Source organism: Oreochromis niloticus, unplaced genomic scaffold, assembly GCF_001858045.2.
Source record: "Oreochromis niloticus isolate F11D_XX unplaced genomic scaffold, O_niloticus_UMD_NMBU tig00001072_pilon, whole genome shotgun sequence".
Taxonomy (NCBI): domain Eukaryota; kingdom Metazoa; phylum Chordata; class Actinopteri; order Cichliformes; family Cichlidae; genus Oreochromis; species Oreochromis niloticus.
In genome coordinates, this window is record NW_020327298.1 from 19,039 (window position 1) to 144,341 (window position 125,303).

Genomic DNA, 125,303 nt, shown 5'->3' on the forward strand with positions numbered 1-125,303 from the left:
CTGCCATTTTATACCTCTTATTTCAACACATCGTTGTCGTGTTGTTAACCCATCTGCAACAGAACAATTTTCTATTGCTTTTAAAAAAGTTTTAAGATCTCCCCTTGGCTTTGGTACCGAGGAAATGACAGTTAATTTTTATGATAAATGCAAAACTGTCCTTGATGAGGTCGCTCCTCTTAAAATTATAAGCTCGAAACCACAACCAGACCCATGGACAAATAAGGCCACTCATTCAGCCAGACGAGATTGCAGGAAGGCTGAACGTAGGTGGAAAAAGATGGGCTGCAGGTGTCCTTTCTCATGTTGAGAGACAGTCTGTACAGGTACCAGGACACTGTAAAAGCAGAAAAGTCAAGGTTTTTTTCTCATGTTATTTAGAATAGCTCCAAAAATCCTTGGGTTCTCTTTTTTCAATTATTGACTCTGCCCTGAGTATTTCCCCAGCTTCTTGTATCAATAGTTCCTCAGACACCTGTGAAATGTTCCTGCAGTTTTTTTTATCAATAAGATAAAACAGCTTCGATCTATCATCGCCCTGCCTTCACATGACCTTTCTAAAATATTCACCTGCTTTGTTGGTTTTGATCAGTTTGAGCCTCTGTGTCTTGATCAGGTGGAGGAAGTATGTAATGGCACAAAGACATCATCTTATCCAAATGACATTATTCCAACACATCTTTTAAAAAAGATTTTTAAGGTTGTCAGTTCTGACATTTTAGCTATTTTTAATAGCAACCTTACTTCAGGTGTTGTGCCAGCCTGTTTTAAACATGCTGTTGTACAGCCTGTACTTAAACAACCTAATTTCAACTCCTCTGTCCTCACTAACTTCAGGCGTATTTCAAAGCTTCCCTTCCTGTCGAAAATGTTGGAAAAGATTGTGTTTGTTCAGCTGCAATCTTTTGTAAATGGACACAATGTTCTTGACAGGTCTCAGTCTGACTTTAAAACTCTTCATGGCACAGAAACTGCACTTTTAAGAGTTCTTAATGACATTTTATTAGACACTGACTCAGGAGAGTCAGCTGTGCTTCTGCTTTTGGATCTGACTGCTGCCTTCGATACTGTTGACCACAGCATCTTAATCTCATGGTTGGAGCATTGTGGCGTAAAGGGCACCCCATTAGAGTGGTTCAGGTCATACCTGTCTGACAGGACTTTCACTTTGAGCTTTGGAGATTTTATCTCTTCTTCAGCTCCCCTTACTTGTGGTGTTCCCCAGGGACTATACTGGGGCCAATTCTATTCTCCATTTATATGCTGCCTCTAGGTCTAATTTTTAGAAAATATAACATTTGTTTTCATTCATATGCCGATGATACTCAGATCTATCTTTAACTGAAGGGAAACAGTCCTGCCTCACCAGAACCCTTACTTCAGTGTCTCGGTGAAGTTAAATCTTGGATGGCCTCTATCTTCCTTAACTTCAATGAGAACAAAACCGAAGTGATAATTTTTGGACCAAGTGGCAATCCCAACACCTCTAATTTTAACCTGCACAGTCTTGAGCCTTTTCGTCCATAGCATGCCAAAAATTTGGAGGTTCTATTTGACAGCAATTTCACCTTTGAAAAACAGATTAGCTCAGTCATACAGCAGTCTTTCTTCAAACTGAGGCTTTTATCTAAGGTGAGATCATTTTTATATTTTAAAAACATGAACGGGCGATTCCTGCTTTTATTATATCCCATCTGGACTATTGTAACTCCTTATATGCTGGAGTTAGCCAGACCTGCCTGGCAAGGCTGCTGTCCAGAATGCCGCAGCTCGTCTTCTGACACGTACTAAAAGATGTGAACGTATTTCCTCGGTGCTTGCCTCTCTTTATTGGCTCCCTGTCCACTTCAGAATTAATTTTAAAATTTTATTGTTGACTTACAAAGCCCTAAATGGACAGGCTCACGGGTATTTGTCTGAGCTCTTGCAGAATTATACACCCCATTTGTCACGGGTTCCCGGGGCAAGTATTAAGTATTGTCAAGAGATTTATTTCAAAGACACTTCTTCAGCTAAGAGTCTAAGAGGAGAAAACACACACAGACGCTGCAGTTTTAACTTGCAAGGGCGTATCACAGAGCCCTCACATCAGAGTGGAGGCCCTGTGAAGTGTGCGCTCTGTTCTTGCATTTGTGCGATAGTACAGCGATAGTAAGAAGTCAAACAAGCAGTTCTGACCTCTCTCGTGCGCGCGCACACACACACACACACACACGCAATCACATACGCACATGCTCACGTCACTAAACAAATGTATTCATTTTTGTTGTGTATCAATAAAGACAAATATCAGAACACGTTTTATATTATTTTATTTTATTGCATTCCAGTGTTTTTCTAATTTCTGCTACATAACTTTGCACTTTTGCTGTAACAAAACAAATTTCCCACCTGTGGGACTAATAAAGGTCATCTTATCTTATCTTATAAATAACAATTAGTCCAAAACAATGAAAAGTACAATCAGTTCTAAGCTAGGAAATGATCATCATGCAGCATTCTATCACAAGTAAACTTATTTCATTAAAAGCTTATACTGGCTAAAAAATACAATTTTCTATTGACAGACCCAAGATGCAGGGAGCTTCTGAAGTGAGCGAGCTTTATTGTGACAGTGAGTTAACATTTAAAGAAAAGGGGGGCAAAAAACAGAACTGAAAACACTCTAAACTGGGGAAACTAAAACTTAAACAACAAACCTGAACATGAGTGAGGGTAACTTGCAGGGAGAGCAATGCGGGGAGAACTCACATGAAGCTGGAGGGAGATACGCAGACGAACCAGCAATACGCACAGGAAAACACAGGGCTTAAATACACACAGGGCAATCAGGGAATGGGAAACAGGAGGGAGGCATGGCTGGGAGTAACTGGACATAACGAGACAAGGGGAGGTGAAACTAGAAACACTGACGGGAGACACAGACCTACAAAATAAAACAGGAACTCACACATGCAAAGACACAGACTAAGAAACACGGACTTGACACAGGAATACACAGGCAGAAATGACTAACACTAAACTGAGGAAGAACAGAACGATAAACAAAAGAAATAGAAAACCAGAACCTAGTGTTGGGAAGGGTGCTTTTCAAATGTATTCCACTACAGATTACATCCCCCAAAATGTATTTTGTAACGTATTCCGTTACTCAATGACAGTAACGTACTCTGAATACTTTGGATTACCTATTATACTATCATGCTTTTTAGAACTACATGAATATACTATTGCTGTGTGATTTATTACTATTACTGAAGGCTACTCATCATACCAATACCAACTAGATTTTTATATCTTAATATAAAATGAGTAACAGTAGGTGGACATTAGGTAAGGCTGCACTTTTTGCTTCGATCTTGTATAGAAAACTATACTGCGCGTATATAAAACAGGTCTGTGGCTCCGAACCGTAGGACCTCTGGCTAATACGTTGGGTTCATGTCAGCAGAGGTGGGTTGTAACGAGTTACATTTACTCGAGTAAGTTTTTGAAAAAAATGTACTTTTAAAGTACCTTTTTTGCACGATACCTTTTACTTTTACTTGAGTACATTTGTGAAGAAGAAACGGTACTTTTACTCCGCTACATTTGCAAAATTCGACTCGTTACTTTAAAAACAAAAAAATTAGTTTAACACATTAGATAACATGCCGCCAGTGGAGTTTCCGGTAACTTTTTACCAATCAGATGTGGCCATGCAGTCACATGACCAGTTTGAAACTGTGGCGGGCAGAGCGGCCCAAGCGTTTCAAAGTAGCGACACATGGAAAGAAGAAACTTGAAAACATGGTAGAGTCTACGCTAGTGCTGAAGAGGACGAACACCTTTGGCCTCACATACAAAGAATGTTTCGCTTAAAAGCAGCACAAAAGAACAGCTATGTCTGCAGTGTCGATGTCTTCAGTCAGAGCCAAAACAAACCAACTTTTTAGCGTGAAACAACTCAACTCGTGTAACCTGAGGAAACGGTAAGTTTTCTCTAAATATCTTTTTAGCTGTGGTTAGCTGGATGTCAGTCTTATGTTACAGCAGCTGTGTCGAGCTCGAGCTGCGAGTCATATTTTTGGCGCTACGTTGTAATGAGACAAGTTTGTGCGTGTTTTGTGCAGCTTTAGCTGTGTTTTGAACTGCTCGCTGGTTAGCTAGCGTGAGCTATAAGCTAACAGCTAGCCTGGTTAATGATGGTAGAGTTTCACGCACATGCAAACAGCTCATCTCTACTGCTTTAACTTTTAAAACAGAAGGCAATACTGCGGGTGACAGGGTTTATTATATGAAACAGCAGCTTGTTTAGTTTAAACAGTCTGCATTAAGCTGGGCAAACACTGTACGAGTTCTTTCAGTCACGTTATTCAGCTCCTGCTCAAGCAGGTACATTTAATCGCAGAGGTTAGAAGTTCGTAGGTCACGATGCAGGTCTCACACTATACAGCCTGATGCTCTGATGTGACCTGAGTGCTCAAACTGTGCGTCCATAACATGAAGCTTATCATACAAAATCTGTCTCTCGCTCTCCCTCTCTGTCTTTTACTCACACACACACACACCATCAACTCTGCTAAATTACTAATGAAAAACGTTGACCAGGCAGCTGTGATTGAGCAGCAATGTCCATCCAACTCTTTTTATGGTTGTTGTAGTCGTGATAATTTTGTGAGGCCACATTGAAAAGCCTTGGATACGTAAGCGTAGAGCTGCCACCGCGGCAAAAGAAAAATAGAAAAGTGAAAAGTATATTGTTCTAACAATATACCTTTCACGTTTGAACAATATAATATCACATTATTACAATATACATAATTATCACGTTCGTACAATATAAATATTATATTGTTCAAACGTGAAAGGTATTTTGCACGAACATGAAAAGTATATTGTTAGAACAATAAACTGTTTACGTTATAACGTGATATAGCTCTATTTTTCTTTTGCCTGGCTGGCAGCTCTACGCTTACGTACTCGGATGAGCTTGCCTCATCCTACAAGTTGTGCCTCCATCTCTCGTGTCCAGATCACACGCTGCACTGCCGTGCTGCTCCACCTTTTCTCTTTCATTTCTGTGTTTGTGCTGCGCAGTGTGAGAGGCGACAGGATTTCAAACAGGTTTGATTATCTTGCGACCATACGATTGATGATTGGGAGCTGGTCGTGAGGTGTTAACTGCTTTTCGTTACCCCATGTATACTACACGATGCACACACGATTAAGGCAAAACATGGGCCGATCCCCAAAATGGTTGCGCGACTGAAAAATTGGCTCAAAATGGGCCAAAAATCGCACAGTGTATGGGCAGCTTTTGGAGGCTAGCTCCAAACAAACATCTGCAGCTTGGCAGTGTATACAGCACTATAATGACCAGACCTAATTCTTTTGAAAACCTTACATCTTTCCACAGGTCTCCACTTCATCAGACATTATCTAGACTCAGAGCTGGATGAGGCCAGCACTAACAGCGGCCTAACCAACTAAGATGATGGATCCATGGGGTCAGGAAAGCCAGAAGGAGGGGAACTGGAGAGGTACCGTTCATGTCCATTCACTGGAGGAGTGGATCTATTGCATGGCTTTCCTCACATCAAGAAGCTGTCGATCAAAGTCAATACAGCTCTTCCTGCATCTGGAGCTTGTGAAGGATTTCTTAGTCATGCAGGACTCCTGTTCACTGCTAAACAGTTACAGCTTCACAGAAAGAACCTTGAGAGCAAACTGGTGCTGAAGCTTAACCATCACCTCACTGAGTGAAGAAATGGCACATTTTTGCTAAATATGCAGAAATAGATGCACACCCATACAACTTATGCTAAACTGAGCTGCCTTGTATGAACATATGTTGAAGATGCCTCGTTCTAATGTTTTCTCTGAGGCTGCTGTGCCATTTGGAGCAAAAATGAATATAAAGTTAACAGCATATCTTGTCACTGGAAATTGTTTGCACTGTTTATATATTTATATTATTTACTGTAGGTATTGGTGAAAAAAGCTTGTTTGAAAAATGTTGTAGAAATTTGGAAATTAGAATTGTTGTGCCTTATTTTGTTGATCTTTTTACATATTCCTTTTGAAAATTCTAAAATTTGTATATTTATTTATTTTTGTTTGTCTGATAACATTTATTTAAAAAAGAAATCGGATATTTCAAACAGTTACTCGCTACTTGAGTAGCCTTTTCACTAAGTACTTTTTTACTCTTACTCAAGTAACTTTTTTGACGACTACTTTTCACTTTTACTTCAGTAATAATATTTTAAAGTAGTGCTACTCTTACTTGAGTACAATTTTTGGATACTCGACCCACCTCTGGCTGTGTCGTAGAATTGTCTCGTTCCAGCAGTGGGTTTGTGCTAGACAGGCCCATCATTAATAATTTTAGGGTTTTTTGTAACTTCAAAACAGGGAAGGTACGTACTACAAGAAAAAGCTTTTGTGTTTCTGTGCATGGAGTGAAACTGTGGAACAGTCTGAATGTGGAATTAAAGCAATGTCCAAACATAAAACAGTTCAAAAAGAGTTATAAAAATATGATCTTCTTGAACTATAAAGAAAGGGAAAATGTTGAAATTAAGTGAATGTCTCTATTTAAAAAATTTCATGATGTGATATTATAATATATAGTATATATAGTATATTCTATCAGTAATGTTCACTATTTTTATTACAGATTATATCAATAAGGAACCTGACTAAATATTAACTGATAACTGTTTACATGTTTGAAATAAATTAACAATGAATGAAATGAATGAATTGTTTTTTGTTTGTTTTTTAAATTATTTATTTATGTGTTTATTTTTCAGTTCTGTTATCAAAGTTTTAAAATTAAATAAAAATTGTTGATGATAAAAAAAAAGCCTGTCATAGTCAAAGTCAAATATGGAATTTAATGTGGAGAATGCTGCAACTCTTGTCTCAATGTAGAATATTTTTAGTTTCTTGTGGTAGAGCCAGTTCCTATGTCACACACTGGAATTCAGCCTCAACTTATGATGTTCTGTTTCTCGCTCGGAAAACCAGACACCGATAAAATTTAATGTAAAAATACGTGTAACTTAACAAACAGATTAATTTAGAATTTCCAATATGCACACTTCAATTTTTATAACAGATGGTGCTTACCTTTCTATTTTGATGGACTGGTCCTTTGTTCGCCTCGTCTCACGATCTCACCACGGGCCAAATCTGCCTTCCTCAGCACACCAAAGATCTGGGTCATCAAGTACCCCGATTCTTTGATCTTTGGGTGAAGGAAGAACAACACTCTGTGTTTAATGCTCAATCAACAATCTCTTTATTCCATACAATTCTCATTATTCCATACAACACTTTGAGCATTACAAACGTCCGGACGGGAGATGTGCACAGGAAGGTGTCCAGCAAATTTTGAAGTGTCTGACCGTTTCTCAAACTCTTATAGCCTCTGGTGGCTCCCACCTAGTCATAAAACCTAAACATTCACATTCTTTCTATCTCTCAGTGAGCCTAAGTTACGACCTTGTCTTCTTGTTTTTCTGCTCCTGGCTAAAGTGGGGGAGAAGCTCCAGTGCAGCATATTCTGTTCTTTTTACCATCAGAAAAGCAAGGCCATGATTCTCTGCAAACAGTATTACTTTTATAAAATCAGCAGTGTGAAGTACTATAAAACAATTCAATTCATTCACAGCAAATCAGCAGTATAATGAAAATAAAATCTAAATATTCTAATAATTTCACCTTCTTCTAAATCAGGTGTAGAATGCGACCTAAAACTATATAATGATTCAACAATTCTTTGATTAGAAGTATAATGAAGCATAGGAGTGTAATAATCTCACAATACCTAAGATTGGGGAAACCTGCAGGTGGACGGCAGGTCATGGGATCATAGTTTTGAGCCATTTCATTGAATATTTGTCACACCACAACTCACACAAACCCCTGAGTCCCTGTGTTTTTAACTAGGCGGGCGTGATTAAGGATGCCGTGCAGGTGCGTCCGCCCTCCCTGCACGGCACCGCAGACCACGCCCCACCACAGTGAGGTTTAGGGGATAGGTTAGTTGATTAATCCAAATTGCCCATAGGTGTGAATCTTTGAGTGAATGTGAGCATGAATGGTTGTCTGTCTATGTGTTAGCCCTGTGACAGACTGGCGACCGGTCCAGGGTGTACACTGCCTCTCGCCCTATGTCAGCTGGAATAGGTTCTAGCACCCCCCCGTGACCCTGAAAAGGATAAGCGGAAGCAAATGGATGGATGGATGGATGGATGGAGGTTTAGGGTAGGCGGCTAGGGAAAGCATTATATCAACGAGATGTCCCCCACCAGGATATAAATACACACTTGTGTGTGTGTGTGTGTCTCACACCTTCATGTGTTCCTTCCTAAAATATGCTGTCTGACTGCTCATAGTGAGTCTAAGTCAGAGTAAAGTTCACATGCTTCATTAGGGTGGTAACTCAAAAACCAAGTACATTATTACACATTACTGGTTTCTTTTCTTAAACGTAATGCAGAACTTTTCTTAATTACTCGCTGGAGTAAAAAAGTTTCTAAAACTCCAGTTAAAAGCAAAAGTGAAAGAGTCTTTTCATTAATGGCTCATGGTATTAAACAAGAGTAATTTTTGGTGTAGAAAAACAACACACAAAGCAGTTACTGCTTTACCTTTGCTCTTGTTTTCTTTTTTTACAATATTCTTTACATTGTTTTACACTGCACTTGTGTATTACTGTCAGTATGAACAATGAGAGCAAACTGTTTCAATTCATTTTTATTTATAAAGTACCAAAACACAGCAACAGTTGCCTAAATGTGCTTTATATTGTAAGGTAGGCCCTACAATTAAAAAAGGGAGAGAAAAGCTCAACACTCATACGACCCCCCCCACCCCCCCCCCACCCCCACCCCCCACCCAATGAGCAACTGCTTTGGTAACTGGGAAGAAAACCCGCTGGCATAAACAGTGATTGAAGTGATCCCAATAACAATATGGACAAGAGATGAAGTGGATCCTGAGCTGTTCATTTAAGTCATCATTAGCTCTCTGACTTGTCTTACATCATATTCGTGAGAAACAAAAATGCTTTGAATGAGGTTACGTGTTTTCTGATAGCATCATACAAAGGAAACAATCTTCAGTGACTCTTTAAACAGGAAAAACTAGTAACTGAATGCATCACAGTTTCAGTTTGCAGTTAACCTGATCTTTCTTAAGCAGAAACAATAACAATATGTTATCTAGTAGAGCTATATAAGACCAACACACAACAGGAATTTGTTTGTTTTACACTTTAATTCAGATCATTATGCATTATTTCCTTTCATGTAAAGGAAATAATACATAATAAATAATACACATCCTGTTCCATCAGTTTCTGTGATGCCAGAATCATCAGCTGTCAGCAGAGGAATTTTTAACCCAACACTTCCTCATCTTTGAGCTTGTCACGCTATGTGTGTGTCTGCATATTATTATTAGTGCATTTTATTAAATATATATTCCAGTAAGCTCTTCCTGTTTTTATGGTCTGGATCATGCTGCTTCCTGCTTTGTAGGTCCTCATCTCTGCTGACCGAGAGCACCACAAGATCTCAGACCTGATCGTTTTTTAAATGAGACTTCAGTTAAATCTGAATTTATCAATGAGCTGTGATCAGTGGTTGTTGATCAATGGCCATGAGAATTTGCATAATTATAATGAAGGAACTGACCTCACAGCCCATTGTTCCTTCAGTGGGCTGGTTTCAGTCATTATGCAAATATACTGTTTATAAGATGGGGAAACCTGCTGTCAGCTGAGACTGAAGAAGTCACTTGGATGAGTGACGAAACGTTTCTCTCACTGAAAACGTCCAGATGAACAGAATCAACCTTTGGACAAGGACTAAACTCTCTCTAAATTCACCATCAGCTGTAACAGATCCATGAAGACAGACTCAGTTCATTCAGCCTTCATCTTCACAGTGTCTGGCCTCAAAGTGAGCCTCAAACAGAGGAACAGTCACATGACACTGCAGGCTCTGAAATCAGCTGATGACAGTCTGATGACAGACGGACGGATCGAGTCATACATTCACTTTCTCTCATGACCAATACATTCTCTGTTTGCAACATCTGATTATAAAACAGCCAATGGGAAAAGAGAAACAAAGATTCTTATTACCTCCTCCCCATCCACCTGAATATAAAGCTGTGACCTGCTGAAGAACAAGTCTCAGAAGAGCCTTTTCTCTGCACGACCACGAGCCTCAGGTGACTCTCCAAAGTGAGTAAGGTGACAGATTTTCACTTCATCATTTCTCATCTGAAATATTCTCATCATTGTTACTCTGTGAAACAGATCCTGCTCATGAATAGTGGATGGCTATTTAAATCAGGTTTATTTTCTTTTTAAGACCCAACTTAGAAACCTTCAGCTTAATAAGCTATTTTTTTTATTTCATTTTACTCTCATGAAAAAAGAAAGTTTTACGCACATTAACCCTTTAATAGGACCAAGTCCGCCAGAACTTATCTTTATATTTTTACATGCTGTAGTGCCATTTGTGGGAGCTTTGCACGTTGCTATTCATCAATACAACCGTTATAGCCCAAATTTTAATAATATGTATGCATTCAGTCCATAGTAACTACATAAATTGCAAAAAGTGCAATAAACTACAAAAAAATTGAAAATCATTTTTAGTTTTTTTTTTTTTTTTTAGTTTTTTTTTTTACATATATTTCTAGTTAGAGAAAATTAAGAGGCTTATCCCTCAAAAATGTAAATACAGAAAAGTTGCACAAAATAGTTTCCAACCACGGGGACATTTTTTTGAGTGTCTTCACAGTTTTATTTTTGAGATACACCAATTGTTATATACCGCAGAAAAAAATGAAAGTAAATATTATAATGCAAATTTGCAAAAAAAACCATCATGTGCATCAAAATAAACAATTTCCAGCAGTGCAATTTGAGTTCTAAGCATCCCAGAAACTATAGAGAAAAGCATAAAGTCAAACAAAACTTTTAAAAACACTAGCATAGGCTTATAAGGCCCTGAAGGTAAAAAAAAACAACTACATTTTCCGCAAAAATGACGTCATTTCCAATTTACGGCAGGTAATGGCGGACACGCGATAGTTCGTGCTGACGTCTATTCCAACGTAGGAAGTGTTATGAAGAGCTGATTGGATCGTCAAAGCGTGTTTCTGGAATATTATGTTTTTGTTGCTGCTTTTTATGCAATTTTTGCAAAGCTATATGTAGAAGGAAACCATGACCTAGGACAAGCTAATGGCATAAAATGTAAATACAACTCCGGTTTCATATCCCAAAATATATTGTGCTAGCTTACGTGGTTCCAGTTCTACTTAACATGACTCACAGAGACTTATTTACTGAAGGTTAATTCTCAATTCTACTTTCACTGACAGAAAAAAAGAAACTAAGTTTTATTTAAAGATTTAAAAGTTTCAAAGCTCTCTGAGACATCAGACAGCATGAGAACTGTAAATTAATTGTTTGTGGATCAGAAACAAGCAGACTTACACTGAGAGCCTCAACTTACCACTTTAACTTGATGCAGTCAGCTGATTAGCTTCAAGATGCTGTCAGCTGATCGGTGAATAAACCAAAAAATAAATAAAGGAAATCTGCTCAGATCCTCGTGTTTCTGGTACTGTACTGCACTTCATTCAGTTCTGTCCACTCAAAGTGTTCTCTGTGCTCTTTTCAGGCTCCTCCTGATCTCACACTAATAGACTTCTGACATCTGGAAGCAGAGACCTCCACTATGAATGCAAAGACAAAGTCTGTGGTTGCAAAAACCTCCACTCCAGGTGGAAACACCACCACTGTGGGTACGAAGACTTCATCTACGGTTGAGAAAACCTCCACTCCAGGTGGAAACACCACCACTGTGCGTACGAAGACTTCATCTACGGTTGAGAAAACCTCCACTCCAGGTGGAACCACCACCACTGTGGGTACAAAGATTTCGTCTACGGTTGCAAAAACCTCCACTCCAGGTGGAACCACCTCCACTGTGGGTACAAAGAGTTCGTCTACGGTTGCAAAAACCTCCACTCCAGGTGGAACCACCACCACTGTGGGTACGATGACTTCGTCTTCGGTTGCAAAAACCTCCAGCACGGGCAGAATTACCTCCAACAATACATCAGTTGAGAGAAAGTGAATAATAATTGTATATGCTGTGTTTATGTTTCTTGTTTGTTTTTAATTTAATGTGATTCTGTAACAACGTATACTCTAACACTACAATGATGTCATACTGTAATCATGTAGCTATAATCATGTAACACTACACTTGTGTAACACCTGAAATAAAGCAGAATGATGGTTTTCTTTTTCTCTATGTCATGAATATTGTCAACTTGGCTTTTTAGTCTTGTTGATTGTGGTTTCTGTTATTTTGTCCTTCTCGTGTTCCTCATCATGTCTCACTTGTCTTCAAGTGTGACAAGACTTGGCGGTCACGTTGGCACCAGGGGCCATAACGCACCACCGTTCAGCCGTCTTCCATAGCGTCCTGTTGTTTTTTGTTTTCAAATTTTTTCAAATTTTTTTTCAAACAATGTATTTATTTTTTAACATGAACAAAAAAGGCTTTCCAAAATGTGCCAAGGAAAAACAGACCCCAAAAAACCCCAATAAACAAAGGAAGGTGTGCCAAAAAAACTGTTTATTAAATATAAACACAAAAAAACACGATGTTTTGACCGTACACAGTCTTCTTCAGGTGTGGCAAACAGAAAACTATTAGCTAGGCTAGGTTAGCTGGCAATAGTTGGACAGGCAGAGATGTGCTCTCATCGAGTGACAAGTAGTGGTGTGCAAATCGATACTGAAATATCGATTCTTCCGATTCCAGTAATTTATGTCATAGAATCGATTCTCATATTAAAATATCGATATGTTAATATGAGAATCGGTTTGCAATACATGTGGCAAGACCTCAGAGTAAATCATATCACAGAATATTATGAGTTTATGTTGAGGCGAACTGAAGAGGAGGAGAAGGACATGTGCTGTTAGGGCGAGACAGACGTCTCTCGCGGAGTCCTTTAGTGATGCAGGCAGGCAACGTGTTCAAACAGTGCACAACTTCAAGGTTTTTTTTATTTCTATATGATTATTCTGCATTATTTAGCAATAAAAACAAGTAGTTTGATGTTCTGTAATCATTATAAAGCTATTTCATGTGTTGTTTTTTCTGATCACTGTCCTGTTGTGTTTGATATACTTTTATCTCTCTGCCATTTTATACCTCTTATTTCAACACATCGTTGTCGTGTTGTTAACCCATCTGCAACAGAACAATTTTCTATTGCTTTTAAAAAAGTTTTAAGATCTCCCCTTGGCTTTGGTACCGAGGAAATGACAGTTAATTTTTATGATAAATGCAAAACTGTCCTTGATGAGGTCGCTCCTCTTAAAATTATAAGCTCGAAACCACAACCAGACCCATGGACAAATAAGGCCACTCATTCAGCCAGACGAGATTGCAGGAAGGCTGAACGTAGGTGGAAAAAGATGGGCTGCAGGTGTCCTTTCTCATGTTGAGAGACAGTCTGTACAGTGTTGGGATTTAGAGATCCTTTTATTGCTGCCATATAATCTGCCTCATGATGAATGTATTAATAACATGTTTTAGAGTATTATTTTATCAGTAATATTTCTTACAGGGTTCATATTGCAGTGAATATGTTTGTCATCACATTGACCTTTCTATTTACAGGTGTAGTTATGATCAGTTTATACACATTGCATATCTGTGCTTGTTTAGAGTTGATGTTCTATCCAAGAGGGTTTTAAGCTTCACTGGTGAGAGTGTCCAGGTGATACATGTTGAGGGAAGATGAGAACATAGCAGGTTAATTGCATGCATGCTTACAATACACATATTAATCTAGTAGCAGGCCTGAGCAAAGGCCCAAGTGTCTTCTGCTTTTCTTTGAGACCTGCGCCAATTCTGTCTACTTAGTGATTGGTGACGAGTGTCCATTATTAGCCCTTAGAGACCCTGAAGCTGGAATTTTATTACCTTAAAAGGCAGGTGTTATAGAAAAGAGAAGTTATGTCTGTTTATAGTTATTAGAGACGTACAAGATGTACCCTTGTCTGTTAACAATGACTGTACACAATGTATTTTTGACCTGTATTGACGTGTATGTGGGGGTGTGATCCTCTATGCTATAAAACCAGAACCCATTGTATTTTTGTCAGAGCAAATAAGCCATATGCTGATGATTGTTCTCCGTTGTCAATAAACTCATCGTTTGATTGCACTTGTCTGGTGCCTCCGTCGTTTGTTGTCTGGTCTGCAGTTGAATGATCACGCTTCATTTGGTGGAGAATGCGGGCAACTAAAGATCAGCAGAAAGAAGTACAGGTGTTTGTTGTCGGCGGAGGTCGAGGCCAGATCAGGTGATCGAACGGTAGACGTCACGGTGATTGCTTGACTATTGGGCCCACGAAAAGGTAAGACACAAACCTCTTAAACTGAAATTGTGCTGTATTGGATTATAATTCTAGAACATGTAGTCAAGTGGTCATCCGTTGATCTCTGTTTTGAGTTTTGTTTGAAACGAAAACCTTTGTTGCAACGAAAGTGAAACTTAAGAGTAGTGTTGTGTTCACGGTCGCTCGGAAAAAGCAGTACTGAGCTAAAAGTTACTAGAGATGTTGTTTTAAGGAAATAGAGAGAAGAGAGATTGAGCTGTGATTAAGGAATAAAGAGATTAAAAGTGTCTAAAGTCACGGAGTTGAAGAACTCCCTCCCTAGGAAAGACGTTTCCTAGGATTTACTAGGGGAGGGGCTCTGCTGAGATTTTGTGGCCTCAGATATAGCCCTGGTGATCGCAGAGGATCATTGTGAGGGAGACACTTAATTAAGAGAAAGAGAAGAAAGAGAAAGGTCCGAGGAGTTGATACATGTTTTTAAGAGAATAAATATCGGACGCGAAAGGTCCGAGGTGTTGATATATGATTTAAGAGAATTCAAGTCAGCCGCGAGCTGATCAGTAAAACAAATGTGGCCGAAGGTTGGATCTGATATGAGGCGAACAGAAGACCGGTCTAAAAAGATTAAAAAAGGTACGCACAAACCTGTTCAATAAGCAAATTTGTGCAAATTGGCTGAATTCTAAATTATCTGTTCGCTGAGTAGATGATCTTAACTATTGGCGCAGTAGTGGTAAAACTGAGTTCCTGAGAATAAAGCAAAACGTCAAAGTAATGAATGAGTAACTTTGAAGTAATGAGAAGCTTTGAAGCAAGGATAATGAAACTTTGAGAAACAGACAGTACTGAGTTAAAAGGTTATATGGTATTTCATGGTAAAAGAGAAAAAGAGACCAATGCATGTTTAAGAATAAAGAAGAATATAAGAGTTATTGGTCAGCTTATGGTTTAATAAGTGTCAAACTCCTGTACGTCTTTGAGACTTCAAAGAGGAGCTCCGGCATGGGCATATGTCAGGTGGTGTTGCCGAGAGTTGTGGGCTCGGTGAAAAGCTAATGATCAAGAGGATCATTTTGGGAGACGCTTATTTGTAAGTAAAAGGATTAAGTTCGGACGAGGAAGTCCGACAGAAAACACCTGGTGTTGTCAGGATGTTTAAGTGACACAGACGTTCAGAAAATCGAGTCAGAAATGGTTTCGTGGCTCTTGGTAAACTGATTTTGAAGGAAAATCAGTGTTTATTGTGCTGAAGTAACAGATCTGGTGGTCTGAGGAAAAGAAATAAATCGGTGAATGGTTGATATACTTACATGAATTTTGGTGGATCTGCTGAGGTCCAGAAGAATAATCAATACGGACTGTGTTGGTTTGAGTGTTGGTAAATGATCCAGGAAGAATTGCCCTGGGTCTGTGTCTGTGTGTGTGTGTTGTTCAGTGACAACATGCACAGTTTAAATTGGGCGCTGTTCCTTCCTCTTTTTAGTTTCAAAACACAAAGGCTGTTGGATTAAGAATTACTGTGTGAAGAACGGCTTCACTTTTGATTAGGGAAATAATATGCTTACTTTTGGGTCTATGAAGATCTCGTAACATTCCGGTGGAGATGCCGGGGCAAAAAAGAGTGAGCTCAGACGAGGGAGTCCGCGAAAAAGACACCGTGAGTTGACCAAGGTGTGTCGCGGCCAAACACCAAAAAAGTCCAAGAAAAGGCCATGGGTGGCAACGGGAGGTTTGTTTTAGAACGCACTTCTGACTCCATTGTTTAAAAATCATATGCCGTTTATTTCGTGGAAATTTATAAACAAAAATAAACCAAAAAACTTCTTAAAACTTAAAACGAAACGAAAGTTAACTTAATTTGCTTTAACAACTTCAAAAGTGATCAAAAAATCATTTTCTAACCCTGTTTCCTTTTCATCATCGTTCAGCAATTTTTGAACTGAAGTCTGTAAGTCCATAAACTCTCCCAAATAATCATTAAATGTTTTCATGTGTTCATCTATGGAGGCTTTTGATTCTCCAGCATCAATGAGAGCATTAATGTCATTTTGTTTTCTTGTCAGAACGCCAAGCTTCGCTCTGCGTTTTTTAATTAAATTAAAAAGCTCTCTTTCTTGTTCCTCCATTTTAACCAGAAAATTCGTTTCACAAAGTACAAAAGATAATTATTTAATACAAATGTTTCATGTTGAAGCTCAGCATCTCGGCTCATCCAAACAAAGTTTCGCATTTACTCACGAACTTTGCGTCATTTTTTCAGTCCATTCTGCGAAGATCCAATCTTCCAAGTCCAATCTTGCAAGTTTTCCCAGCTTCCAAGTTGACATCCATGCGAGTCAAAATGATTTTTTGACTTAAATGTCGCGGCCTTTTACGTTCCATACACCAAAAAAGTCTAAGAAAAGGCCATGGGTGGCAACAGGAGGTTTGTTTTAGAACGCACTTCTGACTCCATTGTTTAAAAATCATATGCCGTTTATTTCGTGGAAATTTATAAACAAAAATAAACCAAAAAACTTAAAAACTTAAAACGAAACGAAAGTTAACTTAATTTGCTTTAACAACTTCAAAAGTGATCAAAAAATCATTTTCTAACCCTCCCGTCTTCCCATGTGACATTTGGCAAACAAAAAACAAAACATCATTACCACACCCATCCAAGGTGCTCTTAATCTCTTGATTAATGGGAGGGTCCATAAGCTAATAAACCAATCACTTTCCAAAAGCTTCTCCAATAAAATTAATTACAAATTTACATAACAAAACTAGGTCAGTATATTCTTACATCTTTAAAGAAAAAACAAAAATGAATACAAATTGCATTTTATACACATTCAACAAAAATGGCCACAACAAGGTGTTTAACTGACTCAGGATTTCAGAGAATCGAGTCAGCTGTGATCTTGAGTTTTAATGGTAAGTTGATTTTAAAAGGAAAATCAATGTTTACCATGTTGAAGTAATTCTGATGATATTACTAGAGGTACTGTGATACAAGTGAAGAATAAGTTGTGTACATGTGTACAACACAATTGTGTTGAGATTGATGGATCGGCTGCGGTCCATCTGATAAGTGAATGCTGGGTAAACTGAGACAATAAACTGTTTTTAAATCTTCAATGGCTGCAGTGAGATACATGTGCTGAAGATTACTGGACCCGGCGAGGTCCATATGATGAAGTTCTTGGGCAGATAAATGACAGAAACAGTTTCTGAATTTTGAGGAGAATTCCGAAGCACTGAGGTTGAATTTTCTCTGTGCTTGGTGCGCTGTGTGGACTTATATCAGAGTTATAAGTCCAAAGGTTATGAGCTGGAGGTCATTCATGGTGTTTAAAGAAGAACAGGAATTAGAAAAGGATATTTAATGTCATATTTTGTGTAAATTGAGGAAAACTCACCACATGTGTTCACCTTTTTTTATTTAAAGGGACACAGACATTAACACACACACAAAGTTCTTGGGTGTGAGTTACTTCCTCTTTTAATTTTAAACTGCAACACATGTGTGCATTGAACTAGAATTTCAGCAGTGGATGAGACAGGATTTAGATTAGGGCTAGTTAAAGATAAAGATGACTTTTATTAGTCCCATAGGTGGGAAATTTGTTTTGTTACAGCAAAAGTGCAAAGTTATGCAGCAGAAATTAGAAAACACTGGAATGCAATAAAATAAAGTAGAATAGAATAGTATATACAATAGAATAAAATAGAATACCAATACTATATACAGCTGAGTAAGAAAATACAAAATATAACTTTGTCAAAGAAAGAATTGCACATATAGCAGTCTTATTGAACGTATGAGGGTTCTGGTAAAGTACTAGTTCTGGTAAAGTAAAAGATTATGTTCAAAGTTTTATGCCCTGGAGGCCAAGAGTCGTGTGTAGAGAAGAACATGACTTAGAAACGGACATTTAAGGTCACATTTTGTCTAAGATGGGGAGAATTGTCCCATATGTGTTTATTTCTCTTCTTTTTTAAGAGGACAGACGCAGTCACTGAGTGTTGTCTACTTCCTCTTTCTGATTCTAAGCAAGCATGTTTGATAAAATACTCTTAGGAAAATGTATTTTGAGGGCTTCTAAGTGTGTGAATGTTGTGAGTACTTGATATGAATGATTCTGTGTGATTTGTACAAAATAATGAATAAGTAATAATAATACTACGTAGGTACATAGCAGAGTGTGGGAGAAAGAGGAAGTCTGAGAGAAGTGTGTGCGTAGCCAAACTGGAGAGTGTGTGCTTGAAACAGGAAGTCTGATTATAGCTTGTGAGTTAGAGAGACGTTGCAACATGAAAACAGAGCAATTAGAGACTGAATGTCTTAAGAAAAGTAATAAAATTATATTAATTATATGTTTTAGAAAAAGAAAGACTGAGAAAACTAGAAAAAATTGCATTTCCTGCGAAAATGCTGTGTGGATGCCTTAATGCTGAAGCTGTCTGCTGAAAAGCTGAAAAAGATGAAAAGTTGCAAAAAGTTGTATGGTGGTGAAAAAAAAAACGTTGCCATGAGCAGGATTTGAACCTGGCCCTCTTGTGTTGAAGGCAGCTACTCATCTCACTGACCCAAACTCATTCTCACATAGAAGAGGTGGACAATTGTGACTGACAATTCGGCTGAAATGAGCGGAAGCTGCTGAGAATTGTGCTTATAAGAGGTGAAAAGGCTGAAAATTTTGCAGAAAAGAGGTGACTCAGCAGAATTTCTGCAGAAAAGACGCAGAATTTCTGCTGAAAAGAAGCAGAACAACCTGGTTCTGCTCAAATTCACCAATCAGAGGTACTACTTCTGTCTGCTTCATCAGGCTGTGTACTTTTATATATTTCTGCCATGGAGCGTTAACAAGAATCTGAGGTCTGATACAGGTCTGATACAGTCTGGTACCACTTCTTTGCAGTGTTCACGTTTACTAAGGCACTACCCAAAAGGCGCCACAAGAGGGCACTCCAACACAAGAGATGACCTATGTACACTGATGCACTTAGTAACAGTCAGCCTCCTACTTTGCCACTACGCAATACAGCGGAAATACAGTAGCAGAAATACAATGTTTTTGCAGAAACACTGTAATTTCACTCAAATACTATGAAATAGCAGTAATACTATGATTTGGCAGAAATACTATGTTTCAGTACAAATACTATGACAAAGCAGAAATACTATGACTTAGAAGTAATACTATAACAAAAGGGATTCCTCAAAATACTATGAAATTGCAGTAATTCTATGATTTGGCAGAAATACTGTACTTCGTACAAATACAATGCTTTGGTAAAAATACTATATTTTGATTTGAACTCTATGATTTGAAAAAGATGAAAGCATTGAAAAAGGTGAAAAGGCTGAAAATTTTGCAGAAAAGAGATGAATCAGGAGAATTTCTGCAGAAAAGAGGCAAAGAAGCAGAACGTTGCGCTGAAAAGAGGTGAATGAGCAGAATTTCTGCTGAAAAGAGGCAGAATTTCTGCTGAAAAGAGGCAGAAGGTTCTGTATGTAGAAAAAGAAACACTGTTGAACCATGTGTGAAATAAATAAAGAAATGAAATGAAAGAACAACCTGGTTCTGCTCAAATTCAACAATCAGAGGTACTGCCTCAGTCTGCTTCATCAGGCTATGTTGTTTCTGCCATGGCGTGTTAGAAAAGCTCCTAAAATCATGCAACTTTGCAACTACTCATCTCACTGACCCAAACTCATTCTCACAAAGAAGAGGTGGACAGACTGACGATTCTGCTGAAATTAGCAGAAGCTGCTGAGAATTTGCTGATAAGAGGTGAAATTGCTGAAAATTTTGCAGAAAAGAGGTGAATCAGCAGAATTTCTGCAAAAAAGAGACAAGGACGCAGAACGTTGCGCTGAAAAGAGGTGAATCAGCAAAATTTCTGCTGAAAAGAGGCAGAACAACCTGGTTCTGCTCAAATTCACCAATCAGAGCTACTGCCTCTATCTGCTTCATCAGGCTGTGTACTTGTATGTATTTCTACCATGGAGCGTTAAGAAGAATCTGAGGTCCATATTAGAAAAACTGCTAAAATGGGGTGAAAAAATGAAAATTTTGCTGAAAGGGCGTGAAGAAGCTAAAGTATACCAAATCAAAGTATTTGTGCCAAAACATAGTATTTCTGCCATATTGTGGTACTACTACATTACAACATGAATACGGATTAAAGATGAAAGAAACTGGCAACAAATTCCTCCACTTCAAACCAGTCTGATACCACTTCATTGCAGTGTTCACGTTTACTAAGGTACTACCCACAAGGCGCCACAAGAGGCCACTCCAACACAACAGATGACCTATGTACACTGATGCACTTAGTAACAGTCAGCCTCCTACTTAGCCAAAATGGCAAAATCCCATAATTTGGCACAAATAATATGATTTGGCAGACACTATGATTTAGCAGAAATACAATGTTTTTGCAGAAACACTGTAATTTCACTCAAATACTATGAAATAGCAGTAATACTATGATTTGGCAGAAATACTATGTTTCAGTGCAAATACTATGACAAAGCAGAAATACTATGACTTAGAAGTAATACTATAACAAAAGGGATTCCTCAAAATACTATGAAATTGCAGTAATTCTATGATTTTGCAGAAATACTGTACTTCGTACAAATACAATGCTGTGGTAAAAATACTATATTTTGATTTTAACTCTATGATTTGAAAAAGATGAAAGAATTGAAAAAGGTGAAAAGGCTGAAAATTTTGCAGAAAAGAGATGAATCAGGAGAATTTCTGCAGAAAAGAGGCAAAGAAGCAGAATGTTGCGCTGAAAAGAGGTGAATGAGCAGAATTTCTGCTGAAAAGAGGCAGAAGGTTCTGTATGTAGAAAAAAAAACACAATGAACCATGTGTGAAATAAATAAAGAAATGAAATGAAGTGCCGAAAAACGTACGGAAGCAACCAGAATAATAAAGAACTAGAAAAAATTGCATTTCCTGCGAAAATGCTGTGTGGATGCCTTAATGCTGAAGCTGTCTGCTGAAAAGCTGAAAAAGATGAAAAGTAGCAAAAGTTGCATGGTTGTGAAAAAAAAATGTTGTCCTAAGCAGGATTTGAACCTGGCCCTCCTAGTCTAAAGGCCGCAACTCATCTCACTGTGCCAAACTCACTCAGACAAAAAAAGAGATGGAGAGACTGACAATTATGGTGGAATGAGCAGAAGCTGCTGAGAATTGTCCTGATAACACATAAAAGCACTGAAAATTTCGCAGAAAAGAGGTAAATCAGCAGAATTTCTGCAGAAAAGAGGCAAAGAAGCAGAACATTGCGCTGAAAAGAGGTGAATCAGCACAATTTCTGCTGAAAAGAGGCAGAACAACCTGGTTCTGCTCAAATTCACCAATCAGAGGTACTGCTTCTGTCTGTTTCATCAGGCTGTGTACTTGTATATATTTCTGCAAATTTATTGTGCTGATAAGAGGTGAAAAGGCTGAAAATTTTGCAGAAAAGAGATGAATCAGCAGAGTTTCTGCTGAAAAGAGTTTTTTTTTCTGAAAACAGCCAAAAAAGCTGGAATTTGTGCTGAAAAGGGGTGAAGAAGCTAAAGTATACCAAATCAAAGTATTTGTGCCAAAACATAGTGTTTCTGCCATATTGTGGTACTACTACATTACAATATGAATACGGATTAAAGATGAAAGAAACTGGCAACAAATTCCTCCACTACAAACCAGTCTGATACCACTTCTTTGAAGTGTTCACGTTTACTAAGGCACTACCCAAAAGGTGCCACAAGAGGGCACTCCAACACAAGAGATGACCTATGTACACTGATGCACTTAGTAACTGTCAGCCTCCTTGAGTTGGCAGAAATACTGTGATTTAGTAGTAATACTATAACATAACAGATATACTGTGATGTTGCAGATATAGTATGTTTTTGCACTACTCATTTGTAGTGAAAAAAATTAGCAATATAAATTACAGGTCTGTGATAGTGTATAAATTTGTAATGAAAAAAAAATGTTGAAGCAAGGTGGGATTGAACCCACGACCTTTGAGCTGCAGAGCCGTGTCATTACTGATTGCGCCACCTGGCAAGGGGCCGGGGCGGCTGAAAAACAAATAGATCAGCAATCAGAAATAGATTGAATAGAAAAGGGGTGAAAAAGCTGAAATTGAGTTAAAAAAGTTTAACTGCTAACTGAAAGAAATGTTGCCATAAGCGGGATTTGAACCCGGGCCTCCCAGTCTGAGAACAGATACTCATCTCACTGAGCTAAAACACAGGTCAACCTGGCAAGGAAAATCAGTGAGGCCACTGATGATATGGCAGAAATGGGCAAAAAATATTGCAAAAAAAATTCAATATCCCAAAAAGTATAGAAGTTATGAGCACCAAAAGTCATAGCCGGCATTAGCAGAAATAGCAGAATTTTTTAAAGTTTGAATGGCGAAAATCGGATAAAAACTGTGGGAGTAGTTAAGTGCCAAAAAGTGTACGGAAGCAACTAGGGGAATAATAATAAAGAAGAAAGAGAAACAGGAAAACAATAGTGTGGATGCCTTGAGGCATCCACACAACAACTAGAAAATTTGCATTTCCTGCGAAAATGCTGTGTGGATGCCTTAATGCTGAAGCTGTCTGCTGAAAAGCTGAAAAAAACCTGAATAGTTGCAAAACGTTGTATGGTGGTGAAAACAAAATGTCACCCTGAGCAGGATTTGAACCTGGCCCTCCTGGACTCAAAGCAGCTACTCATGTCACTGACCCAAACTCATTCGCGCAGAGAAGAGGTGGACAGATTGATAATTTTGCTGAAATCAGCAGAAGCTGCTGAGAATTGTGCTGATAAGAGGTGAAAAGGCTGAAAACTTTGCAGAAAAGAGGTGAATCAGCAGAATTTCTGCAGAAAAGAGGTAAAGAAGCAGAAAGTTGCACTGAAAAGAGATGAATCAGCAGAATTTCTCCTCAAAAGTTTTTTCTGAAAACAGCTGAGATTTGTGCTAATAAGAGGTGAAAAGGCTGAAAATTTTGCAGAAGAGGTGAATAAGCAGAATTTGGGCTGAAAAGAAGTGAAAATTCTGCTGAAAAGAGTTCAATCAGCAGAACTTCTGCTGAAAAGAGGTGAATGAGCAGAATTCTGCTGAAAAGAGGTTTTTGCTGAAAACAGCTGAAAAAGCTGGTATTTGTGCTGAAAAGGGGTGAAAAAACTGAAAATTTTGCTGAAAAGGGGTGAAAAAGCTGAAATTGAGTTAAAAAAGTTTAACTGTTAACTGAAAGAAATGTTGCCATAAGCGGGATTTGAACCCGGGCCTCCCAGTCTGAGAACGGATGCTCATCTCACTGAGCTAAAACACAGGTCAACCTGGCAAGGAAAATCAGTGAGGCCACTGATGATATGGCAGAAATGGGCAAAAAATATTGCAAAAAAATGCAATATCTCAAAAAGTATAGAAGTTATGAGCACCAAAAGTCATAGCCGGCATTAGCAGAAATAGCAGAATTTTTTAAAGTTTGAATGGCGAAAATCGGATAAAAACTGTGGGAGTAGTTAAGTGCCAAAAAGTGTACGGAAGCAACTAGGGGAATAATAATAAAGAAGAAAGAGAAACAGGAAAACAATAGTGTGGAAGCCCTTTTAGGGCATCCACACAATTAAAGAATAAAGAGAAACAGGAACTCAATAGTGTGGAAGCCCTTTTAGGGCATCCACACAATAATAAAGAATAAAGAGAAACAGGAAAACGTACTTAGTATTTTTCAAACAAGTAAGTGAAAAATACTAAAAAAGCAGAGCAGGATAAGGGTTAGCTAGTAACCCTAACTCTAGTTGTATCTTTTTATTTAGGAAGATATTTCATTGCATATCATTTCCTATTTCATTTCAAACAAGTAAGTGGATGTAGTACGTAGGATATTTCAGACATTATTCCGATACAGAGGAGGAGATACTGGAATTATAATTAGTATCTATGCATGCATTTGCAATTTCGTTTGACCTTCCCATTGCTCAAAATTTGAATTTGTTCACACTGCAGATGAGGAGACTGCTTCTCAACCTAAAAAGAGAGCTTGTTTGGGGACTGAGACAGCGAAAGATGGCACAGTGTGGCGTGAAGAGCAGGTGGGGACCTGCCTCCCTTTCACCCCAATAGAGGCGTACGCTGCAGATGGAGAGCCAACGGCTAAGGCCAGGAAAAGTATCTTGAGTCGCCTTCAGAGCTTCCTGTGTTTCATCACTCTTGACATGCTTCATAGCATTCAAGAATGGACTATTCAACATGCACAGCAAACGGAGGATGTTCATTGGTTCATGGACCTCCCTGAACTAATGGCATTTATTTCAATTGTCATCTTGCGGGGGGTTACTAGGGTTCCATCACTACGTGACTGCTGGTCAGCAAACCTGGGAAACCCACAGATCATTGGAACTATGCCGCGTAACCGCTTCCAAGACATCATGCAACACCTACGCTTTGATGACAGGTCCACCCGCAGTGATCGAGCAAAGACTGATAAGTTCGCTGCAATTTCCAGTGTGTGGGGATCATTTGTCACCAACTGCATCACGTGCTACAACCCTGGTCTACATATCACCGTTGATGAACAGCTCTTCCCATCAAAGACTCGGTGCTGTTTCCTGCAGTATATTGCAAGTAAACCTGACAAGTTTGGGATCAAGTTTTGGGTGGCCTGCGACCTAAAATCCAAGTACATTTGCAATGTCCTCCCATATCTTGGCAAGGACCCCAATCGTCCCAGTGGGGAGAGACTGTCTGAAAATGTAGTGATGAGGCTGATGGAACCATTCCTAGACAAGGGCAGAAATGTTACCACGGACAATTTCTTCACATCGCTTTCACTTGCGCAAAAACTTCTTAGACGGAAACCACCATCCAGTCAACAAGATTCGCCGGGAAATTCCTCAATCCGCTAGATACACAGATCGCAATGAATTCACCACTCAGGTAGGCTGCAGGTCTTTTGTGGTTCTATGTTTATGTGTTTCATTGTGTGTAAAAGTGCTATGGAAATAACAATTTATCTTATTTGTTAGGTGTTTTCAACCTCTGCTGCCACGCTGACGGCGTATGCGGCCAAACGGAAGAAGACAGTCTATATTCTTAGCAGCATGCACAGCGTGGTTCAGACTGATAACACCACCAAAAGGAAGCCAAACACTGTCACCCTTTACAACACCACAAAGTGTGGCGTGGATGTGATGGACCAGATGGTGCGGGAGTACACGGTCCGCAGAGGAACACGGCGCTGGCCAGTTGCCGTGTTCTATAACATGATTGACATGGCAGCACTGAATGCACATGTGCTGTATCAAGCATGCACCGGGACGCAGGAAAGACGGGTGGACTTCCTGGTGGAGCTTGCAAGAGAGTTGGCTAACTCTCATATGGCTGGGAAGACGGCAAGAAAAGAACAGTTGCTTCAGACACAACCCTCCACACCTAGCCCTGCAAAAAGAGCCACGTGTCAGGTCAAACACAAATGCAAGAACAATCATGCCACTGTGCGATGTGTTCACTGCTACAGATACACATGTGGTAAATGCAGACTACAGATACCATGGCAGTGCCAGGATTGTGAGTGATTGCTGAAAATGTTGAAATGTACTCACTCACTTTTTATTGTTAGTTGTAAATATGTGTACAAATGGTTGTTTTTTTGTTTTGTTTTTTTGTACTATTTTATCAATAAATCTCAGCAACAAAGGAAATACACCCATGTGTGTTGATTTCTTTCTAAGGCAAACTGAAACACAAGTTTCCTTGTGGCTCAGGAAACTAACCACTCCAAGTGGTTCAGCATGGCCCCACCTTATTTACATAACAAAAGCAGCTGTTCACAGGTGATTAAGGATATTAGCTAAAAGCCTACCAGCCATTTGGCTCGACGGCGGGTTTTAAAGGTAGAAAAGCCAAATGGCTAATCTCTGGGACTTCTAGTGTTAAAAATCATCGTTTGACTTGACCTTTCCGGACTATTGCTGTTGTTTTTATTCCTCCTATATCCCTCCTTAATATTTGAACCCTAACAGAATACACTGATCCCTGCTCAGCTCTCACACTCACTGTTTGCTTTCTTTGGAATATGACCAATGCAAATATTGAAAGCCAGGGAGTTTCTCTGTTTACAGTCTAGATCCTGCTCAACTTCCTGTGTTCACCACATCCACCAAGATATTTATGTATCTGGGATATTTTTCCACTTACCAAAACACTGGTAATGACAATAAACTCGGAATAGTACATATTTGTATTACAAGCTGACCTTCATCCTGAATTGCAGTTCGATACCAATTTTACCCTTTACTCCTCGGTCTGTTAGTGCCTGCCTTCTGTCTGTGCTGGTGCCCCATCTATACTTTGTTAATTGTTTTATGTTGTTCCTCTGTATTATCGTGAAGCCTTTGGGTTTTTAAATGTGCAAAATATAAAACTCTATTGTATTGTATTGTACTTGGATGAGTGATGAAACATTTCTCCCACTGAAAAACACTATGCCCAGATGAACAGAATCAACTTTTTCTCAGACTCTGATCACACTAACAGAACTATAGAGCAGCAGATTTCCCCTGCACACAGCTGATGTTAGCCAGGAAAACTTTACACACTGACTTTAATGGAGAGACCGGAAATACAAACACACACAGTTTGTTGTGTGAAGAAATCAAACATGAACAAACAGTAAAGTTCATAAAGGCAAACTGTTGAAGGAGGAAACAAAGCAAACTAACAGTTTCTTCACACACCAACAACAAGCTCCACTCCACACCTGGACACTAAACACGGACACACAGGTGAGCTGCTTCCTGGAAGGAGGCGGGGCTCCACCTGAAACTCAACACAGGTGGGAGGAGCAGTGAAGTTCATTTAACTCTACACTGGAAAATTTCTCACCTTTCTTTCCTATTTCATTGCGTAGAATTTGCATTTGATTTCTGTGTGTGTTTATGTGTTCAGATGTAACAAACATCAACCAATTGATTAATTTATTAATTCATAATCAGACTTCCTGCAATGACAGCAATTTTATTAAAACATAAACAAGAACATTTTTTAATAAAGACAAATCAATTTTTTTAATGGATCCTGATCATTTTACTTTCTCTGTGCCTGTTCTTTACTGTTTATCTAACTGCAGCTTCCTGCATTCCATCACTGTGTGTATTTGCCTTCAAACTGGTCAGACTGGTCATAGTAAAGTTCACTGTTGAAATGAAACCTTGTTGTAGCTGCCAGTGTGAATACACTGATCCCTGCTCAGCTCTCACACTCACTGTTTGCTTTCTTTGAAATATGACCAATGCAAATATTGAAAGCCAGGGAGTTTCTCTGTTTACAGTCTAGATCCTGCTCAACTTCCTGTGTTCACCACATCCACAAAGATATTTATGTATCTGGGATATTTTTCCACTCAACAAAACACTGGTAATCACAATAAACTGTCAAACAAAACTAAGTTTCAACCCATTAAGTTCATCCAGGGTTTCACCTTGTGCCCAAATGAAGGGGCTGTTTCATAATCTTCTTATCTTCTTCAACAGAAAATTATTCCTGTGAATGACACCAATCCAGAAACCATGCAACGGCAAACTGTTTGATAATCTGCTGTTTCATTCAGTTCAGTTCAGTTTTATTTTGGTGGCATGAAATCACATCAACATTTGTGTCAAGGACCTTTATACTGTAAGATCCCACAATAATAAGATGACCCCTTATTAGCAAGTATTTGGGCGATGGGGGAGGGAAGAAATTAATTTTTGACAGGAACAAACCTCCAGCTTAGTTGTGCTTCCGCTGTGGCGTTCAGGTTCATTTGTGTCAACTGTGTTCCCCAGGTGTTCTCATTTCCCTCATTACCCTCCACCCTTTATTTAGTGTCAGGTCGTCTGTTTATCTTGCCACACATCTGGATTTCTCATATCTTCACGCTCCTGCTCAGTTTTGGTTCATGTATTTGTCATAGTTTGCATGTTTAGCTCTAGCTTTTCCCAGTTTAGTTTAGCTGTTGGTCTTTTTCTTAGCTCGTCATCGTTCTTGTGTTTTCTATGTTTTACTATTGGCCTAAATAAATGACTCGCTTTTGTTTTTCCTATGTGTGCTTCTGGTCCGCTCCTCGAACACATTGGCTCACCTGTATGTAACAGCCAGAGAATAATAATAACTAATGGTTAAATGCAGAGAGGTTTACAAAAGTCATAGAGAGTCAACAAGAAACACCCACTGCACACAAGAGACCACAAGATTTCTGGAAACGAGAAAAATCTGATGAATACAAACCATGTCCAACATTTTAAATGGATCCTGATTATTGTGCAGACTCTACTGTGTAGAAACAGATACTTGTGTTTATAATTTAATGTTCATCTGACTGCAGCCAGTAAGCAGTCTTGGTGTAGCTGTATTAAATATAGGCAATTCAGACTTCTTACTCTGTTTGGAACAAACCTTTTTATACTACAAATATTCACATGAGTTTCTGTTTCCAGTCTATAGATCCAGCCACACTTTGGCTGTGTCCCAATTCAGGGTATGCACGCTTGAAGTACGCATACTACGCGTACTACGGACGGTGCGTACTATAAGTATGGGAAGTGCGGAAGTGAGAGGCCCGTGAAATGGGACGGTCTACCCTTTGAATTCGCGTCACCAGCTGTGCCTGTACCACGTCCCCTGATCGGTAACATGGACACAGCCCACGTCCTTGCGTGTGCCATTTCCCTGCTATTGGAAGAGCCCCAACAACCCACCCGTCACAGACGAATGATCCTGTTGCAACTACGGGACACCCACGTGCAGGTACAGTGATATACGCCTCCCCCCTGAGATATATGACGTGTGTACCTGTGTACTAGTGTAACACCCTGACATATGCGAGTGTAGATGTGAGTCCCAGGACTGTGTGCGCCTGCAGCCAGCACACATGTGCAGGTACAGCTGGTACAGTACATGCGAGTGAAATCACTGCGTGCGAGCTCCACAAGCGCAGAGGTGTGCAAAAATACAGTAACATAAAACAAGCAAAATATAAGAATGGCTAAATCTGAGAGTAAAAAATATACGTACAATATAAGAGTGTATGCCTGACTGGATGTTTATACAAAATAGGCATGCCACGTGTGTGTGTATACACATGTTACAAATTAAATACAGTAAACAACAACATCAAAAAGATAAAATATACAGAGGAAGATAGTTGGGTCACCACAAGCACAGTGTCCACTGCCAGCGAAAATAAGAACAGCAACAATCAGAACAATAACCAGAATAAAAGAATGTCTGTCGTGTCCTGTATTTACTTTCACCAGACCAGACCCCTGTACTGCAGGATTAACCTGAGTGTCCCGGTCCTGGACAGATACTTCAACAATGAGGACACCAGGCCTGATTTCCGCCTCAGCAGGGAGACCCCAGAAGACCTGCATGCCATGTCCAATGGGTTTGCACAGCTGGCAGGCCACAGGGCCTTTGTGAAGGCTGGTGCAATTGACTGCTGCCATGTCCGCATCAAGCTCCCCAGCGGCCCTGACGGTCAGTGCTACAGGAACAGGAAGTTGTACCCGTCCATAATCCTGTATGTGACCATCAGGGCCACTTTGTCGATACACATGTGGGCTGGCCGGGGTCAGTGCATGACTCCAGGGTCCTCCGCCACAGCCCACTGTACCGACAGACCCGTTACCCTCCCCCAGGGCATTTCATCCTTGCAGATGGAGGGTACCCATGTCTCCAACATCCACTCCCCCTCGTAACCCCCTACAAGAGACCAGTCCATGGTGTGGGAGCCCAGCGCTTTAACGCACATCACGCCATGGCACGCTCTGTCATAGAGCGTGCCTTTGGAATGATGAAGACAAGGTTCCGTGCCATCTTCCTGCAAGCGCTGGAGGTGCACCACACCTTCGTGCCACATGTATGTCACGCTAATACGAGCATCATTGTTGTATGTCCAATAATAATGGCAACTGTAGTGCACACCCTGGCATGTACGCTGTACTTACAAGATTAACCTCCTAAGACCCGAACTCTTCCACGACATGCATTTTTAATTTCTTTTGGATATTTGGGACTATTGGGGCCCAATGAATGTAAAAACAAAGAATTTCCAGATTTTTTTTTTTTTACCTTATTTTTGTTTTTAAGAAAAATGAGAGCCACAAATGAGGATATTCATTTAAAATTTTGATAGAACAGTAGCAGTATAATGTCCTCGTAAGTGGATATCAGGCTCATGTAGAGCAAAATTGAGTATTTTGGTCTAAATAACACAAAATGTGATGTCCACATATGTGAACGGCAGGTCCTAGGAGGTTAAACATCTGTCGCAGGTCATAACAGCATGTGCCGTGCTGCACAACATCTGCATCGGTGCTGGTGACATTGTGGCTCGAGATGAGGAACCTGAGGATGATGCCCAAGATGAGGGGGAGACTGGTGTGGAGGCAGTCAGTGGTGCACACTGGCTGGACCAGCTATCTGCTGAGGTGTCTGCCCTGGAGGAGGTACCCCCAGACCACGATTATTGTCAGCAGGCAAGTATCCCTTAGTGGTGCATCTGCACAGTGCTGGGATTTCACGTGACAGACCTGTCTTAACATGCTTGTTTTCACCATGTCATTTTCCCACTGCCATGATTATAATCCAGTGACATGGCAGCTGTCGGTTCCACCAGCCCTGCAGACCCAAGTGGAGGATGTTGCGGTGGACAGTGGGAATGAGCATGCCTGAGCAACATCTGGGGACGCCTCACTCAGTACCTGGCTATAAACTGGTGGTCTCACCTGTGGCACCTCCCTCATCTCTGTGGTCCTGGTCCAGCAGACCAAGCAGCACTGCCCAAGACTCCCTGCCCAGGCACATGTCAGGCCTGGTTGATGATGTGTGTGCATGCTGGGACACTCAGGTTTATCCTGGACCGCAGTGGGCAGTGCATTTCCCACAATCATGTTGTGTTATACGTTGCACTGCTTTCATTTCCACAATTTGTCATGTGCAATAGGTCAGGCGCCCCGAAACTGTGTCATGTAGTTTGTGACAGACATGCACTCACAGTTGGGATGTTCCCACTGTCTTTATTTACAGAACTGAAATCATTTTGTGTGTGCGGAACAAAGGTTGGAACAACAACATAAATAAAGTTCAACTATGTACAGTGGCTGTCTGTGGACACGACTCAGTCCTTTTTCTGCTGCACTAGCTTTTCCAGGATGCCTATCAGCCTGTCCATCCTCTCGGCTCTCTGTTCCTCCATTTGCCGTTGCTGCGCCATGTCCTCCTTCATTAGGGCAATGAGCTCATCCTCCCCATCCCTCCTTTTCGCCCCCCGTGCCTCAGGCGGCTCCTCATCCTCCTGCCCCTCCTGGTGTGGGAGTGGGTTGCCCACTGCTGCACTGGGCCCTGGTGCGTCCTCCTGGATGGAGGAGATTAGGACAGGTGGCCTGGTGGAGGGCTTCTGTCCTAGAACCTTATCCATGGCATCAAACCAGGGCCATGTTGCGGCAGTGGGCTTCCCACTTGCACCCTCGCCCGTCGCTGGATACTTGCACTCCTGAGGGGAGGATACATCACAGGTGGCAGTTGGCAACAACAGCAACAGTGCAGATTTACATAGGTGGCTTTTCAGTGTTCTGTGTGGAGTTACATCTGTCACTACCACTGTACATACCTTGTATTTTCTCTTCAGGTTCTCCCATTTACGTTTGGCCTGGACATTTGAAGTACACTTTGAATTGGGACAGCCGTCGTCGCGTGGCGGTGACGTATTCACACATGAAATGCATACTTCAAGCGTGCATACCCTGAATTGGGACACAGCCTTTCTATCTTCACTTGTGCATGAAGAAGGGGGAGCAGGAACCAGGTGTGCTGATGGAGGACGGGTCAGGTGACTGGAAACAGTGGGAACACACTGAGGCCACCTACAGGGCAGATGGGGAACAGCAGGAATCTAAAAATCAAATGAGATCACTGAATGTTTGTTCAAAGCTCATTTCAACCTGTTGAAGTCATGAATGAAAGTGCAGACTGAGAGTGGATCACATGATGTTTAAGGTGTGTCATGTGACATGTTCAGTATTGTCACACATGTCTAGATTGTCCCTGATATCATAACTGCTCAAACACTGATGATTATATTTGAAGAATTATTACTGATGGCAGCAAAGTTTGAATGGAGCTCTCTGTCTGTGCTGATTTGTCGCCCTCTGGAGGTCAAAGCACAAACTGCATGATGTCACTGTAACCACCACAGTGACAGGAAGTGTTTTTAAATGATGAAACACTGAAATGATGCTAACAGCTGTCGTTAGGCTCACTGACAGCAGTGCTGATGTGTTCATGTCAAACACTGGCTCAGGTCAGACTCCTTCATCCTTCTCCAACGTGAGGCTGCCCTCAGACCCACAGGAGCTCTGACCTTTGACCTCCTGACCCTAACCATTTTAGTCTCTTTGCATCTTTAAATGCAAATCCATCCAAACTGTAGCAGAGCAAAAGAAGCTGGAAGCTGTTCTATGAATGATGTTCATAGCAGAGTTTCTGTTTCCAGCTCAGACTTGTTAAAACGATGCTGCTGTGATACATTTGTCATTTCCTGCTTTCACTAACATCCATGTAGGGATGGGTAGGTTCTGACATAAACGGTAGTAACCAGACCGAAAAGCAGCGCACATTTCGGTGCTTTTTTTTTTTCCTGAGCCAATTCTAGCCAATCATTTTACGTTTCTGAGGATAGTAGGCGGGGCCAGCTCCGTACATTCTTTTAGTGCAGAGCTACAGATTAAAAACCACGTTATTAAATGAATGCATTAAAAGGTGAACTAGCAAACACCGTCGTAGTTACACGCGGCTGTCTTCTTGTTTGATGGCAGATGCTTCCTTCACCCTGGTCAAAAAGGCGAAAATGACCAAAGAAAAAGTGGAAAACAGCTAAACATGAGAGGTTTTTGGACAAAGTTTGTGTTTTTTTCCATTGTTTAAGGTAACAAAAGGCTAACATTGTTATCTTTTTCTGAAACCTAAAAGAGGAATTATGGATTTGATCAACTGGTCTCTGAATGCAATTGACACCCCTTTAACGAGAAGTCTGGGCTTGGGTGAGCTTGAGTGCTGAAGATATCTACCTATTCGGAACCATGATAACAGGGTTCTTGTTGATCGGAGCTGGCTTGGCCCTGGCTTATCGAAGAATTAAGGAAGCGGAACCGGCTGTTAAAACCCCCACAAAGCTGCCCGCTGGGATTAAAATGATGGGATGAGGCGTGAGTTTCTCGAAATGGGTCATTGAGTGGAACACGGATGAGATCTTGGGAAGCGCACTGCAGTCGCGAGTTCTCAGAACCTCCTCTTTGACCACAAAAATGACAAGTTTGGATAACATCATAGAAAGCTCACGGCTTTCCAACGGGAGATTGAGAGACCAGTGTTGGACTGTTAGAACACATTTGAAATTCTAGTGAGTTGTCCGCACTAAAGTTAAAACCATCATCATCATTTCATGCGGCTTCCCCTTTTGCGCCAGCTGTGGTCTCAAGGCTGGAGCTGAACAAAACCTCCCAGATAACGACTGTGTTTTGTCTGTTCCTCCCCATTGTATGCAAGGCCACCTGAGTTGGCTGGTAGACTGTTTACTTAGCCTGGCAGGGCGAAGGACACTGTCTCAGCTGAACTCTGGACATACACACACACATACACATACAATGATATGCACACACTGATCCCCCCTCCCTTTCCAAACGCCTTCGATGCTTGTGCCCTACTGGGGAAGATGGCGATCGACTGGACCAGCGCAGACATGCTGCAGGACCGGAAGCGCTGTCTACACCGGCTCTCTCTTACCCTTTACCCGCCCTGTTGCTTGTCTTGTGTTTCTATGGTGTATTGATAGTCATGTGCTTTGTGCTGAGGTGTTTTTTCTGTTATCAGTTTTTTTTCTCCTCCTCTCTCCTCATGTTACATATTTTCATTGTTTTTTTCCTATCAGCCTACCTTTCTGACATGTCTCCCCAATGTCATGTTTGTGTAAAGTTGGTCAGAAGGTTCCTTTGTAAGTGCGCATGCGCCATTAGCGTGCTGCCTGCTGTAACCCTAATTTCCTTTGGGATTAATAAAGTATATTGATTGATTGATTGATTGATTTTACAAAAAACAGTTAAACATGAGAGGTTTTATGACCAATTTTGTGTTCTCCATTCTTCAAGCACCGGTTTGAGCACCGGTTTGAGCACCGTTTAAGCACTGTTTAAGCACCAGCACCGTTTCAAAAGTACCGGTTTGGCACCGGTATCGGATAAAACCTAAACGATACCCATCCCTACATCCATGTCAAAGTGCTGAAGTCATCTGATCACTTTAATGCAGTAAAACAGGAGCTCTAAGTCTGACATTTATTTACTGTCATCACAAACACACACAGCTGGATTAGCATCCAGACAAAGGGCTGAAAAAATCAGCATTTGATCATTATTATTATTATATATCCTGTTTATGTGGATGCACTGTTCTGTCAGTGCTGAAGCAGACGTCACTGATCACATGACTCTGAGGGATGTTTCCAGCACCTCGCTGAATCTGAATCTTAAGGTGGCTGTGAAGGCAAAGCTGTACCTAATAAAGTGGCATAAATGACTCAGTCAGTAATGATCAGAGTCAGCAGGGGGCAGCACAGAGAGGTGAGGCGCTGTCAGAGAAGCAGGCTGACATCAGACTGATCATATTCCATCATCTATACCTGAAATAATCATCAAACACATGCAGAGCAGAAACATGTGGAAACATCTGGAGCTCAGTTTGATCCCTCAGAGGTTTACCTCAGTCCTGCTCCTCTGCTTCCTGTTTACAGCGCACACATCATGCTGTGTACTGAGAGTCATGTGGTCAAAGCGAGGCCCTGGTACTCTGACAGAGAGCGAGCACATCCTAATGTGTGACATCACCTCTAACCAGAGACCATTCAGCTTTCAGAGCAGCCAACATCCTGTCACACTGAGCATGTGCAAACACAGCAGCCACCATCCTGACTGTGTCCCAATTCAGGGCCTTGCGACGGTCTAGCCTTCGTCGCACTGTTCAGATTGCCTAGCAACCATGATACTAATCGCGAGAAATGTTACATACAGCATTGTGTAACAGAAATGAAGGAAATGTTCAGGAGCTCGTCTCTTCCTTCCAGCTGCTCTGATGGATCAATAAACCTGTGATCATGTTGTAAAGTGAGTTTGTTTCTGCACTGTGTGAACTTGACACACACACTGAGTCAGTTTCTGGAGCATCCAGCACACAGTCTGACTGCAGCTCTGCTGGACCTGAGCGATCCCTCTGATCTTCTTCTTTCTAATCCTGTCCATCCTGCTCACCTCCAACCAAACTCTCAGCATCTTCAGCTCTGCCACCTGCAGCTCCTCCTGTCTGTGTGTCTCCATCACAGCAGGTCTCACTGCCATCTCCTCCTCTTCACTCTTACTGCTCTCCTCCTGTCATAAATCAGCCCTGACCTCCTCCTCATCTCTCCTTGTTTGTACTTTCTCTTCTCTCCAGACTCTCCTCCTCACTCTCACTACAGGTCATAACTTTATCTGCAAACATCAGAGTGTTCATCAGCACTGCAAAAGGGCTCAGAGCCACCTCTTTGTGAGCCCACTGCCTGAGCCTGTGAGTATTTAGAAAGTAGAAGGACAGAAACTCCAGGTGTGGACGAGGCTCGTTGCATCAAAAACAGCTGCTGCTGTGATTCCTGCTGAAGGGGCTTCAAATAAGTGTCTGAATACTTCAGGAAATATGATGTTAAAGAAACAATCGTAAAGTTGTGTTTCCAGTTTGTCATTATTAGAAACATTATCAGACACAGGCTGAATGGATTAAATGGAGTAAACTGATACTGGTCCCACCATGACCTCTGACCTTTGACCTGCATCCACAGCACTGAGCCCTGACAGTGAGCAGCACTTGTTTCTTCAGCAGGATGTTTCCCTCCCTGCTGCAGACGGTGCAGGTGGAGGTGTTTGTGTCTCCATCTGTGGGTATTTCAGGGTCAGACTGAGGTCTCCAGGTTACAGCAGCTTTCTCTTCATCTTCGTTGGGTCTCTGTAAAACTTGTGTGTCTCAGTTTGTTCCTGATGTGTTCCTGACTCGTTCTTTGGTAACTAGTCTGCAGCGTCCTGTAAAGTGCTGCAGACATGTTGGATGAAGAAGAACAGACAGACTGAGCCTCCACAGTCGGCCATGTCTCACACGCTTCCTTTCTTTGGGCCTCAGCATCAGCAACGTGTCTGCGGAGGATGTAGCTTTGAGTGACCACAACTGCGTCTTTGTTGACCTTCACTTGAGGACGTGCCATTGGATGAATGAGTCTATTTGAAACTTCGGAAACAAAACTCAGATCAGAAAATGGGAGAAATTCAAAGTTTTGTTTGCCACAATCAGCTGTTGCGTCTCGAGCTGCCTCACCTATAAATGTGGCTCTAAAGCAGACAGCAACAAAAGTCTGATTTTCTGTAGATCACAGAAATCAATGACAAACCCCCCCAGAGCGTTCTTGTTGTGCAGCTCACTGCTGCTCTACTTTTACACCTGTGACATTTGATGAGAATCAGCCGTCTTCAGCTCCCTCAGATATTCTCCCCACAAAGCTTTTTGCCTTGTAAACCTTTTTAACGCTTTTCTTCAGACTGGAGTGTTCCAGCTTTTTCAAACATGCCGTTGTGGAAGCAAAGCTCAGCAAACCCAGCTTAGATCCAACATTACATCAACATTATAGATCAGTTTCTCTTTCAGGTCAAAGCTTGTTGAGAAGCCGCTTGCTGCCCACCTCACAGCCTGCTTGAAGAAACACCACATCTATGAGCGTTTCCACTCTGGTTTTGGTCAAATGCATCCACTGACACTGCACTACTAACAGTAAGCAGTTATATTGTGATGTCAGCAGATGGTGGAAATACACAGTCCTGGTCTTGTTGGAGCTCTCCTGCTCTGGACATCTGAAGCTCTCCACCACATGACTGAGCACAACTCAGGGAGGAACATTTACTGAAGCTGCTGCAACATTTCCTGTCAGCACATGATTGTGTGACAGTCAAGGAGCCACCAGAGGACACCTGCTAACAGGGCTGGGTATCCTCACTCATTTCTACAATCCATTCACTTTTAATCGCTGAAGTTTGCCTCAGACAGTCAGAAATATTATCATTCATTTCCATATTTTTATATCTATAAAAGAAAGCTGACACTGTGAGACTTCATCAGAGGTGTGAGCATCACAGCAGAGGCCTTTGTGTCAAAGTCACTGAGGATAAAACAGAAGAACATGAAGCAGATTTTCCTGGCCTGGCTTTTTATAGCAGATGACCTTAAAAATATTCTGCAGTAGAACAAAAACACATGTGAACATGACCTGATGAAGTGAAGCAGAGCAAAGTTACAGAGGTTTGATTACAGACACAGCTGAGAGTTTTGCAATTTTGCATCATTTTACAAAGTTTGTTCAGTTTTGAACAGCAGAAATGAGACTAAGTCAAAAACAACAACAAACCCAGCAGCCGACAGCGCTGTCAACAACGGTAGACTGGTGGGTAACAACAAGCCAATAATGCAGAAAACAGAGATTTTTAGATGGAAACTGATTCTGATGCGTCTTTGTGCAGAATCCGTGTTCCTGCTCTCAGTTACTGTTTTAGCTGTTTGATGGTTGTTGAAACTGTGGGAGCTTTAACCTGAGATTCAGGCGTTTCAGGTAAAATACATTTATATTTAAAAATCCATTCAGGATTTTAATGAATCAATATGACGTTATCCAAGCTAGAATCGATTTAATCACTAATCAAAACCCACCCCTACCTGCTAACCATCGGCATTATGGGTAGTGCAGTAGGAGACACTCACCTGACTTAAAATAGTGCCGGAAATGAAATAAAAGACCTCCAGAGACGATGAGAACAAGAACCAGGAGAACCAGGAGAACTGGGAGAACCAGGAGAACCAGCAGAGCTGTGGCCCAGAATGGAAATGGTTCTGTAGAGAAACACAAATTGTCAGGTGACCTTTGACTGAATGTAATGAATTAAAGAATCTGCTCAGATTTAAAATGGTGAAGCAAGCATGCTTATTGTGACAATATTAAAAGTTCAGTTTGAGCGATTGTGATCGTCTACAGCAGGGTTTTGGTTTGATGTTGACCTTTGACCTGCAGAGGGACATCTCTCAGTCTAAATGATGTGACGGAGCAGGTGTAGGTGGCGCTGTCAGACAGGTGGAGGTTGGTCAGGTTCAGGCTGAGGTCTCCAGTTTCCAGAGCGTCAGTCTTCATGGATGTTCGTCCGCTGTAACGCTGGTTTGGATCTTTCAGTTCGTCTCCTTGAAGCTGGTGGACGGTTGGAGGACTGAGGTCGGAGCGACTCCACACCACTGTGGGGCTGTCCAGTTCAAAAGTGGGAAACTCACAGGGCAGCAGGACAAACAGCTCTCCCTCATACAGCTCCACAGCCGAGGCATGCTGGGAAACTGAGGACACAGACAGAGTCCATGTGTCACTTTGAGATCAAACGTGGACACAGCTTCAGTTACACAATATCAAATATCTACATATAGAAATAAAATCACTGCAGGTCAAATAAATAAATACAATAAAGAAAGAAATAAGACGTGGTATAAGTGAAAAGTCTGAGTTCAGCTCGTCGGCTCACAGAAACACTGACTTCCTGTTATTAATGAGGCGGCTGTGGGAACAGGTAGGAGGCTCCTGATTGGTTCATAAGGTGTGAATAAACGTGTCATGTAGCAGGAAGCAAAGCCACATCAGGCCTTAGAAGGAATTCATGAAAGTGTGAAGTCTGTCTGCAGTGCAGTGGAGTGATCTCCTCCCTATGAATGAAGTTAGAAGTCTGGAAGTTTAGGAAGCAGCTGCACGTCAGGAAGCACAAATGTGATGAGGAGAAGGCGTGGAGCGCTGTGTCAGGCTCTGCTGTGGAAACCAGTGAACTTTTGCATGTTTTGAACTGGAAGAAGAAGCAGGACGTGAACTTTGTAGGTCAAAACAAAGCTCAGGGTCACATTTGATCCAGTACTCGAGTCACGATACTGACGTCCTGACTGCTGATCAGCTGATCGGTCCTTTCATGGTTTATCAGAGGACAAAGAAACTTGATTTAGTTTGGACAATCCACCAATCACAGAGCTCCATCAGAGACCTTACAGTAACTACATTCACCAGCAGAGCTTTGATGGCGCTACTCTCCACGACCACTAGATGTCTCCACACTCTGTGCTGACTCCAATGAATGATCAGAGCCGCTGAGCCTGTTTGCAGACCGAGGAGGAGCTCCTGGTGATCCGTGTGGGACTAAAAAGCTCTGATAACGTCCATCCAGCAGCTGATAACAGGGACATTTGGTGCCATGTCAGAGCTGCACAGTCAATCATCAGTTTGGCTCTTTAGTTTGAAGAGTTCAAAGCAGCAGCAGAGAATCTAAAGTGTGTCACACAGCACCAAGTTTCCTTTGGTCACATATGAAATGTGAGTCAGAGCTTCAGCTACACAACAACAACACACACAGCAGCTGATTGTAACATGAGCTCATCTGAAAGCCACCAAGAAGAATCCAGTGATTTGAAAGTTGCTGCTTTGGATTGTTAGTTTGATCTGAATCAGAATCCAGTGTTTGATGGAAATCTGCTCCTGAAACAATGAATCAGGTTAAAATACTTTAAACCAGTGCAGATGTATAATGTAATTTAAATGTTGATAATGGTTGTAGTGGGCTTGTAATGTAAATGTGTCTGATTAAATGTGACATTAATGGTGACGCTGCATAAACCTGATAAAACAGGTCTATTAGTGGGTCTGTGTGATCAGCATCAGTGGGTTAAGGTGAGGCCTTGACTAGTAGAACGTCATGTTGGTGTCTGACAACACATGAGCCAACATCAGACTCCGAGCGCTACGATGCTAAAGATCAGAAGATCCAGTGTGACATCATCGTTACCTGGCAACAGCAGCCCTCATCTGACTTTATTGGAGGATATTTACACCAGCAACACTGTTTAGTTTGATATGACGGATTAACAACATGCTGTGATATCCAGTTCATCTGTAATAGATACTGGATCTAATCAGTCAGCAGATATTTGATCAGCTTATTTATAACTATACTAGAAACAAACACAACTGTGTTGGTGATTCATGCAAACTTGCATATCAGCCTTTGAAGGTTTTGTAGTATTGAGAACAAAGAGGTTGTGTTAGGGCTGAAAAGCCCGACTTGTTCTCCTCTGCAGGTCATCAAATGCACCACAGAAGTTTGTATTTGCACAGCCTGTATATGTTTGATGGCTTTATTATTCTCTGTTCAAAGACAATAAATGTGGAAAATGTCTCATGTAGTATCAGCTTCATTTAAAATGACTGCAAACATTTAGAGAACATGTGCTGCTGTTTGTCCTACATTTCCACACTGAATGAACCCTGAAAACGTGATGGCAGGTGGCAGATTGGAGTCCACATGAAATATCGGCTGTATGAAGACTGGAAAATATAGATGATAAAAATATGCAGCCAAACATTTGCTCCATAGTGTTGGAAAGAAACTATTCAATGTGCAAAGTTTAAAATCAGAGGCTCTTCTAACACAGGAGCCATGGGAAGTGTTGGAGTTTGTTGTTAGTTTGTCACTTCCTGTCTCGAAACACCGCTCACTTCCTGTTTGATCTGCGAGGCGTCATGGCGGAGGCTGGTTGTGGAAGAGACACTGGATTGAAATGCTAGCTTTCTACAGTCGCTGCTTATCAATGGGCACTGTATTTGTAACTTCTAAAACGGCAAACAGGACTTTGGTTAAGAAGAGGACAACCAACATTCTACCAGTTCTATCGACCGGAGTGTTTCGGGCTGCGCTCCCTAACCTGGAGATACAGTGGCTTGCAAAAGTATTCGGCCCCCTTGAACTTTTCCACATTTTGTCGCATTACAGCCACAAACATGAATCAATGTTATTGGAATTCCACGTGAAAGACCAATACAAAGTGGTGTACACGTGAGAAGTGGAACGAAAATCATACATGATTCCAAACATTTTTTACAAATAAATAACTGAAAAGTGGGGTGTGCGTAATTATTCAGCCCCCTGAGTCAATACCTTGTAGAACCACCTTTTGCTGCAATTACAGCTGCCAGTCTTTTAGGGTATGTCTCTACCAGCTTTGCACATCTAGAAACTGAAATCCTTGCCCATTCTTCTTTGTAAAACAGCTCCACAACTGCCCTGTGACGGCCTCAGAGGTTGTCTCAGAGAATATTGGGAGCAACAACACCATGAAGTCCAAAGAACACACCAGACAGGTCAGGGATAAAGTTATTGAGAAATTTAAAGCAGGCTTAGGCTACAAAAAGATTTCCCAAGCCTTGAACATCCCACGGAGCACTGTTCAAGCCATCATTCAGAAATGGAAGGAGTATGGCACAACTGTAAACCTACCAAGACAAGGCCATCCACCTAAACTCACAGGCCGAACAAGGAGAGCGCTGACCAGAAATGCAGCCAAGAGGCCCATGGTGACTCTGGACGAGCTGCAGAGATCTACAGCTCAGGTGGGGGAATCTGTCCATAGGACAACTATTAGTCGTGCACGGCACAAAGTTGGCCTTTATGGAAGAGTGGCAAGAAGAAAGCCATTGTTAAAAGAAAACCATAAGAAGTCCCGTTTGCAGTTTGCCACAAGCCATGTGGGGGACACAGCAAACATGTGGAAGAAGGTGCTCTGGTCAGATGAGACCAAAATGGAACTTTTTGGCCAAAATGCAAAACGCTATGTGTGGCGGAAAACTAACACTGCACATCACTCTGAACACACCATCCCCACTGTCAAATATGGTGGTGGCAGCATCATGCTCTGGGGGTGCTTCTCTTCAGCAGGGACAGGGAAGCTGGTCAGAGTTGATGGGAAGATGGATGGAGCCAAATACAGGGCAATCTTGGAAGAAACCCTCTTGGAGTCTGCAAAAGACTTGAGACTGGGGCGGAGGTTCACCTTCCAGAAGGACAACAACCCTAAACATAAAGCCAGGGCAACAATGGAATGGTTTAAAACAAAACATATCCATGTGTTAGAATGGCCCAGTCAAAGTCCAGATCTAAATCCAATCGAGAATCTGTGGCAAGATCTGAAAACTGCTGTTCACAAATGCTGTCCATCTAATCTGACTGAGCTGGAGCTGTTTTGCAAAGAAGAATGGGCAAAGATTTCAGTCTGTAGATGTGCAAAGCTGGTAGAGACATACGCTAAAAGACTGGCAGCTGGAATTGCAACAAAAGGTGGTTCTACAAAGTATTGACTCAGGGGGCTGAATAATTACGCACACCCCACTTTTCAGTTATTTATTTGTAAAAAATGTTTGGAATCATGTATGATTTTCGTTCCACTTCTCACGTGTACACCACTTTGTGTTGGTCTTTCACCTGGAATTCCAATAACATTGATTCATGTTTGTGGCTGTAATGTGACAAAATGTGGAAAAGTTCAAGGGGGCCGAATACTTTTGCAAGCCACTGTAGTTAGCAAGTTTACGGTAGCATTAGCTACCAGCAGCTGCTAGCTCGCCAGTTAAATAAAAAAAGAAAGGACCCCTGGACTGGAAAGGCTGGTTAAGACAAATATTTTATCGGAGTTTCAAGAGTAACACAAACTAAAGACAGTATGCCACCTAAGAAAGGCCCAACACCAGAGGAGGTCGAGGACATAAAAACCTCCCTCGGAGCGCTGTGCGGAGACGTGGCCGCAGTCAGGGCGCAGCAGGAGCTGCTTCTGGGGCTTCTGGAGGAGGTAAAACAGCTACGCCTCCAAAATGCCGAGAAGGACAGACGAATCATGGATCTCGAGCGGCGGGTGGATGAGCTGGAGCAGTACACCCGTACGAACGATGTGGTCATCAGCGGTATTAAAATCAAGCCGCGCTCGTACGCGCGCGCGGTGGCCGGGAACGTCGGGGAGCCCAGCAACGAGGAGACCCGCTCGGTGGAGCAACAGGTGGCGTCCTTCCTTCAAAGCAAGGGGATAGAGATGGACCTGGAGCATGTAGAAGCATGTCACCCACTGCCCAGGAGGAGCGACAGACCGCCGGCCGTCATTATGAGATTCGTTAATCGGAAGAACAAGGTCGCACTGCTGAAACAAGGACGCAAACTGAAAGGCACGGACGTTTTCATTAATGAGCATCTGACACGAAAAAACGCCGACATCGCGAGGAAGGCAAGGCAACTGAAGAAGAACGGTAAAATACAACATACATGGGTAACAAACTGCAAGATTTTCATTAAGCTAAACGGGACACTAGAAGAGGCAAAAGTACTGATAGTGAGGAACATGGAGGACCTGGACAAGTACAACTGACACACATGTATCGAGGTAATATACAACTCTAATGACAATCAAAGATGATAAATACACCAACATCTCTAATTACACCAGGAAATGACATGGACACGTTGAAATCAATTCTCCAACAGAAAGTTATTGATCTAGATTGCGAATATAAGGAGCATAATATAATAGACCCAGAAATAGATTCTGAAAGTAATTTTCTCTCTTCTTTTGTTAAAAATTGTAATTATTTCACACAGGAACAATATGAAAAAAAAAAATCAACCTAGACGGGAAGCTCTCATTAATTCACTTTAACAGCAGAAGCATGTACTCTAATTTTGATTTCATTAAGGACTACTTGCAACAATTTTCTCACCCCTTTAGTGTTATAGCCATCACTGAAACGTGGTTTAATGTCGATAAAGGAATAGATTTCTGTTTGAATGGATATGATTTAAAATACATGAATAGATCAAATAAGGTGGGCGGCGGGGTTGCTATATATGTTCATAACTCTATAAGATATAATGTTGTAACAACTATGTCTATGGCTATTGATGGAATTTTGGAATGTTTGACTATTGAGATCATGAATGAAAAAAAGAGAAATGTTATAATAAGTTGCATATATCGGACACCCAGTTCAAGTGTCGACACTTTTAATGAATGGATAGAAAAAATGTTTGCTTCGGTGAACCAAAAATTACTATTCATCTGTGGTGATTTTAATATTGATTTGCTAAACCCAACAAGGTTAAAAGCCATTGATGACTTTACTGACACGATGTACAGCTTATCACTATATCCAACAATAACAAAGCCAAGCAGAATAACATCACATAGCGCCACTATTATTGACAACATTTTTACTAATGTCATGGATTTCCAAATTAATAGTGGCCTGCTTGTCTGTGACATAACTGACCACTTACCAGTTTTTACTTTGTGTGACTGTGATTTAAAAAAAATAATAGATACCAAGATTACGATAGCAAAGCGAACAATAAATGAAGAAGCAATTCATGCCTTCAATTTCGATTTAGCACAACAAGATTGGAGTTCGGTGTATGAAGAGTCAGATGTGGACAAGGCTTATGACAATTTTCTAGATATTTTTACTATGTTGTACAATAAACATTGTCCTGTAAACGAACACAAGATAAAGAAAAAAAAAGATAAAAAGTCCTTGGCTCACAAAAGGAATCATCAATGCTTGCAAAAAGAAAAACAATCTGTATAAACAGTTCATCAAAGTAAAAACAAAAGAAGTGGAACAAAGATATAAAGCATATAGAAATAAATTGACTGATATTATAAGAACGAGTAAACAACTTTATTATAGAAGAAGATTATATGAAAATAAAAACAATATAAAAGGAACTTGGGATGTGTTAAATAACTTAATTAAACAAGGATCTTCTGGAACATCATATCCTGAATATTTCATTGATGCAAATGGTGAAAATCACAACATGAGTAACATTGTTGATGGGTTCAATAAATTTTTTATAAATGTTGGCCCTGAACTAGCAGCGGACATCCCGTGTCAAAAAAATGAAAATATCAGTAATATAAAATCAAATCCCTTTTCACTGTTTCTCTCTGCTACAAATGAGCAAGAAGTAATAAATATCACATTAAAATGTAAAAGTAAGTCTTCAATGGATTATCATGACATAAATATGTCTGTAGTTAAACAGGTTATTCTGATTATTGCTAGTCCCTTAACATATGTCTGTAATTTATCATTTCAGTCCGGTTGTTTTCCCAAAAAAATGAAAATTGCGAAAGTAATACCACTATACAAAAGTAATGACAAACACAGTTTTACCAATTATAGGCCTATTTCTCTACTGCCTCAATTCTCAAAAATTTTAGAAAAACTTTTTAATTCAAGATTAGAAAAATTCCTTGAAAAACATCAAATAATAAGTGTTGGTCAGTATGGTTTCAGAACGCAAAGAACCACTTCAATGGCGATAATTGAGGCAGTAGAAGAAATTACTAATGCACTGGATAAAAATAAATATGCAGTTGGTATTTTTGTTGATCTCAAAAAGGCCTTCGACACAATCAATCACTCAATTTTATTGGATAAATTGGAAAGATATGGTATTCGAGGGAAAGCTGGTAACTGGTTAAAAAGTTACCTAACGGGTCGGGAACAATATGTTAGCATAGGGCATTACCATTCAGAAAAACTTGGTATTACATGTGGTGTTCCCCAAGGGTCAGTGTTGGGACCAAAACTTTTCAATGTATACATAAATGATATTTTTGATGTTTCTCAAGTACTTAAACTCATACTGTTCGCAGATGACACCAACATATTTTTCAGTAGCGATGATTATACTGATCTTGTAATGACCGTAAACAGGGAGCTAAAATTAATAAAAAAATGGATGGATATAAATAAATTATCATTAAATATAAGTAAAACTAAAGCAATGTTTTTTGGTAATTTAAAATATAATATAGAATTACCAATCATCATTGAAGGTGTACCAATTGATAATGTGAGTGAAAACAAATTTTTGGGAGTCGTAATTGATAATAAAATTTCATGGAAACCCCACGTCAGACACATAAAAACCAAAATTTCCAGAAGCCTCGCAGTTTTGAACAAAGTGAAACCATACCTTGATAAAGATGCACTTCGTACTCTGTACTGTACCCTGGTCCTTCCATATTTTACATATTGTGTGGAAGTGTGGGAAACACATATAAAAATACAACCAATCCATTAGTTACAGTACAGAAACGAGCACTGCGTATTATTCACAAGGCTGGTTATCTAGATCATACTCACAAACTCTTTCTTCAGGCAAAGTTACTTAAATTCCAGGATCTGGTTAATTACAATACATCCATAATCTTATACAAAGCCTTTAATAAACTTCTACCTGCAAATTTACAAACTATATTTGAAATTCGAGAAAGAGGTTATAATGTGAGAGGCTTCGGAAAATTCAAATTACCCAGAATTCGAACAACCCGTAAAGGTTTTTGTGTGTCTGTATGTGGTGTGAAAATCTGGAACAGTCTGAGTTTACAACTGAAACAATGCAAAAATATTCATAGATTTAAATTCCTCTACAAACAGTTGGTCTGGTCACAGTATACTCAATGATGGTTTTAGTGTGCTCTGTAATGTCTGTTCTCTTACCATTGCTGGTATGGATTCAAAAAAAAAAAAAAAAAGTGTGCGCGTATGTATGTATATATATGTCCATGTGTGTGTAGATATATATGTATGTATGTATATGTATGATGCTTTGCAACGATGGGCGTAGCTGCGGGAAGCTTATTGTTTTTGTTGATGAGTGAGTATAGGGGTGGGATTTAATAAGTTTTCTTCGTCCCACTCCTTTTCAGGTAATTTTTGTTTGTTTTTTTTTGTTTTGTGCACTTTATGTTCAATATATGTATTTTGTTGTGCCTGAAATGAACAAATAAATGAAATAAAAATGAAATGAAATCATCTGTTCATTGATTGACACTTTGATGATGACTCCTGACATGATGAAGATGTTTGAATGTGTGCTGCTTTGTTTTCATGAATCCCATTAAAAACACACTTACACTTCCTCAGACCTGGTCTCAACCATCGGACTCCAGCAGGCTCCACCCTGAAAGGAGGAGGGGTCAGAGCAGCACAGTCAGCATGCACACATGGACATTACATGGCTCTCATACACACACTGTTACACACTGAGCTCAAAGCTCGGCTCCACTGTTTGATTCAAAGAAATCTACATTTATTTATCAGCACATTTAAAAACCGGTTGAGCCAAAGTGCTGCACAGAGTAGAGATAAAATAGGAAACATACACAGTAATTACTATAAAGACTCGTCAGAATTGAAAGCTACAGAGTACAAATGTGTTTCCAACCGGGTTTTAAACATGTCGAGTGTTGGTGACGACCTGATGTGAAGGGCGACTGTTCCAGAGTTTGGCTGCAGCCATCGATAAAGCTCACCTCTGTTTTTACGGCTAGTTCTGGTCAGAAGCTGCTTATCTGCAGACCTGAGGGCTCTGCTTGGATTATTTTGTTAAAGAGAGATAAGATGGAGCCAATCCATTCAGAGATTTAAAGACAAACAACAAGATCTGGAAGTGGATTCTACGACGTACTGGTAACCAGTGGAAAAAGCTGGAAAAGGCTGGTGATGGGTCGTCTGTCACAGAGCCACCGCTGGAACCAGACAATTCTACTACAACAGCAAAAAGCACCAAGCAGAGCTCTTTGATCTCATGCACGAGATCATAGTTTGAGAGAGAACTGTGACAGCGCTGTTCCTTTGCTTGACCTCAGTCGCTCTCGTCTGCTCCCTCGTAACACTGCTCTTTATTGAGGTTACATGAATATGCATAAGTTCATTAACATATGACGTTTCACATAGGCATACATATGAACAAAGAGTACCAGTCTGTGCATAGTGTAGGTGTGTGTGTGTGTTCCAGATGTGACCCTGTGACCCCAAAGCTGGTGCTAAGAGTCCAGCGGTCCCCCTAACAAAGGGCTCTTATACTTAACCACAGAGTAGGTGTCCTCCTAAACCATAAATCAGTAAGAGAAGGTACGACTTCTCTCATGACCCCAAGTTGTGTGTGCATGCCAGAGCACTCTGGAAGGCACACAGAGTCTTTACAGACTACTAAGGATCAAACCTCTATCATTATGCAATCGATTATAAAACTCTAAGCATATATGAGTAAATATTTCTAAGCATAAATGACAATCAACAATCAAATCAAATCACTTTTATTGTCACGTCACATGTGCAGGTACACTGGTACAGTACATGTGAGTGAAATTCTTGTGTGCGAGCTTCACAAGCAACAGAGTTGTGCAAAAATACAATAACGTAAAACAAGCAAAATATAAAAATGGCTAATCTAAAAAGTAATAAATATATGTACCATATATAAAGGTATATACATTACTGAACGTGTGTACTAAATATGTTTTTCTACGTGTGTGTGTGTGTGTGTATATAGTGTGTATATACATGTTTTACAAATGAAATAAAGTAAACAATAAAATAAGATATATAAAATATAAAATATACAGAGGTTGGTAGTTGGACATGTGCAAAACAGTGGCATTAATGTACAGTATGGAGTGCATAATGTTGAAGTTCCAGTAGTGAGGGTGAGGTGTCTATGAAGTGTTCAGCAGTCTGATGGCCTGGTGGAAAAAGCTGTCTCTCAGTCTGCTGGTACGGGACCGGATGCTGCAGAACCTCCTTCCTGATGGAAGTAGTCTGAACAGTTTATGGCTGGGGTGACTGGAGTCCTTGATGATCCTCCCCGCTTTCCTCAGGCACCGCTTCCTGTAGATGTCTTGGAGGGAGGGAAGCTCACCTCCAATTATCCGTTCAGCACACCGCACTACTCTCTGGAGAGCTTTGCGGTTGTAAGCGGTGCTGTTGCCGTACCAGGTGGTGATGCATCCAGTGAGGATGCTCTCAATGGCACAGCGATAGAAGGTCCTGAGGATGCGGGGGCTCATGCCGAATCTTTTCAGTCTCCTGAGAAAGAAGAGGCGCTGCTGCGCCTTCTTCACTGTTTTGTTTATGTGTACTGACCACGTAAGATCCTCAGCCAGATGTACACCAAGGAAGCGGAAGCTGCTCACTCTCTCCACAGCGGCGCCGTTGATGGTGATGGGGGTGTGTACTTCCCTGCACCTCCGGAAGTCCACTATCAACTCCTTTGTCTTTGCGACGTTGAGGGTGAGATGGTTGTCTTGACACCAGTGGGTCAGGGCGCTGACCTCCTCCCTGTAGGCCGTCTCATCACCTTTGGAGATAAGACCCACCACTGTAGTGTCGTCCGCAAACTTCACAATGATGTTGGAGTTTCTAGTGGCCGTGCAGTCGTAGGTGTAGAGTGAGTACAGGAGAGGGCTCAGTACACACCCCTGTGGAGCACCAGTGTTCAGTGTGATGGGGGATGAGGTGGTGCTGCCCAGTCTGACCACTTGGCGTCTGTCAGACAGGAAGTTAAGGATCCAGCTGCAGAGGGAGCTGCTCAGTCCTAGATCCTGCAGTTTCCTGTCCAGCTTCGAGGGAACGATGGTGTTGAATGCTGAGCTGTAATCTACAAACAGCATTCTCACATACGTGTCTCTTTTCTCCAGGTGTGACAGGGCAGCATGGAGTGTCAGGGCTATGGCATCATCAGTGGACCTGTTGTGGCGGTATGCGAACTGTAGAGGGTCCAGTGAGTCGGGTAGTGCGGAGCAGATGAAGTCCCTGACCAGCTTCTCGAAGCATTTGCTCACGATGGGGGTCAGGGCTACAGGTCGCCAGTCGTTCAATGAGGAGATGGTGGAGGATTTGGGTACAGGGACGATGGTGGCCATTTTGAAGCAGGCTGGGACTACAGACAGAGAGAGGGAAAGGTTGAACATGTGTGTAAACACTCCAGCCAGCTGAGCCGCGCATGACTTGAGGACGCGGCCGGGAATCCCATCCGGACCAGTAGCTTTGCGTGGGTTCACTCTCCTGAAGCACATCCTCCTCAGACACACTGACGTCATCCGCGGTGCGCACACTGTCCGGTCTCATGGTGTTCGCTGTGTCGAATCTAGCGTAGAATACGTTTAGATCCTCACACAGAGAGGCCGTGGTCTGCGGTGTGCTGGTTTTCCCTCTAAAGTCTGTGATTGTGTTTAGTCCCTGCCACATACTCCGAGGGTTGTCAAACTGTTGCTCCACCCTGTCCCTGTACTCACGTTTGGCTGCTTTGATCGTCTTCCGGAGTTGGTAATGTGCGTGTTTGTAGTCCAATGTGTTCGCGGAGGCAAAAGCGGTGCTCCGTGCCGCCAGCGCCGTGCGAACATCTCCGTTAATCCAGGGTTTTTGATTTGGGAAGGATTTAACTGTTCTGGATGGGACGACATCTTCCACGCATTTTCTGATAAATCCGCAGACTGAGTCTGTGTACTCATCGATGTCTTTAGCATAACACTTTCGTTCATCAGCACGAGCATTTTACTTTTAATTTAACTAGTTTAGGAGCATTTTACTTTTCTTTACCGCTCTGAAACACACAGAGGCTAATAGTTTTCAAACAGAGTGTCACAAATAACATGTATTCCTTTAGAAATAAACTGTGATACTTCTAAAAAACACATATTCACACCTAGCCACACTAGCACTGTATCAACCCCCAATGTTCCTTTAATGCAACTAGCCCTCTAATTATCTACTAGTCACAAACACCCTGTAACAGTAAGACTTGTTGATTACACATAGATGATTTAACTGCATTAGGAGCATTTCATATTCTTTAGCGCTCTGAAACACACAGAGGCTAATAGTTCTTAAACAGAATACCACAAACAACAGGTATTCCTTTAGAAATAAACTGTGATACTTCTAAAAAAAACAAAAAAACCCACATATTCTTTTCCTCATAAAAGCCTGACTATCCTGACAGCCTAGCTGCAGCGACACCTTTCTTTCACACGGATGCCTGGATGTGCGTTGGAGCTGCTTTTGCTACCCGCACACAGCGTTTCTGACCTACGGGTGCTGCTTATACAACAGAGAAAAGCAACAATACAGCGTGTTTCTCTGCTCCAAGACATCGGGGGGCCTTTCACACAGTAAGCATGTCTGTTATACCCAGCGCATAAATGTCTGTATGTCAGTGCTGATTATACAAACCCTGTTTAAAATGTGACACATATGTTGTCCGAAAACAAATCCTCTAAAATTGCAAAGTTACTGATTTAAAAATATATTTTCGAATTTTTAGTTGCATGACAAACATACGATAGACTCTTGAGCGTATTTATTTATATAGCTACATTCACAATGGTACAACCATGCTAAATAAAAGATGCCCAAGCACCAAAGCACACTAATGCAAGCCTCTAAACTGTATGTTTGATAAGTGCATAAAGTGTACCTCTACCTCTACAGCTGAAAACAGTTTGTATCCGCACTCTGAGGGTCTACTGAATTGTTTTTAATATTGCGCTTTTTTCACGAACTGCAGATGATGAATTCCTCTTTATTGGAGAAAGTGTCCTTAAGCTATTGTTGCTCATACTTACAGAGTTCCCTAGCTACTTCTTTACTATGTCAGTAAACTTTTTGAAAAGGAAGGTGTTGTAGATTTTAAGAAACATCCTAATTGAAGCAAAGGCAAAAAATCGGAATGAATTTTATGTGACTGTTCATATTAAAGCCAACAACAAGTGAAAATCCAAAACCGGCTCCAATCCTTTGTATTAATGATCTCCCCCTCTCCCTCTGTGTGTGTGTGTGTGCCTTAGAAGTCAAATAATACATTAGCCACACTTAAAGAAAAACATCTGAATTTCATTTAGAACTGAGATTCTAAGCTGTAAGCAGAAATCCTATCCTCAGCCACAAACGTGTTTCCCCACTTTCACAATGCTGAGGTGTCAAATCCACAACCCCCAACAAATGGTTTGTTACACGCGGGTGTGAAGGGCAAGCTTTACTCACACAGCCTCACACACAGTAGATTTTTAAAGTTTTTGGGTACAGTGGTTTAGCCACAGATGTAACTTCTACTTTTGATAAAGACCACTCCACCTGTTTATTTCTTAAGAAATTAAGCATCTTTATTAAGCTCTTATTTATAAATGTCTACACAATAATAGACACTGTGTGCTCTGTGACATTATAGTCTTCTACTGCTGCTTCCATTGGTTTGCATTTTAAACTCCCAACCTTTCAGGTTGTTATGAACGACTTATATTTCTAACATTTTGTGATATAAAAGTGAACCATGTGGGTTTTTTTAATTTTCTGTGTGATGATTTTCTGTGTGTGTCATTTATAATTGTTATTTAAACAATTCTAAATGAAAGTGTGATGGCCATAGTACTTTATGAGGGTCAAATGTGTTAAGGATAATGTTTATCAATGTAAAATTGCAAAGAACCTTTGGATACATTATAACATTTTGTAAACAGTTACCTCAGATCCTGTACTGTCAGATCTGTGTATGTAAGGTAAAACTTTCCACAGTACTTACACTTAAGTAACTAAACACATAAAGTCACCCTTACCAATAATCCACTGCTCCTTGAAAAAAGTGGCACAAACAGACAACTGACTCAGCAATGATGAGTAGAGCTACCCGAGGCCGAGACTCAAGCAGAAGAAAATTAAATGTTGTTGCTTTTGTGGCTCGAAAAATTAAAGAAAGTATATTTAATAATCCAACAAGACCCACACCTTCAACACATGTACATTCAAAAGTTGGAACAGGCTCAACATTGCAGTTGTTCAATAGTTTTTATCCGTTCAAAAGAGTCATTTTACGGCTTTAATGTTTCCAGCTGATAAGGAGAATGAGTGCATTTCAAATGAGCGTCCAAAGGCTTTAAACATCCGCTTTGTCTGTAACGACAGTATCAAACTACAGAGCATTGTTTTTACTAAAATTCAACATTTTCAGATGAAATTTTGGCTTCTTTTTTCACTGTAACAACCCCTCAATGCCATTTTTAGGATATTCTTGGTGATCCCATTTTTTCATATTTATGCTTTTGGGACTAGTGCAGCGTTTGATACCGTTGACCATTACATTTTATTACATCTATTATTAAATGGAGAGGCCTCTTCACACACTGAGGTTAATTATGAAGCTCCACAGGCTTCTGTGCAAAGACCAGTTCTATTTACATAAACATGCTTTAGAAGGCATAGCGTACATTTTTACTGCTATGCAGATGATACCCACTTTTATTGGTTAAACTGTCGGGATGTCTTAGACACATAATGAGCTTTAATTTTCTGCTTCTAAGTTCAGATAAAACTGAGGTTATTGTAACGGGGCGTAAAAATCTTAGAAACACTGTCTAACAAAATCCTTACTCTGGATGGCATTGAGCCGCCTGTTGTAGTCATTTGGCACATTATAAGTAAAATTGAAGCACACAATCCCGTCGCACAACATCAACATTTATTTATATACAAAAATAAAAATGCTTTTTCACAGGCACAAAGGTCATCAAAGGTCATCATCTGTCTGTCAGAGACAGGATCCTATATTACTGCTCACAGAGCAGCTGATGGAGGAAGAATCAGAGAGTAAAGTTGTGTCTGAGCTTCCATAATCAACACTGATGCTCATCAGAGGAACAAAGACTCTGTGAACAGCTGTGCTCTCCCCACACAGCTCTGACACACCCTCATGACAGCTGATTGGTCAGTAGGTGGGCTGGTCACACCTGCTGATCACTCACCTGTTCCAGACCAGACCTGCCCACAGATATAGATTAGAAAATATGAACTATGGATGATTATGAGCTGAGTGCAAAATCCAGGCAGGAGTGACGAGCAAAGAGTTTCCACAGCCTGAGTCAATAAGTGTGTTATTGTAAGAGGTTAGCAGTGATGGGGGTGAGGGGGCGTGGTTTAGCTCTTTGGTCCTGTGGTGGTGCACCGCTACATTTACCCACTCAGCCCGCTGGCTTTTCACACAAACACACTTGTTTTCATATTTTAGGGAGGACATCTAATTAAGATGATGCTTTTTCTCGCCACTTCTTCTCCAAACTGAAGCCTAAACCTGACACACACACAGTAGCTGCAGCTGTATGATACGACTTTCACCTGCTGCAGGTACAACAAACACTCACTGACTTCTTAAAGGAAGCAGGTGTCACATATTGTAAAAACAAGCCATGTAGTCACTTCTAAAGCTTTAGTTGTTCCCATGATGGACAGCACCTCCACCCCCTGCAGGAGGCTGTGGAGGCCCTGAGAGCTCCTTCATCCCCACAGTCACACTGTGACACAGGATCAAATGCACACTCTGAAGATCATGAGTGGGTTTGTTTTCTTTCTTTTTCCACAGAAAGTAGTGAGAAACACGTCTGAGCTGTTTGTGCTCGTTCAGCCGTGACTCAGCAGCTAAAGCAGGGGTGTCCAACATACGGCCAGCGGGCCACATCAGGCCCTGATACACTTTCATGTGTCACTTATTATTAATGATTAATGTGGGAGCTGAATCTTCAGCTTAAGGTCAAAGGTCACCCAGGCTGTGAGCAGAATCCTTAATGCAGGAAAACAACTTTCCAGGACTTTCCCCAAATTCCAGGTCAGGTTTCATTGGTCAGAGAAAAGAACTTCAAATTTGGATCCAGTGCTCGTGTCACGATGCTGATCAGCTGATCGGTCCTTTCATTGTTTATCAGAGGAAACTTTATAACTGAGTTTAGTTTGGACGATCCACCAATCACAGAGCTCCATCAGGGACCTTACAGTAACTACATTCAGCAGCAGAGCTTTGATTGCACTTCTCTCCACCACCACTAGATGTCTCCACACTCTGTGCTGCCTCCAATGAACCATCAGAGCTGCTGAGCCTGAACCTCTTTACTCGGTTGGAGGCGGCTGAGCCTCCATCTGCCACAGCCATGTTTCCAGCATCACTTTATTTTATAGAACTGGAAGATTTCTGAGAGTCACCAAAAACAACAAAAGTGGGACTTCCTGCTCCTCACAGAGGACTTCCTGCTTCTCACAGAGGACTTCCTGCTCCTCACAGAGGACTTCCTGCTCCTCACAGAGGACTTCCTGCTTCTCACAGAGGACTTCTGCAGTTCATACAGAAAAAATATCCAAAGTATGAACAGCATTTCTTCATTCACATGACCTTTAACCTCTGACCGCTGAAGCTGGCTGACCTTTTCTGCTTCCTTTTCCATCTATTTCAAATTAAAGGCCCTCCTAATAGCTGCTGGGCAGTTTTGTATTAACACGGCTTTTATTGTGAAACACTGATTTTGTCCTTAAGAATATGTGTGGCTCTGACAAACGCTCCGTTCTTTGCTGTGAGAGACGGAGTTTAGCTTCCTGTGAGGACAGGAAGTGATGTGAAGGCTTATGTGAAACTATGAGGAAGCTGAACTCTGTGGCAGTCTGCCGTGATGTTTGGCTGCACACACTAAACTGAGCTGAAAGAGAGTGTGTGTGTTTTAGTGTGCAATAAGAAGTGAAACACACACACACAGCAGCTGCTTTCAGCACACACACTCACTTTGTTCACATGAGGACAAAAACTATTTAACTGAGCTTGTGTGACAGGAGAGTGTGAGTTTAAAGCTCTGCACAGATGAATCACACGAGCTGGGCAGGTTTCTGTGCAGCTTCGCCTGAGACATGAGGAGGGAGGAGACAAGGACACGAGGAGGAAGGAGACAAGGACACGATGAGGCGAAGGAGACCCGATGACAAAGCACTCAGAGTAACGTCTCTGACTGGAGGCGGCTTCATGGTGTGATGGTGGATAAAAGGCTGAAACATGCTGAAGGTGGTGTTTGACTGCAGGCTGGAAGCATCACACTTCATGACAGCGCTCGTCTCCCTGCTGCAACACGTCTGACTCTTCTTCTGTTTCCAGATTAGAGAGCAACAGGCATGAAGTCGTCACCTGTGTGGCCTCGTTTACTAATGTTTGTGTGAAAAAGTTCAAACTTCTCGCAGATGTCACACAAAATGACATCAGATTTATTGAACGGGACTATTTTGTTGTCACCACTGTGCGTATGTTGGAACAGCACAAACACAGAGGTGTGTATGTTTGAAACACTGGGAGCTCAGCGTCTGCTCTTCTTCTGCTCCATCCACATCTTTGCCTTATTTTACACACGACTCCATCAGGTTACAGCTGAACGATGAACGCACTGTTTCCATCAGACTGTTTCCATCAGGCCATCAGGCTGCAGGTCAGTCAGCGTTCTGATGGCGCCGATCTTTCCACCAATGACATCTGTCATCACAGTCACATGACTTCAGTCTTGATTCTGGATGGAAACAATAACCTGACATCTTTGATCATCAGTTTCAGAGCGTCACCTGTAACCATGGTTACTGACCTGCAGCCTCACATGTCAAGTGTTTTTGTTACCGTGCGCTCACAGATTTGAAGGAGCACTTGCTTGTTTTGTACTCGTGTATTTAAGTCTCTGTGCTGAAGGACAGACCCTGATTCATGTGCATGAGAAGAAAAAGCAGTGACTCCAGTGTGTTTATAGCTGTTGACAGATTCATGTTTAAGCTTTGCCTCAGACTTCAGTGTGCAGGAAAAGGACATGAACATGAGTGGAAGGAGCATTTTGATGTAAAATATTTGATAGATGAAGTTTGACAGCAGATTGACCAGGGTGGGCTCAGGGGGGGTTTCATGGGGCCACAGAACCAAAACAAACTGTTTCATCCATGAAGTGAATTTATTTGAAGCACAAACAAAGTGAACGAACATTTAACAATCAAAGTGAAGATTTCACATCCTGCACATCTTTAAAAAGCACTGACTGACATCACTGTGGACTGAAACGTCTGCATGCATGAGTCCATAGTTACAGAGAAGTCCACCCAAGGAGGACTTTCCTACCAGCTGGGCTGGAAGCTGCACCTCCCCCGTTCATGTGGTGGGGACGTCCTCAGACTGGGGGGGTCGTCCTCGCTCCTGCTGATGTCTGAAAGAGACGAATGTGGAGGAAACACGAGGCTGTAACTGAGAACTACAGTAACTTATTACTTTATCTTTTCATTGTTATTCATGAGTGTTACTGAAACTGAGTGTGTGGAGTGTAATCACAGTGTGAGACACACAGGTCTGAGGGCTGCTCCACTGCGTCCCTCACAGCCCGTGTCCTCCTCCTCCTCTCTGTAGTTCCCTCACGCTCTCCATCTTCATCTTTGCTAACAGGGAACAAACGTCTGTGTTTCTTTCATGTCAGCTGATGTTGTTCCAGCTGTGACGCTGAAAGCTGAGCTCCTGTCTCATTATGAGCGACAGCTTCATGTTTAATGTATGGTTAAAGTAAAAGGATGAAGTCTGTCCCCTTTCTTCTTGTTCCGAAACCCGCGGGCTGAGAGAGCGAGTGTGCAGCGCACTAAAGAGTCCGTGTTGAACACAAACTAGAACACTGGTTCCAGTTTCCGTGCCAGCGTAAGAAATTAATCCAACATCACATCTTCAGCCTTCGCGGGACCGAAAATGTCTAAGACATAGAAATGCTTATTATGGGTTCACCTGATGTCATTGAAAAGATGCACACAGGTAACGTGCAGGCCGTCCAGCTCCGAGGTTTATCTTCTCACCTCGAGTCTGCGACACTCTCTCCATGTCCTCTCAGATAAGGGCGCGCACATTTCTGCATGATCTTCTAAATTACAAAGAGCGATTCACAAAACAGAAGCTGACCATCACAAAACACTCATCACAAACCAAAAATGGCTCCACTGAGCGTCAAACTATCACCAGAATTTACTGATAATCTAAACCAGGGGTGGGCAATCTCAGTCCACGAGGGCCGGTGTCCCTGCAGGTTTTAGATCTCACCTTGGGTCAACACACCTGAATCACATGATTAGTTCAGTACCAGGCCTCTGGAGAACTTCAGGACATGTTGAGGAGCTAATTTAGCCATTTAAATCAGCTGTGTTGGTTCGAGGACACATCTAAAACCTGCAGGGACACCGGCCCTCGTGGACTGAGATTGCCCACCCCTGATCTAAAGACTCACATTTGCGAATAACTCGTTTTGTCTCATTTTGTCTTAGTTTGAGACATAAGTGCATGATTATAATACTGTGTAGTTAGATGAGACAGAGCTGATGCTTCCTCTTAATTATCCTCTTCATTTTCCCCAAACCTCAGCAGTGGAAGCTACCATAGAAAAACAACGACTCATCTTAAATCTCAAATCTTTGCCTCCAAAGAGCTGCTGATGTGTCCGATATGATCCACAAGCTTAAACTAGGATTATAAATGTGTGCAGTGATGTGAAACCTCTGAGGACTCACACGTGTGTGCTTCAGCCCACACACACATATGAAGCTCTGTGACCTCACACACAACTATTTTACACATCCAACCTGAACACATCCTGATCATTTCTACAGTTTATTAAGTTCAGCTTCACCTGAACATCAGTGATGAAGCTGCTCTGACTCCATCACAGCTCACAGCTGTTGGAACGAGTCAAACAATGAAGAAGGTTCAGAAAACAGCTGATGATTTTACAGAAACACGATGCAAACATGAGAATGGACACATGATTTTTTATTAACACACTCTTTATTTTCCACTTTGCATGACGTCATCAACACTGTGACACCAGGGGGCGCTCATCACCAGCCTGAGGCAGTGTGCAGTGATAATGGGGGGAGACGCAGTATTGTGTGTACTACAGTCGGACAGAAGGAAAAACTTCCTGCTGAAAATATTTTCATCCTTCCAAAAAGTGTTTAAGTCAAATGATAAAAATATATAAAAACAATAAAATACAGGCTCTTACATAAAGTTAGTGATGCAGTTGTGCACTGAGCACCTTTCCAATGTTCCTTCCTCAGATGAGTCCAGCTGCTGAACACATTAACATCTGTATGTAAAAGTAGCCGAGAACCAACCTGAGTACTGCTGGGAAAATAAACAGCCAAACATCAACAGTGCTGTATTATCTTATTTATGTTGAATGTTGACTTAGATCCAAACCACGATTTATGAAATCATAGAACTAAAATAACAACAATTGTGTGCTTCTTTAAAATGTCTTTTATTACATCAAACCAGTGAAAACTGAAAGAAACAAAGAGCTGTTAGCATGTTTAGACCAACTTTGAGACAGAGACTGTAAAGTTCTGCAATTTAAATCCTGCAAATGATTCACACTGAAAGTATCTTAGTTTAGTATAAATGAGCCACAAAGCAGCCTAATAGCTTTAAAAACAGTAAAAGTAAATGAAATTGAAAGTTTCAGTGTAGCTGGATCTGATTATTGGGGGGTCATGACCCCCGTAACCCCCCTGGAAATGACGCGCCTGGTCCTGAGGTCAAACCATCATTGTTTCGGTGCTGAGCTTCATGTTCTCCCGTGTTTGTGTGCGTCCTCTCCGGTACTCCGGCTTCCTCCCACAGTCCAAACACATGCAGTTAGTGGGGTCAGGTTAACTGTGAGTGGTTGTGTCTCTCTGTGTTATTCCACCTTAATAAATGACTTCCTGTTAGCATTAAGTGCTTCTGTAGGACTGATGTCATTTTCATGGTTGGATCATTTAAATGAAGCTGGACTCAGATGCAGTAAATAAGTTGATTGATCATTAATGAATAAAGCTGGTCAAATCCATCACGTGGACACGTGATTGTGTAGTATTGATCCCAATGCTGGTATTAGTCCTGGATCAATAACACTGGATGGATGCGTTCAGCATGGAGCCCCTGAGCTGTGTTACAGACAAACATGAAACTGACAGGTCTGTGTCATTCACAGTCTGTAACACTTCTAAACAACAGAGGCTGACCCAAGTGCCTCAGAGCCAGGCACGCTCACATCACAGCTCTCTAAAGAAGTTTCAAAATAAGAGCTGAAAGCTGTGTTTGCTTGTGTTAGCTTATTATTGTGGAGACTAACATTCAGTGATCATGTGTTCAGACTCATAATGATTACTCTCATAAATCCTGATCTTTGTATTTCCTGTGTGTTGGATCAATAACTGAGATTCATCGTATCACACAGCTGTGCTGCTGCTGCTGCTGGTGATGTCAGCACATCTGGAACAATACGAGGTATCTGCTACCAGACTGAGCAGGACGTGAGACCTGTGGACTGTTTAAAGCTGTCCCTCCACAGCTCACTCAGACCTGATCCACACCTCAGTGAGATTCTCTGACTTCCTCAGTAGAGACAGAAACCATTCAGATCTGGGACGATCAGCTGACTGATGATGTCACACAGACTGTGTTTTTCAGGAACAGTGATTCTGATGTGAGCCTGCTAGCTGACAGCAGACCTGATGAAACCACATGTTGACATCTGTGAGGACAGACTGGACTCTTTGACTGCACCTTGGTTCTCCTCAGAGGTCTGTACAGGAGCATGTCCACCCCCACTGAAGATCTCAGTCACTGTGAAACATAGAAAGCTGCTTGTGTGGCCTCTGCCTCACATGTAGATGCAGCTACAGGTTTCTCTGTCAGTCAGACTGAAACAGTGTCCTGATGCTGCATCATTCAGCTCTGTGCCCCAGTCAGCATCACTGTGTCTACCAGTGTCAGTGTTTCTTTTCCTGTAACACTCAGCACAGGCTCAGCTGGTATCCAGTGTTGGACTTTCAGCTGCTGTGATAGATCCTCTAACATAGATCAGCTCTGCTACATGTTGTTAGATCAGTGCAGCTGCCTGTCATGTCCTGATGTTTCTCTGGGTCAGCAGCTTCTCCATCAGAGGTTCACATGGAGCTGATCCAGTATCTCCAGTAACTGTGTTCTGTGCCTCACTGGTTCATCCTTCTGTCTGTGTGACGTCAGTCAGATGTTAAACTCTGTAATCTTCACTGTGTCACAGAGTTCAGTGAGTCCCGTTATTCACAGGATCAATCAGATCATCAGAGAACAGCTGATCAGCAATCAGTGGTGCCAACAGCGCCTCCTGTGGTGAGAGGATGCAATAATGCAATGTAGCATTTTTACACTGAACACTTCCAGTCATGGAAACTGTCTGTTGGATCTGTGTGACGTTGCTTTCTTGTGTTGCTTTCTTGGTTAGAGTTCCTCACAAATGTCCAGATGATTCTTCTAATGAGGCGTCGACCATGTTTTCAGTTCTTTGGAAGAAAACGTCGCCCTTTGCCATCCTTACTTTTCTTTGACTTCTTCAAATGCAGCTGAACTCCAGCTGGTATTTTATTGGACTCTGCAGCTGTTTCTGGTCATCAGTTCATTCCTGCAAACCTCTGAACCTGAACAACAATGATGCTGCATTGCTGGCTGATCCCAAAAGGTTGATTCTGTTCATCTGGACGTTTTCAGAAACGTTTGCTCACTGATCAGGTGACTTCTTCAGTCTCAGCTGACTGCAGCTTTACAACCTTACAAACAGCACATTTGCACAATGACTGAAACCAGCAGCACCTGATATATATGATACTAATATAATACATATACATATATAATCCATACTAATGATGAAGGAACTGAGCTCACAGTGTTCATTCAGTGAACTACTCAGTTTATTTTGGGCCTCAGAAATGCTCACTCTGTTTGTACATCACTGTCAGCAATAGACTCATTCTGCTGTGGACAGGAACACATGTGACATCACTTCCTGTTTGTTTGTGACTGAAGAGGAAGAAGTTTACAAGGAATCATTGAGAAGAGTTTCAAACATCAACTGATTGAATCCATGAATGTGAAAACGTGTTTGTGAGTGAAAGAGACAGACATGTACAGACTGAACTATCTGTTCAACAGTCAGAGTGTTTCTCTAACAGGAGACACTCTTTACACTTGTTACGGGTTCAAAATATTGGGGATGGATACAAGAGGAAAACCAAAATAACAACACTGGTCCGGCCGGGTTGAGTCAAACAACGATTTAATGAACACACGTGCGGGAGATGGACACCGTGCGCAGACAGCATCACAATCTCTCTCGAAAAACATACAACAATAGTCTTTATGAACATCAGGGTATTAGAACGCCCCTTCATGCGTAGATACAATACAATCAATGTTGACAATGTTGACAACTTTTAACACATTGACAGAACATCTTCTTCTTGCCGAGGCCACATCCTTCCCCATAATCTCCTCACTCCGCTTATCCCCTGAGACAAACCGTCTCTCCTGTGAACATAATCAAACAGCAACAAGGCTTTGCAAACTGTTTTCTAAATATACCCACTTATACATGGGTTTAACCACTGGTTGTGTGTGTGCGTGTGTGCCTCGACCTCAACATTCACTCTGTTTATAAAGTCAGAGGCCAACTCTTCATGTGTGCAACCTAACTGAAACCATACAGGTAATATGTTGAATAAATGTTCTAATCAAATGCCACTACTCAAAGCTGAATAAAAAGAATATAAATGAATAAAGGATAATGATACATAACATGGTGTCTGTGTTTTGTAAGCGTGTGCCTTCCATAGCTCAAGATCCTTAACACAATAGGTTGTTCGGTCCTCGCGCTGGACAAAGCTTCCGACCCTCCACTAGTTGATCGAGCCCCCCTCATTGGCACGCACAAAAATACAATGCATGTATATGAAAATGATTATCACTGCACCTGTAATAGAAAATGTTAATATGGGATTATGACAATGCCTGTAATAGAAGTTGCAACATAAGGCCGACAGCCTAAATACAAATGAAGTAACAATTAATGATGATAAGTAAATGAACTAATGAGTAATTATTACCAATACACACTACTTAAAGGTTAACAAAAGATATAACTGAATAAAAGATCCTCAAATAACATGATGTAAGTGTCTTGTAAGCATGTGCGGCCTTCTACGCTCTGAGCCACTTCCCTCAATAGATCAGTCAGACTGTAGTTTTAACCCTTACTGACGTGAGCACAACTCCATAATAAGCACCAAGCAGCAATATGTATAAAGATGATCCAGGTTACACCTGCAATGAAAGATTATATGATTATATATACACCGGTGAATAGAAGATTATAGTTATCCTGATTATAACAGTCACTGTAATGCAGTCTTAATGTAATATCACTAACTTCCATGAATGCTTGTTGTATGATTCTGATGCAATAATGAAATAACAGTAAAATATCCCCTCTCACACTCCACTCAGCACAGGGACACTGAGGAACCAGAAGGATAAGAATAGAAATAAAACCCAGGATAAAGAGTTTGAGTGAATGTGGTGTTGAAGGTGTGGAGGTGGATCAGAGAGTCAGAAGAGACTCTGTAGAAGGACAGAGTGCCAGCAGGACAGTCCACATACACTGCTGCTCTGTTAGAGACAGAGGAGGAGGAGGAGGAGGAGGAGGAGGAGGAGATGGGTGTGTATGTATTTTTGTGCCACATAGAATGAGGGCCATCATCAGAGCAGTTCAGACTCCAGGACTGATTATTCCATCCAAACATACAATCATTACTGTTTCCTCTCCTTCTGATGCTTCTGTAACTCACTGATATGGAAACTCTTCCTCTCCACTCGACCTCCCAGTAACAGCGACCAGTCAGACCATTTCTACTCAGCAGCTGAGGACAAACATCAAATCTGTCTGGATGATCAGGATATGACTGAACCTCCTCCACACGTGTCACCTTCCTGTTGTTGTCAGACAGTTTGAGCCATTTGTTTATTGTGTTTGTGTCGATTGTGAGTTGACAGGAATCTGATCGAAAGAGCAAAAACAATCCAGCTGCAGTTATTGATCCATCAAAGTGTCATTGATTGGCAGTTTGATGACTCCTGACATCAGAGATGTGAATGAGTGATGTGACAGTTTGAAGATGGTTGAATGTGTGCTGCTTTGTTTTCATAAGTAACATTAAAAACACACTTACACTTCAGATCTGGTCTCAACCATCGGACTCCAGCAGGCTCGACCCTGAAAGGAGGAGTGGTCAGAGCAGCACAGTCAGCATGCACACATGGACATTACATGGCTCTCATACACACACTGTTACACACTGATAAAGGAACGGTCTAACATTTTCACAAATACACTTCATCCATTTATCCTGAAAGGATCATTGAAGTTATTCATCACGTTTTCCAATCAGCACTTCATAAACAATTTGGAGCCAATGAAGGCAAGCCAATATAGGAGAAATGTGCTCTCTCTTTCTAGTCCCTGTCAGTACTCTTGCTGCAGCATTTTTGGATTACCTGAATGCTTTTCAGGGAGTTTTTAGGACATCCTGATAATAATCAGAAGAAAAATTGCATGAATTAGTTTTTTAGCATCTCTCTGAGACAGGATATTTCTAATTTTAGAGATATTGCGTAAATGGAAGTGTAAGTATTAAAGATATTTGTAGCACACTCTAGGATTTAGAAATGTGTCAGATAGAATGTAGAGTACTGTAGGGACATTGACACTGCCCTGGATGTAATAAAGGCCTAAAGATGTCATAAAGTTAGGAGTAGACTGTGAGGAGACCCTCCCACACCTTTGGGCTGTGAAAGTAAAACAAAGAGAAGCCATAGCTTAATGGGAATTCCCCAAGGGATACTTGGGTGGGGGTCTCAGTGTTTGTAACCTGATAACTATGTGTAGTAGAGGAGTTTGGGTGAGGGGAGATGGGCTTTTTATGACCGCAGGAAGTCCGAGACACATACATATATATGTATATATACATATATACACATGCACACACACAGGTACGCACAAGCACATGCACTTACATGATCGCACAAACACAGTGTTTTAGTTTTATGGCACATCATATAGGGTTCACAATGGGGGTCGCTTTTATAAAACTGTGTGGCACAGGCAAAGGGCTGAGATTCTGTAGAGGGACTGCCAGGCCATGCACATCTCCCTTCTAGAAGATGAATAAATAGTGAAAGGTTAATAATAGTTTGTGACGAAACTACTGAGTTCCAGTGTTGTCTCTGGAGGCCTGAGGAATCCAAGAATGGTAAATGGTAAATGGCCTGTATTTATATAGCGCATTTCTAGTCCCTAAGGACCCCAAAGCGCTTTACACATCCAGTCATTCACCCATTCACACACACATTCACACACTGGTGATGGCAGCTACATTGTAGCCACAGCCACCCTGGGGCGCACTGACAGAGGCGAGGCTGCCGGACACTGGCGCCACCGGGCCCTCTGAACAGGGGTGATACTGTTTTGAGGTGACAGTATCTGGTTAGATAACATATTTCCAAGATTTTCAGGGCCGAGTACAATAACCTCGGTTTTATCTAACAGAAGCAGAAAATTAGAGGTCATCCAGGTCTTTATGTATTTGAGACATTCCTGATGTTTAAGTAATTGGTGTGTGTTACCTGGCTTCATGGATAGATAAAGTTGGGCGTCATCCAGAGGTGGGTAGTAGCGAGCTACATTTACTTGAGTAAGTTTTTGAAAAAAATGTACTTTTTAAGTACGTTTTTGCACGATACTTTTTACATTTGCTTGAGTACATTTGTGAAGAAGAAACTGTACTTTTACTCCACTACATTTGCAAAATTCGACTCGTTACTTTAAAAAAAAAAAAATAGTTTAACACATTAGATAACATGCCGTCAGTGGAGTTTCCGGTAACTTTTTTACCAATGAGACGTGGCCATACAGTCACATGACCAGTTTGAAACCGTGGCGGGCAGAGCGGCCCAAGCATTTCAAAGTAGCGACACACGGAAAGAAGAAATATGATGGCAGAGTCTACGCTAGAGCTGAAGAGGATGAACACCAACATCTTTGGCCTCACAAAGAATGTTTCGCTTAAAAGCAGCACAAAAGAACAGCTATGTCTGCAGTGTCGGTGTCTTCAGTGAGAGCCAAAACAAACCAACTTTTCAGCGTGAAACAACTCAACTCGTGTAACCCGAGGAATCAGTAAGTTTACTCTAAATATCTTTTTAGCTGTGGTTAGCTGGATGTCAGTCTTATGTTACAGCAGCTGTGTCGAGCTGCGAGTCATATTTTCGGTGCTACTTTGTAATGAGATAAGTTTGTGGGTGTTTTGTGCAGCTTCAGCTGTTCTGTTAACTGCTCGCTGGTTAGCTAGCGTGAGCTATAAGCTCACAGCTAGCCTGGTTAATGACGCTAGAGTTCCACGCACATGCAAACAGCTCGTCTCTACTGCTTTAACTATTAAAACAGAAGGCAATACTGCGGCTGACAGGGTTTATTATGTGAAACAGCAGCTTGTTTAGTTTAAACAGTCTGCATTAAGCTGGGCAAACACTGTGCGAGTTTTTTTTCAGTCACGTTATTCCGCTCCTGCTCAAACTGTACAATTAAATCGCAGGGGTTAGAAGTTCATAGGTCACGATGCAGGGTCTCTCACTATACGGCCTGATGCTCTGATGCGACCTGAGTGCTCAAACTGTGCGTCCATAACATGAAGCTTATCATACAAAATCGGTCACTCGCTCTCCCTCTCTGTCTTTCACTCACACAGACACACACACCATCAACTTTGCTAAATTACTAATGAAAAACATTGACCAGGCAGCTGTGATTGAGCAGCAATGTCCATCCAACTCTTTTCATGGTTGTTGTAGTCGTGATAATTTTGTGAGGCCACATTGAAAAGCCTCGGATACGTGAGCGAAGAGCTGCCACCGGGGCAAAAGAAAAATAGATCTACGTTATACTTTTAATGTTTGTACAATATACCTTTCATGTTTGAACAATATAATATCACGTTATTACAATATACATAATTATCACATTCGTACAATATAAATATTATATTGTACGAACGTGATATTGTTCAAACATGAAAGTGTAGTTTTTACATTTTTACGTATTTCATTGTGTTAATCCACTGTCTATACTTCAGGGTATTTTAGTATACAAAATAAGTTTTGTTTGAATGTCTATTTCTGTGGAATTTTAGCACAGATGTGTTGTGTGTGTGTGTGTGTTTTTTGTTTTTTTCAATTCCTGCTGTACGCCTTGGGAATAAACTTTTCCCGATCATACCTGTTGCATCTCTGTGTCATGTGTTTCGGATTTACTTAATTCCTCCTTGTATTTAAAAGAACCACCCCTAGTATGACATTCTGGCGCATCAGCTGTAGTCTGTTATGTTGAAGTTGCCTCGTTCTAATGTTTTCTCTGAGGCTGCTGTAAATGCGAATATATTTACTGTGGGTTTTGCTTGAAAAAGCTTTACGTTGTGAAAAACTGAAATCTTTAAATTATAATTGTGCCTTATTTTGTGGATCTTTTTACATATATTCCTTTTGAAAATACTAAAATTTGTATATTTATTTATTTTTGTTTGTCTGATAGCATTTATTTATAAAATAAATCGGACATTTCAAACAGTTACTCGCTACTTACTCAGTACTTGAGTAGCCTTTTCACCAAGTACTTTTTTACTCTTACTCGAGTAACTTTTTTGACGGCTACTTTTCACTTTTACTTGAGTAATAATATTTTAAAGTAATGATAGTCTTACTTGAGTACAATTTTTGGATACTTGACCCACCACTGGCGTCATCTGCATAGCAGTGAAAATCTATGCTATGTCTTCTAATGATGCTGCCTAAGGGAAGCATGTATAATGTAAATAGAATTGGTCCTAGCACTGAACCCTGTGGAACACCATAATTGACCTTAGTGTGTGAAGAGGACTCTCCATTTACATGTACAAATTGGAGTCTATTAGATAGATATGATACAAACCACTGCAGTGCAGTACCTGTAATACCTACAGCATGTTCTAATCGCTCTAATAGGATATTATGATCAACAGTATCGAACGCAGCACTGAGGTCTAGCAGGACAAGCACAGAGATGAGTCCACTGTCAGAGGCCATAAGAAGATCATTTGTAACCTTCACTAAAGCTGTTTCTGTGCTGTGATGAGCTCTGAAACCTGACTGAAACTCTTCAAATAAGCCATTCCTCTGCAGATGATCTGTTAGCTGTTTGACAACTACTCTTTCAAGGATGTTTGATATAAAAGGAAGGTTGGAGATTGGCCTATAATTAGCTAAGACAGCTGGGTCTAGAGATGCTTTTTAAGTAATGGTTTAACTAGGCAGTTTTGTAGGAATGGGGTCTAAAAGACACGTTGATGGTTTAGAGGAAGTAATTACTGAAGTTAACTCAGAAAGATCAATTGGTGAAAAAGACTAAATGAATATCTATGGTACTGAAAGTAGCACATACAAACACCAAAACACGTAAAAACTCCAAAACATGTACAAAAGACAACAGAAGTGCTCCAGGATGCTAGGGGGTAGTGTTGAGCTTTTGTTACCTAGTGGCTACACAAGCCAGGAAGTACCAACGACCAGATTTGGTGTGTGGTAGTAAGAGGTAAATGAACATTTTTTTGAATTATTTGAATATATATAAGGGCTTGTGTATAAATACACAAACAATACACATATGCTTTCAATTGGGTAATTTAAGTGATCTAGGTAGCTCTGTTTTGGAAGCTCAGTTAACGCTAGAAATGTGTTTTGGAGTTTGTACATGCTTTGTCTCAGGGCTCGGCTCTATTTAGTGAGCCGAGCCGATTCTCTAAAAAGACCCGGAAATCCCATCACTAGTGCTGAAGAGAAACCTCTGGCTTTACAGAGGGCTTTCTTTTAAAGCAACAAACTATTTATCTAGACTAAATGATGATCTGCTAAATTTGGGATACGCCATTTCCTCTCCAGCTTTCGAGTTATCTGCTTTAGGCTACGTGTTTAAGAATTATAACAGGGAGTCATGTAATTCTCATTTGAGGCTCTATTTTTCACAGAAGCTACTGTATCCAGTGTCATGTGTAGTGAGGAGGTAAAATTATTAATTATTAAGTCATGTACTATGTATAATCCAGTTTTGAGTTCCCTTCCCAGACGCCTGATAAGGTGGGGCCAGGTTTCACCATGAGCTCCCCCGAAACCCTGGCTGATTGTGACCCACACCCGTTTTCACACCTTGGCTCATGTCATTAGGTAGAGGATCATCAGGGGGTCCTTTTGTCCCTTTTTGGGGGGATACTCCCACTAGGATTAAATCTGGGACTCTCGGCCATTTGACTTTAGAACTGAAGAAGCTTCTCGGATGAGAGGTGAAACGTCTTCAAGCAATTTAAAGAAGTCCAGACACTTTTCTTTCCAGGTACTTAGAGTACTAACAGAGACTTGGAAGAGATACACGTTTAACGTTTAATAATCCACATTTCACTGTTTTACTGTTTGGTGCAGATGTGGATACTGTATTGTTCTTTCTTTGTGATTTTTTATGTTTATATTGTTTTCTGATGGTTTTTAGTTCATTTTTTCTCCTTTTGGGAGCTGACACAGTCTCTAATTGGATGGGGTTTTGGGGGGAGTAATAAGGCCCCATCTTATCTTAATGACTTTATAGTAACATATAACCCTTTAGAGCACTTTGCTGTCACGTTGCAGGCTTACGTTTTGGTTAAAAGACCTCTCTGCATTGATTCATACTTATTATTAATCTCTGGCTCTTCCACAGCATGTCTGTTTTCCTGTCTTCCTGCTCTCAGCCCAGCTGGCCATTACAGATGGCCACTCCTTCCTGAGACTGGTTCTGACAGAGGTTTCTTCTTATTAAGTGGTTTTCTCTGTTTTCTTTGTGTCACTGTAGAGTGCGCTTTAAGGCAATTGTTGTTTTGATTTGGCACTATATAAATACAATTTGATTCAATTAGATTGAATTGTGATTGAAATTTAATCTGTGAAAAAGCATATGTTGTCAGCGGTAGACCTACCAATTCTGGTAGCCTCTAATCTATGGTGTGACTTAAAGCGGGCTGTCCATGTTCAGAAATCATCAAACCTGACTGAACTGGAAATGTTTTGTAAAGAACAATGGTCCAAAATACCTTCAACCAGAATTCAGACTCTCATTGGAAGCTATAGGAAGCATTTAGAGGCTGTTATTTCTGCAAAAGGAGGATCTACTAAATATTGAAGTAATTTTTCTGTTGGGGTGCCCAAATTTATGCCCAATTTTGTTGAAGTAACTTTCTGCACACTTTCTGTAAATCCTATAAACCTCATTTCACTTCTCGAATAGCAATGTGTTCATCTGCTATATGATACATTTATATGAAATTACTGATCTGAACAGCCAATGATTTATAAAGAAAAATCATGGAAATTATCAGGGGTGCCGAAACTTTGGCATACCACTATACTTAGCTGACCAGATCCTTATCCCATAAATTTAATTGATTTAATGCTGAAGTCTGACTAAAAAGTGTTCTTTATTTTATTTTATTTTTTGACCATAGTAGGTTTATGTTCAGTGCAGAATGTGTGATGCCAAAATACACGAATAAACAAATAGGCTGAGTTAAGGAAAAATAAAATGTTTCCAACTATTCCTCGTCTTTTCATACCTGGGATTTTTCAGTCTCACGCATGGATGCTCCTCTCCAGGGGACAGGTGGTTAATTCCTGCAACTGCAACTTGAGTCAGAATTTGTCTTTTAAACTTTTACTAGGCTTTGATTAGCAATATAAAGTTGTCTGTCCTAAATTAGCTGTGTAAAAAAGCCACCAAGTTTTAAAAGCCTGAATTTACACCAAAAAAGAAAGAATACCCTCTGTTCTTTTCAGTATTTCAAAATGATGGTTTCTAAGAGTGTCCAGGGAACATGACAGAGGCTAGAAACACTTGGATGTGAGCTTCTCATTTTTCTCACCATTATGACTACATATTACTAACATGAGTCAGTCATCTTGTTGCATTCTAAACATTCCATGTAGTTTCATAGATCCCTTCACTATTGGAGCATCCAAACTATTATACAGTACAAATCCATTTCAGAATCAAACCACCAGTGAGTGGTCTCAGGTGGTGCTCTCACTTGGCTCTATTTGCGGTACAATTCAATTTTATTTATATAATACCGAATAACAACAACAGTTGTCTCAAGGCACATTATTGTATATTAATTCTTACAGTAATTTGGATAAGACACAATAATCAGATGACTGGATATGAGCAAACACTTTGGCATCAGTGGGAAGGAAAAACTCCCTTTTAAAAAGAAGAATCCACTGATAAAAAAAAAAAAATCAGGCTTAGTGGCAGCCATCTGCCGCAACGAGAAGAGAAATGCTGCAGAAAAGAGCCACGGGTTAATAATAACTGAAAACTAAATGCATAGTGGTATATAAACATGGTGGTGTCCAATAAGTGAGAAGAAGAAACGCTCAGTGTATCATGGGAAGACACCAGCAGCCTAGACCTTTCACAACATGTCTAAGAGAAGACTAAGGGTGACCTTAAGGACACAACCCTAAATATAGAGATGCAGAAGAGGGGCCTAAAAACGGATGTAAATATTTGTTTAATATGCACACTGAAGGCATAGCCTGGTAAAAAATTGCTTCAAGATTTCTCACAGTGTTTCTGGAGGCCAAGGTAATGCCACTGAGAGAAAGAATCTGGTTAGATACCATATTTCTAAGATTTACAGCACAGAGTACAATAACCTCAGATTTATTTGAATTAAGAAGCAGAACATTAGCGGTCATCCAGGTCTTTATGTCTTTAAGACATTCCTGCAGTTTAAGTAATTGGTGTGTGTTACCTGCATAGCAGTGAAAATGTATGCTATGCCTTCTGATGATACTGCCTAAGGGAAGCGTGTACAGAATTGGTCCTAGCACTGAACCCCATAATACATGTTTGTGTATGAAGAAGAAATCCGATTGACATAAACAAATAGGAGAATGAGAGGCAGAGCCTTAAGCTTTCTGTGGACCCTGTCTACTTTAAAGATTTTCAAGGTTCTAGACTTTCCTTTTTGACAAAGCTTATGGCTAGGGCTTGATCAGGTGATCCTGAATCATGGGGGGAATTAAGCATTTCTTCTTCTCTCAAGTATTTACACATACCGTCTTTATACACCTCTTTATATTTAATAATTGGTTTTTATTTGGCTCTCTTCTACATCGTCTTTTCCCCTCTCCTGACACCCAACCGGTCATGGCAGATGGTGACCCGTTCCTGTGCCTGTTTCTGTATTAGGTTTTTTTCCTGTTAAAAGGAAAAAAAGTGCTTGCTCATATGGATTGTCTGATTATTGGGATTCTCTCTGTATTTTTTTTCCTGACATTATTAAGTGCCTTGAGCTATATAAATAAAATTGAATTCAATAAATTAAAACCACATCACATCAACATTAATTTAGTATTCACTGAATCTGTGAGACTTACCTGGAAGCAGGTAGAAGTCTTTTGTCAAAGTGTCTCTCTCTTTGGTCGGCATCTGCATATATTCAGAGGGGTCGTCTTCAAAGCGTTGCATGACCTTTGAGCCCACATTACAGAAAATATGTATTCATACAACGATGGAGACATTTGTTCCACTATTTCCAGAAACAATTCAAGGCAATTAAAACTTTGACAAGACTTATATGTTGGCAAACTTACCTTTTTGAACAGATCTTCAATATGATCCTTATGACAATGAGCAAAGATCTCATCACAAATGTAATGAATAAAATCAGAACCATATTTTCGGATTCTATATGAATAGGTGTCTGCATGCAAACAGAAACATACATTTTGTATTTGGTAATGGTGTTTGTTATTATTAATGAATAGTTACAAGAAGCTGGATAACTTACAAGGAGTGCTGGAATGAAAACCAATGAAGTCCTTTTCAACGTATACTGTACTACGTTTGGGAACGTTTTTTGATGGCGATCGGATATATTCTGTGGCCATTGATTGTCTACTTCCAGATACCTTCACTACTCCCTCATTTCCTAAAACAAACAAGATATGTCCAAATAAACTTTGTCTCTTCATCTTCAGGTGCTCTTTAGTCATACTAAAAGCATTAAAAACTGCATTATGTGAATTGTACATCACATCTAGTAAAACATTAGTTTCTTCCACAGAAAATAGTAGGCGTAAGATCACATTACATGGTAAAATTTAAGGAAGCTACAAAAAAGTATGATTCTCCAATTTTACTGGAACATTTCAAGAGTTCATATTTTTCTAATTTCATGTCAGGCTAGATGAGAATCACCTCCTCTGCAGGCCTGAATGATGATGACCTTTGGTTTATTCATCAGTGCAGGACAGTTCTTTGTGTTTAAACGCTCATAAATTGTATCAATTTTAAAGTCCTTCAGGTCAGAGCCACAGATAGTTCCAGTGCCTCCATGAGACATGAGAACCACAAACACACTGTCTGTGTGAAAGAGCTTTGGATGCTTGGAGAAATGTATTAGAGCTTGATCAATCTCCTGTAAACAGAAAAGCCGAATATAAATTAGATCTTTTACTCATTTTGAAAAAATTTAGCTAACTGGAAGTGAAATACTACTCAGTCTGTATAAACTATCTGTGCAGTCAGGTCCTGATATTGTAACACGTCATATCCCAGATAATTGAACAGATTGAGCATGGCTTTTGTATCATGCTCAGCTCCGTGTCGGTTTGATTTTGGATCATAAAACCTTATAATATTGATCAGTAGGGCGATGCGTTGTGACTTAGAGTATTCAGTCACAGGGTAAATCTGAAACAGAAAAGTCATCAGATCCCTTTAACAAACATTTTTTTTTTTTTAATGCAGTCAGTTAGAAAAGGCCACTAATTACTCTTAATTTAATATTAACTGCAAAGCGCTGAGGGCAAAGTTTCAGTTAATAGAAATGATAATTATATGGAGACTTACTTTTTTACCCTGGATGTCTCTTCCAATGTAATCTGTGTACATGGCCATGCTTAACCTATAAATACAAGGATATTTTTAGCTGGAGGAATTGAGTGAATCAGGGTCAGTGGGTCCATTTGATAACTGTCATTTGGATTTTTCACTGTATGTCACATGATTTCTCCTCCTCAGGAACAGAAGGGGAACACAATGAGGATCTTTACAACAAGTCAGTAGTCACATGCATGTGACCTGTGCGTGATTAGGTAAAAACAAATACAACACAAAGTATGTGAGAAAAAACAACCTTTAAAGTAAAAACAGAAAATAAGCCAAAGACTAGATGCAAGACTCACACTGATCATGAAAGCAAACATTTTTTGAGAGGTCACTCAAACTCGTGACAAATCATTTGAAAGGCCAGTGTGATTGTTTGTTTAGCAACAAATGAGTTTTTCTACACCACCGGACAGAACACACACATGTAAAGGAAGCACTCAAAACATGTGGTTATCCAAACTGGGCGTTCATAAAGTCAGCAAAGAGGCACAGAAAAGAAGATCAGACACCAGCGAGGGAGGATAAGAAAGACAGACGCAACAACGTTGTCATCCCCTATGTAGCCGGTGTATCAGAGAAACTCAGGAGAGTTTTCTCCAAGCACGACATCCCAGTGTACTTCAGACCCAGCAACACACTCAGACAGAAACTGGTTCACCCGAAAGACAAAACTCCTAAACACAAACTGAACAACGTGGTGTATGCTGTACAGTGCAGTGAGGAATGCCCAGACCTCTACATTGGAGAGACCAAACAGCCACTTCACAAGCGCATGGCACAACATAGAAGAGCCACCTCCACAGGACAAGACTCAGCAGTCCATCTGCATCTAAAGGTCAAAGGTCACTCTTTCGAGGATGCCAATGTTCACATATTGGACAGAGAGGACAGATGGTTTGAAAGAGGAGTGAAAGAGGCCATCTATGTCCACTGTGAGCGACCATCTTTGAACAGAGGCGGTGGTTTACGACACCAACTGTCTGCCATCTATAATCCAGTTTTGAGTTCCCTCCCCAGACGCCTTAACGCCCACTCACATCCTGGGCCATCTGACCTCAGGAAATCACATGATAGGGTGGGGCCAGGTTTCACAATGAGCTCACCCAAAACCCTGGCTGATTAGGTCCCACACCCACTTTCACACCTTGGCGCATGTGATTAGGTAGAGGATCATCAGGGGGTCCGTTGTCCCTCTTTGGGGGGGGGGGACTCCCACTGGGTTTAAATCTGGGACTCTCCACCATTTGAGCTTAGAACTGAAGAAGCTTCTCGGATGAGAGTTGAAACGTCTTCAAGCAACTCAAAGAAGTCCAGACGCTTTTCTTTGCAAACTCCTTTGACTACGATGACCTGGATGACTGAGAACCTTCACAGACTCAAGAATAGTGATTTATTACACTTTACTTTTCTTTAAAGTAATGCAGTACGTTACATAATAAGTTACACTATCAGTTATATTACATTTATAGACCTCAGAGCCCTGAGGTCTATGAACCAACTTTTCTTATTAATCCTTAATTGAGCTTTATGAGTTTATCATATAATTACATTAACAATATATTTATTGTTAATGTACGGACATATTTTTTTAGACTGTGAGGACTTTGGTCACTGAGGTTGTTTTAAACAGAAAAAATGCTTGACTTTTCTTTTTAACTCAGATAAATGGTGACATTAAGAATATACAAAGGAACCTCTTAAACTCACTCCTGACTTTTATTTTTATTTTTGGACTACAGGAATAACTTATAAGTTATATAATTTATAAGTTAAAAATAAACTTTCTATGCTTTCATTTAGCCCATGAATTGCAAAAGAAACAAAAAAAAAGACCAAAAAACCAAAGACACAGATTTTCTCTTTTGTTATTGGAAATCCTTTTTTTCATGACATCAGTACATTTTAAGAGCAGAAATATTAAAAACTAACACAGAACAAAGATCCCAGCAAGATGTTTGGGAAATATTCCCGTTATTCCTTTGAAACCAGTTGGTGAACTAACTCAGTGCTTGTCGAATGGATGCTACAGATTCTAACACAAGAACATGTTCAGTGGTTCTCTGACATGGAGAACACAATTTAAAATCTGCAGCAGATTTTGGATTTTTGTGTGTTTGATGTTGATATCTGCGTGAACAAACTCTAAACTGTTATTTCAGTTAACTTGTGTTAAATCTGATTTAAGCTTTCAGATGAAAACTAACATACACAATCTGGTTTTGAATCTCAGAGCTGAGCTTCATATGTTTCTGGTCCTGGGATTTTAAACAGCAAAGCAAAACAGTCACAACCTTCAGAGTTCACAAACTCGTATGTGAAAATGAGGAATAACGTGTAGATTTTAAATGCAGAAGAACTGAGAATAAAAAGTGAGTTACTTGTTGAGGGGAACCCAAGAAAGCAGAACAGAAGAAGCTCTTTCCTTTGTCTCACACCATGGTATTTTTTTGTGTTGGGTGTTTTCAGCCAAGGAAACGTTCTTCCATGAAAGTTCAAACTAGAGAAACCAGTAACTGCAGCAGCATAGTTTCAGTTTGCAGCACACCTAATCTTTCTGAAGCATTGTAAAAACACTAACACACTCTAAATAGATCATACTTCAGATGTATTTTATTTTACATAAATAAAAAAAGTCTCACATTTTCCTCCTAAAGTTCCTAAAGACAAACTGTTAAATGAGGAAACATAGTAAACTTACAGTTTCTTCACACACACCAACAACAAGCTCCACTCCACACCTGGACACTAAACACCGGCACACGGGTGAGCTGCTTCCTAGAATGAGGCGGGACTCCACCTGAAGCAGAACAGGTGGGAAGATTCTCAGAATGTTTAACTTTATGATGTCAGGTTTAAACTTTTCTTGTTTCAATGTGTTTCAACGTGTTGTTTCTCTGAGTGGGCTCATGTTATTAACATAATGAACTGAAATTTGTCTGCTTCTTTCTCCAAATTCATAATTATCAGTATCATATAAGAGCTTAATGCATTCGACTGTAACTGAGTTTTTCTAAAGTGCATAACTGTGCAGTGTTTATTGCATGAAAAGAAAAAAAAAAGCCACATTTTAAGGGATCCCCGTACACTTCTTCAGTCCGAACGACATTCCAGTGTCATTGCTGTATAGCCTGGTAGTGTGGATCAGTGAATCGATGTCTCGTTCACACTTGGCATACAACTTGATGTCATCCATGTACAGGAGGTGGCTGATAACTGCTCCTTTCCGTAGTCCCGCAGGCGAATGGGAACCACAAAGAAGCCGCTAGGAAAGCTGCAACCACCAAGTACCTGCAGAGGGTCAGGCAAGTCCTGAGGAGTCAGCTGAACAGTATGAACAAGATCCGGGCCATCAACACCTACGTCCTGCCCGTGATCAGGTACCCTGCTGGGGTAATAGGCTGGCCAAAGGAGGAGATAGAAGCCACTGACATCAAGACAAGAAAGCTCCTGACCATGCATGGAGGGTTTCACCCCAAGTCCAGCACCCTGAGGCTGTACGCTAAGCGGAAGTAAGGAGGCCGGGGACTGGTGAGTGTCAGCACCACAGTCCAGGATGAGACAACGAACATCCACGAATACATCACGAAGATGACCCCAACTGACAGCGTGCTCAGTGAATACCTCAGGCAGTAGAAACCCAAGAAAGAGGAGGAAGGTGAGGAACCATCATGGAAGGACAGGCCCCTGCACGGTATGTACCACCGGCAGATAGAGGAGGTGGCTGATATCCAGAAATCCTACCAGTGGCTGGACAAAGCTGGACTGAAAGACAGCACAGAGGCACTAATCATGGCAGCACAAGAACAAGCTCTGAGTACAAGATCCATAGAGGCTGGGGTCTATCACACCAGGCAAGACCCCAGGTGCAGGCTGTGTAAAGATGCCCCAGAGACAATCCAGCACATAACAGCAGGGTGCAAGATGCTAGCAGGCAAGGCATACATGGAACGCCATAACCAAGTGGCCGGCATAGTGTACAGGAACGTCTGTGCCGAGTATAACCTGGAAGTCCCGAGGTCAAAATGGGAGATGACCCCAAGGGTGATGGAGAATGACCGAGCTAAGATCCTGTGGGACTTCCAGATGCAGACGGACAAAATGGTGGTGGCTAACCAACCGGACATAGTGGTGGTAGACAAACAGAAGAAGACGGCTGTAGTGATCGATGTAGCGGTTCCGAATGACAGCAATATCAGGAAGAAGGAACACAAGAAGCTGGAGAAATACCAAGGGCTCAGAGAAGAGCTCGAGAGGATGTGGAGGGTGAAGGTAACGGTGGTCCCCGTGGTAATCGGAGCACTAGGTGCGGTGACTCCCAAGCTAGGCGAGTTTGTGTGTGTGTATATATATATATATATTAAAAGCAACATTTTCAAAATACTATTCTTATCAAGAAAATAACAAAAATTCTTTCACAGATCAAGATTTGTTATCAAGAGACAGATGTAAGTTTAAACTATTTAACAAGCTTCGTCTTTGTTTTAGTGTGAACACTGTTGGAGGAGAGCCAACATTTTGTGACGCAGGATTTTTAAGCAGAGGCCGACGTGATGAATCAAGGCTACTTTACAATTTCCCCTGTGAGTCCCTGCCCTCCCTCCATCTCCTGCTTCTGTGAACATAAAGACTTTGAGGGTGGGAATGTTTAATTAACATTGTGGCTGATCTGAGTGATTAGCAGACATGCAGTTTTAATATTATCGTTCTAATCCATTCTGACTAAAGCTGAATTTACAGCTCAGTAGAGACAGCATGTTTACAGTGTGGTTTCAGATGGAGGCAGTGAATGTAAAAGTATGTGGTAAAACTGGTTTTTGGCCCAGTACTGATTGTGTTGCTGAATCCTGCAGTTTTGACGCACAAAGAGCTGAAGTGAAACCGAATGTTTAACATTATGGAAAGTGTCACTGCAGCCTCTCTGTGCCTTTTATTTATTTGTTTTTTTAATGGTTTTTTTTCAAGCTCTCCCTGAACTCAACCATCACTTTCCTATTCCAGTCCACTTACAGCTCTGTGCAGTCCACCAGTCATCATTCAGTATGTCTGTTCTCATTTGTTTCCAGTGACATGCAATCATGATTTTGGAGACTGCACAGGAAGACGACTGGCGACTTTACTTTTCCTCCCAAAAATAAAATAAAATATGCAGACAGCGGAGGAATTACAGCTTTGTATTTTTTTTTTTTTTTTTTTTTTTTTAATTCAGTTTGGTTTCAGTTACTTTTTAGGGTTTGCTCGTTTTAGTTTAGGTATAAAAAAATATTCTCTTTGGTTTCGTTTCAGTAAGTTTCAGTCGTGGTTTTATTTCTTTATTAATTTTTTATTGTATTTAGGGCATACAGTATTTCAGAGGCTAGATTAATGAAAATCAGTACAGTTTTCATAATAAAAACAGAAACTTTTGAAAGGAGTGGCTGTCAGTCATGGAGACATCCAAAGTATAAATAAATATATCTATCAAAGCCAGTAACCCAAGTATTCTTTTTTTACTTTTAAGCCAAAGAAAAAAAAACTAAGGATATTTCATCAATAATTTTATTTTACCTAGTTTTTCAGCAGAGCAGAACAGTTTGTGATGCAGTATTTTTAATCAGACGACAAAATGCAGAATATGTATCGAAGAGACATCTATACCAAATAATGTTAATATAACGCCTTGGAACTCAGAGTCTCTCCGAGTGAGTTCAGCCCATATTCTCTTTGTTTAGTCTGTTTCCTGGACTCTGTCACACACAGTAACAGGAAATGGCGGACACACTCGGCCTCGTTGGTCCAGCTGTGAGTCCGTTACCGTGAACTACGGAGCGGCAGATTTGTGCTGAACTAAGCTGCACACAGCTGATGTTAGCCAGGAAAACATTACACACTGACTTTAATGGAGAGACCGGAAATACAAACACACACAGTTTGTTGTGTAAAGAAACACGAGCTGAACAAACAGTAAAGTTCCTGAAGACAAACTATTAAAGGAGGAAACAAAGCAAACTTACAGTTTCTTTACACAAAGACACCAACAACAAGCTCCACTCCACACCTGGACACTAAACACAGACAAACAGTGTCGCTTCCTGGAAGGAGGAGGGACTCCACCTGAAGTTTAGCACTGGTATCGGGGCAGGACTCTGCACTTTGTTTTCTAAATAATGTCACACTGAATATTTGATTCATTCCTGTCCATTGGTGCCATTTCAAGGTGCTAACACTCATTTCTTGTGGAAGACTTTCACACATCACAGCTCTTTAATACGCAGGGTGAACTCAGTTAAATGGCTCTTTGAAGATTTGAGCATCTTAGTGCTTTAAAGGTTAACAGGCATCAAAAGATCTGTCTGGGGCTCACAGTGTGGATGCGGAGAAAAGAGGACCCAATCGCAGGACTCAGTGGTAGGTGAAGGCTGTTGTTTATTATGATAGCAGGGATGAGCAGAACATGAGATGGCTGACTGAACAGAAAGCACACAGGGCTGATAGACTATGGCTACGTTCACACTGCAGGCGAAAGCGCATCAAATCCGATTTTTTCGCCCCTATGCGACCCGTATCCGATCTTGGTATGACAGTGTGAACGGCACAAATCCGATATTTTCAAATCCGATCTGGGTCACTTTCGTATGTGGTACTGAATCCGATACGTATCCGATGTTTTAGAAAGCGACTGCTGTGTGAACGGTCAAGTCGCATTAAATCCGTCTTTTACGTCACTGACACAAGACAGACGCCAATTATCAGCGCCGGAGAAGCGCCCGATAGGACATCGCGAACGATTTCCTACCATCCGGTGAAACTGTTGGGAAGACAACGTTGGAGAAATGTGAACATTTTATTTTTACTGTATTTTCTGCAGATTCTGACAGAAATCTGCAACTATCCTTTGAAGCACCGCTCCTCTAAAACAGCAAAAAGGATCATTATTAGGTTATTTACATTATTATGTAAATAACAAAATAACTTAAAGCAAAAACCTGGAAACATAAAGTCCGAAGTCTTTATATTAAGGGCCATCAGTCAAACAATATTGTTTGCTCTGGGTCTAAACAGAGCGAGTTGTGTGTGACATCTTCTTTTGCGCATGCGGGCCGCTTTGAGCGTTCACACTGGAGAGCGTTTGATGTCGCATTTTATGTGTAGTGTGAACAAGCAGACAAAAAAATCGGATTTGATCAAAAAATCGGAATTGAACATTAAGACCTGCAGTGTGAACGTAGCCTATGATAACGACAACGATGAGAAGACCAGGACTGAAGGAAACTGAGGACTTAAATTCACAGGCTGAATGATCAGAGATTGGAGACCGGTGAGTGAACAGCTGAACTTAATCTGACTAATGACACATGGCAGTAACTGGAACACAATACCCCCAGGCAAAATGCTGGCACAGAAAACAGGAAATGAAAACCGATGGAGAATAAGCTGAACATGAAACAAACTGAAAACTCTGGTTCAACGACCCAGGAGCTCTGACAATATCAAACTGTTGATACAGCAGCCCTTAACATTTACCATTTCATTCATTAAACATTTAGAATAAGGTTGCTAAGGTGGATGGAGAAAAAGCACATTTAGAGACTGCCCCAGAAAACTCCATGCTAAGGGACCTCACATATTAAATCCTACTGGTCAGTAATAAGGTTGATAAATCAATAAAACATGAGTCATAATGCATGCTGTGATGTCATGTGTTGAATAAAATGATGAATTCCTGCAAAGTAAAGCAAATTTGTACGAAACAGGCTGTTCATTTCAATGAAAATGGGGTGCTCTCCACCCAGTTTGAACTGCTGTCAAGGCTTTTCTGGTCCCAAAGTTGAGATATTCACACTGGTACAGCAGCAGAGTGGATAGGCCAGGAATAAATAATACATAAATTGTGCCCTGTCAACAACGTTGAGTCCAGATGTGTGGAAAGCTTTTGTGCTTCACCAAACCTTTGTTAAAGTTCGATATAAAACACTATTTGCGCCCGCCAAGGGCGTCTCCTTCTCGCCGTCGCCCGAGAAGGAGACGCCCTTGGCGGGCGCAAATAGTTATCGACCATCTCTTCCTTCTGTAATCATTGGAAACGTAAGATCTTTGCCCAATAAGATCGATGAGCTCACGTCGCTAACCTGGTCACAGAGGCAGTACCGGCAATGTAGCATCATGATGCTAACGGAGTCGTGGCTAACACCGCTAACACCGGACACAAGCCTGACACTACCGGGATTCCAGCTGCTGCGAGCGGACAGGACGATAGAGAGCAGTAAGAGGAAAGGAGGGGGACTGGCAGTGTTTGTGAATGACAGATGGTGTAACCCCGGGCACATCACTGTAAAAGAACATCTCTGCAGCAGAGCCATTGAGCTGTTAGCTGTTAGCCGTTAGCATGCGTCCGTACTACCTGCCCCGGGAATTCTCGCATGTTATCGCGATAACAGCGTATGTCCCCCCCTCAGCCAACTGTGACACGTTTGCAGTCTCTGTGGTCAGCAGACTGCAAACACAATCTCCGAGAGCCCTCCTCATAATATCCAGGGGACTTTAATCACGCCTCACTGGACTCCACACTGCCCACCTTCACCCAGTATGTGACCTGCCCAACCAGAGACAATAAAACACTGGACCTACTGTATGCCAATGCTGAAGAGGCATACAGTTCATCACCTCTCCCTCCCCTGGGCAGATCTGATCACAGCCTGGTGCACCTTGTCCCTGTGTATGAGCCCTTAGTGCGCAGGGAGCCACCAGCCACCCGCACAGTGCAGAGATGGTCGGAGGAGAGCGAGGAGGCTCTTAAGGATTGTTTTGAGTCGACTGTGTGGGAGGTGATCTGTGACGACCACGGAGAGGACATCGACAGCCTTACTACATGCATTACTGACTATATTAATTTCTGTGTGGATAACACCATACCTACCAGGACTGTACGGTGTTTCTCCAACAACAAACCTTGGATTACCCCAGAAATTAAAGCCTCAAGCAGAAGAGGAGGGCCTTCAAATCCAGAGACAAAGAGGAGAAAAGGGTGCAGAAAGAGCTGAGGGGACTGATAAGGAATGGGAAGGACAGCTACAGACAGAAGATGGAGAACCAGCTTCAGCAAAATAATGTTGGTGAAGTCTGGAGAGGCCTCAGAACCATCTCAGGCCACAAACATCAGAACTCTCTGCCTGGGAGGGATGTGAGGTGGGCAAATGAACTGAATCATTTCTTCAACAGATTTGATTCATCCATGAGGCAGTCTCCAACATCGGCTGCAGACTCACCCACCCCCACTGCTGCTGTCTCACCTCTGACACCTCAGACACTTCACACTTCAGACACTACATTGTTCCCTCGCTCACCTGGAGACCGCTGGGAGCACTGTGAGAATCATGTTCTTTGATTTCTCAAGTGCCTTCAACACCATTCTTCTCTCAGTCCTGAAGGACAAGCTGGAGAACTCTGGAGTGTACCATCACTCTTTCCTCCCCACTGCTGTCACACTCTACAACAAGCAGACCTTTTACGGGCGGCTATCGCCAGGCAGAGGGCAATCTTAAGGACTCATGAGCAAGTCTTGCAAACACTTAGCACTCAGTATCAGGTAGTCATTAAGACATATGGAAGGATTTTAGCCTCCATGCAGCAGCTTCAGTCGGCACTGTCGTGTTTCAGCCTAATGTGTCCACCATTCCTTCGTCCAACCCTAAAAAGACCTTTGCTCACATCGTGACTGACTGCAGAGTGGAAGAGAGATTGTTGGGGCTACAGCAGGGAAAGCGTGGTATTGCTGAGTTTGTCTGTGAAGGTTCTAAGTCATCCAGGTCATCGTAGCCAAAGGAGTTTGCAAAGAAAAGCGTCTGGACTTCTTTAAGTTGCTTGAAGACGTTTCACCTCTCATCCAAGAAGCTTTGTCAGTTCTAAGGCCAAATGGCCGAGAGTCCCAGATTTAAACCCAGTGGGAGTATCCGCCCAAAGAGGGACAAAGGACCCCCTGGTGATCCTCTAATCACATGCGCCAAGGTGTGAAAGTGGGTGTGGGACCTAATCAGCCAGGGTTTCGGGTGAGCTCATTGTGAAACCTGGCCCCACCCTATCATGTGATTTCCTGAGGTCAGATGGCCCAGGATGTGAGTGGGCGTTAAGGCGTCTGGGGAGGGAACTCAAAACTGGATTATAGATGGCAGACAGTTGGTGTCGTAAACCACCACCTCTGTTCAAAGATGGTCGCTCACAGTGGACATAGATGGCTTCTATGTCCACTATTGCTGAGTTTATTATTGACTTTCATACCGCAGCTGCCGAAGCTAACTGGCCTGCAGAGTGGTTTTCGCTGCACATTAAATGATGAATTAAAGGACCATTTAGCTTTTTGTGATGAGTCTGCGTCCTTCGGGGCTGGAATCATTAGGCCACCCTCCTCTCCAGTAGGGGCAGTTTTTTTTTTTTTTTTTGTGGCCAAAAAAGACAAATCACTTAGGCCTTGCATAGACTACAGGGGTCTTAACAACATTACCAACAAAAACAAATACCCGCTCCCCCTCAAACTCTGCTTTCGATCCCATCCGCGGGGCCAAAATCTTCACTAAACTTGACGTCCAGAATGCATATCACCTGGTCCGCATTAAGGAGGGGGATGAGTGGAAGACGCGTTTAGTTATGCCCTTCAGTCTTATCAATGCACCTGCAGTTTTCTAGAATCTTGGATTATAGATGGCAGACAGTTGGTGTCGTAAACCCCCGCCTCTGTTTACGACACCAACTGTCTGCCATCTATAATCCAGTTTTGAGATCCCTTCCCAGACGCCTTAACGCCCACTCACATCCTGGGCCATCTGACCTCAGGAATTCACATGACAAGGTGGGTCCAGGTTTCACAATGAGCACACCCGAAACCCTGGCTGATTAGGTCCCACACCCGCTTTCACACCTTGGCTCATGTGATTAGAGGATCACCAGGGGGTCCTTTGTCCCTCTTTGGGGGGATACTCCCACTTGGTTTAAATCTGGGACTCTCCACCATTTGACCTTAGAACTGAAGAAGCAACTTAAAGAAGTCCAGACGCTTTTCTTTGCACACTCCTTTGACTACGATGACCTGGATGACTGAGAACCTTCACAGACATATCTCCATATAGAAACACTGTTCCTGATCGTCTTAATCATTCACTCAAAACAGAGAAACTGGATGCTTATTACATTTACAAGAGTTTGAACAAAACATGTTTCTAACATGAACAGAATTAAATCATATACAATCTGCATGAAACTTAATGGAAACTTAATCACAGGAAGAGGCAGAAAAACATAGATGTGGTGGACCATACAGTCATTTTGAAAAGGTAACAATTTATCTGTCTGCATTCATCTACGTGGAAAAATACAACCAACAACCAAACCAATAATACAACCAAATCACTTTTCAGCACTTATTTACAGCATTTGAAACACACAGTGTAGCTCAGTCAAAACACCCTAGGCCAAGTGAGTGTGCTGAGGGGGAAAAGATAATGATCAATGATTTCTTTAAACTCATAACTGGGTGCAGCAGCTGAGCTTTGACCTGGGAGTTGCAGCTTAAGACTCTTTCATGGTTTAAACCGGTAATGTTTAAACTGTTTATGGCTTTATGGATTTATCAGAGACGCCCATAGTCATGCTATCTGCTCTAGAAAAGTGAATTGTTATATACAGTCTGGCAGCTGACCTTTGACCCATGAGCTGGAACTTCAGGCTCTCTCTGCTGGTGTGTTCATACTACTTAAGCTTTCAGACACACCCACATTATCGGATTGGTTCTCAGGGTTGTTCAGTATGTCGGAGTTGGAGCATAAACCTGCTGCAGGTTAATTATTGATCAAATTAATATCACACAAGGTGTAGCAGCTGACCTTTGACCTGCAAGCTTCAGACTCTTTGATGGTGTGAAGTAGGGGTGGGTTTTGATTATCAATTTATAGATTGAAATTGATTCTACCTTGGATAACATGATATCGATTCATTAAAATCCTGAATCAATTTTTAGATATAAATTCATTTTTCCCGAAACACCAGAATCTCAGTTTAAACCTCACAAAATTTCGACAACAACCAAACAGCTAAAACAGTAAATGAGAGCAGGTACACGGATTCTGCACAAAGATGTAAACACAAAGCGCGGACCCGCCGAGGGATCAGAATCAGTGAGATGTCGCCTTTCTCACGTTGTCGGGTTCTGATGTTTCGGCAGGTCCGCACTTTGTGTTTAACTCCTTTTTGTGCTACATTTTGAAGCTGCAGATTTTATCGCTCTCCAAACAATATCGACTGAACCAGCAACAAAAGAAGTTCCAAACTACGCTTTGCATTCACATTTCGCTTCACATAAACATCGTCATAAATTCCCTCTGACTTGTGCTGTTTTGCTTCTACCACGATAAAATCACACTTCATGCAGTGCTCCCTCTCTCTCTCTCTCTCTCTCTCTCTCAGGAATATTTTCCCATCCAATAACCTCTGTTTTCTGCATTATTCGCTTGCTTATTACGCACCTGTCTACCGTTGCTCTGCGGGGCCGCTGTTTTTTGAGGGGTTTTTTTGTCTCCCTGTAACTTTGCTCTGCTTCACTTCAGCAGCATCAGCTAATATTCATATGTTGATCAATGTTTTTCTTTTGTTTTTGTTCTACTGCACAATATTTTTAAAGTTATCTGCTTTAAAACACCAGGCCAGGAAAATCGCCTTCGTGTTTTGCTGTGTTTTATCCTGAGTTACATTGACACAAAGGCATGTGATGCTCATACCTCTGATAAAGTCTCACAAGTGTCAGCTTTCTTTTTAAAGATATAAAAATATGGATGTCTACTGATAAGGGTTTAGAATTATAATATTTCTGACTGTCTGAGGCAAAATTTCCACGAATCAAATCGAATCGGAATCGAATCAGAATCAGAATCGAATCGATTCTAGAAATCAGTAATGATACCCAGCATTAGGGTGAAGTGTGAAGCTGGCAGACACAGAGGACTGATGATGGAGAAGAAGCAGAGGATTTTCTCAGTTTCTACACAGACCTGGTCCAGACAGCAGAGAGCTACAGAGTGAAGACGTTCATGGGAAGAAGCTGAGTAAGTGCAACATCCTCTTTAAATCCTGGATCAGGAAGTAAAGCCAGTGAATATTTGGTGTTTAAATAAGGTTTCTGTCTTTGACTCAGGCTGGGGTCAGCAGTTGCTCACTTTTAACATCAGCCTGGATTCTTAGCTAGCTTAGTATTAATATGCTTTCTGTGCAGGTATTTAAAAACAGCTGAAGTTGTTTTAACACCATAATCCAGATGTTTCTGTCTTGAATGCAGTTTGCCATTACCATTACCATTGAGCTCTCGTCCTTTTGTGTGATAAAAATAAAATTAATGGTAAAATTAAAGGCTTATTTTGAATGGAGGAAAAAGAGTGATGCAGAGCAGAAGACAGATGGCGTGGTTAAGATCTATTTTCTCAAAATTGTTTAGATTTGTCACTCCGTTCATAAAGCAGGGTCATGCATCAGGATTCATATTGGCAATAGTTCATATCTCTGTTCTTTAGCCTTCATCACAAAGCTGTGAAGGAAAAACAAACATCTAACAGGATTTGATGGATGCAAAGTCCACTGAGCTCTTTGTCATTTACAAACTTGTCCAACCAACAAGAGCACAGATGAAAAACACAGTGACACTTAAAGGATTTTGCCATATATGAGCATAGATTACTTTCATATAGATTTTCAATGCAGGCTTTTGGTGAGCCGCTGGGTTCTGTCTAATAATCATCTCAGCATTTTACAATAGAATAGCTCTTTATTAGCTCTTCATTTATTGTTATTGGACATGAAACAAGGAAGCTGTGTTTCTCATTGGATGTTAGTTTCATGTTCATCAGGATCATTTTCTAAAGAGCTGATATTTAGACCATTTACTGCACTGGCTGCACATTCTGTCTACATTTCTCTGTATGTGCTGTGTTTGTCTTTCATATTTCTCCATATTGACACAAACAGTGAACAGCAGTAGATCTACTCTTCATCTGTTTTAGGCCCAGTGAAAGATCTGAAGCAGAAATGGTGTCATTAGGAGAAGAAGAACGGCGAGGAGGCAGCAGCTCTTAAAGATGAAACACAGCAACTTAGCCCTGAGCTCAGAGAGCTTCACATGAAAAAGCTCCTCAAGCAGATCATGTCAGAGGTTTGTCATCAACAGGAGGAACTGTTCATATCATAGAATGAAGGATGCTGTCAGCTGGATGAAGAAGGTTATTTAATGGCAAACGTTCACATTGAAGTCAAATTGTTGTGGTGTTGAACAGATTCATGGACTGATTGTCTCCAGAATGTTAGAAGAGCTTCAATGAATCATTAGAAACAACTTACAGCTGCACAGTTGTGTCAAACACATCTTTGTGTCATTGTGGGATTTTTGTGTTTCTACATGTGACACACGTCTAAAACATGCACACAATTTGAACACAAACAGGGACTCATTTGTTCCCACAGCCAGATGCTGAGAGCCATTTCCTTGTAGTCCTGTGTCTATATATATGTACCATTAGATGTTATTGGAATGATTGTCAGCTTTGATAGTTTCATGTATGTTTAGCTGGACGGCTGTTTGATCCTCCACATGTTTAAAGGTGTCCAGTCCTGAGACACTGGGGGTGGAAACAGCTGTGATGTCATTGGACTGTCACAAAGACAGAAGTGCATGAAGTGAGCAGCCAAGGAGCCGCTGATGTTTTGGATTCAACAGCATTTGAAAGGTTGACACAGACACATTTGCACATAGAAAGCTGAATTTGTCATATGCCACAGTGAACTCACTGTTCAGTGTTTTTCAGGAAGCTTCTTAACTGCCTCTGCTGCCAAACAAGCAGCTGATGTCCTTGAGAAGAAGCTGAAGAAGTCTTCAACAACAAATACAGGAAGTGGACTTTCAAATACTAGATTCACTTTAGACTCACACAAGAAATGACTCAACTAGCTGTGTTTGATTGACTCCTTTGACTCTATGAAAGCTCAGTGTGTGTCTGTACACAGACTGTTGTGTTGGACTATTATTCAGTTGTTTTCAAATGTCTGCATCTCAGTGTAGATGAGGCTGGGGGTCATGGGAGGCCACCATAGCAGTCTCTTCAACATCATGACATCATCATAAATGCTACTGGACTGTCTGATGGGCTGACGGTGAAAAAGCCGTCGGGAAGGAAACAGAAGACATTTCAGAGGCTGCAGCAGATTTCTTTGATTTGGGGCCTTTTTCAGCTTTATTGGACAGAGCAGTGAAGATAAGTGACAGCAAAGCAGAGGGAGAGAGAAAGGGGGCGTGGTCAGAATCAAAGCCAGGCCAGCTGCTCTCCACCTCGTGGCACATGGTCACCTGCTCATCCTAGTGAGCTCCACCAGCAGCCCTTTCACACAGTTTACACTGTCAAACACTGTGTGTGGACCTCAGCTAACAATAGGCTACATTTAAGTCTGGACTACATGCTTTTATATTGAGGCAGATTTTTACCTGTTTTTATTCCATCAGCAGCTCAACATCATGAGCAGCTTTGACATAAAGACATCAAACTCAAGCTGACTTTAAACTGGATCTACTTTTAATACAGGGGCTCAAAAACAACTAACATCTTTATTATATATCAGGACAGAAAGTCATTTCATCTCAAATGGAAAACAGCTTTATTTGGAATAATCAGCACTATCAACTGGTTTGGGATCTCCACCAGTTTCATGTCTTTACAGCTTCTCCAACAAAGTTCCTGTAAAATCAGCATCTTTATTGGTTTGATAGTGATTGATTATTCAGTCCCAGTCTGCTGTCATCTAAAGAACAAAATGATGTTTCTATGAGTCAAAAAGCTCCAGATGTTGTTCACAAAGAAAACAAAGATTAGGAACTTAAACACAAAGTGTTTGGAGCCAAAATGTTCCCAAGCTGCTCTTTTTGAAATGGCAGAGGTACAGTGGTGTCTAACAGCACGCTGTGGAAGGCAAACATGTTATTGTTGGATGAAACTTCATGAATCCTTTGTAGATTTGAGCTTTTGGAGCCTTTCTTTTCTCTTCAGGTGTACAGAGGCTGAGGAGGCAGGTGAAGCAGGTGGAGCTGTTGTAATGCTGGCAGAGGGTGTGTCTTAGTAACTCTGTGAGGTAGAACTGGATCCAACATTGTGGATGTGTTGATGTTGGAGCCATTAAGATTCTCTGCCACACTGTAGGATTTCCCTGTGATTCACTGCGGGGGCATTTTGGAGTCTGTCAATGAAACTCTTCATATTTGTGTTTGACACCAGTTTATAGAAACAGAGAAATGTGTCATGCTTTTGTTCGGCCTCCACAAATATACACATTTGTTCATTGGTTGGACTTTTTGGAAGGAGACACATTGAAAACCATGTTAATAAGATCTTGTTGTTTCCTGTGGATCCGACACAGAGAGTGGACTTCAGACAGAAAGCGTGGAAGAGATTTTAGAGGCCGTGTGTGGCAACAGGAAGTTTCTGTATGTTTGCTGATCTTACATGTGGAAAACAACACGTGATGTTTGTGAAGTTCTACAATGATCATTGTTCTGACAGCATTTTGAGTGGGAACAGTTCAAACTGAGAGTAGTGGGAGTTATTTACTGATTGAAACAAGCTGAATGTTTCTGTGCACGATGAAGATCAGCAGCAGCAGCTCAGCTGATCAATGAATTGACATCTATCAGTCATTTCATGAGATGAAGTCATCAGCAGACATTTGTTCTAACTGTGTGATAAATGTCAGAACGTCAGGGCTCTGCTTTAGTCACTACTTGATGATCATTGGCTCATTGTTGAATCACGTGGCCCAGTCTGACCTCTGACCCTTTGCTGCAGGTCTTCTGTGTTATCTCCACTTTCATGTCTGATCTTCTGCTGTATCGTCCAAAATAAACATCTGAATCATTTCCAACACTTCAGCAGATCTTTAGTTTGGGCAGCACAGTACAAAATAACACATATTGTACTATACTGCCCACTTCCTGATCTTATTGGATCTGTGTGTGAGGTTGGTGAAGGAAACACATGTTTACTGAGTGAATCGCTGCCATTAGGAACTAGTTTTTATATCACAGCCCAGAAATCACACAGGACCATTTCTGCAAGTGAAGAGTCCTAATTGGAGGAAAATCATTGTGTAGTTTGTGCGACTGTTGTTTGTAAATGAAGAATTGTCCCAACTACATGTGCTGCTGACCTTTGACCTTTTCTTTAGGTGCACAGAGGAGTCTGTGGAAACATCCTGAGGCAGTGCTACAGATGTCTTCAAATAAAGTGGTGTATTATCCATGTTTTCTATGGATCACATCAATATCCTGATCTAACAAGCCCCCTTTTTGTGGATTTTAGAGCCTCTGACTTTTGCTGCGTCTGCGTCTCATTTCAAGCACAAGAGCAAGAAGTGGATGAAGAAATGGGGCGAGTGGGGTCAGTGTGGTGCATGTCAGCTGTGCTCATGCTTTCACAAAGAACATGTGTATTCATTGGCAGCATTAAGGTGCACTTTAGTCTTCATAATAATAAAGTATTGTGACTTTATTATTGTGAATCCTCACAGTCATGTTGCAGCTCTGCTTTGCTTTAAGAAAATGTTCTACCAGGATGTTACTTTCCTAAACGTGTTCTCCAAATGTTCCCAAAGACTTTGTTCTAAGTAGTTCTACATGATGAAACATTCACACTAAGTTTAAGAAGGACACACAAACACCATCTGTCCTTTCATCATGTGTACAAACGTGTTCAGATGTCAAATGTACCGTGAATGGATGCAAATGTGGATCGTTCCAATCAAATGAGACAGTTTTGTAAGTGGATCCCAGTTTGAAGTTCATTGAAACCTATAAGAACATGTTATTCAAACCAACTTTATCCAACAGGGAGAAGCATCAGGGGAACAGGAAACATTCAAACATGTTTACTGTAAGAACTGCACAAAGGAAGGAAACACAATCCTACACACGACCACTTTAAAATGGACATTTAGCTTTTCAAACATCAGGGAGTGCTGCAATAACAACACTGTGCCCATTCTGATCAGACTGAAAGATTTATAGAGATTTATCCATGTGCTGGAAAAGGATTTGATATCAACATATATGCAGATTAGTAGGAGCATTTTCTTCATATTGAGTTAGAGTTCAGTACCAGGAATATGTAGAATTAACATCTGTGTACATGACGAGGGATGAAAACTTTCAAAGGACGTCAGAATTGGTGTCTCTATCTGTGACTGTCCCAGAGGAACCTACCTGAGGGATTATTAAAGATCTGTCTATCTAGAAAGACTTGCATTGATTCACAGTGTACAATTCTTTCTAATCTATTAACATCTTCCTCCAAATCCTGTTTCTGCTGCATCAGAAGGGCTCAAACCTCCTGCTGTTGTCTGCTGGACCATCAATTCTACTTTATGATGATCTTCAAAGATAAAAACGTGAGTTTATTTGTGAACTCTGTGAAATGATGTTTAGTTTGAACCAATCCTGTGTCAGCTGCAGCCACATCATTGCCACGCATACAAATGGCTGCGTTCCTGTTTAGACCTGCTGGCTGTCAATGGGCTTCATTCCATTTCAGACTGCCGGTGGTCGCTGTGATCTAAACTCAACATGGCTCCTGTGTTAGAAGAGCCTCTGATTTTAAATTTGCACATTGAATAGTTTCTTTGCAACACTATGGAGCTACCAGCCCAGTATATGTAGCCCACAGTAGATGGAGTTATCAAGCTGCACTGACAAACATCAGGACTCATGTGATCCCTACATGTGGACCTTTCACACATGGATCCAAGTGCAGATTCAACTCTGCATTACATTTGACTTCAGCTGTTACACACTTTCATTTTCTAGCTGTGTCACTTCCTGCTTTTTGGATCAGAGAGTTTATCCATGTCCACAAATGTTTGGCTGCATATTTGTATCATCTATATTTTCCAGTCTTCATACAGCCGATATTTCATGTGGACTCCAATCTGCCACCTGCCATCACGTTTTCAGGGTTCATTCAGTGTTGAAATGTAGGACAAACAGCAGCACATGTTCTCTAAATGTTTGCAGTCATTTTAAATGAAGCTGATACTACATGAGACATTTTGCACATTTATTGTCTTTGAACAGAGAATAATAAAGCCATCAAACATATACAGGCTGTGCAAATACAAACTTCTGTGGTGCATTTGATGACCTGCAGAGGAGAACAAGTCGGGCTTTTCAGCCCTAACACAACCTCTTTGTTCTCAATACTACAAAACCTTCAAAGGCTGATATGCAAGTTTGCATGAATCACCAACACAGTTGTGTTTGTTTCTAGTATAGTTATAAATAAGCTGATCAAATATCTGCTGACTGATTAGATCCAGTATCTATTACAGATGAACTGGATATCACAGCATGTTGTTAATCCGTCATATCAAACTAAACAGTGTTGCTGGTGTAAATATCCTCCAATAAAGTCAGATGAGGGCTGCTGTTGCCAGGTAACGATGATGTCACCCTGGATCTTCTGACCTTTAGCATCGTAGCGCTCGGAGTCTGATGTTGGCTCATGTGTTGTCAGACACCAACATGACGTTCTACTAGTCAAGGCCTCACCTTAACCCACTGATGCTGATCACACAGACCCACTAATAGAACTGTTTGATCAGGTTTATGCAGCCTCACCATTAATGTCACATTTAATCACATTTACATTACAAGCCCACTACAACCATTATCAACATGTTAAATTACATTATACATCTGCACTGATTTAAAGCACCATTAGCCTTCAGTTAATCCAAAATGCTGCAGCAAGAGTCCTGACAGGGACTAGAAAGAGAGAGCAGATTTCTCCTGTTTTGGCTTCCCTTCATTGGCTTCCTGTTAAATCCAGAATTCAAAATCCTGCTCCTCACATACAAGGTCTTAAATAATCAGGCCCCATCTTATCTTAATGACCTTGTAGTACCATATCACCCTATTAGAGCACTTCGCTCTCACTCTGCAGGCCTACTTGTTGTTCCTAGAGTATTTAAAAGTAGAATGGGAGGCAGAGCCTTCAGTTTTCAGGCCCCTCTTCTGTGGAACCAACTTCCAGTTTGGATTCGGGAGACAGACACTATCTCTACTTTCAAGATTAGGCTTAAAACTTAACTTTTTGCTAAAGCATATAGTTAGGGCTGGACCAGGTGACCCTGAATCCTCCCTTAGTTATGCTGCAATAGACGTAGGCTGCTGGGGATTCCCATGATGCATTGAGTTTTTCCTTTCCAGTCACCTTTCTCACTCACCATGTGTTAACAGACCTCTCTGCATCGAATCATATCTGTTATTAATCTCTGTCTCTCTTCCACAGCATGTCTTTATCCTGTTTTCCTTCTCTCACCCCAACCAATCACAGCAGATGGCCCCGCCCCTCCCTGAGCCTGGTTCTGCCGGAGGTTTCTTCCTGTTAAAGGGAGTTTTTCCTTCCCACTGTCGCCAAAGTGCTTGCTCATAGGGGGTCATATGATTGTTGGGCTTTTCTCTGTACCTATGAAGCGCCTTGAGGCGACTTTTGTTGTGATTTGGCGCTATATAAATAAAATTGAAATTGAAATTGAAATATTTTAACCTGATTCATTTTTAACACCTTAACAGTTCATTCCTCAAATCAAACAAGATATTTGACCCTCAAGAAATGTACCAACAAATAATTTTGCAATAAAATATTTATTTTTCAGCTTTTCCAAGTGAAATCAAACAAGTGTATTTAACAGTGAAACCAGAGTGGAAGCTGCTCATATAGAGTCCAACCCAGGCTAACAGTAAGTTGAGCAGAGCAGCATCATCAGTGTCGGCTCTTTGAACGCGTTGCAAGAACGCCATCTGCAGGACACTGGAACATCATCATTGCATTATACAGTTTCCTCTCTAACTGGATGCAGCTGTGAACAGGAACAGCTGTGGAACCAGAGTCCTGAGTGTCATCTATTGATGAATGCAGGTCAGTGTGTTGCTGGTGGAGGTGATGAGTCACAGCGTCCATCTCACGTTGGAGTCACAGCTTTTCTTCAGCTGCTCTGCTCTTCAAATGTAAGGCATCGACGGCTCTCCTTTTCAGCTCTGTTGGAATATCACCTTCTTCTGTCTGAGAAATATTCATGACAAAAACCTGACAAAACACAAACAGCAGCAGTAACAGTAAATTGTACTTATAAACTCACTGAAACCCACATTTGAACTCTACCTACTTGTTCATCAAGGCATGAGTACAAGAACAAGGAGACGTCACAGACATGTGGAAACTGTCCTTGTGATGTGAAGACGGTGGACTGTGGAGGCCTCTGCAGACTGTTGGACTCCAACCAACTGCGGCTTGAATCACTGAGTTTACACCAAGCACTGCAGATATATTTTAAGTCTTCTACGTTTTATAAATAGTGAAAAAAAATGCTTTGTGTTGTCGATAGAGACACATTAAAGCAAAATTTGCTAGATGACAATGAACACAGTTAAATCAGTCCAATAAGTGTGGAGTCCTTCCTTCAGAATGTGTCTGCGTAGGTTCTCAGTCATCCAGGTCATGGTAGTCTAAGAAGCAACCACAACCTCCCTGCACAACATTTTACAAAGTGAAATTTGTTTATTGTCCCATCAACAGTTTACCTGCAGAATCTTCTTTGCAGGAGTACAAATATCTTTACTGTGAGGAAGAGACGCAGAAAATACAACGTTTCCCTCTCTGTGACAATGAAAACGTGCTTGTTAATATCAAAAGGCTCATCATTATAATGGACATAATGAATATAAATAACAGCTATAAAACAAGTACCAGGAGATTTTCTTTGAGATTGAGTAGAGCGATCCTTCTTCCTTGATTCATTTCCTGCTCGCAGCATGAGCTGACCTCTGACTTCCTGGTCAAGGTCTCTCAGCGTTGACTGGAAAATCAAATCGAACTTGGCCTCAGCAGGCTGGTGACCTCCTCTTTGTCCCATCTCTGAAGGAGCTGCACTTCTATAACAGAAATATCCATCCATCCATTCGCTTCCGCTTATCCTTTCCAGGGTCGCAGGGGGCGCTGGAGCCTATCCCAGCTGTCATAGGGCGAGAGGCGGGGTACACCCTGGACAGGTCGCCAGTCTGTCGCATAACAGAAATATGTAGACCTAAATCTGATGACTTCCTCCTCCCAAGACCTGTTTTCTATGAGCCTGGGCCACATAACCCAAAGCACAATCAAGCCAGATATGGCATGCAGTCACATAAACAGTGGCATCTATGCCAGGCCTGGCCCGTATCTGGATGACATACGTCTTATGGAAGTCAGCCAGCAGTGCCGGCTTGATACCAGATCCGGGCCAGACCTGCTTGCTATGTGGGTGTTTGTCTGATAAACACCAAACAGTGTTTTATAAACAGGAAATGTTGTTCTTGTGCCATATAGTAAAAGAAGATACTGACATGTATATGTGAGGACAGCACACACAGTGTCGTATATGAAGTTCAGGCTGATGTTCTTGTCCTGGCATCTTTTCACCAGCTCACTGATGACATACACTGGATCTGCTCACCTGTTTTAAAATAAAGATCATGTCAATGGTTTCAAGTCGATAAGAGAAATAATATTTTTGAGACACAGCGCTGCGGCTCATGAATTGGTGATAACGACCTACTGAGCCTGCTAGCAGGTGCAGGAGGGCCAATCTGAGCCACAGTTATGGGGCTGATAACTGTGTCACGATTGGCTGAGGCAGACTGTGCGGAGGTGTGTGTGTGTTGGACCCAGGTATGGACACAGGCACAGAGACAGAAATATCTATAACAAAAGGTGAGCCTATACAGGGAGTGCAGAATTATTAGGCAAATGAGTATTTTGTCCACATCATCCTCTTCATGCATGTTGTCTTACTCCAAGCTGTATAGGCTCGAAAGCCTACTACCAATTAAGCATATTAGGTGATGTGCATCTCTGTAATGAGAAGGGGTGTGGTCTAATGACATCAACACCCTATATCAGGTGTGCATAATTATTAGGCAACTTCCTTTCCTTTGGCAAAATGGGTCAAAAGAAGGACTTGACAGGCTCAGAAAAGTCAAAAATAGTGAGATATCTTGCAGAGGGATGCAGCAGTCTTAAAATTGCAAAGCTTCTGAAGCGTGATCATCGAACAATCAAGCGTTTCATTCAAAATAGTCAACAGGGTCGCAAGAAGCGTGTGGAAAAAGCAAGGCGCAAAATAACTGCCCATGAACTGAGAAAAGTCAAGCGTGCAGCTGCCAAGATGCCACTTGCCACCAGTTTGGCCATATTTCAGAGCTGCAACATCACTGGAGTGCCCAAAAGCACAAGGTGTGCAATACTCAGAGACATGGCCAAGGTAAGAAAGGCTGAAAGACGACCACCACTGAACAAGACACACAAGCTGAAACGTCAAGACTGGGCCAAGAAATATCTCAAGACTGATTTTTCTAAGGTTTTATGGACTGATGAAATGAGAGTGAGTCTTGATGGGCCAGATGGATGGGCCCGTGGCTGGATTGGTAAAGGGCAGAGAGCTCCAGTCCCACTCAGACGCCAGCAAGGTGGAGGTGGAGTACTGGTTTGGGCTGGTATCATCAAAGATGAGCTTGTGGGGCCTTTTCGGGTTGAGGATGGAGTCAAGCTCAACTCCCAGTCCTACTGCCAGTTTCTGGAAGACACCTTCTTCAAGCAGTGGTACAGGAAGAAGTCTGCATCCTTCAAGAAAAACATGATTTTCATGCAGGACAATGCTCCATCACACGCGTCCAAGTACTCCACAGCGTGGCTGGCAAGAAAGGGTATAAAAGAAGAAAAACTAATGACATGGCCTCCTTGTTCACCTGATCTGAACCCCATTGAGAACCTGTGGTCCATCATCAAATGTGAGATTTACAAGGAGGGAAAACAGTACACCTCTCTGAACAGTGTCTGGGAGGCTGTGGTTGCTGCTGCACGCAATGTTGATGGTGAACAGATCAAAACACTGACAGGATCCATGGATGGCAGGCTTTTGAGTGTCCTTGCAAAGAAAGGTGGCTATATTGGTCGCTGATTTGTTTTTGTTTTGTTTTTGAATGTCAGAAATGTATATTTGTGAATGTGGAGATGTTATATTGGTTTCACTGGTAAAAATAAATCATTGAAATGGGTATATATTTGTTTTTTGTTAAGTTGCCTAATAATTATGCACAGTAATAGTCACCTGCACACACAGATATCCCCCTAAAATAGCTAAAACTAAACACAAACTACAAACTACTTCCAAAAACATTCAGCTTTGATATTAATGAGTTTTTTGGGTTCATTGAGAACATGGTTGTTGTTCAATAATAAGATTATTCCTCAAAAATACAACTTGCCTAATAATTCTGCACTCCCTGTATTATGGCTGATACAGGGCAACATAAAGCAGAAAGGGCAGTGGCGAAACTAAACTAGAACCTTGTGCAGAGTGCATGAGAAGGCTATGCAATACATGAATAACTTAAACATGAACTGCACAACAATCCTGAAAACACTTAACCTGACATGACACGAGGGATGTCACACAGACTACGAGACATGCCAGACGGTGGCCCCTTTTTTATCCAACAGGAAAACAGATGTGAGGGCAGCATCAGTGAGAGTCACAGGGCGTCACACACTGATCCATCCTCCTCCTCTTCCATCTTCTGCTGGGCCCTGAGGCTACTTTTGTTGTGATTTGGCGCTATATAAATAAAATTGAATTGAATTGAATTAAAGCAGCTGGACTGATGCTCGTGGACATCCATGGAGGAAGAAGCTGCTCTGACACAGATCCACATCTATTCTTTCATTTGAGACACCAAGCTAACAGATGTGATACTGGAAAGTCCACTGGTCCTTAAACATGTCGTTGTGTGGCTGTGGAGAAGGATGAAGGAGTCTGACCTGAGCCAGTGTTTGACATGAACACATCAGCACTGCTGTCAGTGAGCCTAACAACAGCCGTTAGCATCATTTCAGTGTTTCAGTCATAAAAACACTTCCTGTCACTGTGGTGGTTACAGTGACATCATGCAGTTTGTGCTTTGACCTCCAGAGGGCGACAAATCAGCACAGACAGAGAGCTCCATTCAAACTTTGCTGCCATCAGGAATAATTCTTCAAATATAATCATCAGTGTTTGAGCAGTTATGATATCAGGGACAATCTAGACACGTGTGACAATACTGAACATGTCACATGACACACCTTAAACATCATGTGATCCACTCTCAGTCTGCACTTTCATTCATGACTTCAACAGGTTGAAATGAGCTTTGAAGAAACATTCAGTGAAATAAATCTTTCATCACAGGATTCATGTGAGCAGCAGATGAACTTTGTACCAACAACATGTTCAATAACAGAGTCTGAATGAAGCTCAGGTGTTGATGCTGCTCCCTGATTGGACGGTTGGTTTCAGCTCTGCTCTCAGTCTTTACTGCACAGGTGAAGGTAGAAAGTGTGTCTGGATCTATAGACTGGAAACAGAGAAACATGCTGAACATTTGAAGCTTTGCAGCAGAAATGTTCATGTTACAAATACAGCAGAGCTGATCTGGGATCAGTGTGTTCACACCTGCAGCTACAACAAGGTTTCATGTCTCCACACGTCAGCATGTGAACTTTACTCTGACTCAGTCTGAGCAGTCAGACGGCATATTTTTAAAGTTAACACATCAACACACACAGAGATCTCTTATCTTTAATCTGTCACCAGTTAAGCACACAGATGGTAAAGTTAACACATCAACACACAGAGATCTCTTATCTTTAATCTGTCACCAGTTAAGCACACAGATGGTAAAGTTAACACATCAGCACACACAGATCTCTTATCTTTAATCTGTCACCAGTTAAGCACACAGATGGTAAAGTTAACACATCAGCACACACAGATCTCTTATCTTTAATCTGTCACCAGTTAAGCACACAGACGGTAATGTGTTGGTTCATCCTCAGCGCTCAATGAAACTGGGACAGTTTTATAGCTAATAAAATCATACTAAACTTAAAACTATGAGCAGAAAGTGATCAGTCATCAGTGATGGGACTCTGTTCTCCCCTTTAACTGGAAACAGCCAGCATGAGCAGATAAAACCTGTTTGTTCCAGTGAAGTCAACATTCAGATTTTACTGAAGTGGAAAAAACAATTTTTTTGTTTATGTTTATGTTATGGTTAAATAATGTTTAAATGTTTGATTTTTTTGACATTAAATGACATTACAGTGTTTAACTTAACATTAATTTAAAATACTTCATTACAACCAAACAGAACGTAACACTTTAGCTATTTAATTAATTTTGATATAAATTCATCTATATGTGCAATCAAAAACATGAAGAGATTATCTAAATGCATTTTAAGATTAATTTGTATTAGTCAGCAGAGCCAAATTCAGAACAACAGACTCAAATAACAAGAAGCAAACCTTCATTCAGGCTAAAAACAGTCTTTTTTTTTTTGCCATCAGAATTATTGTCTAAAGAAAGAAGCAGTCAGAGCAACTCTCTGCCGAGGCAGCTAATTCTCTGGGGATTGTCTACTTTCACCAGAATACTCTTATATTTTGGATGTATTCTTTGGCTTTACAATACTTTCTTTGAAGAAATAACACATTTTGTGGCCAATGTCATATTTAGAATCTGTATTATTATTTCCTAATGAAAATGCAAACAAAGGCAGTAGAATTTTAAGCATAGTTTTAAATATGAAAAAGCATTTTATGAAAGTTTGCCCTTATTTGACCTTAAGGAAGAGGTCAAAGGTCCACAGTAATGTGACTGTCTTAATAACCTGTGCGTGGCAGTCAGAGTGAAGACCAAAAGTGCAGGACTCAGAAACAAAGCTGGAATTACTAACACAATGGTTTAAACAAGGCAGGAACTGCAGACTTACTAACTAGTAAGTTAGAAAAGCTACTGTGAAAGCTCGTGTCACAGTAGCTTTCACAGTAGTTTGCTGCTACCTCTCAGGCCACGTTCACACTGCAGGTCTTAATGCTCAATTCCGATTTTTTGATCAAATCCGATTTTTTTGTCTGCTTGTTCACACTACAAATAAAATGCGACAGCAAACGCGCTCTAGTGTGAACGCTCACAGCGGCCCGCATGCACAAAAGAAGACGTCCTTCAGTCAAAGCTGACACTATCAATAACAGTCAGTCTAAAAAACTAGCAGACCTTCCACTCCACAATTAAAAACAGTAATACTCCATAGTGTCAGGATAAAGCAACATTAAATATTGGATCAGCTGTTTGAAATAATTTCATTTTGTATAAATACACACCTGATATAACAGATAAAACATTAAAACCTGCTTAAAACGCACACATAGAAGAGACGTGCAAAACCACCATATATAATTTTCTCTTGACTAATTTTAAAGATTAAAGAGTGCACAGGGCGAACTACTATGTACAGCTTCTTATTAATGGCAATGATCTGAAAATTATCCTTTCAAGTGAATCTATTCATTTTGCTCATTATTCCATTAATCATTCCTACATTCTTCCTACATCCATTCTCATTCCATACAGAGTATTTTGCCTGACAGTTCAAGCTGCACCTTTTTAGTCTCATGCTGAGTCTGGTGCAGGTATTGTACTCAGCTTCAGCTCCTCTCTTTATGGCTGCTCTCTGTTTATACCAACTTTATTGTCTGATTGGCTTTCTGACTCTGGTTTTGACTGCACACCATGCAGCCAATCACATGCAAAGACAGACAGGGACCATATCATGCAGGCCAGGGAAGCAGAGAGACGGGGATTTAAAAGCTGGTGTGTTGGGAAAAAGTGACGAAGCAAGCAAAAATGTCAAATGAGCAGCATTTCAATGATAGACTGCAAAGCTGAGTGCAGAACTGATCAAAGGGATAAACCTGATTTCATTTTCCTTTGTTCCAAACTTGTCCAGCCTCAGACCTCGTGTGTTCTCCCTGGTAGTAGTTAATGCAAAAAAATAACGTTTTTATGAAAACACTGAATAAAATGTTGCTTTCTTGAAAAAGATAATGTACATTTGAAAATGGCACAAAGTTATACAAAGTGTCTTTGAATGGCAGAGATGTGTGCGCGTACCACAGAGCCATGGCTCACTGTCTGAGTGTCTAAATGAGTCTCACCGGCCTGAACGCTCGCTTGAAGTCGTTAATAATTCTTAACTTGTTGGGTCTGCTGCTCACCACAAACCAGCACAAGCATGAATTTGGTCTTTTAACTGTGTTTTTATAAGTGTTACAGCTTCTCCTAGTAATAAAAACCTCCTTTATTTCCATTCATGCTACACAAAGTTGTCAAGCAAATAACAATTAAATAACAGAAAAGTTTGTTTTTCCACTTTTTGCTACAGAAATTTCTGGATTTTTCACGACTACAGTTTAAAAAGCAAAAGGAAAAAACTGCAGTCTGGGCAATGAGCTGTCAGGGCTTTTTTCTATATTTTTACACCTTTATTTCTTACGATTTAAGTTGGCCGTGCCAACAGATTTCTGTCACAGCAGCTTTTTCATTATCATGTAGAAAAACAGTTAAATATGTCACACTGACAGAAAGCAGCCCTGGCATTTTTGGTCTAGGTGGCCGATCATGATCGCTCCAAAAATATATCAAAAATAAAATAATATACCATAGTGTGAAAAAGTGTCACACTTAAATGTTTCAGACCATCACATCTAAATATGACACAACAACACAAGTAAACACAAAATGCACTTTTGTAAATGAAAATGTTTATTATTAAGATAAATGAACTGTTTGTGTGTCACAGACCAGAAGCTCCTCCAAAGCCAGACTTCATGCCAGCATCCTAAGAAATTCAGAAACAAATGAATTGAGATCAGTGTGGACAGGGTTATAAAGCTATGGGACTCCACCAAACCACAGTGAGAGCCATTATCCACAGATGGAAACCTTCCTCAGAGCGGCCGGGCATCCAGCCACGACGCATCCAAAAGGTTCAAAACAGCCCAGAACAACAAAGAGCTGCACGACTCACTCGCCTCAGTTAAGGTTCATCACAAGGGATAAGTAACAAAGTACAAATACTTTGTACTCTACTGAACTAAAGTAGAATTTTCAGGTATCTGTGCTTTACTGGAGTACTTTTTACTTTTCCTCATTACATTCTGAAACAAATAACTGTACTTTGGACTCCTGACATTTTGTTGTTACTTTTGGTTTAACAAATTTGCAGGGGGTCATTGTTTCTGTCACTCTGAGCGTACCGTCCTCTTTGAAATAATCACCAGGGGATGTCACATAACTTTACTAACTTTACTATGGCACACATAGATGACGTGTGCCATAGTAAAGGGTCCAAGTGGGCCGCTGTGTGGTTTTGGTTTTTTGGCACAGCTCTGGAACGACTGCAGGTGTCCATAAGTTGTGGCTGCAGTACTTCAGCATCTAACGAGTCCTACAGAAGACGATCAGGCATAAAGGGAGTAACATGTTGTGGCAGGTCATTTCAAATGCAACGTTTCTATCAGCTCAACAAACATCAGCAAACACACAAACTGTTTTTGTGCAGTTTGTCTCACAGTGTGTTGCAGCTAAAGGTCCAGTTGCTGTATTTCACAGGGACACACAGGGAAAAGAGTCTGAGATAACTTCACGCAGAGATGGAGAAAGAATACAGGGCATTCTTACTACTGTGAAACACGCTGCAAAGCAAACTAACTGAGTTATTTAAAGATCACATGAAAGTCCTCTGCAGGTTAGTGCAGGATAATCAGGTTAGTTTACAGTAAAGAACTGTGTGACAGTGGCTGTGGTGCTCGTGGTCTGTTACATCAAGTGTAACAGAGATGAACATGAATTTCAGCTGGTGATGCTTACATGTAGAAAAAAGACGGTGGAAACAGTGAACTGTCAGAGGGTGGAAATCAGCCAGGACCGCTCATCAAATACCTGCTTACATCTTGTTGATTTCAGTTTCTACAAAGAGCCACTGCAGCTGATTTTAGGGTTCCCCCACCTGCTAAATCACACTGTAAGATGGAAACCCTGCTGAGGAAGAGGAACAAAGGCTGCTCTCTGTTTTGCCAGAAAGCATCTTGATGATCCCCGAGACTTCTGGGAAAATACTCTGTGGCCTGTTGAACTGTCTCTGCTGCTCGTCTGCAGAGTGACGAGTATCTCAGCCTTCCACACAGTTAGCCTTTTCTCTTCATTTCGATTGTATCATTGACTTTAGGATCTGTTGTTTGATCTTGTCCTTCCACCTCTCCTGGTTTATTTCTCACAGATCTCACTTGCTACAGTGACTACAATAAAAACATCCTGTTTGTGGAACAGCACATCTGATCACTCTGCACTGCACGCTCAACACAAATCTCACCGCCAGTAAGGACCTCAGTCACAAAGAGAAAACCTCAACACATAATATACACAACACATAAATCCCAGCTGTCATAATGTGCACCAAATTAACACTGTTTGTTCTCAGTCCTTGCAGCACTTTCTGTCACCTAGAGCCAGTTAATGTCTCCAGACCAGCCCTAAAGCTCCCTGATCTTTGAAAATGAATCCACTGTGTGAACAAATGTCATTGTCTCTAAGCCCCACAGATACAATCACAGTCTAACTGTACAATGCAATGTAGTCCAAATAATCCAGCACATATACAGCAGTTAAGAGACAGAGGGGTCAGTGAGCAGGGACCTTTAACAATGAGAAATTTTGCCAGAATCACACTCTTACTTTCTGTGTTCATGTATCTTAAGTGAAATTGAAGCTAATTAGAGCTTAATGGCATGAAAGTGGAAAGTGCTAAAAATAGAGAATTATCCTTTTAAGTGAATCTAAATATTTTCCTTCCTCTGTCTAAAAGAAGCTTCATCTCCTCTCTCTGTTTATACCAGCTCTACTGTCTGACTGGCTTTTGGAGACTCAGATTTGAAGCCAAACAGAAAAATCGATGTTGTTTTCACTGAATGTTTTCTAACAGTAAATATTTTTCTAACATTTGTTTCCAGTTTCTGTCCCTTAACCTGAACTGGAACCAAATGAAGCAGAGTGTAACCACCTCCTACGAGCCATCCTGTCACAGTGCGTGGAAGCTGCAGTATCATATACTGGCTCTTTGTGAGTTACAATGTGAGCTATTCATGGTGGCCTAAAGCAAACTGTGTGCATGCTCTTGTTGTTAAAGGGAATCCTCCTGCAAAGCCACAAGTCAGCTGTTTCCTGCTTGTCCAAAGTGAACAGTCATGAAAAGATCAATTCATACAGAAGTGAAGCAGCAGGATCAGTCATGGACGCACAGGTGTTTTTGCAGTCTGTTTTGTGGCACCACCAGCCTGGAGTGACTGGAGCTCCACTGGATCATCACCAGTAGGAAGAACAAAAACAACCACATGGAACATTTTTGTAGAATCGCTGCAAATTTTCCAGCACACACTGGATGTGATCTGGGAATGCAGTTTCTTGCAACATGTACTCAGATATTTATGCAATACTTATGTAAGAATGCTGTTTGTTGACTTCAGATCAGCATAGGTAAAGTTATTCCCTCCAAGCTGGTCACCAAACTTGTGGATCTTAGACTCAACAACTCCATCTGTACCTGGATCATGGACTTTCTGACTAACAGACCTCAGCATGTTAGGCCAGGCCATAACTGCTCTACCACCATCACACTCAACACTGGCACTCCACAGGGCTGTGTGCTGAGCCCGTTCCTCTATGACTGCAGACCTAGGTACGGGTCCAACTCCATCATCAAGTCTGCAGATGACACCACGGTGACTGTCTCATCAGTGACAACGATGAGTCTGCTACAGGGAAGAGGTAAAGCACCTATCTGTGTGGTCTGACAATAACCTGCTTCTGAATACCAGCAAAACCAAAGAGCTCACTGTGGACTTCAGGAGAGAGGAGACAGACACCCATGTCCCCATCTACATAAATGGCACAGCTGTTGAACGGGTCTCCAGCTTCAAGTTCTTGGGGACCCACATCTCTGAGAATATGTCCTGGTCAACTGACACCTCCAGCCTGGTCAAGAAGGCCCATCAGCTCCTCTCTTTCTTGAGGACACTGAAGAAGAACCACCTGTCTGCTGACATACTGGGTAACTTCCACCACTGTATGATAGAGAGCATCCTGAACAACTGTGTCACAGTCTGGTATGGGAACTGCTCTGTTGCTGACCGCAAGGCACTGCAGCGGGTGGTGAAAACTGCCCAACGCATCACAGGGACTCCACTTTCTGCCATTGAGGATGTCCACAAGAAGAGATGTCTATGCCAAGCACGCATCATTCTCAGGGACTCCTCTCATCCTGCCTCCAGCTCCTGTCCTCCAGGAGGCGCTACAGGAGCCTTCAGACTAAAACCAGCAGGTTTAGGAGCATCTTCTTCCTCACAGCTGTCACCCTACTGAACTCAGCCCCCTGCTGAGCCTTTCCATCCACACTCACTGAACCCTTCTACACTCCTCCTCCCAGTGACCGTGATCATTCTCAACATACACCACATGCTCACATTGGTTACTGCTATAGTTTTAGGACACTGACAGAGTCTCTGTTATAGTGCCTACACTGTTCACTGTTATAGTCTGTTCAGAGAGCTACACTTCCAGTGCTCTAGATATATTCATAGCACTGTAGATCTGTTTACCTCACACCGATACATCTGTATATATGTAGCACATCTGTATATTTGTTCATGGTACACCTGTAAATCTGCCCATCTGTACAGCAATATAAAACATCTGTATGCTATACATTTGTCTGTAGTTCAGCTGTATGTTTGGTCTCTCTGTTCATGACTATTTCCCCACTTATACTACCCTTATCTGTATGGACCAGTACATCTGTATGTTTGCTCTCTACTGAACTTACTGTATATAATCTGCTCTTATTGCTCTTACTGATTAGATGCAAACTGTATTTTGTTACCCTGTATTTAGACATGTATGACAGTAAAGTTGAATTCTAAATCCTAAACATTTAAACAAAAATCACAGCTACAGCAGATGTTTTTAGAAGTGATTTTAGAGGCCAGTAAAGAGAGCATGGAGGCAGATGGAGGATGCCACGTCCACTGAATCTACACACTTCCTGTTTCCACCTCATCCTTCCGGTGCTCTACTATACTCCCTGCTCTCTCTACCACAGCTGCCTTTGAACTTGCCTGGGACAGGTCACATGACACAGGGGTGTGCTCTGATGTCAGCAGGCAGGTCAGTGGAGCCCTCTGGTGATGGATATATGCCAGTGAAACAGGAGGAGGCCTGAGAACAGACAGCAGACTTAACCAGCAGGACAAAGTAGTAGTATGTAGTACTTGAAGGAGTCATCACAGCCAATCAGCTCTCAGGAAAATGGAACATCACATAAATATTTCTCTTCTTTGATTTTCATCAATGTATTTCCTTTGATATGTTTTCTGTCAATACTTCTGCCTGATTAGAAGCTCATAGGCAGTTCCTGTCACTCTACAATAAAATACTGTAAAGGCTGCCCTCTCTGCCCTCCCACTAGCTGACCTAACTGACACAAACTGTGCTAAGATACCCTACATGGACTAAGGTTCTTGGCCACATACATATAGATTTGCTTGGCTGTAGAAATCCATGCCATGAAGCTCCCAGCGCACATTTTTGATGCTTCTGTCTGTGACAGAGGAGGTTTGGAGCTCTGCAGAGCCTTGGTGACTTTTACTGACTATGCAGCCCTACCCACATGTATGATTTAGATTTATACTTATGTGGCAGCCATTCACTGACAAAGTTATTTTAAATGATATCATGTCATAAATAACACAAGTTATTTTCCATGAAAAGTAAAAGTGGTGAAATTCTCAAAATGAGACGAGCATGCAATTTCACATATTTTGTTGTTTTGTGTGTGTGTGTTTGTCTGTGTGAAGTTTCGATGTGTATTGTTAGGAAATAAATATATATTCTTAATGCTTATTTTCTGTTTATTTTGTTTTATAGAGGCCAGACTCGGAGAACGCCAGTTTGAGCACAATGTCACAGAGTACTGACAGGAAACTGCACGCTGCTGCAGAGAACAGCAAGTTTTAGTGCAGAGCTGCACAGGCGTATTAATAAAATACAGGAAACCAGACAAAAAGCTAAGTAAACTGTGTGTCGGTGTGACGCAGTGCAGAAATATATATGCAGATTTAGCTGGCAAAGAATTCAGACCTGAGCTTGTGTGTTCGTGTGGCGGGTCTCCATTTCCACAAATGTAAAAATAAAGATCATTTTTTGAGCTTGACCACTCTGAGTCCAGTCTTTCTCTGTCGCCAAAGAAATTCAAAGTATCTGAAAAGCACAATTTTGAAAACACTGCAAAGACATCAAGACATTTTTTCTTTTGCTTTCTATGTAAACAAAAATTCCCACCAAGGCTTTTCAGTGTGAAATTTAGTGTGTAGAGAAAATACCTGTGCCAGGTTGTCTCCATCTAGTGGTGAATAACGCCTTACCACTACATCAGGTGAGTTTCTCTCTGTGCACAGTGACACAACAACAACACAAACTATTTAAAAATGATGTAGGCAGATCAAGGCAATGTTACAGATTCAGTAAGAACGGAGGTTTATCGTAATCCTTCAAATATGCAGGGCGTCACACTAACACTGTTGCATCGCTCTGTTATTATCAATTTGATTCAAAACGTGCCCAGTTTAATGTCTTAAACTAAACTGGCATTAAAGTTTCAATGAACTAAAGTGGTCCCCCTGAGTCAGCACCCAGAAAGCTCGTCTCTTTGAACAATGTGGCCATAAATACGAGCGCTGCTGGGATCTTAAAACACTGGGGCTACATCCAGACCTGAAATCTTTGGAAGTTTCACTCAGTAACACCTTTTTAATATTATTGACTATCTGTTATATTCACATTTATATGAAAAGTCAAACGTTATACGTTAGCTAAAGGTTGAAGTCACAGAATTATACTGAACAACAATGCAATTTGAGTTCTTCTTGTTTGTTCTTTATATTTGATTTATTGTAAGCAGTGGGAGTAAAAGCTAAAGGAAAAATAGTAAAAATATGAATGAATCTCTGCTCTTACAGCTTTTATTGTGCCGTGATGTCTCCTTTGAAACTGTCCTCTGTCTTTTGGATGCTCACCTCTTCTTCACCTTTCACCAACCTGCTGCACTCTTGTTCTCTGCTCTCGCCTCCTGTTCTGGTTATAATTACAAAGCAGTCAGCATGTGCCAAACAAACAAATCGATCATGTTTGATATGATGATGAGGTTTTTAACATCTTATTTATGCACTTATTTAACACTGTATCGATCAATTAGTAAACAAATATCAGACTGTAGAAAAGCCAATAATAATGCACTGAACAAGTTCATGCCATAAGAGCTAAATGGCCATCAGAGAAAATCCTGAATGCCTGATACAGGACAGGCCAACATTTAATGCAGCCACAGATCAACATCAGTCAGCTTCCTGCACTTTCCACCTGATCACATCTGTCCTCAAAGTCATGTCACTTCCTCTTTGGTTCATTTATGTTTACTTTTACATTTGCAGTGACAATAACTTTAGTGACATAGTGCACACATTATTTCCTGTGGACTGCTGGCTTATCTTGGTTTATTTCAGTTTAAAGGTGCAGTCAGTCATTTTTGGGTTACTTGATAGAAAAAAAAGGATCTTGTACTCGTAGACAAAAATAGAATAGCAGATAACAATGACACATTGTTAAACGTGTCACTGGTCACTGCTTAATTCTTCATTCTTTAAGCATTACTCATCCTTAGGATGTCATTTATAAATACAGATATACATTCTTAGAAAGAACCACTTCTGAACCTGATCTCCTTACTCCAAGGAGCTTTTCTGAGTTATCATTGTGCCAGAGGAGGAGGGCATCCACTACTTCTTTCATGTCACCTGAGTTCACCTGTGGGAAAGCACAGCGCCCAATCCCCTGAATAGTTATTTGAATTCAGGAGGACTTGGGAAATAATCTTGAGTAATTACTGACTAACTGACTAAAGCTAATGAACCAGAGAAATTGTAAACTCTTAAACATCCAGGGATGTCTGAACTTATGTCTGCACCTTCAGACTCCAGATATGAAGGATCATACCTGCTTCACCTCCAGTGTTGTGCCGAAAAGTCATCGTCTGACAAAAACTGATTTCCAATGTCTTTACTTATATTGGTAAACAGACTTTAGGGAGCATGATTTACAAAAGGGTATATAACACATTTAATAATTACCTATTTCTTCAAGTATATTTATAACTCTGTGTTATTGTAACTACATTAAAACCAATCCAGTCCTTTTGGGCCACTTAAAATATGTTTAGAGAACTATTATTATATTAGTTGCAGTTTCTGCTGTCCTCTTGGCCAGATTAAAATGACTTTTTTAAATAGTAATGTCAAATGAATGAATATGAAGTAAAAATCACTGCCAAAACATGGTTGCAGCTTCTACCTTGTGACAGGAATGTTGTTTGTGGCACAAGATGACTCAATATCACTCATGAGGGATACATTTGACATGTTTCACATATTATAGACCAAAAAGTTGTCTACAGCAGTTTAAATATGATCAACTGGTGTTTGACAAATACCGGGAATTAGTTTATGGCAGACATGACTTTTTGACACAACACCGGCTAACTGACAAGACCTAGTTATAAGCTAATAATACGGTTGAATATTATTGCACCTAACCTTGGACTCTAGTATTCTAAAACTGGCACTTCCCCTCTGATAAACCATATGATTATGTGACAAATATGTCGCTTACCAAAGAACAGAGCACAGTTTATTCAGGGTGTGACAGCACTTTACCACCTGTGTCCAACATATACATATTCTGGACTGCAGCACGTCCATCCTTAAAAACTCCAGGACTTCATCACAGCCTCTCTCACATCCGCTTTACATGTGTAGTTTACAGGACACTTAAACAACACTGGGTGAATATGTTTGTAGCAGGATAAAATTAGGGTCCCTTACATGAATGGGATTTAAACAGGGAGATATTGGCATCAGTTCCCAACACTTCACTTAATATCAAATTGAGACTCACTTGTGTTTAACCCTGGGATATGTGAACAGGTTACTTATTCAGTCCTTTCTCAGTCCATGGGTTGTAAAACCACAACATCCTCCATCCGTAGTAAGAGAAAGCGTCTGTGGCAATAACCAAAAGGTCTCCATACAGCCTGTGTGAATAAGAAAATGGCTGGCCAGGAAAATATTTTTAAAAAAATCTTTTTAAAATCTTTTATAGAGCTAAATATGAAACGTGTCTGTGAGTCCTTCAGTCCAAATACTCGAGGTCGAGAAGGATATATAGCAGCCGCTGATCCCTCAATGGCACCAGTAGGACGGCAGGACAGCACGGCCTCTTCCTCAGCAGAAAAGTCTCCTCCACTGCTAGTGTAACCAATACGTCTACTCATAAAAAGAATGAGTGAAGCAATATGGATAACAACAGAGGACCATTTATTCAGGGTTTGATGGCAATTTACCATCGGTGTCCAGCACTTTAAAGTTTTGATGGACTGGAGCACATCAGTCCTTAACATACATTCTTAAACATTAGCTTGATACTGATACACCAAAGGAAACTTAACCGACTCTAAGTACAAATGTTTCAACCTGAACAACTTAGAACTTCCCTGGGATACAATACAAACAAAGACAAGAGGAAGTAAAATATATTTTTATCAATGGCCACTTCTAACCAGGTGGCAAGTGAATATATTGTGTAAAGAGTCTTTTTTCTCAGTCCTGGGGTTGTAACACCACAACCTCCTCAGTCTGTAATCAGAGAGTGTCTATTTGACAATAACCAAAATGTCTTTGGGTAGTCTTTGTGAATGCAACAAGAAAATAAAACAATGGTGTTAGCTGGCCAGCAAAATAAAGAGTGTATGGCACTGAGTGCGGGCGTGTGTGTGACTACTTCGGTCCAAATAATCGAGGTCCGGATGGATGAATGAATGGCAGCCGCCGATCCTTAGTGGCACCCGCGAGACAGCCCAACAACGAGGCAGCACAGCAGCACAGCAGTAAGGCAGCGCAGCAATAAGGCAGCACAGCAGCGAGGCGTCTGGCAGGAGAACGAACAATAGTCTTTTTAAGGCTACTGCAGAAGGAGACATTCCCCGCTAGCTCACCCAAGCTTGCTCTCAGGCACAGCTACAAGCCATGTGAGCTCATAACCCCACAGTGACATATGAACTTGGCTACCAAAGTCCGCTTAGCATGGCGGCTAATTGTCGAGCTTGCTAGCTTATCCCCGATTAGCACCTTAATAACCATTACTACACATCACATCATAGCAAACACATGACAACACATGGAATAGTACAATATACATATGAAACAGATTTTTACCTGGCAGGAGAACGAACAATAGTCTTTTTTTAAGGCTACTGCAGAAGGAGATATTCCCCGCTAGCTCACCCAAGCTTGCTCTCAGGCACAGCTACAAGCCATGTGAGCTCATAGCCCCTCCCGCTAGGATGTACTATCACAGTCGACTGTCGTAAAGCAGCCGCAAACCAATAGCAATAGAAAAACTCAAAATAATTAAAGAACATTTTATAACTGAACACCCAATACAGATATATACATATATACTGAATATCACACAATCTCAGATAAGTAAATTAACACTGGGTTACACTAGCAGGAGAATGACACATGAGTATTTTAAAAGCCTACAGCGTGTACACATATCACCGCTGGCTCACACAAGCTTGCTCTGACACAGCTACAGACCTTGGCAGTGTCCCAATCCAGCGACCGCACGCTCCTGAGTAAGCATTTTGAGACCTATTACGTCACAGCGACATGACGACGGCTGTCCCAATTCAAAGTGTACTCCAAATGCGCTGTCGACTTCCCGAAATTTGAAGTGTGGTCCGCTGTACACTTCGTGGTCCCACATATCCCACAATTCATAGCGCAGTGCTGGGTGTGGATAATTTTGCCGAAAAATACAGCAGAGAGCTGAAGCGGAGCGGCCGAAGAGTGAACTTTCGCACTTATTTATGTGCGAATGTTTAAGAACATTAAAACATTACTGTTGGCCACATGTCGGCAAAGTTATGTGACATTAGTGATGTTTGTACTTTCAGCGGTAACTTGGTTTTAAAGCCTCTACTTATATAGTTGACCTTAATCTTACAGAGAATGTGATGATTTTATGGATAATTAAAGTCAGTCATATATCCACAAACACAACAAGCTGAAAGTCAGTGATGCTGCTCGGTTTGCAGTCCTGAATATGACGGCACAAGCAGGATTCACTGCACTGTTAATGTTAGCTATGTTATATTGCTGCCTCTGTTCGGTGGTGTCGAGCCAAACGGACTTTAACGTGTGTTTGAACGAGCTGACGGTTCACTCGTTAAGCTGAAAGAAAGATGCTTTAATCACAGGAGTCACACATGTGTCCACTGGACCATCTGGGAACTCTTCTTGTTTAGCACTCGTAATAACACAAACACTAAATCCTCCTCCTCTATATAATATTGGCCATATTATATTTACATTACCAAAGTTAAATGACTTTAGTCTCATGAACAACATTAGCTGATTGTTATTTACTAGCTAATCTTAAAATGACTGTTGTACAGAAATGAAGAACAACTATCATGTTTTACAGTCCTGTGGTCTCAACTAATCAAAGTGATGTCATGACAAAAATGAATGACCAACAAAACATTTTTCTCCTTCATTTCTGTCACACAAAGCTGTATGAAACGTTTCTCGCGGTTAGTATCATGGTTGCTAGGCAACCTGAGCAGCGCGACGACGGCTAGCCCGTCCCATTTCACAAGCCTCGCACTTCCGCACTTCTGGTACATTGTGTTACGCGCCGTACGTGCGGTCGCTGGATTGGGACACAGCCCATGTGTGCTCATAGCCCCTAAACAACAACAGTACAGTCTGCTAGTTCAAATGCACAACATGAAAGACAACTTACTGTACACTGAACACACATCGCTCACTGAGTTGGGTCCTTGCACCTTTTTTAAAACACATCCCTTTAGCTTGCTTCTTAAAAGTAGTGCAAGCCATATTCCAAACAGTCACACACGAACTTGATCACCGAAGTCCGCTTAACATGGCTGCTAATTTTCAAGCTTACTAGCTGTTGTGGAAGTTTTTCCACTTAAATAAAGCCTGCAGATGAGCGGTAGCTAACATTCTTTAATCCAAACACACAGAGAACATACAAACAAGCTTGTGGAGAGCCTGCATGACCACGGGGCAGGGTCAGCAGAGTCTCACTGAGCCTAGCATGGCTCTCAGTTAAATACCTTCTCCAGGAACAAAAGGCAGTACACAGCTGTTTCACACCTTAAGGTTCACACTCCCTTGCTACCTCCCAGAGTCCTGGAAGAGACAAAAGACTGGTCCTCTGGAGTTCCTGTTTCCCCCAACATCCTTACTACACCCCCCACCATTTGTCTTAAGCATGAGTGTCAGACATGTTAAAATCCAGTGGCACCAAGGCATTATACAATAAAATAATGTGATTAGTACATAAGTAAAAGAAATTCCATTACACTAGCTTATTCACGATTAGCACACTAATAATCATCATTAACCACGCATCATAACATAACCAAACGATAACATATAGAAAGAAACAATGTACGTGTAAAACACCAATTCTTACCTAGCAGGAGAATAAATAATCAGCATTTTAAGGCTACTACATGTACAGATGTCACTGCTGGCTCACATGAGCTACCTCTGAGAACCGCCACAGTTTACTCCCCAGCTGACTGTCGCGAAAGAGTCGTAAATCACCGGCATTGTAAAACTTTAAATTATTCCAGGGCATGTTAAAAACAAAACACCAGACAGATGGACTGGATATTAAACGGTATCAAACGCCTAAATGAACACAGGGTTACAATTACATGCTCACATCGTCACATCGAGAGTTCATTAATCATCAGAGTTCAACAATGTGACATCCAGTTGACAACAGCCTCACTAACGCCAGCCAGAACAGGCTAACAGTACATAAGAGCACAAAAACAGCCGTGCTTATCGACAGCTCGACATATCCTCAACAACTCACCTCAGTACGGCTGCCATCGGTCACCTTTTAACTCTGTTGTACAGCCTCTTCCAGAAAATGAACGCTTACACTACACACATATACAGTATATTGATTTTATTTGGTTTTAGAGTTTAACCTGAAATCTTTTGCTGCTGAGCAGCAGAGCTCCAAAGCGTCCCGTGTAACCATGGTTACGCAGAGGCGTAAGTGTTCCAGCTGTGACGTCACATACTAGAACCTGGATCAGCCTGCAACGTTTATTGGCACTTCTGCTGAGATCCGGAGCTCGAGGCGCTGGCGCCCCGGGATGAGATGAGCTGCTGTGTTTTTCACGGAGAAAAATAATTAACATGGAATAACGTCACTCTCAGATGGAAAAAATACAAGATGCAAGCAGAAGAGGACAGCAGATTGAGAAGAGATTTCTTCAAACGGTAAGGAGCTTCTACCAAGTGATATTTGATAAGGTTAAAACTTCAAGCTTAAATCTAATGTCCAGATTCATACTAGACTTTTCTGATTACTCAGTGAATCTGCTCACGTGTTGCCGTTTTAAACTATTAATTTCATGGTGACAAATGTCTTTGACAAAAATGCAGGATTAATTAAAGGCTATATATGACTGCTAGGTTAGGACGTGGTTAGGAGCAAATACTTAAGCGAGAGAGATATTTTGCTCTGATAGAAATCTTTATTAATATTTATGGGAAATTTTTTCCTCCATTAGATTGTTTGTGGCCAATACAATAAATTGTCTCCTGGCTTTCAGGTCTCCCTGAGCCAAATTTGAAAAAATACCAGATTTTATACTCAAGGAACAAACTAGAGTAAAGAACAAATTGGCTATTAAACAGTAATTTGGAGCAGAGGGGCAACTTCCTGAAGCCATTAAAATGATTTGAGAGTAAAGATCATGCATCATCATGGTAAGAAAAATTATATCCAATGTGTAGCAAAGATACAAGAGGGAGACACTGAAGTGACAAAAAAGAGAATTCAAATTTTACAGTTTTTGCAATTAAGAAAAAAAAACAGATTTAAGGTGAAACAAATGTTTCCAAATCATGGAATGGTGATGACATTATCACTCATTCCATATTGTTCCTAAAGTCTGCAGTCTTTTTCTACTTTAACTTTTGAAGTTGCATGCACACATATGCTTTAACTCTGCACATGTGTACATGCATGTGAACTGATGTGTGCTTGTGTGGTGATTTGAAGTTGACAAATTATTCATAGTTCTTGAACTTTTACACATTTTGTCACCTTGCAACCACAAACAAAAGATGTTTTATTGACCTTTTCTATGAAAGTAGCACATAATTGTGAAGTGGTATGAAAATAATACATGCTTGTCAAAATTCTAGGCAAATAAATTTGGAAAAGTGTGGCATGCATTTCTAATCACCCCCTGCTCTTCATAGAGCCACCTTTTGCTAAAGTTACTCCTGCAAATTTTTTGGAGTATGTCTCTACCAGCTTTGCACATCTAGAGACTGAAATATTTGCCCATTCTTCATTGTAAACCAGCTCAAGCTCTATTTAGGGTCATTGTCTTGCTCGAAGGTAAATCTACATCCCGAGCTCAAGTCCTTTGCAGCCTCCAACAGGTTTTCTTCCAGAATTCCCATTTACTTAGCTCCATCCATCTTCCCATCATCTCTGACCAGCTTCTCTGTCCCTGTAGAAGGAAAACATCCCCACAGCATGATGTTGCCATGTTTCACAGTGGGGATGGCACGTTCAGGGTGATGAGGTGATGATGATGTTATTTTTCCCACCACATGTAGTGCTTTTCATATTGGCCAAAAGGTTTCACTTTGGTCTCGTCTGATCAGAGTACCTTCTTCCACATGTTTGCTGTGTCCCCTACATGGTTCCAGGCAAACTGCAGATGGGACATTTTATGACTTTCGGTCAACCTGCTTTAAACCTATCTACAACTTTATCCCTGACCTGCCTGGTGAGTTCCTTGGTTTTCATGAAGCTGTTTGTTCATTAATGTTCTGTAACAAACTACTGAGGCCGTCACAGAGCAGTTGTATTTATAATGAGACTAAATTACACACAGGTAAACTTGTCTAATTGATATCACTGGATTTTGTTTAGGGGTATCAGAGTACAGGGAACTGAAAGCTAATCAACATGACACTTTTCAGATTTTATTTGCTTAATATTCTGAAAACCATGTATCATTTTCACTTTATAGTTATGTGGTACTTTGTGTTGGTCTGTCACAGAAGATCTAAGAAAAAATCCATTTACGTTTGTTATTGTAAAGTGACAAAGTGTATCAATTCAATTTCAATTCAATTCAATTCAAGTATTTATTGTCATTGTCAAGAACAATGAAATTGTGTTTGGAGCTTCTACAACAAATAATAATAAGTACTAAATTCCCCTTAGACCCAAGTGTGACTATTTAACCCAGTGTGACTTCAGTGCAATGAGACGGTCCTTAGCAAAAACATGAGAATATGACAGGAAATGTTCATGGGACATTCAGACAAAGATCTGAGAAATATGACAAAGTGCAACAGTGCAACCCGTTCAATTATTGTACTGTGAGATATGATAATTGTCTATATTTCAGACCAGTTCACTGCTATTAATAAGTTGGATATGGTTATTGTCCGTGAGAGGGGGGGCAGAGAGGGGGGGGGGCAGAGTTCAGGAGCCTCACAGCCTGTGGATACAGGCTGTTGGCCAATCCGGACGTTCTGGCCTGTATGGACCTGTACCTTCTCCCTGAGGGCAGCAGGTGAAAAAGGTGGTGCGCAGGGTGATGTTGGTCCCGCAGGATACTGTGCACCCTCCTCAGACAGCGAGTGGGGAAGATGTTACTAATCTCTGGCAGAATCGTTCCAATAATTCTGCCAGCTTCTTTCACCACCCGCTGGAGTGCTTGCTGGTCGGCCTTGGTGCAGCTGGGGAACCACACTAGAAATCCGTACGTCAGAACGCTGCTGATGGCACAGTTGTAGAAGTTCAACATCAGAGGTCTGGGAATGTGTGCGCTCCGCAGTCTCCTCAGGTAGTAGAGGCGCTGTTGGGCCTTCCGTACAGCTGAGGTAATGTGGTTGCCCCAGGACAAGTCCTCAGTCACAGTTACCCCCAAGAATTTAAAACTGCTCACCCTCTCCACCGCCTCACTGCCAATGAAGAGAGGCAGGTGGTTGTCGTGACCTTTCCTCCGGAAATCTACAATAATCTCCTTGGTCTTTTTGGTGTTTAAGACCAAGTTATTGTCGCGGCACCATGACTCTAGTTGTTGCACCTCTGTCCTGTAGTTTGTCTCATCGTTGTTGGATATGAGTCCGAGCACTGTGGTGTCGTCGGCAAACTTAACAATGAGATTGGACGCGCAGGAGGAAATACAGTCATGAGTGAAGAGAGTGTATAGCAGAGGGCTCAGAACACACCCCTGAGGGTGTGTTGACCACAAGGGTGGAAGAGGTGTTCTTACCCACTCTGACGCTCTGTCTACGGTTAGTGAGGAAGTCCACAATCCAGTTGCACAGGGAGGAGTTGAGTCCCAGTTGATGGAGTTTGGGACGGAGTTTGTATGGCCGGATGGTATTAAAAGCCGAGCTGTAGTCTACAAAGAGGAGCCGTGCATAGGTGTTCTTGTGCTCCAGGTGCTCCAGTAGTGTATGCAGCACTGTGGCGATCGCGTCCTCAGTTGACCGGTTCTCCCTGTATGCAAACTGGTGCGGGTCCAGAGATGGTGGAAGGGCAGCTCTGATGTGTTTAATGACCAGTCTCTCCAGGCATTTGGCGGAAATGGGGGTGAGTGCCACAGGTCTGAAGTCGTTCAGACATGTGACATTTGACTGTTTGGGGATGGGAACGATGGTTGCTGCTTTGAAACAGGATGGTACCAGTGAACAGGACAGCGAGGTGTTATATATAGAGGTGAAGACGTCCGCCAGGTCCGCAGCACAGTCTTTTAGCACCCGGCCCAGCACTCCATCTGGTCCGGCCGCCTTCCTGGTGTTAATGCTGCGGAACACACGCCTCAGCTCATGAGTGCTCAGGACTGGAGCAGGGTCGGTTGAGGGGAGTGGGGACAGGACAGGGTCGGTGTTATCCCTATCAAAACGGGCATAAAAGAGGTTTAGGTCCTCAGCCAGAGTAGGACTGTCGGCTGAGGGTGGTGGTGTTCTCCTCTTGTAGTCCGTGATAGCCCTGATGCCCTCCCAGACCTGTCTTGGGTTTGTGATGTTCTCAAACTGGCCTCGATGCGCCTCCTGTGCTGCTGCTTGGCAGTCTTGATGCCTCTTCTCAGGTTAGCCCTGGCAGCACTGTATGCCAAACTTTCAAGTTTGGCATACAGTGAGACCTACAGTACCTTGAAAAACTTTCAAGGTACTGTAGGTCTCATTCTTCTTCTATGGTAGAGCAGCCTGGGCAGTTATTGCAATAGCACTTATTTTTTGTGGAGGGGAAGGGGGGGGGGGTGACAGAGATGGTAACTTTACTGATAAATGTCATGTGACAACCTATATATGTGATGTCATTATCCCATAATGACATCACATATATTTAGAATCTTACCACCACTTTGATCCTTTGATCCTTAAATCCATAAATAGGGGTGAAAAGTGACGACTTTTAGTCCATTAATTGCAGCAGTTACAGCAGCTACACTACACACTAACTACACAAGATTTGTAGAGGGTTTCTCCAAGAAGGGGGAGGCAGTGAGGCCTGGGGGAGGTCAACCGATATAAAGCGTGGACCTCTGCTTTCTTTCACACGCCTGGTGGGCAGTGCCACCCCGTCATGAGGGCTGGCCAGGCTTTCGGAGTCTGAGGGAGGGACACCTGTATAACGGGTGGAAAGGCATCCCGGACCAATGGTGAAGCTGGCCAATTGGGTAGTCAGAGCAGCTGGCCGGTCAGAGTGATCCCCCCTCCAATTAGTGTCCGGGCCTGGGCAGAAGAAAAAAGAAGGGAAGCCTGGGCCTGGACAAGCGATGGTGAAGGAAGTCAGAGTTTAACCCCCCAAAATTAGTGTCCGGGCCTGGGCAGAAGAATTAGAAGCCTGGGCCTGGACAAGCGATGGTGAAGGACGTCAGATGGTGAAGGAAGTCAGAGTTAACCCCCCAAAATTAGTGTCCGGGCCTGGGCAGAAGAAAAAAAGAAGCCTGGGCCTGGACAAGCGATGGTGAAGGAAGTCAGAGTTTAACCCCCCCAAAATTAGTGTCCGGGCCTGGGCAGAAGAATTAGAAGCCTGGGCCTGGACAAGCGATGGTGAAGGAAGTCAGATGGTGAAGGAAGTCAGAGTTAACCCCCCAAAATTAGTGTCCGGGCCTGGGCAGAAGAAGAAGAAGCCTGGGCCTGGACAAGCGATGGTGAAGGAAGTCAGAGTTTAACCCCCCAAAATTAGTGTCCGGGCCTGGGCAGAAGAAGAAGAAGCCTGGGCCTGGACAAGCGATGGTGAAGGAAGTCAGAGTTTAACCCCCCAAAATTAGTGTCCGGGCCTGGGCAGAAGAAGAAGAAGCCTGGGCCTGGACAAGCGATGGTGAAGGAAGTCAGAGTTTAACCCCCCCAAAATTAGTGTCCGGGCCTGGGCAGAAGAAGAAGAAGCCTGGGCCTGGACAAGCGATGGTGAAGGACGTCAGAGTTTAACCCCCCCAAAATTAGTGTCCAGGCCTGGGCAGAAGAAGAAGAAGCCTGGGCCTGGACAAGCGATGGTGAAGGAAGTCAGAGTTTAACCCCCCCAAAATTAGTGTCCGGGCCTGGGCAGAAGAATTAGAAGCCTGGGCCTGGACAAGCGATGGTGAAGGAAGTCAGATGGTGAAGGAAGTCAGAGTTAACCCCCCCAAAATTAGTGTCCGGGCCTGGGCAGAAGAAGAGAAGCCTGGGCCTGGACAAGCGATGGTGAAGGAAGTCAGAGTTTAACCCCCCAAAATTAGTGTCCGGGCCTGGGCAGAAGAAGTAGAAGCCTGGGCCTGGACAAGCGATGGTGAAGGAAGTCAGAGTTTAACCCCCCCAAAATTAGTGTCCGGCCTGGGCAGAAGAATAGAAGCCTGGGCCTGGACAAGCGATGGTGAAGGAAGTCAGAGTTTAACCCCCCAAAATTAGTGTCCGGGCCTGGGCAGAAGAAGTAGAAGCCTGGGCCTGGACAAGCGATGGTGAAGGACGTCAGAGTTTAACCCCCCCAAAATTAGTGTCCGGGCCTGGGCAGAAGAATTAGAAGCCTGGGCCTGGACAAGCGATGGTGAAGGAAGTCAGAGTTTAACCCCCCCAAAATTAGTGTCCGGGCCTGGGCAGAAGAATTAGAAGCCTGGGCCTGGACAAGCGATGGTGAAGGAAGTCAGATGGTGAAGGAAGTCAGAGTTAACCCCCCAAAATTAGTGTCCGGGCCTGGGCAGAAGAATTAGAAGCCTGGGCCTGGACAAGCGATGGTGAAGGAAGTCAGATGGTGAAGGAAGTCAGAGTTTAACCCCCCAAAATTAGTGTCGGGCCTGGGCAGAAGAAGTAGAAGCCTGGGCCTGGACAAGCGATGGTGAAGGAAGTCAGAGTTTAACCCCCCCAAAATTAGTGTCCGGGCCTGGGCAGAAGAAGTAGAAGCCTGGGCCTGGACAAGCGATGGTGAAGGAAGTCAGAGTTTAACCCCCCCAAAATTAGTGTCCGGGCCTGGGCAGAAGAAGTAGAAGCCTGGGCCTGGACAAGCGATGGTGAAGGAAGTCAGATGGTGAAGGAAGTCAGAGTTAACCCCCCCAAAATTAGTGTCCGGGCCTGGGCAGAAGAAGTAGAAGCCTGGGCCTGGACAAGCGATGGTGAAGGAAGTCAGAGTTTAACCCCCCCAAATTAGTGTCCGGGCCTGGGCAGAAGAAGTAGAAGCCTGGGCCTGGACAAGCGATGGTGAAGGAAGTCAGATGGTGAAGGAAGTCAGAGTTAACCCCCCAAAATTAGTGTCCGGGCCTGGGCAGAAGAATTAGAAGCCTGGGCCTGGACAAGCGATGGTGAAGGAAGTCAGATGGTGAAGGAAGTCAGAGTTTAACCCCCCAAAATTAGTGTCCGGGCCTGGGCAGAAGAATTAGAAGCCTGGGCCTGGACAAGCGATGGTGAAGGAGTCAGATGGTGAAGGAAGTCAGAGTTTAACCCCCCCAAAATTAGTGTCCGGGCCTGGGCAGAAGAATAGAAGCCTGGGCCTGGACAAGCGATGGTGAAGGAAGTCAGAGTTTAACCCCCCCAAAATTAGTGTCCGGGCCTGGGCAGAAGAAAAAAATAGAAGCCTGGGCCTGGACAAGCGATGGTGAAGGAAGTCAGAGTTTAACCCCCCCAAAATTAGTGTCCGGGCCTGGGCAGAAGAATAGAAGCCTGGGCCTGGACAAGCGATGGTGAAGGAAGTCAGAGTTTAACCCCCCAAAATTAGTGTCCGGGCCTGGGCAGAAGAATTAGAAGCCTGGGCCTGGACAAGCGATGGTGAAGGAAGTCAGATGGTGAAGGAAGTCAGAGTTAACCCCCCCAAAATTAGTGTCCGGGCCTGGGCAGAAGAATTAGAAGCCTGGGCCTGGACAAGCGATGGTGAAGGAAGTCAGATGGTGAAGGAAGTCAGAGTTAACCCCCCCAAAATTAGTGTCCGGGCCTGGGCAGAAGAAGTAGAAGCCTGGGCCTGGACAAGCGATGGTGAAGGAAGTCAGAGTTTAACCCCCCCAAATTAGTGTCCGGGCCTGGACAGAAGAATAGAAGCCTGGGCCTGGACAAGCGATGGTGAAGGAAGTCAGAGTTTAACCCCCCCAAAATTAGTGTCCGGGCCTGGGCAGAAGAAGTAGAAGCCTGGGCCTGGACAAGCGATGGTGAAGGAAGTCAGATGGTGAAGGAAGTCAGAGTTAACCCCCCCAAAATTAGTGTCCGGGCCTGGGCAGAAGAATTAGAAGCCTGGGCCTGGACAAGCGATGGTGAAGGAAGTCAGATGGTGAAGGAAGTCAGAGTTAACCCCCCAAAATTAGTGTCCGGGCCTGGGCAGAAGAATAAAAAAGAAGCCTGGGCCTGGACAAGCGATGGTGAAGGAAGTCAGAGTTTAACCCCCCCAAAATTAGTGTCCGGGCCTGGGCAGAAGAAACAAAAAGAAGCCTGGGCCTGGACAAGCGATGGTGAAGGAAGTCAGATGGTGAAGGAAGTCAGAGTTAACCCCCCCAAAATTAGTGTCCGGGCCTGGGCAGAAGAAGTAGAAGCCTGGGCCTGGACAAGCGATGGTGAAGGAAGTCAGAGTTTAACCCCCCAAAATTAGTGTCCGGGCCTGGGCAGAAGAAAAAAAAAGAAGCCTGGGCCTGGACAAGCGATGGTGAAGGAAGTCAGAGTTTAACCCCCCCAAAATTAGTGTCCGGGCCTGGGCAGAAGAATAGAAGCCTGGGCCTGGACAAGCGATGGTGAAGGAAGTCAGATGGTGAAGGAAGTCAGAGTTTAACCCCCCAAAATTAGTGTCCGGGCCTGGGCAGAAGAATTAGAAGCCTGGGCCTGGACAAGCGATGGTGAAGGAAGTCAGAGTTTAACCCCCCAAAATTAGTGTCCGGGCCTGGGCAGAAGAATTAGAAGCCTGGGCCTGGACAAGCGATGGTGAAGGAAGTCAGAGTTTAACCCCCCCAAAATTAGTGTCCGGGCCTGGGCAGAAGAATAGAAGCCTGGGCCTGGACAAGCGATGGTGAAGGAAGTCAGATGGTGAAGGAAGTCAGAGTTTAACCCCCCAAAATTAGTGTCCGGGCCTGGGCAGAAGAATTAGAAGCCTGGGCCTGGACAAGCGATGGTGAAGGAAGTCAGAGTTTAACCCCCCCAAAATTAGTGTCCGGGCCTGGGCAGAAGAATAGAAGCCTGGGCCTGGACAAGCGATGGTGAAGGAAGTCAGAGTTTAACCCCCCCAAAATTAGTGTCCGGGCCTGGGCAGAAGAATTAGAAGCCTGGGCCTGGACAAGCGATGGTGAAGGAAGTCAGATGGTGAAGGAAGTCAGAGTTTAACCCCCCAAAATTAGTGTCCGGGCCTGGGCAGAAGAATTAGAAGCCTGGGCCTGGACAAGCGATGGTGAAGGAAGTCAGAGTTTAACCCCCCAAAATTAGTGTCCGGGCCTGGGCAGAAGAATTAGAAGCCTGGGCCTGGACAAGCGATGGTGAAGGAAGTCAGAGTTTAACCCCCCAAAATTAGTGTCCGGGCCTGGGCAGAAGAATTAGAAGCCTGGGCCTGGACAAGCGATGGTGAAGGAAGTCAGATGGTGAAGGAAGTCAGAGTTTAACCCCCCCAAAATTAGTGTCCGGGCCTGGGCAGAAGAATAGAAGCCTGGGCCTGGACAAGCGATGGTGAAGGAAGTCAGAGTTTAACCCCCCCAAAATTAGTGTCCGGGCCTGGGCAGAAGAATTAGAAGCCTGGGCCTGGACAAGCGATGGTGAAGGAAGTCAGATGGTGAAGGAAGTCAGAGGTTAACCCCCCCAAAATTAGTGTCCGGGCCTGGGCAGAAGAATAGAAGCCTGGGCCTGGACAAGCGATGGTGAAGGAAGTCAGAGTTTACCCCCCCAAATTAGTGTCCGGGCCTGGCAGAAGAATAGAAGCCTGGGCCTGGACAAGCGATGGTGAAGGAAGTCAGAGTTTAACCCCCCAAAATTAGTGTCCGGGCCTGGGCAGAAGAATTAGAAGCCTGGGCCTGGACAAGCGATGGTGAAGGAAGTCAGAGTTTAACCCCCCAAAATTAGTGTCCGGGCCTGGGCAGAAGAATTAGAAGCCTGGGCCTGGACAAGCGATGGTGAAGGAAGTCAGAGTTTAACCCCCCCAAAATTAGTGTCCGGGCCTGGGCAGAAGAATTAGAAGCCTGGGCCTGGACAAGCGATGGTGAAGGAAGTCAGATGGTGAAGGAAGTCAGAGTTTAACCCCCCAAAATTAGTGTCCGGGCCTGGGCAGAAGAATTAGAAGCCTGGGCCTGGACAAGCGATGGTGAAGGAAGTCAGAGTTTAACCCCCCAAAATTAGTGTCCGGGCCTGGGCAGAAGAATTAGAAGCCTGGGCCTGGACAAGCGATGGTGAAGGAAGTCAGATGGTGAAGGAAGTCAGAGTTTAACCCCCCAAAATTAGTGTCCGGGCCTGGGCAGAAGAATTAGAAGCCTGGGCCTGGACAAGCGATGGTGAAGGAAGTCAGAGTTTAACCCCCCAAAATTAGTGTCCGGGCCTGGCAGAAGAATAGAAGCCTGGGCCTGGACAAGCGATGGTGAAGGAGTCAGATGGTGAAGGAAGTCAGAGTTTAACCCCCCAAAATTAGTGTCCGGGCCTGGGCAGAAGAAGTAGAAGCCTGGGCCTGGACAAGCGATGGTGAAGGAAGTCAGATGGTGAAGGAAGTCAGATGGTGAAGG

General features: G+C 41.9%; 1 protein-coding gene and 2 long non-coding RNA genes across 13 annotated transcripts; all 3 read right to left on the minus strand.

Annotated features, from left to right (window-relative positions):
* Positions 1–64,116: 64,116 nt before the first annotated feature.
* LOC106097268 (caspase-12-like) lies at positions 64,117–79,964 on the minus strand (the record flags this gene model as incomplete). The annotated part of the gene is made up of 10 exons (XM_019356026.1): positions 79,933–79,964; positions 76,641–76,739; positions 73,904–73,958; positions 73,568–73,744; positions 73,250–73,469; positions 72,840–72,980; positions 72,643–72,752; positions 72,427–72,520; positions 70,599–70,662; positions 64,117–64,150 (listed from the first exon to the last, which is right to left on the minus strand). Coding segments are annotated over exons 3-10 (888 nt in total), but the record flags the coding sequence as incomplete, so codon positions are not given.
* A 14,539-nt stretch (positions 79,965–94,503) lies between these two features.
* On the minus strand, positions 94,504–115,091 carry LOC106097746 (uncharacterized). Of its 11 annotated transcripts, none has more exons than XR_003217472.1 (10): positions 114,569–114,968; positions 114,207–114,282; positions 110,957–111,303; positions 108,965–109,081; positions 108,331–108,395; positions 108,089–108,183; positions 96,363–96,472; positions 95,731–95,915; positions 95,150–95,511; positions 94,504–95,070 (listed from the first exon to the last, which is right to left on the minus strand). It is a non-coding gene; the product is annotated as an uncharacterized LOC106097746 (long non-coding RNA). The 11 variants fall into 11 exon arrangements; XR_003217474.1 differs by lacking the exon at positions 114,207–114,282 and having other exon boundaries at positions 94,505–95,070; positions 110,957–111,092; positions 111,204–111,303; positions 114,569–114,967; XR_003217475.1 differs by lacking the exon at positions 114,207–114,282 and having other exon boundaries at positions 95,150–95,300.
* Positions 111,778–112,653, minus strand: LOC112844732 (uncharacterized). The gene is made up of 2 exons (XR_003217476.1): positions 112,273–112,653; positions 111,778–111,985 (listed from the first exon to the last, which is right to left on the minus strand). It is a non-coding gene; the product is annotated as an uncharacterized LOC112844732 (long non-coding RNA).
* Positions 115,092–125,303: the final 10,212 nt, after the last annotated feature.